We start from the raw sequence: 144,179 nt of genomic DNA on the forward strand, positions 1-144,179 counted from the left end.
AAATCAAAGTTTATCATAGTTTTTAATTAACTAACCCAAAACAGCCCGCGGTGTTACTACGACGGCGTAAATCCGGTTTTACGGTGTTTCCAGGTTTTAAATTATTAAGTTAGCATATCATATAGATATAGAACATGTGTTTAGTTGATTTTAAAAGTCAAGTTAGAAGGATTAACTTTTATTTGCGAGCAAGTTTAGAATTAACTAAACTATGTTCTAGTGATTACAAGTTTAAACCTTCGAATAAGATAGCTTTATATGTATGAATCGAATGATGTTATGAACATCATTACTACCTCAAGTTCCTTGGATAAACCTACTGGAAATGAGAAAAATAGATCTAGCTTCAAAGGATCCTTGGATGGCTTGAAAGTTCTTGAAGCAGAATCATGACACGAAAACAATTTCAAGTAAGATTTCCACTCGAAATAAGATTGTTATAGTTATAGAAATTGAATTAAAGTTTGAATATGATTATTACCTTGTATTAGAAAGATAACCTACTGTAAGTAACAAAGGTTTCTTGATCTTGGATGATTACTTGGAATGGATTTAGAAAACTTGGAAGTAAACTTACAATCTTGGAAGTATTCTTGATTTTATGAAACTAGAACTTTTGGAATTTATGAAGAACACTTAGAACTTGAAGATAGAACTTGAGAGAGATCAATTAGATGAAGAAAATTGAAGAATGAAAGTGTTTGTAGGTGTTTTTGGTCGTTGGTGTATGGATTAGATATAAAGGATATGTAATTTTGTTTTCATGTAAATAAGTCATGAATGATTACTCATATTTTTGTAATTTTATGAGATATTTCATGCTAGTTGCCAAATGATGGTTCCCACATGTGTTAGGTGACTCACATGGGCTGCTAAGAGCTGATCATTGGAGTGTATATACCAATAGTACATACATCTAAAAGCTGTGTATTGTACGAGTACGAATACGGGTGCATACGAGTAGAATTGTTGATGAAACTGAACGAGGATGTAATTGTAAGCAATTTTGTTAAGTATAAGTATTTTGATAAGTGTCTTAAAGTCTATCAAAAGTGTATGAATACATATTAAAACACTACATGTATATACATTTTAACTGAGTCGTTAAGTCATCGTTAGTCGTTACATGTAAATGTTGTTTTGAAACCTTTAGGTTAACGATCTTGTTGAATGTTGTTAACCCATTGTTTATTATAACAAATGAGATGTTAAATTTTTATATTATCATGATATTATGATATATAATATATCTTAGTATGATATATGTACAGGTAAATGTCGTTACAACGATAATCGTTACATATATGTCTCGTTTCGAAATCATTAAGTTAGTAGTCTTATTTTTACATATGTATTTCATTGTTAATACACTTAATAATATATTTAATTATCATTTAACATAATTAACCAAGTGTATCAATATCTTAATATGATTCATATGTACCCAGTAAGACGTTGTTATAACGATAACCGTTATATGTATCGTTTTCGAGTTTCTTAAATTAATAGTTTCATTTTTATGTATATAACTCATTGTTAAAATACCTAATGAGATACATACTTATAATAAAATCATGTTAACTATATATATAACTATATATATGTCATCGTATAGTTTTTACAAGTTTTAACGTTCGTGAATCACCGGTCAACTTGGGTGGTCAATTGTCTATATGAAACCTATTTCAATTAATCAAGTCTTAACAAGTTTGATTGCTTAACATGTTGGAAACACTTAATCATGTAAATAACAATTTCATTTAATATATATATATATAAACATGGAAAAGTTCGGGTCACTACACATCTCCCCTTGACACCAAATAAAGCCACGCATAATTTTCTCCATCTCTTTTATGACACGATCCGGTAGCAAGAGAACCGATGACCAATAAATCTGCATAGAAAACAAAACTGAGGTAATAAGTTGAACTCTACGGCAAATGAAAGGTATTTGTTCTTCCAATTGTTAGTCTTCCTTTTCATCTTGTCTAAGAGGCCTTTGCAATCCTTGTGATACAGTCTCAAAAAAATGAGAGGCACCCCTAGATAAATAACATGTAATGAACCTTCAACAAATGACATAATCGTTAGGATGGCACTTCTAAGCGGTTGTGGAACACTTGCGAAGTATGCCATACTCTTTTGAAAACTTGGCACCAACCCTGAACATTTTTTAAACTCCTCTAATGTATCGGCTATAACCTTTATTGAAACAAGATTAGCATGAGAAAAGATGAAAAGATCATCAGCGAAACAAACATTCATTATCTTTAGTTTCTCGCACTTTGGGTGATAACGGAACTCCTCATTCATCCTTATATTGCGCTGAATCAATAAGGTAAGAATCTCCATGACCATTATAAATAGATACGGCGACATCAAGTCTCCTTGTCGTAACCCATGACCATCTTTAAAATACCCATGTAAATTGCCATTAATAGATATAGAAAAGGATGTAGATGTTGAAGGTATTTCGTATGCCCGAGTGACATATTAAATTAATATGGCTGATATGTTTTGATTCAATTAATATGGCTGATATGTTTTGATTCAAGTCGGGTCATACCCACTAGCAAGCTTGCCGACACCTTAATCGTATTTTGCTCTTAACGATTGGATCGTTGATTAAATCACGCGACACTTGGAATTTAAGAAAAATGGTTTTCTAAAATAATATTACTTGATGTGTATATAAATTATGGAATAATTTATTTAATAAGAATTTAATTATTTATAGGTTAAATAATTAATAAAGTTGTGTTACATTTTATAAAATAGGTTTTATAAAATAAAGTAAACATAACATATAATATGGAATTTCATAAAATGGGTTTTATAAATAAGTATACATATTTTATAAAATGCAAGTTTATAAAATATGTTTTATGAAATGTAATTTTATAAAATCAAGTTTATAAAATGTGTAAGTTTATAAAACCATTTTATAATAATGTGAGTGGCATTGGAAGTGAAGTGAGCATGCTTTTGACTAGCCATTTGAGTGGTTAATTCCATTTTTAAGAGGCATATGTACCAAGGCATTTGCAAGACCAACACACACATGCAAAACACATCAAGTAACAAGCAAAAAAATTCTGCACTCTCCCATTTCTTGCTGATTCTGGCGGCCTTTTCTTGGCAAAAGGAGGTTCTTAAATTTATTTTTGCAAGCTCATTTAAGTGTCTAAGAAATCCTAACTAAAAGCAAGGGTGTTGGGGTTAAAAGCTTGGGATATTACAACTTGAGGCTTCATCTTTTGGAGCTCCATTCATCATCATCTTCATCACTCACTACCAAGCTTGGAATAGGTATAAACTCCTTTCTTTCTTGTAGTTTGTAAGTATGTTTCACAACTTGATCCTACTTGGGATTTAACTTTAAAAGGTTAAAGATATACAAAGTTCTAAAATGGTAATTTACATGCTTCCGCTTTATTTGATTCTTAAAATGTTTAAGTATATTATGAACTTGTTAAATCCCAACAATGGTATCTAGAGCCGAAGTTGTTGAAATATGCTTCGAGATGGTTATTAAACTCACTATATATTTTGCATTTTATGTACATGCATGAAAGTAAAATGTAAAAATTATATGTTTGGGTGGGTTCTCTTTTTTTGGCCGAATTTGGGAGACCCAAAAATGGGTTTGGATTCTTCCATTTTGGTCATGTTTGGTTGTATGATGATGTTCACAATCTAAGCCTTGACCTTGTGTTTGAATGGTTGAATATTTGGTTGATTTAATTCATTCATTTGGTATGTAATATTAATTCATTCATTTGTTTTGTAATATTTATTCATTTGGTGATGTAATTTATTTTATATTTGGTATGTAAAATAGATTATGTTGTATTTTCATTTTTTAGAAAAAATGTATTAGGATAGATTTTTTGTAAAAGATGAAGATGCAAGATGAATACAAGGAAGATACAAGATTAAGTGGGAGATTTTGAAATCTCCTACTTTGTGTTATAACCCCTTAACCGGTGGCATTTATTTTCGGCTAAACAAATGTCTACCAAATTGGCTTGATTGTGAACATATTTGTTTTGCATGCATGGTTGTTTATTGTGTTTGTATGTTTGGTTGCTACAAGTAAATCACAAGTTAACAACAAGCAAAATGACAATTTAATTGGTTAAATTAGACTTTATTAACGACATGCAAAATGACAATTTAAATGGTTAAATTAAAAATGGCTAAAAGGACATTAATAAACGGTTATTAAGAACATGATAAGGATCATATATATAAAATGGTTTATATCAAGTAATTGGCTTAATTACAAGACATGAAAATGGTTTTTCATATGTACCATACACTAAATGCATGTTGGTGTATGTCATAAAAGTTTTCTTTAAAATAGAAATAATGAAAACTTAATTAACAAGGCAAACAAGTTAAACGCCATCCTTTTGTGTGACACTTAATAATAATTAGGGAACTCATAATGGGATAAAGGTCACCTAACCGTTATGAGCAAACTAATATGATTAAGGTGAATTTTGCACACTTGTGGGATAAAGGTCACCTAACCACTTGTATGTTAAATTTACACGTTTACACAAGTAGGACGACTTGATTTGGGAATCATGAACTTAGGGTCACCGAAGCATGAGGAACAAATATGCGTTGATGGAATAAATATGCCATGCAAAAGGATTGCATGATTCCATAACTTAGAAGTTGCCAAAGGATTGCAATTGTCATATAATGACTACCTAGCTAAATCAAATGACGGGATAAAGGTCACCTAACCGAAATTTGGTTTACCGTTGGATTCTAAAATTTAATAAATATCAATTGGATTTAAAGGGTATTGATTTTAAATTAAAATTGATACTTAAACAACTTTGTTAAATTTTGTAGATGGCCGCCAATAACAACAACATTCCAAATGCACCAATCAACTTTAACAACCTATCGTTGAGGTCAATCCTCAAAAAGGAAAAACTCAACCATACGAATTTCATAGATTGGTTTCGCAATCTAAGAATTGTCCTCAAACTTAAGGATAGGGCGTATGTGTTGGAAGACCCTATTCCAGATCAACCCGACGAGGATGATACGGAATGCATCGCTTATTGGGATAAGTATTGCACCGATTCAGTGCAAGTCGCTTGCCTTATGCTTGGGACTATGATACCCGAACTCCAAAAGGACTTCAAGCATCATAGTGCATATGACATGATCACACAATTGAAGAAGATGTTCCTTCAACAAGCTCATATCGAGCGCTTCGAAACGGTTCGAGCGCTTCATGCATGTCGGATGGACGACACCCAATCCGTTTCATCTTATGTCCTTAAGATGAAAAGCCTAATTGATCGAGCGAACCGTCTAAATTGCAACGTGTCTAATGAATTAGCCACAGACCTTATCCTTAATTCTTTGTCAAAAAGGATTGACACATTCGTATTGAATTACAATATGAATGGTTGGGATAAGAGCATTGGCGAATTACATGCCATGCTTAAGGCGGCCGAAGCAAGCATGGGTAAAAGGGCTTCACCCGTGTTTATGATCAATGAAGGCGGGTCCAAAAACAATAACACTTCTAAGCCAAAGGTGGCTAAGAGGAAAGGACCCGCCTATCAAGGCAAGGGCAAGGGAAAGGGGAAGATGGTTACCCCAACCAATAATAACAAGAAGCAAAAGGTTGCTGGTAAAGCAAACCCCAAAGAAGATCCGTGCTTTGGCTGCGGTGAGATGGGTCACTGAAAACGCAACTGCCCGATCTATCTAAAGGAGTTGAAAGAAAAGAGGGATGCAGGGAAACCCTCAGGTAATGTATATATGGTATACGTTGAGCTTAGTATTACTTCTTCTAATACATGGGTATTAGACACAGGATGTGCAACTCATATTTGCAATTCTTTGCAGGTGTTCAAAAGAAGTAATCAAGATGCGGGAACAACAAGTCTCTTCATGGGAAATGGAGCAAGGGTTCAAGTGAAAGCTCAAGGAGACTTTGTTTTGAAGCTTCCAAGTGGTTTGGAGCTTATTTTGAAAAATATTTTGTATGCACCCGATTTATCTCGAAACATTATTTCTGTATCCCGTTTGAAACAATATGGTTTTAATCTTAATTTCATTAATGATGATATCCATGTTTATTTAGATAATGTGTTCTATTTTAAGGCTTCACCTTTGAATGGTATTTATGAATTGGTTTATGACGACACATCTGTAACATCCCGTTTTCCCGTGCTTACTTAAAGGTACAAACTTAATTATTAGCACAATTATAACTTGTTCGTTTATGTGATTAAATGAGCCAAAGTGTTAGTTTATGAGTTAGTGCATGTATGTGTGTGTATATATATATATGTATATGTATATATATTTGAGAATGCGTGCGTGAGCGTGTATATTGATGTGTCGCGATGGCGTTGAGTCGTGTGAGACTTAAGGTTAAAACTTAGTCGTGAATAGGAAGAGCAAATGAGGTGGGCTAGTTGTTGGAACCTTGGTTTGTGTTAAATGGTCGAAGTGACCAGGATCAGGCTAATGCCGCGCCGCGCCGCGACGAATTGGGCCGCGACGCGACAAGCAAAGCAAACCTGGATTAGAGATTGGGTTAAGAAGGGTCCATTTTCCCTTTATGTGTCGCGCCGCGACGATTATGGCCGCGCCGCTACAGTTCTGCAGTTCTGATTCCGGTTTTAGCTTAAATTGAATGACTTTAAGGGACAAAATGGTAATTTGACATGTAAATCTGATGGGAGCATTAACTCTCCACCACACATCCATTTATTTCATTTCCTTTTTCCATTTTCTTTCCAATTTCTCTCCCAAAACACAAAACCCACTTAGTTTAATCTTGAAATTTGGAGTTGGAGATTTGTGAATCAAACCTAGGAGCGATATTTAAAGTTGTTCTCCTTGTTACTAGCTACAAGAAGATAGTCTTGGTAAGTTCTAACCTTGTGTTTTAAGTTTTAATTGGTTAATGGCTAGGGTTTGGGTTACTAGAGATTTGTATGACCCGTTTGAGGGTAAAATGGGTGAGTTGGGTTATGTTGTTGTAATGGAACCCTAATAGCCACTATTTATGGTTTTGGCCTTGTGATTTGAGGTCGTAAGTGTAAATTAGTGTTGTTAGTCACTAATGCACTTTAAGAATTATGAAAGAAGTGTTAATGGGTAAGTTTGACATGATTGTGGGTTTAAGTGATATAAAACGGGTCAAAATGTACTAGTTGACCTAATTAGATGAAATGGGTATGGATTACCCTAAGTTTTGTGTTAATTGAAGTTAATAGACTTTACTTCACTAGTCTTAGTGATTAAAGTCGAGTCTTGGCCATTTATGGGCGGTAGTTAGTAGTTGAGTCATTTAATGCAAATTAGGTCATTAAATGCTCAAGTGGGAATATTGTGGTTAATCCCAGTAGTTGTGAAATTGAATGTGCACTTAATGATTTAGGTACATTGCATTGAAGCTCGGAAGTGCTAAATCATCATCCTTGTGACAAGGTGAGTGGAATAATTATACGTTCATGTATATGGCGCGTTTATTTGTGAATGTTATGGTATGAACTGTAGAGACCCGTCCTAATCCATCCGGACGAAGTCCATATCGATTACAAACGATTCATAACAGTTGATTACATCGCGAGGTAATTGACCTCTATATGATAAATTTTACAAACATTGCATTCGTTTTTAAAAGACAAACTTTCGTTACATCGACAGTTGACAGGCATGTAAAGCATTTCATAATATATCCAAATGTAATTGACTTAATAATAATCTTGATGAACTCAACGACTCGAATGCAACATCTTTTGAAATATGTCATGAATGACTCCAAGTAATATCTCTAATATGAGCAAATGCACAGCGGAAGATTTCTTTCGTACCTGAGAATAAACATGCTTTAAAGTGTCAACCAAAAGGTTGGTGAGTTCATTATTTATCATAAAGAATCATTTCATAATTTTAATAGACCACAAGATTTCATACTTCCATTTCTCATAATCATACGTCCCATGCATAGAGACAAAAATATCATTCATATGGATTGAACACCTGGTAACCGACATTCACAATATGCATATAAGAATATCCCCATCATTCCGGGATCCTCCTTCGGACATGATATAAATTTCGAAGTACTAAAGCATCCGGTACTTTGGATGGGGCTTGTTGGGCCCGATAGATCTATCTTTAGAGTTCGCGTCAATTAGGGTGTCTGTTCCCTAATTCTTAGATTACCAGACTTAATAAAAAGGGGCATATTCAGTTTCGATCATTCAACCATAGAACGTAATTTCGATTACTTGTGTCTATTTCGTAAAATAGTTATAAAAGTTGCGCATGTATTCTCAGCCCAAAAATATAAAGGGTAAAAAGGTAAATGAAACTCACGCATATAAATATTGTAAAACAGTTAATAAAGCATTTGCATGTATTCTCAGCCCAAAAACGTAAAGAGTAAAAGGGAGCAAATGAAACTCACAATACTGTATTTTGTAGTAAAAATACATATGACGACATTGAACAATGCAGGGTTGGCCTCGGATTCACGAACCTATATCAAGTATTAACACATTATAGTATAAATCAATTAAGTTTATATATTTGTTATGTATTAATTATTCTTATAATATATTATGATACTTATTTGATATTTAATTAATGTTATATCAATAATATTAGTTGAAACATAATTTTATGTAATATTAGTATATTTTATGTAATAATATATTTACATATATATCTTTTGTTTTGTAAAATTAATAATTGTAGAAATACCTAAGGATAATAATAATAATATTAATAATAATAATAATTTTTAAAAGTATAAAACTACCTTAGGAGTCAGTTTTAAAAAAATTGCACCAAGCCGGGCTCAAACCCGAGACCTCTCGCTTAATCCCAACATCCTAAACCACTCCTCCAAATCTGTTTTTCTGTTATAACTTCTAACCCATATGTAATTAACTAGTTCCTTTCTGTTTCCATTCTTCTTCCTCTTCATTAATTTTAATCGAAATCTTTTTACAGTTTAATCATGATCATAATCCATGATCATTTATCCGATTATTTCCATGATATATTACCATCATTATAACTTTATTTCATCACTAATCATTATCTAAAATCATAATTACCTTCATCACTTCTTAACATCAAAATTATCACTATAGTTTGAAACAAGTGTGTGTGTGTGACATCGAGCTAGAAAGTTGGTTTTGCAACCGTGGCCCAATATTACCTTCAGAAAGTTATCGGCCCAGGTACATGGCTGCTCAATAATAGCTCGTTTACAGCCCAAATTGTTATCAATATCATCTATCTCCATATACCTCATCATTCTACCGTTTCACCTCAATCTCAACAGAACGAATAAATTTCGCGGTCAAAAAGAAAAAATGTGTTCATGGTTCAAAAGAAAATATGGTGGCCCAAGTTGTATTATGATTTTTAAATTGAACGCTAGCTGGAATTCGTTTGGCAAAAAAACACACGTCACTTACATTATCTTCTCTTTTCTAAATCAAGTGGGGTTGCTTGGTTGAGATTGTTGACCATTAATTTAAAAGAAGCACACCAAATCATTATCTTAATCATACCTAATCCTCACTCTCCGTTCTTTATGTATCACACTATTTTACTTTATGTATCACACTATTTTAATCAACAAGTGGGGGAGGATGATTAGTAATTTTCGGCAAAGAAAGAGAAGTAGTAGAAGTCTTTTATAGTGGCAATCACTTTCAAGATATAATATCATTGATTATCAAATTGTAGTAAAAATACTTGAAAGACAAAACAAAGTTTGAGATGGTTTGTTCAAAACAAAAATATATGTGATTGAGCGTTACGATTTACGAAACAGGAGAAGGAAGTAAAACTACGCAGCAGTAACTAAGAGAAGAGAAAAGAAGAAGAAGAAGATAAAATAAGGAAGGTGGCGGTTATGGAGGTTGTTCAATGCAAGATTGTGATCGTGGATGTTTAGGTGTCGATCAAAACAAACAGAAGCGTACCGGAATAGAGACAATTCAAATATGGTTGCAGCAGAAAAACAATAGAAATTTTGATGATGGCTCGAGGTCATGGCGATTCATAGTTGTTCTAAGATGATCAAGCTAGGTGGTTTCATGTGTAAGTGAATGTGTATAATATATAGATATAGAATATGATAGATGAAATTATTAGTGGGTTTTAGTATGATTGAATAATATGGTGACGGTTTGAGAATGATTACAACATAAATATAAATTTACTCGAGCAAGGTGGTGCGGTGGGTTAATGTTGGTTGTTGGGTGTTTGTTGAAGAAAATGAAACGATTGAGATGGCACAAGTAACTCAAGAGACGATAAATTTATTTTTGTATCTCTTTTCTATCAGTATATTTAATTATATAAAGCATGATAAAGCAGATTCATACCCTTTAGATGATATAGATGGCTAACAAAATCTTGGATTATTCTTTTGATTGAATTATGATTTGTACGAATATTGAAAATCAAATACAGTGTGATAGTTACAGAAACATATTGGTGGATAGTATTGGTGGTCGACATCATCTTGGAGGAAGGACAGGGAATGAAGAAAAGAAGAAAGAAGGAAAAATAAATAAATGTAAAGTTGATTTGGATGTGCAACTGATTTTGTAATCTGTCTGTTGGATCTTTATATTGAATTGTAGTAGATAGTGATGGAATATATATTGAGAATGATTTGTAACAAGTTAAACCGCATATTTAACTATTTTTCATTTTAGATATTAGTATAATATATATAAGTATAATAATAATAATAATAATACTATTTAATAATAATTATTTTAATAAGAATAATACTGATAATATTACTAGTTAATAAAAATACTAATAATAACAAAAATAATAGTCAAAATAATACCAATAATAAAAATGATATCAATGATATTTAATGATAATAATAATTAATAATCTATTTAACTCCTAACTAGTTTATAACCTCAACCATTCTTATTATAACATTTATTTTTAAAATCTTAATTTTGATAACCCTAATATTTATTAGGAGTTTATTAATTATAATTATAACATTAATAATAATAATAGTAATATTGATAATACAAATATTGATATTAGTAGTAATAATCATAATGAAGGTAATAATTATGTTATTACAATATTATATTTTATCTTGTAATTATTTACATATGAGTAATTATTTTAATGTCCTACATATAATACTTATAACTTATTACAATATTCACATAATAATTATGTATAGAAATTATATCTAATTATTCATATATATATATATATATATATATATATATATATATATATATATATATATATATATATTTATTTATTTATTTATTTATTTATTTATTTACAGATAGTTGTTCGTGAATCGTCGAGAATGGTCGAAGTTAAATGAATGCAAGAAAATAGTTCAAAAATTTTGAGACTCAGGATAACAGACTTTGCTTATCATGTCGTAAAGATATAAAGATTAAGTTTAAATTTGGTCGGAAATTCCCGGGTCATCACAGTACCTACCCGTTAAAGAAATTTCGTCCCGAAATTTGAGTGAGGTGGTCATGGCTAACAATAAAAATATTTTCATGACGAATATGAGTTGATAAATAGAGTTTTATCGTCATTGAGTAATATGGATAAAACAATTCGTTTAGGTGAAGTGTACGAGTGAAGCTATCACAAAATAGTGAAATGAGAAAGGCAAGTTTCATCATAACTTTTGACTAGTCATGGTTGAATTTCAGAATTTAAGGGATTCAAAAGAAAATCTTAGAAATCAATAAGATCTGATTCTTCGAGGTTTAAGGAAATTAGGATCTCTTTAATTAAATGCGATGATCTATTTCGATTGCCCTGTTGGATATTTTTTACTATATATCCACCCTCTTTGTTTTCTTATTTCCACAGCTCCCAACTTCTGTTCTTCCTCCCTCAATTCATACTTTAAAACATTCGTCAATATGCTTCATCCGGTTCTGATTCTTTATATACTCTTAACTTTCATATCTGTTATTCTTCTTTTTCATCTACCACCGGAGAATTTTATTTACTTTTACTATTACCTTGGGGTTATAGTATTTTTAATTCTCCCGTGCCTTTACGTTGTAATACGTATTGATATGCACGGTTTGTAATTTATGTGTTGTTGTCGAGCTTTATATTTTCTTTATATTCAAGAGTTCCATACTTTCGTCTCCTCTTCCCGACTTCAAGTCAAGCGAATAATGGTCCGGAATTCGTAGATATGGATTTTGAAATGAACATAGTTAATGTTCTAGAAGGAAATCGTAATGGCACGATCTTGATTTTTTAAATTACTAGAATATCTGAAAAGATATAACTATTAACAATATATGTTCTTGATATACTTGGAGATTAGGTAGAATGTAAGAGTCGTGTAACATGGCACATGATGACGTTATGATCTGTGAATCATCACGTTCCATTAGAAACTCAGCATGACTCACTGTAATATAATCACGTTGATCAAGTGTCATTATATTATACTAACTCATGCTTCAGTTCCCAACACTACTTCAATAACATTCATAATTTAAACTCGAATTTTAAAGAAATTTAGAAACTAAAGTAGTTTCCTTTATAATGTAATATAGATAGCACGAAAAGATAAATAATTTCGGACGAGAATATTTATGAAAATATCCTCAGAAATATCGAAAATATTTATGATGATATTTTGGAATTTCTAAGTTCGATGATTGATGAAGAAAGATTTTCCGCAAGATTTTAACATGAGTACGGAGCTAGATATTAGTTGAAGGTTTCATTGGATCTAGAATTTCCTGGTTTCTTTGAATATATTGTATGGTCCTTATATTTGGCCTTGGTCTCCTTCATGGTTTGCTCAATCTGTTTTTCAGTACCAAATTTTCTATCGAGCGTTCCTAACACTCCTTTATTTATCATCAACTTTTGGCCGTTTAGACCATCTACAATTTTTCTGTTTCCTCTGCATTTAATGCTACGGTATCTGAATCATCGGTTATCAATTCGAGGTGGTTTCAGGAGAATTGTGTTTTTAGATGATTAAACGCTGATGGTAATATGGTGGAATATAAAAGGTTCTCCGGTAACGATGATGAAGGGCAACTTATATATCAGAGTTATAATATGATTTGTTCGAATGAAAAGTCGAAGTTGATTTGCTGAAGCTGTGACAAAATTGGCTACTTTGAAAAGGGTTTGCAAAGTGATTTTTTGGTAATAACATCGCCAAAGGAGCTAGCGCAGATACGTGTTAAACGTTTTCTCAAGTTCCGAGTGTTTTCAGGTGTATGACTATATGCATCAATCTTTTCTCCCGTAGATGAAATGCGGTTGGTTCATCCTCTCGATTGAGGTGTTTTCAAGAATTACGAAAGGTTTGAACGCAGATTGGAATCGTCAAGATACAAATGAGATTTAAGATGAAATCAAGTGGCAAACTTGAAGAATTGTTTAGTTTCATATGTTATAATTAATATAATAAATCATTTTAATTGTCCATTGTTGTTAGTCCTTAGTTGATTAGTCCACAGTTAGCTAGGAACAGTTAGCTAGGATTTTGTTAGCGTGGATTCTTAACAAAATTTCTCATAGTTAATTTGTTTGTTTCTAACAAATTTTATTCCGTCAAATGTTTTCTTCATTATGCCACTTGTTGGATTCTGATAGATCAAAATCCAAATATGAAATTTGAATGGAAATGGTTATTCTGTGGTGAACGGATTCGTATATCGATAGATGTAGGTAGGATGGTAATTGACCGTTGAATCAGATTCGAAGACTGTACAATGTAACTTATTAATGTGAAATCTTAAATATTTCTCGAGTATTACCTACCCGTTAAAATATTTTTACCATTAACAGTTTGTACGAAAGAATTTTTAATCACAATCTTTATGAAAATATATTTACATATATATTTTCTTCAGATGTAATTATAGATTTAATGAGTCAATGTGATATTAAACTCATTAGATTTACGATTAGAACTATGATACATAATCTCTAAAACATTAGAGTTTACATAATCGTCATGTCGAACGAAGATAAATGATGTAGAATCAGGTACATTAGAGTTTACTAAAGCATCCGGTACTTTGGATGGGGTTTGTTAGGCCCAATAGATCTATCTTTAGGATTCGCGTCAATTAGGGTGTCTGTTCCCTAATTCTTAGATTACCAGACTTAATAAAGAGGGGCATATTCGATTTTGATAATTCAACCATAGAATGTAGTTTCACGTACTTGTGTCTATTTTGTAAATCATTTATAAACCTGCATGTATTCTCATCCCAAAAATATTAGATTTTAAAAGTGGGACTATAACTCACTTTCACAGATTTTTACTTCGTCGAGAAATAAGACTTGGCCACTGTTGATTCACGAACCTATAACAATATATACATATATATTAAAGTATGTTCAAAATATATTTACAACACTTTTAATATATTTTGATGTTTTAAGTTTATTAAGTCAGCTGTCCTCGTTAGTAACCTACAACTAGTTGTCCACAGTTAGATGTACAGAAATAAATCGATAAATATTATCTTGAATCAATCCACGACCCAGTGTATACGTATCTCAGTATTGATCACAACTCAAACTATATATATTTTGGAATCAACCTCAACCCTGTATAGCTAACTCCAACATTCACATATAGTGTCTATGGTTGTTCCGAAATATATATAGATGTGTCAACATGATAGGTCGAAACATTGTATACGTGTCTATGGCATCTCAATATTACATAATATATAATACAAGTTGATTAAGTTATGGTTGGAATAGATTTGTTACCAATTTTCACGTAGCTAAAATGAGAAAAATTATCCAATCTTGTTTTACCCATAACTTCTTCATTTTAAATCCGTTTTGAGTGAATCAAATTGCTATGGTTTCATATTGAACTCTATTTTATGGATATAAACAGAAAAAGTATAGGTTTATAGTCGGAAGAATAAGTTACAAGTCATTTTTGTAAAGGTAGTCATTTCAGTCGAAAGAACGACGTCTAGATGACCATTTTAGAAAACATACTTCCACTTTGAGTTTAACCATAATTTTTGGATATAGTTTCATGTTCATAATAAAAATCATTTTCTCATAATAACAACTTTTAAATCAAAGTTTATCATAGTTTTTAATTAACTAACCCAAAACAGCCCGCGGTGTTACTACGACGGCGTAAATCCGGTTTTACGGTGTTTTTCGTGTTTCCAGGTTTTAAATCATTAAGTTAGCATATCATATAGATATAGAACATGTGTTTAGTTAATTTTAAAAGTCAAGTTAGAAGGATTAACTTTTGTTTGCGAACAAGTTTAGAATTAACTAAACTATGTTCTAGTGATTACGAGTTTAAACCTTCGAATAAGATAGTTTTATATATATGAATCGAATGATGTTATGAACATCATTACTACCTCAAGTTTAGTAGGTAAACCTACTAGAAGTGACAAGAAATGATCTAGCTTCAAAGGATCTTGGATGGCTTGAAAGTTCTTGAAGTAGGATCATGACACAAAAACAAGTTCAAGTAAGATTTTTACTCGAATTAAGATAGTTTATAGTTATAGAAATTGAATCAAAGTTTGAATATGAATATTACCTTGAATAAGAAAGATAACCTACTGTATATAACAAAGGTTTCTTGATCTTAGATGATTACTTGGAATGGATTAGAAAGCTTGGAAGTAAATTAGTAAACTTGAAGGGGTTTTTGAAGTGTTCTTGAAGTGTTCTTCCTATGATGATTATAGCTTGATTCTTGAAGTGATTTTTGATGAAGATGATGATTAACTACTGGAAAAATACGTTCATAATAGTGCGGGTGTGTTGAGAGAGAATTAGAAAGAGAATTGGAAGTGAAATGGAGTGAATGATGAGTGGTAATTGGTGAGTGGTGAGTGGGGTTAAAAAGAGTTCTAGTTAGTTGACTAGCTCATGGTAGAAGTTAAAATTGATTAGTCATACATGACATAATCAAGAATGGAATCCCATGCTAGTTCCTATTGGTATATACCCATAGTAACTACGTTTTGAAGCTGTGTATAATACGGGTAAGAATACGACTAGAATTCTTGATGAAAGAAAAGAATGGGAAAGTAACTGTAACCATTTGTTAAGTATGAGTGTTTTGATATATGTCTTAAAGTCTTCCAAAAGTATTTTAATACATCTAAATACACTACATGTATATACATTTTAACTGAGTCGTTAAGTCATCGTTAGTCGTTACATGTAAGTGTTGTTTTGAAACCTTTAAGTTAACGATCTCAATTAATGTTGTTAACCCATTGTTTATTATATCTAATGAGATGTTAAATTATTATATTATCATAATATTATGATATATTAATATATCTTAATATGATATATATACATTTAAATGTCGTTACAACGATAATCGTTACATATATGTCTCGTTTCGAAATCCTTAAGTTAGTAGTCTTGTTTATATGTATATAACTCATTGTTAATATACTTATGGAGATACTTACTTATCATAATCTCATGTTAACCATATGTATATCCATATATATATCGTCATGTCGTTTTTACAAGTTTTAACGTTCGTGAATCGCCGGTCAACTTGGGTGGTCAATTGTCTATATGAAACATATTTCAATTAATCAAGTCTTAACAAGTTTGATTGCTTAACATGTTGGAAAAATTTAATCATGTAAATATCAATCTCAATTAATATATATAAACATGGAAAAGTTCGGGTCACTACAGTACCTACCCGTTAAATAAATTTCGTCCCGAAATTTTAAGCTGTTGAAGGTGTTGACGAATCTTCTGGAAATAGATGTGGGTATTTCTTCTTCATCTGATCTTCACGCTCCCAGGTGAACTCGGGTCCTCTACGAGCATTCCATCGAACCTTAACAATTGGTATCTTGTTTTGCTTAAGTCTTTTAACCTCATGATCCATTATTTCGACGGGTTCTTCGATGAATTGAAGTTTTTCGTTGATTTGGATTTCATCTAACGGAATAGTGAGATCTTCTTTAGCAAAACATTTCTTCAAATTAGAGACGTAGAAAGTGTTATGTACAGCCGCGAGTTGTTGAGGTAACTCAAGTCGGTAAGCTACTGGTCCGACACGATCAATAATCTTGAATGGTCCAATATACCTTGGATTTAATTTCCCTCGTTTACCAAATCGAACAACGCCTTTCCAAGGTGCAACTTTAAGCATGACCATCTCTCCAATTTCAAATTCTATATCTTTTCTTTTAATGTCAGCGTAGCTCTTTTGTCGACTTTGGGCGGTTTTCAACCGTTGTTGAATTTGGATGATCTTCTCAGTAGTTTCTTGTATAATCTTCGGACCCGTAATCTGTCTATCCCCCACTTCACTCCAACAAATCAGAGACCTGCACTTTCTACTATAAAGTGCTTCAAACGGCGCCATCTCAATGCTTGAATGGTAGCTGTTGTTGTAGGAAAATTCTGCTAACGGTAGATGTCGATCCCAACTGTTTCCGAAATCAATAACACATGCTCGTAGCATGTCTTCAAGCGTTTGTATCATCCTTTCGCTCTGCCCATCAATTTGTGGATGATAGGCAGTACTCATGTCTAGACGAGTTCCTAATGCTTGCTGTAATGTCTGCCAGAATCTTGAAATAAATCTACCATCCCTATCAGAGATAATAGAGATTGGTATTCCATGTCTGGAGACGACTTCCTTCAAATACAGTCGTGCTAACTTCTCCATCTTGTCATCTTCTCTTATTGGCAGGAAGTGTGCTAATTTGGTGAGACGATCAACTATTACCCAAATAGTATCAAAACCACTTGCAGTCCTTGGCAATTTAGTGATGAAATCCATGGTAATGTTTTCCCATTTCCATTCCGGGATTTCGGGTTGTTGAAGTGGACCTGATGGTTTCTGATGCTCAGCTTTGACCTTAGAACACGTCAAACATTCTCCTACGTATTTAGTAACATCGGCTTTCATACCCGGCCACCAAAAATGTTTCTTGAGATCCTTGTACATCTTCCCCGTTCCAGGATGTATTGAGTATCTGGTTTTATGAGCTTCTCTAAGTACCATTTCTCTCATATCTCCAAATTTTGGTACCCAAATCCTTTCAGCCCTATACCGGGTTCCGTCTTCCCGAATATTAAGATGCTGCTCCGATCCTTTGGGTATTTCATCCTTTAAATTTCCTTCTTTTAAAACTCCTTGTTGCGCCTCCTTTATTTGAGTAGTAAGGTTATTATGAATCATTATATTCATAGATTTTACTCGAATGGGTTCTCTGTCCTTCCTGCTCAAGGCATCGGCTACCACATTTGCCTTCCCCGGGTGGTAACGAATCTCAAAGTCGTAATCATTCAACAATTCAATCCACCTACGCTGCCTCATATTCAGTTGTTTCTGATTAAATATGTGTTGAAGACTTTTGTGGTCGGTATATATAATACTTTTGACCCCATATAAGTAGTGCCTCCAAGTCTTTAATGCAAAAACAACCGCGCCTAATTCCAAATCATGCGTCGTATAATTTTGCTCGTGAATCTTCAATTGTCTAGACGCATAAGCAATCACCTTCGTTCATTGCATTAATACACAATCGAGACCTTGCTTTGATGCGTCACAATAAATCACAAAATCATCATTCCCTTCAGGCAATGACAATATAGGTGCCGTAGTTAGCTTTTTCTTCAATAACTGAAAAGCTTTCTCTTGTTCATCCTTCCATTCAAATTTCTTCCCTTTATGCGTTAATGCAGTCAAGGGTTTTGCTATTCTGAAAAAGTCTTGGATGAACCTTCTGTAGTAACCAACTAGTCCTAAAAACTGGCGTATGTGTTTCGGAGTTTTCGGGGTTTTCCACTTTTCAACAGTTTCTATCTTTGCCGGATCCACCTTAATACCTTTTTTGTTCACTATGTGACCGAGGAATTGAACTTCTTCCAACCAAAATGCACACTTTGAAAATTTAGCGTACAATTCTTCCTTCCTCAATACTTCTAACACCTTTCTCAAATGTTCACCGTGTTCTTGGTCATTCTTTGAGTAAATAAGTATGTCATCAATGAAAACAATGACAAACTTATCAAGGTATGGTCCACACACTCGGTTCATAAGGTCCATGAACACAGCTGGTGCATTAGTTAAACCAAATGGCATGACCATAAACTCGCAATGACCGTAACGTATTCTGAAAGCAGTCTTTGGAATATCATATTCTTTCACCCGCATTTGATGATACCCGGAACGTAAGTCAATCTTTGAATAAACATACGAGCCTTGTAGTTGATCAAATAAGTCGTCGATTCTCGGTAGTGGGTAGCGGTTCTTGATGGTAAGTTTGTTCAACTCTCGGTAGTCGATACACAACCTGAATGTACCATCTTTCTTCTTGACAAACAAAACAGGAGCTCCCCACGGTGATGTGCTTGGTCGAATGAAACCACGCTCTAAAAGTTCTTGTAATTAGCTTTGCAGTTCTTTCATCTCGCTGGGTGCGAGTCTGTAAGGAGCACGAGCTATTGGTACAGCTCCTGGTACAAGATCTATTTGAAATTCAACGGATCGATGTGGGGGTAATCCCGGTAATTCTTTCGGAAATACATCGGGAAATTCTTTTGCAATGGGAACATCATTGATGCTCTTTTCTTCAGTTTGTACTTTCTCGACGTGTGCTAGAACAGCATAGCAACCTTTTCTTATTAGTTTTTGTGCCTTCAAATTACTAATAAGATGTAGCTTCGTGTTGCCCTTTTCTCTGTACACCATTAAGGGTTTTCCTTTTTCTCGTATAATGCGAATTGCATTTTTATAACAAACGATCTCTGCTTTCACTTCTTTCAACCAGTCCATACCGATTATCACATCAAAACTCCCTAACTCTACTGGTATCAAATCAATCTTAAATGTTTCGCTAACCAGTTTAATTTCTCGATTTCGACATATATTATCTGCTGAAATTAATTTACCATTTGCTAATTCGAGTAAAAATTTACTATCCAAAGGCGTCAATGGACAACTTAATTTAGCACAAAAATCTCTACTCATATAGCTTCTATCCGCACCCGAATCAAATAAAACGTAAGCAGATTTATTGTCAATAAGAAACGTACCCGTAACAAGCTCCGGGTCTTCTTGTGCCTCTGCCGCATTAATATTGAAAACTCTTCCGCGGCCTTGTCCATTCGTGTTCTCCTGGTTCGGGCAATTTCTAATAATGTGGCCCGGTTTTCCACATTTATAACAAACTACATTGACATAACTTGCTCCGACACTACTTGCTCCGCCATTACTCGTTCCGACACCATTTGTTCCTTTCGTTCTATTAACCCCTGGTCCGTAGACCTCACACTTCGCCACGCTATGACCATTTCTTTTACACTTGTTGCAAAATTTGGTGCAGAACCCCGAGTGATACTTTTCACACCTTTGGCATAGCTGCTTCTGATTGTTGTTGTTGTTGCGATTATTATTGTTGTTGGGATGATTGTTGTAGTTGCTGTTGTTGTTGTTATTGTTGTTGTTGGGCCGTTTGTTGTAGTTGCGATTGATGTTGCGATTGTTGGGATAATTGTTGCGATTATTGTTGTAATTGCTGTTGTTGTTGTATTGGTGATTCTTATCACCGTTTTCCTCCCACTTTCTTTTGATTTGCTTCACATTGGCCTCTTCAGCAGTATGTTCTTTAATTCTTTCTTCAATCTGGTTCACTAGTTTGTGAGCCATTCTACATGCCTGTTGTATGGAGGCGGGCTCGTGTGAACTTATATCTTCTTGGATTCTTTCCGGTAATCCTTTCACAAACGCGTCGATCTTCTCTTCCTCATCTTCGAATGCTCCCGGACACAATAGGCACAATTCTGTGAATCATCTTTCGTACGTGGTAATATCAAATCCTTGGGTTCGTAACCCTCTAAGTTCTGTCTTGAGCTTATTGACCTCAGTTCTGGGACGGTACTTCTCGTTCATCAAGTGCTTGAATGCTGACCACGGTAGTGCATACGCATCGTCTTGTCCCACTTGCTCTAGATAGGTATTCCACCATGTTAACGCAGAACCTGTGAAGGTATGCGTAGCGTACTTTACTTTGTCCTCTTCAGTACACTTACTTATGGCAAACACCGATTCGACCTTCTCGGTCCACCGTTTCAATCCGATCGGTCCTTCGGTTCTATCAAATTCCAAAGGTTTGCAGGCAGTGAATTCTTTGTAGGTGCATCCTACACGATTTCCTGTACTGCTAGATCCAAGGTTATTGTTGGTATGTAGCGCAGCCTGTACTGCGGCTATGTTTGAAGCTAGAAAAGTACGGAATTCCTCTTCATTCATATTCACGGTGTGTCGAGTAGTCGGTGCCATTTCCTTCAAAATAGTCAAATGGAACAAGTTAATCATACAGAATATTAAGAGTAGTTAATAGTATTTCGTAGCATAATATGAACTCATTTATAAAAGCTTTTTCTTCATATTAGCGTTTTATAAGTTTAAATTTGGGTAGTACCTACCCGTTAAGTTCATACTTAGTAGCTAATATACAATTCAACTACTACAATTCTATATGAAAAACTGATTATAATAATATTTTGCGTTCAAACTTTTATACAATATTTCACAAACTTACAATACCGCTTATTTTACATAAAGCATGAAATATAGCACACAATAACTTTGATACAAGATAGTTGTGAAGATAATTCTAGTTAGTACACAAGTCGTTCAGCAAAGGCAATAAAGACACGTAATTCATACGTCCAGAAACAAGTCATGCATTCTGGTTTTACTAGGACTACTTCCCATCCTTGGTCTTGTGGAACATAACCGTTATGGCCGTTGATAAGACAGTGTGTTGTAACGTCGTCAAAGGGATGAGGGTTACGTAATGTCCAACAGTCCCGTAACAATCTAAAAACCTCATTTCTTACCCCAATTACCGACTCCGTCACTTGTGGGAACGTTTTGTTTAATAGTTGTAGGCCGATGTTCTTATTCTCACTTTGGTGAGAAGCGAACATTACTAATCCGTAAGCATAACATGCTTCTTTATGTTGCATGTTAGCCGCTTTTTCTAAATCACGAAGTCCAATATTCGGATATATTGAGTCAAAATAATTTCTTAACCCATTGCGTAAAATAGCATTTGGGTTCCCCGCAATATATGCGTCAAAGTAAACACATCGTAACTTATGGATTTCCCAATGTGATACCCCCATCTTTCGAACGAAAGCCTTTTATAAACCAAGGCATTCTTGGAACGTTCTTCGAATGTCTTACAAACTGATCTCGCCTTAAATAGTTGTGCCGAAGAATTCTGACCAACTCTAGACAAGATTTCATCAATCATGTCTCCGGGTAGGTCTCTTAAAATATTGGGTTGTCTATCCATTTTGTGTTTTTATACTGTAAAATAGACAAGAGTTAGATTCATAAAAAAAAATACTTATTAATACAAGCAATTTTTACATATATCATAAAGCATAAGCACACTATATTACATATATTACACCACACGAATACAACTATCTTATTCCGACTCGCTTGTTTCTTCTTCTTCGGTTTTGGTTCATTTTGCCAAGTTTCTAGGGATATATGATGTTCCCCTAATACGAGCCTTCGTTTTCCACATTGGTTTAGAAAAACCTGGTGGTTTAGAGGTTCCCGGGTCATTGTTACAACTTAAGGACTTCGGGGGTTGACGATACATATAAAGTTCATCGGGGTTGGAATTAGATTTCTCTATTTTTATGCCCTTTCCCTTATTATTTTCTTTTGCCTTTTTAAATTCAGTTGGGGTAATTTCTATAACATCATCGGAATTCTCGTCAGAATCCGATTCATCGGAGAATTGGTAATCCTCCCAATATTTTGCTTCCTTAGCGGAAACACCATTGACCATAATTAACCTTGGTCGGTTGGTTGAGAATTTTCTTTTACTCAACCGTTTTATTATTTTCCCCACCGGTTCTATTTCTTCATCCGGTTCCGATTCTTCTTCCGGTTCCGATTCTTCTTCTGGTTCCAACTCTTCTTCCGGTTCCTCTTCGGGAACTTGTGAATCAGTCCACGAATCATTCCAATTTACATTTGACTCTTCATTATTATTAGGTGAGTCAATGGGACTTGTTCTAGAGGTAGACATCTATCACATAATATCAAACGCGTTAAGAGATTAATATATCACATAATATTCACATGTTAAAAATATATAGTTTCCAACAAAATTTGTTAAGCAATCATTTTTCAAGTAAACACGGTCGAAGTCCAGACTCACTAATGCATCCTAACAAACTCGATAAGACACACTAATGCAAAATTCTGGTTCTCTAAGACCAACGCTCGGATACCAACTGAAATGTCCCGTTCTTATTGATTAAAAACGTTCCATATTAATTGATTTCGTTGCGAGGTTTTGACCTCTATATGAGACGTTTTTCAAAGACTGCATTCATTTTTAAAACAAACCATAACCTTTATTTCATAAATAAAGGTTTAAAAAGCTTTACGTAGATTATCAAATAATGATAATCTAAAATATCCTGTTTACACACGACCATTACATAATGGTTTACAATACAAATATGTTACATCGAAATCAGTTTCTTGAATGCAGTTTTTACACAATATCATACAAACATGGACTCCAAATCTTGTCCTTATTTTAGTATGCAACAGCGGAAGCTCTTAATATTCTCCTGAGAATAAACATGCTTTAAACGTCAACAAAAATGTTGGTGAGTTATAGGTTTAACCTATATATATCAAATCGTAACAATAGACCACAAGGTTTCATATTTCAATACACATCCCATACATAGAGATAAAAATTATTCATATGGTGAACACCTGGTAACCTACATTAACAAGATGCATATATAAGAATATCCCCATCATTCCGGGACACCCTTCGGATATGATATAAATTTCAAAGTACTAAAGCATCCGGTACTTTGGATGGGGTTTGTTAGGCCCAATAGATCTATCTTTAGGATTCGCGTCAATTAGGGTGTCTGTTCCCTAATTCTTAGATTACCAGACTTAATAAAGAGGGGCATATTCGATTTCGATAATTCAACCATAGAATGTAGTTTCACGTACTTGTGTCTATTTTGTAAATCATTTATAAACCTGCATGTATTCTCATCCCAAAAATATTAGATTTTAAAAGTGGGACTATAACTCACTTTCACAGATTTTTACTTCGTCGAGAAGTAAGACTTGGCCACTGTTGATTCACGAACCTATAACAATATATACATATATATTAAAGTATGTTCAAAATATATTTACAACACTTTTAATATATTTTGATGTTTTAAGTTTATTAAGTCAGCTGTCCTCGTTAGTAACCTACAACTAGTTGTCCACAGTTAGATGTACAGAAATAAATAGATAAATATTATCTTGAATCAATCCACGACCCAGTGTATACGTATCTCAGTATTGATCACAACTCAAACTATATATATTTTGGAATCAACCTCAACCCAGTATAGCTAACTCCAACATTCACATATAGAGTGTCTATGGTTGTTCCGAAATATATATAGATGTGTCAACATGATAGGTCGAAATATTGTATACGTGTCTATGGCATCTCAAGATTACATAATATATAATACAAGTTGATTAAGTTATGGTTGGAATAGATTTGTTACCAATTTTCACGTAGCTAAAATGAGAAAAATTATCCAATCTTGTTTTACCCATAACTTCTTCATTTTAAATCCGTTTTGAGTGAATCAAATTGCTATGGTTTCATATTGAACTCTATTTTATGAATCTAAACAGAAAAAGTATAGGTTTATAGTCGGAAGAATAAGTTACAAGTCATTTTTGTAAAGGTAGTCATTTCAGTCGAAAGAACGACGTCTAGATGACCATTTTAGAAAACATACTTCCACTTTGAGTTTAACCATAATTTTTGGATATAGTTTCATGTTCATAATAAAAATCATTTTCTCAGAATAACAACTTTTAAATCAAAGTTTATCATAGTTTTTAATTAACTAACCCAAAACAGCCCGCGGTGTTACTACGACGGCGTAAATCCGGTTTTACGGTGTTTTTCGTGTTTCCAGGTTTTAAATCATTAAGTTAGCATATAATATAGATATAGAACATGTGTTTAGTTAATTTTAAAAGTCAAGTTAGAAGGATTAACTTTTGTTTGCGAACAAGTTTAGAATTAACTAAACTATGTTCTAGTGATTACGAGTTTAAACCTTCGAATAAGATAGTTTTATATATATGAATCGAATGATGTTATGAACATCATTACTACCTCAAGTTTAGTAGGTAAACCTACTAGAAGTGACAAGAAATGATCTAGCTTCAAAGGATCTTGGATGGCTTGAAAGTTCTTGAAGTAGGATCATGACACAAAAACAAGTTCAAGTAAGATTTTTACTCGAATTAAGATAGTTTATAGTTATAGAAATTGAATCAAAGTTTTAATATGAATATTACCTTGAATAAGAAAGATAACCTACTGTATATAACAAAGGTTTCTTGATCTTAGATGATTACTTGGAATGGATTAGAAAGCTTGGAAGTAAATTAGTAAACTTGAAGGGATTTTTGAAGTGTTCTTGAAGTGTTCTTCCTATGATGATTATAGCTTGATTCTTGAAGTGATTTTTGATGAAGATGATGATTAACTACTGGAAAAATACGTTCATAATAGTGTGGGTGTGTTGAGAGAGAATTAGAAAGAGAATTGGAAGTGAAATGGAGTGAATGATGAGTGGTAATTGGTGAGTGGTGAGTGGGGTTAAAAGGAGTTCTAGTTAGTTGACTAGCTCATGGTAGAAGTTAAAATTGATTAGTCATACATGACATAATCAAGAGTGGAATCCCATGCTAGTTCCTATTGGTATATACCCATAGTAAGTACGTTTTGAAGCTGTGTATAATACGGGTAAGAATACGACTAGAATTCTTGATGAAAGAAAAGAATGGGAAAGTAACCGTAACCATTTGTTAAGTATGAGTGTTTTGATATATGTCTTAAAGTCTTCCAAAAGTATTTTAATAAATCTAAATACACTACATGTATATACATTTTAACTGAGTCGTTAAGTCATCGTTAGTCGTTACATGTAAGTGTTGTTTTGAAACCTTTAAGTTAACGATCTCAATTAATGTTGTTAACCCATTGTTTATTATATCTAATGAGATGTTAAATTATTATATTATCATGATATTATGATATATTAATATATCTTAATATGATATATATACATTTAAATGTCGTTACAACGATAATCGTTACATATATGTCTCGTTTCGAAATCCTTAAGTTAGTAGTCTTGTTTATATGTATATAACTCATTGTTAATATACTTATGGAGATACTTAATTATAATAATCTCATGTTAACCATATGTATATCCATATATATATCGTCATGTCGTTTTTACAAGTTTTAACGTTCGTGAATCGCCGGTCAACTTGGGTGGTCAATTGTCTATATGAAACATATTTCAATTAATCAAGTCTTAACAAGTTTGATTGCTTAACATGTTGGAAACATTTAATCATGTAAATATCAATCTCAATTAATATATATAAACATGGAAAAGTTCGGGTCACTACATAAACGGTATTGCGAACGGGTTCGCCGGTGAGCGGGTCAAGTACTCCAAGGTTAGGTGGTAGATTTGATTCATGATATGGAGTACCTTCTTCCTTTCTCCATAGGGTGAGTATGTCGCGAACCCATCCCCATTTTCTCCAGTAATCACGGTAGTTGATTGGTTGGTGTGCTCCTGTCACGCTGTCTTCGGAGTCAGAGGAACTTGGTCGATTCGTAGAGGCCATCTTAAACGATCTCAGGAAAGATTTTTGGTATGAAGAGTTTAGTGGCATCAATTGATAGTTAGATGGTATTCTCAATGCATAATTTGCATAGATATATATAGTACCAGGATCCCTTAAATTAAGGAGAAATTTACGAGAGATATCAGGCAAGGTCTACAGTAACAGATACACTAAGATATGAATTGTCAGATACGCTAAGATATGAATTTTGTCTATACACTATTCATGCAGTCAATGCAGTAAAATGTGACTAGACTAAGAATAATGAGTAGGTAATTTTCTAAGGATGATAAGCAGATGTTTTCCGATAAAAATGATAAGCAAAACTTTTGACATACAGACACGGTCGAAGTCCAGACTCACTAATGCATCCTAACGACTATCAGTTAGGCACGCTAATGCAAGACCTGGTTCGCTAAGACCGCCGCTCTGATACCAACTGTAGAGACCCGTCCTAATCCATCCGGACGAAGTCCATATCGATTACAAACGATTCATAACAGTTGATTACATCGCGAGGTAATTGACCTCTATATGATAAATTTTACAAACATTGCATTCGTTTTTAAAAGACAAACTTTTGTTACATCGACAGTTGACAGGCATGTAAAGCATTTCATAATATATCCAAATGTAATTGACTTAATAATAATCTTGATGAACTCAACGACTCGAATGCAACATCTTTTGAAATATGTCATGAATGACTCCAAGTAATATCTCTAATATGAGCAAATGCACAGCTGAAGATTTCTTTCGTACCTGAGAATAAACATGCTTTAAAGTGTCAACCAAAAGGTTGGTGAGTTCATTAGTTTATCATAAAGAATCATTTCATAATTTTAATAGACCACAAGATTTCATACTTCCATTTCTCATAATCATACGTCCCATGCATAGAGACAAAAATATCATTCATATGGATTGAACACCTGGTAACCGACATTCACAATATGCATATAAGAATATCCCCATAATTCCGGGATCCTCCTTCGGACATGATATAAATTTCGAAGTACTAAAGCATCCGGTACTTTGGATAGGGCTTGTTGGGCCCGATAGATCTATCTTTAGAGTTCGCGTCAATTAGGGTGTCTGTTCCCTAATTCTTAGATTACTAGACTTAATAAAAAGGGGCATATTCAGTTTCGATCATTCAACCATAGAACGTAATTTCGATTACTTGTGTCTATTTCGTAAAACAGTTATAAAAGTTGCGCATGTATTCTCGGCCCAAAAATATAAAGGGTAAAAAGGTAAATGAAACTCACACATATAAATATTGTAAAACAGTTAATAAAGCATTTGCATGTATTCTCAGCCCAAAAACGTAAAGAGTAAAAGAGAGCAAATGAAACTCACAATACTGTATTTTGTAGTAAAAATACATATGACGACATTGAACAATGCAGGGTTGGCCTCGGATTCACGAACCTATATCAAGTATTAACACATTATAGTATAAATCAATTAAGTTTATATATTTGTTATGTATTAATTATTCTTATAATATATTATGATACTTATTTGATATTTAATTAATGTTATATCAATAATATTAGTTGAAACATAATTTTATGTAATATTAGTATATTTTATGTAATAATATATTTACATATATATCTTTTGTTTTGTAAAATTAATAATTGTAGAAATACCTAAGGATAATATTAATAATATTAATAATAATAATAATTTTTAAAAGTATAAAACTACCTTAGGAGTCAGTTTTAAAAAAATTGCACCAAGCCGGGCTCGAACCCGAGACCTCTCGCTTAATCCCAACATCCTAAACCACTCCTCCTAATCTGTTTTTCTGTTATAACTTCTAACCCATATGTAATTAACTAGTTCCTTTCTGTTTCCATTCTTCTTCCTCTTCATTAATTTTAATCGAAATCTTTTTACAGTTTAATCATGATCATAATCCATGACCATTTATCCGATTATTTCCATGATATATTACCATCATTATAACTTTATTTCATCACTAATCATTATCTAAAATCATAATTACCTTCATCACTTCTTAACATCAAAATTATCACTATAGTTTGAAACAAGTGTGTGTGTGTGTGACATCGAGCTAGAAAGTTGGTTTTGCAACCGTGGCCCAATATTACCTTCAGAAAGTTATCGGCCCAGGTACATGGCTGCTCAATAATAGCTCGTTTACAGCACAAATCGTTATCAATATCATCTATCTCCGTATACCTCATCATTCTACCGTTTCACCTCAATCTCAACAGAACGAATAAATTTCGCGGTCAAAAAGAAAAAATGTGTTCATGGTTCAAAAGAAAAGATGGTGGTCCAAGTTGTATTATGATTTTTAAATTGAACGCTAGCTGGAATTCGTTTGGCAAAAAAAACACACGTCACTTACATTATCTTCTCTTTTCTAAATCAAGTGGGGTTGCTTGGTTGAGATTGTCGACCATTAATTTAAAAGAAGCACACCAAATCATTATCTTAATCATACCTAATCCTCACTCTCCGTTCTTTATGTATCACACTATTTTACTTTATGTATCACACTATTTTAATCAACAAGTGGGGGAGGTTGATTAGTAATTTTCGGCAAAGAAAGAGAAATAGTAGAAGTCTTTTATAGTGGCAATCACTTTCAAGATATAATATCATTGATTATCAAATTGTAGTAAAAATACTTGAAAGACAAAACAAAGTTTGAGATGGTTTGTTCAAAACAAAAATATATGTGATTGAGCGTTACGATTTACGAAACAGGAGAAGGAAGTAAAACTACGCAGCAGTAACTAAGAGAAGAGAAAAGAAGAAGAAGAAGATAAAATAAGGAAGGTGGCGGTTATAGAGGTTGTTCAATGCAAGATTGTGATCGTGGATGTTTAGGTGTCGATCAAAACAAACAGAAGCGTACCGGAATAGAGACAATTCTAATATGGTTGCAGCAGAAAAACAATAGAAATTTTGATGATGGCTCGAGGTCATGGCGATTCATAGTTGTTCTAAGATGATCAAGCTAGGTGGTTTCATGTGTAAGTGAATGTGTATAATATATAGATATAGAATATGATAGATGAAATTATTAGTGGGTTTTAGTATGATTGAATAATATGGTGACGGTTTGAGAATGATTACAACATAAATATAAATTTACTCGAGCAAGGTGGTGCGGTGGGTTAATGTTGGTTGTTGGGTGTTTGTTGAAGAAAATGAAACGATTGAGATGGCACAAGTAACTCAAGAGACGATCAATTTATTTTTGTATCTCTTTTCTATAAGTATATTTAATTATATAAAGCATGATAAAGCAGATTCATACCCTTTAGATGATATAGATGGCTAACAAAATCTTGGATTATTCTTTTGATTGAATTATGATTTGTACGAATATTGAAAATCAAATACAGTGTGATAGTTACAGAAACATATTGGTGGATAGTATTGGTGGTCGACATCATCTTGGAGGAAGGACAGGGAATGAAGAAAAGAAGAAAGAAGGAAAAATAAATAAATGTAAAGTTGATTTGGATGTGCAACTGATTTTGTAATCTGTCTGTTGGATCTTTATATTGAATTGTAGTAGATAGTGATGGAATATATATTGAGAATGATTTGTAACAAGTTAAACCACATATTTAACTATTTTTAATTTTAGATATTAGTATAATATATATAAGTATAATAATAATAATAATAATAATACTATTTAATAATAATTATTTTAATACGAATAATACTGATAATATTACTAGTTAATAAAAATACTAATAATAACAAAAATAATAGTCAAAATAATACCAATAATAAAAATGATATCAATGATATTTAATGATAATAATAATTAATAATCTATTTAACTCCTAACTAGTTTATAACCTCAACCATTCTTATTATAACATTTATTTTTAAAATCTTAATTTTGATAACCCTAATATTTATTAGGAGTTTATTAATTATAATTATAACATTAATAATAATAATAGTAATATTGATAATACAAATATTGATATTAGTAGTAATAATCATAATGAAGGTAATAATTATGTTATTACAATATTATATTTTATCTTGTAATTATTTACATATGAGTAATTATTTTAATGTCCTACATATAATACTTATAACTTATTACAATATTCACATAATAATTATGTATAGAAATTATATCTAATTATTCATATATATATATATATATATATATATATATATATATATATATATATATATTTATTTATTTATTTACAGATAGTTGTTCGTGAATCGTCGAGAATGGTCGAAGTTAAATGAATGCAAGAAAATAGTTCAAAAATTTTGAGACTCAGGATAACAGACTTTGCTTATCATGTCGTAAAGATATAAAGATTAAGTTTAAATTTGGTCGAAAATTCCCGGGTCATCACATGAACCATGTGCCGGTAGTGCCATAACATGTATGGGACGGATATAGAATGTGAACCACGTGCCGGTAGCATCGAGTGTGAACCACGTGCCGGTAGCACTATAAAATGAGGCATGAACCACGTGCCGGTAGCGTCAAAGTGTGAACCATGTGCCGGTAGCACTATAAAAGAGTGAGACTCAAATGCGTATGGTGTGAACCACGTGCCGGTAGCACCATAGCGTTATGGTTAACTATATTGTGTTGTGATTCGTTTAGCATTATATATATATGGTTTTGAGTATATGCTAATGAGATTTTGTGTCAATGTACAACTTGTTGGTATTTCGGGTATGATTGACTTGCTATGTGAGTTACATGTTCGTACGGGGTGTTTGGAATTTGTGATTGCAAATAGATGGGTTATATATATGTATGTATAACTATTGCATTCACTAAGCATTGCTTACCCTCTCGTTGTTTACCATTTTTATAGGTTCCGGCTTGGACAAGGGTAAGGGCATACGGTTGGATTAGTTGTCTTCTGTTTTGATGACAGGGGGTGCTTATGGGATAGCTTTTGAAGTTGGCCTGACGTTTTGGGTAGTTTAGCCCCAAACCATGCTCGAGTGTCGTTTGGATTATAAACTATCATCGTAGTAGGTCAAACTTGTATTAAACTTAAATAATGGTTTACATATTTAATTGGCGCATAAATGTGTATTATATATAAAAAAAATTTATCGTATGGAATACGGTTTGGGTTGTTTCAAGTGGTATCAGAGCATAGTCTAAGGGTTTTAGGCTACTTGAGATAGGTGCCTAGACTTAGACTTTATTGTGTGTGCGCTTTATGCGGGGCTTGTAGGACTTTGGGTCTAATCGGGAATTGTTAGTGCTTGGGTTTATGTGAACTAACCTGGTGCTAATTGTTTTTGTAGTGTGTTTAGCAATCATCAAATAAGACGGACGTTGTACTAGTGAGTTAATGCGACGTGCTCGCGTAACAATGATTAGCTACCGTTGTTACGGGTGCAAATCGTGTCGAACGAGTAATGTACGACGATTGTCGAGTAGGATGGAGTAGTGTGGTGTACATGTATATACTTACGTGTTATGCTTTTCGTTCATGGTTTAACCTATTCCGTTTTATAGAATGAAGACGAGAAATGGTCCCGATCATGATAACGAAAGTACAAGCGAGGACGTCGAATTTTCGGCTAAGGTTGAGGCCGTCTTTAAAAAGTTAAAAGCGGATTTTCTTACGGACGTCCGAAAGGTCTTCCAAGATTTGGTCGATGGGCAAGTGACCGATTTGATAAATGAACGAATGAAGGCCACTATCGAAGAGGCCCTTGATGCTAGAAACATTTATCCTCGCGGTGAAGGAGGTGAAGGAAGGCGGGACTTCCACTACAAAAATTTCAAGGATACTCAACCTCTGATGTTTAATGGGGTGAGGGATCCATTGAAAAGCACTTGTTGGATATCCGATATCGAGGGAGCGTTTCGTACCGCGGAGTGTCCTCCCGAGAAGAAGACGAGATATGGGTCTAGCATGTTACGTGAAGAAGGCAAGTTGTGGTGGGATGATAAAATCAATTTATATGGTGAAGAGCAATGCATGAGCCTGACATGGGAGGAGTTTAAGAAGGAATTCTTCTAAGAATACCGAACTTCTTCCGACCTTGATAGAATCCGGGACGAGTTGCATCATTTGCAACAAGGTTCAATGGACTTGGTTACTCTCAAGTCTACCTTTTTGGCAAAGACTCGTTTTTGCCCGGAATATGTTGGTGACGATCACAAGCTAATGAAAGATTTCTACCGTACCTTGAACGATGAGTTAAAGGGTAAGATTAGTCGGGGAATGGCTAAGACTTTTGAAGAGCTATTCGAGTTGGCTCGGGGTTTTGAACCGGAGGTTCCTAGGAAGAGTGATTTCACTTTTTCAAAGAGAAAGTTTGAAGGTTCGAGTCGTTCGAACTTTTCAAATAAAAAGAATAAGAGAGGCTCTGAAAGCGTAAATAGTGTGAAGAAGGGTGCTTCCGGGGGTTTCGGGCCCACGTGTTTTAATTGTAAACAAAGGGGACACATGACCCGTGATTGTACCAATGGCCCGAACAAATTCACTTGCTATAATTATGGTAAGGAAGTACACCGAAAGTTTGAGTGTCCCTATTTGAACAACGATAATGTTAAAAGGCTAGAGAAGGCGGCGGGTACGGCTCGAGGGCGAAACTATTTGATGACGAACGACGAAGCCAAGCAATCCCACGATGTTGTCTCAGGTACTTTCATGGTTAACTCTAATCCGGCAAGGATTTTATTTGATAGCGGTGCAAATTTGTCGTTTGTATCTCCAAAATTTGTGCCTAAACTTGATAGACCGTTAGCTAAGTTAAGTCATCCGGTAGAAGTCGAAATAGCGGACGGCAAGACGGTGCTAGTGGTTGATGTGTGTAAGAATTGTGATGTTGTTTTTGGTGCCGAGAGATTTAAAATTGATCTCATCCCTATGACTTTGGGCGATTTTGATATCGTTGTTGGTATGGATTGGCTCGATCGAAATAGAGTCGATATTGCATGCCATGAAAAGTTTATTCGTGTGAAGACCCCTAGTGGGGGAGAGTTAATTATTCATGGCGAAAAGCAAAGAAGACTTGTGCCGATATGTTCTTTTGCGCGGGCACGACGTTTTCTTGTTAGTGGTGGCATGGATTTTCTTTCCCATGTTGTTGATACTCGCGATGAGTCACCACCTATTCGTAAAATTCCGGTGGTTAGTGAATTCAAAGGCGTTTTTCCAGACGAGTTACCGGGTGTTCCGGCGGAAAGACAAGTTGAATTTCGTATTGAGTTGGTTCCGGGAGCTACTCCCATTGCTAAAACTCCTTATCGTTTAGCACCAACGAAAATGCAAGAGTTGTTAAATCAAACCCAAGAGTTGCTTGAGAAGGGTTTTATTCGACCGAGTGCTTCGCCATGGGGCGCTCCGGTTTTATTCGTGAAAAAGAAGGATGGTAGTATGGGGATGTGCATCGACTACAGGGAGTTGAATAAAGTGACAATCAAGAATCGTTATCCATTGCCTAGGATCGACGATTTGTTTGATCAACTCTAAGGTGCGACATATTTCTCTAAGATCGACCTACGGTCCGGCTATCACCAAATGCGGGTCCGTGAGGAAGACATAGAGAAAACGGATTTTCGAACGCGTTATGGGCATTTTGAGTTTGTAGTTATGCCTTTTGGTCTTACGAATTCACCGGCGGCATTCATGGATCTTATGAACCGAGTGTGCCAACCCATGTTGGACAAGTCGGTGATTGTGTTCATTGACGACATACTAGTCTACTCAAAAAGTATGAACGAGCATGAACGTCATTTGCGTGATGTATTGAAGACATTACGAAAGGAGAAGTTGTATGCTAAGTTCTCAAAATGTGAATTTTGGCTAAGGGAGGTTCAATTCCTTGGCCACATTGTGAACAAAGACGGTATTCAAGTAGATCCGGGGAAGATAGAGACGGTGAAGAGTTGGAGACAACCGACTACGCGTACGGAGGTCCGAAGTTTTCTCGGATTGGCCGGTTATTATCGTCGGTTTATCCAAGACTTTTCTAAGATCGCTTCTTCATTGACGAAACTGACGAGGAAGAACGTGAGGTTTGTTTGGGAGAATGAGCAAGAAATTGCTTTTCAATTGTTAAAGGAGAAGTTATGTCAAGCTCCGGTGTTAGTTTTGCCGGAAGGGGTGGAAGACATGACGGTTTATTGTGATGCATCATTAAATGGACTCGGGTTTGTTCTAATGCAAAGAGGTAAAGTCATCGCTTATGCCTCTCGACAGTTAAAGGAACACGAGACGAGATATCTGACTCATGATCTTGAGTTGGCGGCGGTTGTGCATGCGTTGAAAATTTGGCGCCATTACTTGTATGGTGTCAAGTGTACAATTTATTCGGATCATAAGAGTTTGAAACATCTCTTTAATCAACGAGATTTGAATTATCGTCAACGTAGGTGGATGGATGTGGTAAAAGACTATGATTGTGAGATACTTTATCATTCGGGCAAGGCGAATGTGGTCGCGGATGCGTTAAGTCGAAAGAGTCATCACTCGGCATTACAATTGGGATTGTTACGTATGATTATTACTAACGATTTTCTTGAAAAACTCGGCGTGATTCAAATAGAGGCTTACGTTCACAACAAGCATGCGGAGTGAATTGTGGGACAATCGGAGTTCATTACTATGGGCTCGCGGGGTTTGTTGTCTTTTCAAGGAAGAGTGTGGGTGCCTAAGATGGGAGATTATCGACAAGTGCTACTTGATGAAGCACATAAGTCAAAGTATTCCATTCATCCGGGCGCAACGAAAATGTATCTTGATTTAAGGAAAGATTATTGGTGGCCGGGCATGAAACGTGATGTTGTGAAGTATGTTGAGCAATGCGTCACGTGTTTGCAAGTTAAGGCCGAGCACCAAAAGCCGTATGGTAAGTTACAACCGTTAGAAATCCCGAAATGGAAATGGGAGCACATTACCATGGATTTCATCACAAAGTTACCTAAAACGGTGAGAACCCAGTTTGATTCGATTTGGGTTATAGTTGATCGACTGACGAAGAGTGCTTTGTTTCTTCCCATTAAGGAAGCGATATCATCGGAGGCCTTGGCTAAGTTGTTTATCAAGGAAGTCATCTCTCGACACGGTGTTCCTATATCTATTATTTCGGATCAAGATACTCGTTTTACATCTCGGTTTTGGGAAAAGTTTCACGAAGATATGGGTACGCAACTGAAGTTGAGCACGGCGTATCATCCTCAAATGGACGGTCAAACTTAACGTACGAATCAAACTTTGGAAGATATGTTACGAGCGTGCATTATTGATTTTGGTGGTAGTTGGGACGAGCACTTACCTTTGGTAGAATTCTCGTACAATAATAGTTATCATACTAGTATTGGGATGCCACCTTACGAGATGCTTTATGGGCATAGATGTCGAACCTCGATTTGTTGGGGTGAAGTGGGACAAAAGGAAATCGGGAATACCGATTTGGTTATAGAGACTAATAGCAAGATTGATGTGATTCGAGAGCATTTGAAAAAGGCTCAAGATAGGCAAAAGTCGTATGCCAACAAATGTAGATGAACGATCGAATTTCAAGAAGGTGACATGGTGATGCTTAAGGTTTCGCCATCGAAGGGTATTATTCGATTCCGGAAACGAGGAAAGTTAGCTCCTCGGTTTATTGGATCATTTAGGGTCTTAGCTCGTGTTGGTGAAGTCGCGTATCGTTTGGAATTGCCCGAAGAGCTTGCGGGGATCCATAATACATTTCATATTTCCCATCTCCGTAAGTGTCTTGTGGATGATTCATCTTGGGTGCCATTAGACGAGATCGAGCTAAACAATAAGTTAGAATATATTGAGGAACCGATTGTCATACTTGATGAGAAGGTCAAAAGGTTGAGACATAAAGAGGTTAGGACTTTTGATAATGCTAAAAATGAACATATATTTCATAGCATTATCCCTCAAGAAAGACAAGCTTTTAGTTGCAACTGTTCTATTTACAAGTGATATTCGTTTAAATAATAAAAGGTGAAGACAAAAGACAGATTCGACGAATTGAAGACGCAAACGACCAAAAAGCTCAAAAGTACAAAATACAATCAATGAGGTTACAATTATTGATAAGAAACGTCTCAAAATTACAAGAGCACAAGATTCAAAACGCAAAGTACAAGATATTAAATTATTCGCAAGGACGTTCGAAAATCCGGAACCGGGACCAGAGTCAACTCTCAACGCTCGATGCAACGGACTAAAAATTACAAGTCAACTATGCATATGAATATAATATAATATATAATTAATTCTTAAAATTAATATATATATATATATATATATATATATATATATATATATATATATATATATATATATATATATTATATTTAAATAAACGTCGGCAGAAGAAAACAACCAAATGTGGCTCTCCCCAGCTGGCCATGCGATCGCATGGCCTGGAAGGCATAAATCCATGCGATCGCATGGTGCACAGTTCCAGCCCACATGCCTATAAAAATCGAGCTTTGGTGTAACACAAAACACATCTTTTTCTTCTCCTCATTCAACGTATAATATTTATATTTATATTATAATTTTAATTTTAATTTATAATAATAAGGGTGTGTTAGCGAATGTTGTAAGGGTGTAAGTCGAAATTCTGTCCGTGTAACGCTACGCTATTTTTAATCATTGTAAGTTATGTTCAACCTTTTTAATTTAATGTCTCGTAGCTAAGTTATTATTATGCTTATTTAAAACGAAGTAATCATGATGTTGGGCTAAAAATATTAAAATTGGGTAATTGGGCTTTGTACCATAATTGGGGTTTGGACAAAAGAACGACACTTGTGGAAATTAGACTATGGGCTATTAATGGGCTTTATATTTGTTTAACTAAATGATAGTTTGTTAATGTTAATATAAAGATTTACAATTGGGCGTCCCTATAAATAACCATTTACACTCGATCGGACACGATGGGCGGGGTATTTATATGTACGAATAATCGTTCATTTAACCGGACACGGGAATGGATTAATAGTCACTAGAATTATTAAAACAGGGGTGAAATTATGTACAAGGACACTTGGCATAATTGATAACAAAGTATTAAAACCTTGGGTTACACTCAGTCGACATCCTGGGGTAATTATTAAACAAAGTATTAAAATCTTGTTACAGTTTAAGTCCCCAATTAGTTGGAATATTTAACTTCGGGTATAAGAATAATTTGACGAGGACACTCGCACTTTATATTTATGACTGATGGACTGTTATGGACAAAAACCAGACGGACATATTAAATAATCCAGGACAAAGGACAATTAACCCATGGGCATAAAACTAAAATCAACACGTCAAACATCATGATTACGGAAGTTTAAATAAGCATAATTCTTTTATTTCATATTTAATTTCCTTTATTTTATATTTAATTATTTATTGTTATTGTATTTAATTGCAATTTTAATTATCGTACTTTTTAATTATCGCAAGTTTATTTTATCGCACTTTTATTTATCGCAATTTCATTATCGTTATTTACTTTACGCTTTAAATTAAGTCTTTTATTTATTTAATATTTTACATTTTGTTTTAACTGCAACTAAAGTTTTAAATTCGACAAACCGGTCATTAAACGGTAAAACCCCCCTTTATAATAATAATATTACTTATTTATATTTTTGTATTTTTATAAAATAAAACTAATATAGCGTTAAGCTTTGATTAAAAGATTTTCCCTGTGGAACGAACCGGACTTACTAAAAACTACACTACTGTACGATTAGGTACACTGCCTATAAGTGTTGTAGCAAGGTTTAAGTATATCCATTCAATAAATAAATAAATATCTTGAGTAAAATTGTATCGTATTTAATAGTATTTCCTGCTAAAATTTAATAGTATTTTATACCCCTTAGCTTTAACTATCAAGTATTTTTGGCGCCGCTGCCGGGGAACGCCGAAGCGAAACGCCACACATATAAAAAAAATACGCTTTTGTAAAAATACGTTTTAAATATTTGAAAATATAAAAAGAAAACAAAAATATAAATATTTTTAAGAGTTTGTTAAATATTTAAGTTCTATAAAAGTTTCTTTATCTTTATTTTATAAAAATATAAGTTTTATTTAATTTATATAAATATATTACATAAATATATAAAACAGAAAATTCAAAACAGAAAAAAAATATATATATAAAAACACTCGGGCCTGCTACTGTAGCAGCCCGTAACCTGACCCAAACCTCAGCTTATGCAATCGCATGAGCCCGAAGGCATAAACTCATGCGATCGCATGAGAGTGTCTGACACGCCAACTGCAACCCTAAAACTGCATTTATTACGGTGTATTATTATTATTATTATTATTTAATAAACCCTAATTAGGTTTTAATATTTTATTATTTTATTATTTAGTTTAATTTTAGTTTTTAATTTATTTTATATTTAGTTAAATTAGTTTAATTAAATTTTAAAATTAATAGTTTTATAAAATAAATAATATAAAAATAATATTTTTATAAAAATTGTAATTTTTACAACTTTTAGTATATTTTTATATTTTGTCCCTTTTTAATTGTTTTAGCGTAACTTTTGTATTTTTCGCTCCTATTTAGTTTTAAGACATAGTTTTTGCCATAGTTATTTTTATTTCTAGATTTTTAGGCTCTGCCGTAAAATCCCTTAAGTGCTTTTTCTTTAGACTAAGATATAGGTGCTTTAGAATTTTGCGACGCATTTTTAAGTTTTAGTTCGTTTTTAAGATATTGCCATTTGGGATATAGTTTTACTTGTAAGCTTTAATATTTTTAGACGCCTTTTACCTATGTATCAATTATCATTCCAATTAGTAATCTCAATTTGCGATTATAATTTTAAGTTAGTGATAGTAATAAGGTTGGGTTAGTCGAGTTTTTTTTTAAGTTCTATAAGTCATTTTTTTTTATTTCTTATTTTTCGACGCCTTTTATTTTTTCGATCTTTTCTTTTTTTGACCTTTTTCGACGCGCTCTTTTTCTTTCTTATTTCTTGCTATTCTAGTTTTAGGACATAGATTTTTTTCTACTTCTTATCTAATTTTCTTAAAATTACGAAAATTTATTTTAAGTGGTTAAATTGATAGACATCAAAATTTTCTGGTTCGTAGTAATAGTTGGATTTGTACGTTGACCGGGTTATTGGAGCCAAACAGTCCTCAATTATATTGAGACCAAACGAATCCTGCCCCTCTGCTGCATCTTTTGGCTATTCTAAACGTGGGCAAAATCAGAAAAGTCTATTAATTAGATAACTTATATAATTTTTTCTTTCCTTTTAAAAACTAATAGGATATTCAGTGAATGCACCGAGCAAGACGTTCACCACCTTTTGTAAGTTCACCACCTGTAACTCGATCAAGACATCTAGCAAATATTACCGCCGTTGATTTTTCTTTAGAATCGTCATCCAGTCGACCAAGTACTCCAATTCAAATTTCCGATAATCTATTTTTTGAACCCGACCTCACAATTGAGAATCCGGAGAATATTCAGGGACGATTCATAGATCCTGAACCATTAAATTTTCCTCCGGAACCACCAATCATTCAAATAGAGATTGTTGAGGAACGAACCATTAAATCAGAATCCTCTAGTGATTCCGATTCAACAAATTCAATTATGGAGAATCTGGAACCTTTAAGTATGGAAGACCGAATGAGAGCTAAACGTACTGGCCAAGGTCAAGCAATTACTCATCCTGACATTAATGCACCAGATTATGAAATCAAAGGACAAATTCTACACATGGTGACTAATCAATGCCAATTTAGTGGTGCGCCGAAGGAAGATCCAAATGAACATCTTCGTATCTTTAATAGGATTTGCACTCTATTTAAAATCCGAGAAGTGGAGGATGAACAGATATATCTCATGTTATTTCCCTGGACTTTAAAGGGAGAAGCCAAAGATTGGTTGGAATCGTTACCTGAAGGGGCGATCGATACATGGGACGTTTTAGTTGAAAAATTTCTTAAACAATTCTTTCCGGCATCTAAAGCCGTAAGACTTCAAGGAGAAATTGTTACGTTCACACAGAAACCGAATGAAACTCTATATGAGGCGTGGACAAGATTTGGAAAGTTATTAAGAGGATGTCCGCAACATGGTTTAGACACCTGTCAAATAGTACAAATATTCTACCAAGGATGCGACATTACTACAAGAAAAGACATAGATATAGCAGCTGGTGGTTCTATTATGAAGAAAACCGAAACTGATGCTTATAAAATTATTGATAACACTGCTTCCCACTCACATGAGTGGCACCAAGAAAAAGATATCGTTAGATCATCTAAAGCAGCTAGAGCCGATTCTAGCCATGACTTAGATTCCATTTCCGCAAAGATAGATGCTGTGGAGAAATGAATGGAAAAGATGACTAAAGATATCCACTCAATACGAATTAGTTGTGAGCAGTGTGGAGGACCACATTTGACAAAAGATTGTCTCAGTATTGAATTAACAATGGAACAAAGAGAGAATGTTTCATATCTAAACCAAAGACCTGGAAATAATTATCAGAATAATTATCAACCACCAAGACCGATTTACAATCAAAATCAGAATTATAACCGAAATATTCCATACAACAACCAACAAGGTCCTAGCAATTAACAAGTATCTAACAATACTTACAACCAGCAAAGACCTAATTTTCAAAACAAACCACCATAACCCGATGATAAAAAGCCGAATTTAGAAAATATGATGACGAAGCTAGTTGAAACTCAAACGCAGTTTTTCACATCTCAAAAACAAACTAATGAACAAAATGCTCAAGCATTTAGAAATCAACAAGCTTCTATTCAAAACTTGGAACAAGAAGTAAGTAACCTAGCAAGGTTAATAGGTGAAAGAAAACCGGGAAGTTTACCTAGTGATACAAATGCAAACCCCCGGAATTAAACAGCTAAAGCCATTACCACAAGAAGTGGTACAACACTTAAACCACCTGAAATACATGTAACTTCTGATGAAGCTATTCCTACTCCACAAGAACCACAACCTGAACAAGATAAGGAAAAAGAACCGGTAGTTGAAAAGGTTAATGAAGATAACACAGTTAAGGATAAACCTTATGTTAAACTATACCAACCACCACTTCCTTACCCGAGTAAAATGAAAAAAGAGAAACTTGAAGCCGAGCAATCCAAATTCTTGGATATGTTTAAACAGATAAATGTAAATCTTCCTTTCATTGATGTGATTTCAGGAATGCCTAGATATGCTAAATTCTTGAAAGATCTAATCTCAAATAGAAAGAAAATGGAAGAACTCTCGGCCGTTACTATGAATGCTAATTGTTCAGCAGTGCTGTTGAATAAGATACCAGAAAAATTATCTGATCCAGGAAGTTTCACAATTCCATGTTTTCTGGGTAGTCTTAGTTCAATAGAAGCATTAGCAGACTTAGGTGCTAGTATAAATTTAATGCCGTATTCACTATACACTAAACTAGACCTTGGAGAATTGAAACCAACAAGAATAAGCATACAACTAGCCAATAGATCAATAAAATATCCTAGAGGGATAATGGAAAACATGCTAGTTAAAGTTGGTACTTTAGTATTTCCAATAGATTTTGTTGTTCTGGACATGGAAGAAGATTCTCAAGTTCCTCTCATATTAGGAAGACCATTCTTAAACACGGCTAAAGCAATGATAGACGTGTTTGGTAAAAAATTGACCCTAAGTATAGAGGACGAGAGTGTTACCTTTTCAGTTGAAAGAGCAATGCAACAACCGCAATCTGCAGATGATACATGTTATTATATTCAAACTATAGATTCACATGCAGAATTGTTGGAAGAATTTCCAGAATTACAAGGAACAGGAGAATGTTCTTTAGGAGAAGGAACTGAACAAATTGATGAAGCTGAAATGTTAGTTACACTAATAGTTAATGGATATTGATAAGGCTAAAAAGGAACATATATTTCATAGCAAAATCCCCCAAGAAAGATAAGATTTTAGTTGCAATTGTTCCATTTTCAAGTAATATTCGTTTATATTTAATAAGTGCGAAGACAAAAGGCGAAAACGAAGATTTGAAGACAAAAAGGTCCAAAAAGCTCAAAAGTACAAGATACAATCAAAAAGGTTCAAATTATTGATGAAGAACGTCTAAAAATGACAAGAGTACAAGTTACAAAACGCAAAGTACACGATATAAAATTGTACGAAAGGACGTTCGAAAATCCGGAACCAGGACATGAACCAACTCTCAACGCTCGACGCAACGGTGAAAAAATTACGAGTCAACTATGCACAAGAATAAAATATAATATTTAAATAATTCATAATAAGAATAATATTAAATAATAAAAAGTTGTTAATTGAGCATAGTTCAGGGGTCATAAGTGAAAATTCAATTTCTAAATTCGCCTATAAAAGGCTTTGTAATCGTAATGTAAAAACACACCTTTTTCTATCTTTTTCTTATTTATCAATATCAATTATCAATATCTATATTCTATATCTCTATCATAATGTTAACTTAATAAGATATAACAATAATCTTAATTTTAATTTTAAATTATGATAATAATAAGATTTATGATAGAGATCGTTTGAGTGTGTAAGTCGAAATTCTGTCCGTGTAACGCTACGCTATTTTTAATCATTGTAAGTTATGTTCAACCTTTTTACATTAATGTATCGTAGCTAAGTTATTATTATGCTTATTTGAGCCGAAGTAATCGTGATGTTGGGCTAAAATATTAAGAAGGGGTTATTGAACTTTAGACCATAATTAAGGTTTGGGCAAAAGACCGACACTTGTGGAAATTGAACTATTGACTATTAATAGATGGGGGGTATTGTCTAATTGAGTGACAACTCATTGGAGTCTGTCGAACCTATCTTCAAATTAATTAACCTAATAATTAATAATGATTATGGTTGTCCTATTTAGTGATGTTCATATGGAATCTGTTATAATCATTTAATTAATCAATTGGGTTGGGTAATTGATTATTCATTCTGATCAAGTGGATGAATTAATATTCATAAACTAATTAAAACAGGGGTGGATTACATACAGTGATAACTGGTGTAATTGTTGACAGAAGTGATAACTGCGTCACAGTTTAAATCCTTAATCAGTTGGAATATTTGACTTCGGGTATAAGGGTAATTTGACGAGGATACTCGCACTTTATTTTTATGACCGATGGACTATTATGGACAAAAACCAGATAGACGTATCAAATAAACCAGGACAAAGGACAATTAACCCATGGTAATAAATTAAAATCAACACGTCAAACATCATGATTACGGAAGTTTAAATAAGCATAATTCTTTTATTATATTTCTCATCGTATCTTTATTTACTGTCATTTTATTACTCGCAATTTTATTTACTGTCATTTTATTTATTGTCATTATTTTACGCACTTTAATTATCGTCATTTATCTTTACGCTTAAAATATAGAATCGACAAACCGGTCATTAAACGGTAAAACCCCCCTTTTATAATAATATTACTACTTATATAATTATATATATTTTATATAAATATAGTTAAAAATATAGTAAGTATCACCAGCTCCCTGTGGAACGAACCGGACTTACTAAAAACTACACTACTCTACGATTAGGTACACTGCCTATAGTGTTGTAGCAAGGTTTAGGTATATCCCATCCGTAAATTAATAAAACTTGTGTCATATTTTGTAGTATTTTGTATTAAAAATAATACTATTTCGTACCCTCACGCTACATCATCAAGTTTTTGGCGCCGCTGCCGGGGAGCGCTAAAACGCTATATTTTTAATTATAATAATATTGAAATAAAATATAATAATATAATAATATTGAAATAGAATATAATAATATAATAATATTGAAATAGAATATAATAATATAATAATATTTTAGAATATATTTTGAATCGTAAAAGTTTTAAAAAGTCGTATTTATTAAATACTTCAGGGGTATATTATCTAACTTGTAATTAATAATTTCTATCATGTCGCTTTCATGTGAATAGTAAATTAATTAATTTCTTTTCATTTACTATTCATGAATAGTAAATGAATTAAAAAAAAAAGTTTTGAAAAAAAAATAATAATTATAAAAAAGTATTAATTTGTAAAAAAAAATTCGTTTTTTTTTTAAAAAAAAAAATTGTAAAAAAAACGTTTTTTTTTAAGAAAAAAAAAATTCGTTTTAAAAAAAAAAAAAAAAAAAATTTAGAAAAAAAAAAAAATTGTAAAAAAAAAAACGTTTTTTTTTAGAAAAAAAATTCGTTTTTTAAAAAAAAACGTAAAAAAAAAAAAAAAAAAAACTTAAAAAAAAAAACGTAAAAAAAAAACAAAAACGTAAAAAAAAAAAAAAAACGTAAAAAAAAAAAAATTTATTAAAAAAAATATATATTTTTTAAGATTTTGTCTATAAAAAAAAATTGTTTTTTTTTAGTTTTATTACCTTTAGATTTTTAGACTATAGTCGCAACTTTTAGTATTAAGTTTAGTTTTGCCATAGTTATTTTTACTTCTAGAATTTTTAGGCTTTGCCGTAAAATCCCTTAAGTGCTTATTCCTTAGACTAAGTTTTAGGTGTTTTAGAATTTTACGACGCCGTATTTCGCACTACTTTCTTATTTTTATTTTTCGACGCCTATTTTTCGACCTTTTTATTTTTCGACCTTTTTCGACGCGCAATCTTTTTCTTTCTTATTTCTCGCCATTCTAGTTTTTAGGACTTAGAATTTTTTCTACTTCTTCTCTAAATTTCTTAAAATTACGAAAATTTATTTTAAGTAGTTAAATTGATAGACATCAAAATTTTCTGGTTCGTAGTAATAGTTGGATTTGTACGTGAACCGGGTTATTGGAGCCAAACAGTACTCAATTATATTGAGACCAAACGAATCCTGCCCCTCTGCTGCATCTTTTGGCTATTCGAAACGTGGGCAAAATCAGAAAAGTCTATTAATTGGATAACTTATTATAATTTTTCTTTCCTTTTTAAAAAACTAATAGGATATTCAGTGAATGCACCGAGCAAGACGTTCGCCGCCGGTCATACGTTCACCACCTGTAACTCGATCAAGACATCTAGCAAATATTGTCGCCGTTGATTTTTCTTTAGAATCGTCATCTAGTCGAACAAGAACTCCAACTCAAATTTCCGATAATCCATCTTTTGAACCCGACTTCACAATTAAGAACCCGGAGCATATTCAAGGACAATTCCAAGATCTTGAACCACTAATTATTCCTCCTGAGCCACAAACCATTAAATCAGAATCTTCTAGTGATTCGTATTCAACAAATTCAATTATGGAAAATCTGGAACCTCTAAGTATGGAAGACCGAATGAGAGCCACACGCACGGGCCAAGGTCACGCCATTATTAAGCCAGACATTAATGCGCCAGATTATGAAATCAAAGGACAAATCCTACACATGGTAACTAATCAGTACCAATATAGTGGTGCGCCGAAGGAAGATCCAAACGAACATCTTCGTACGTTTAATAGGATCTGTACACTATTCAAAATCCGAGAAGTTGAGGATGAACAGATCTATCTCATGTTGTTTCCCTGGACTTTAAAGGGAGAAGCCAAAGATTGGTTAGAATCGTTACCTGAAGGGGCGATTGACACATGGGATGTTTTAGTTGAAAAATTTCTTAAACGATTCTTTCCGACATCCAAAGCCGTGAGACTTCAAGGAGAAATTGTTACATTCGCGCAAAAGCCAAATGAAACATTATATGAGGCGTGGACAAGATTCGGAAGGATGTTGAGAGGATGTCCTCAACACGGTCTAGATACTTTTCAAATAGTGCAAATCTTCTATAAAGGCGTAGACATCGCTACAAGAAAAGACATCGACATAACAGCTGGTGGTTCCATCATGAAGAAAACCGCAACTGAAGCTTACAAAATTATTGATAATACAGCCTCCCACTCTCATGAGTGGCACCAAGAAAAAGATATCTTTCGATCATCTAAAGCGGCTAGAGCTGATTCTAGCCATGACTTTGATTCCGTTTCCGCAAAAATAGATGCTTTCGAAAGACGAATGGAAAAGATGAATAAAGATATTCACGCAATACGAATCAGTTGTGAGCTATGCGGTGGACCACACTTATTGAAAGATTGTCACATTGAACCAACATTGGAACAACGAGAGAATGTTTCCTATATGAACCAAAGGCCTGGAAATAATTATCAAAATAATTATCAACCGCCAAAGCTAAACTTCAATCGAAATCAAAATATTCTTTACAATCCAAAAGGACCCGAAAATAACTGGTATAACCAACAAGGTCCGAATAACCAACCAACTCAAAACAACACTTTCAATCAACAAAGACCTGGCTTATATAAACCACAACAACAAACCGAAGAGAAAAAGTCAAATATGGAAGACGTGGTATTCAAGCTAGTTGAATCTCAAACACAATTTATTGAAACTCAAACCCAAACGAACGAGAGGTTTGATCAGTCATTAAGAACTCAACAAGCTTCCATTTTGAATCTAGAAAAACACGTAGGTACTCTTGCTAGCTTAATGAGTGAGAGGGAACAAAGAAAGCTACCGAGTAATACTGAAGCAAATCCTCGGAATGAGAATGTTAACATGGTTTCAACAAATTCTGAAAAACCAGCTCCGGAAGATGGGAAGGTTTTAGATGAGAATAAAAATGAAGAAGTTACACCACCACCACCAGAGTATGTAAAGCCAGTGGTAGCACCATATAAACCACCCATCCCGTTTCCAAGAAAAGGAGTTGAGTATGAGCAAGTGATAGGTAATAAAGATTGTGATACCTCTGGAAAGAAGAAGAAGAAAAAGAATAAGAAAGTGCAAGAAACAAAAGCCGTAAATATAAACCCGGTGAATACAGTTCCACCAAAACCTCCACCTAGGGTAGGTGATCCGGGTGAATTTATTGTTCCTTGTCTACTTAGTGATTGTGTCATGTATGATGCACTAGCAGATTTAGGTGCAAGTGTGAGTGTTATGCCTCTTTCATTATATAAGAGATTAGGTGTAGGTGAGTTAAGTCCAACGGATATGAGTGTTCGACTCCTTGATCAAACCATTAAGCACCCAGTTGGAATTGCTGACAACCTACCCGTTCAAGTAGGTAATTTAACCTTTCTAGTCGAATTCATTGTCATTGACATAGAAGAGGACTCAAACGTTCCTCTAATTTTAGGTCGACCATTCTTAGCGTCCACCGGGGCGTTATTTGATGTAAGAAAGGGTAGAATGACACTTAGTAATGATGAGAAATCGATCACCTTTATGATTCGAAAGTCTAAATATCCACAAACCAAAACCGTTGAACCGACAAAAACGATTGGTAAGAACCATGTTGTTTTACCAACTCCAACGGTAATGCTTAACAATAATAGAACGCCTAAGTGTGGGGAAAATGAAGTAACACCTAATGATGACTTGATAATAAAGAACCCCATAGTTGATACGAAATTAAATAACCCCGTTATTAACAGTTCAATGAAGAAACTTTTTAAACGGGTTATTGATGCTAAAAGTAAGGGAAACTTTAGGTTATATAACCGGTTAGTATCCAATCTGTCGCCTAAAGAAAAGGCGAAGCTAGTTGAATTTGTGGATATTACGGAAAAAGCTGGTCACTGGCTTAAAGCAAAAGTCACAGATATGCAAGTTGATTATGGTCCAAGAGAAATTGACGATGAAGTTAATCACAATTTCGACACCACATCTACCTAAGTGTGAGGAGATTCAAATATTCTAAAAAGAAAATGCTGTTTGAAGTTAGTTGTTCTGTTCTCGTGTAGTTCCGAGAATGGAATCCGATTGGTCTTTTCCGCTAGCAGACACTAAAGAACTAGTTTTCTCCCCCCATTCTGAATTTTTGTTTTTTTTTAGGTTTTATATGAAATTAATATGCTTTTAAGTTTTGTGTGATATTTAAAAACAAAATTTACTTTAATTCATTAAGTTGAAAAAATGATTTCTAAAATTCGTCGTGAGTTGAAGACTAGGTCATTAAGCCGAAATTGCTTTACCCGAGGGTGGGACGGCAAATTTTGTTATCATTATTTTTAATTTTATTGATCTAAAGTATGCCAAAAAGATATTAGACTTTATAAATTTTTGAACGTGGGGTAATATACCCAACTTCAAAAATATGTATATATATGTTTGTATTTTATATTATGTACAAAACAGGGTAGAACAACGCACTTTCAAAGACTAACATTAAGTTCAGCAATAACTACTGATTTTGACGACAAGAAGCAAAATATCAAATGTGATGTAAAATAATATGCTTACAAACTGGGTATTTTTAATCACTTTTCTACACTAATCACCCTCATGAATTTATAATTATAGTCTGATTTCATGCAAATGAGGGCATTGCATGATCTCAAGTGTGGGGAAGGGTTATAAATTCTCTCGGGTTTGCACTTAGTTTATTTGCCAAATTTTGTGAAAATTTGAAAAATTTTCAACTAAATGAATTTAAAATCATGTTTATACATATTTATGAACGGTGAAAACTAGGTGATAATACCGAAATTATCGTTACCTCGAAAAGGACATAAATTGAGAAACACCCTAAAACGCTTGAATTCATTTAAAATGAAATAAAAGAAAATAAAAAGGCAAAGAAAGAAACTAAGTGTGGGAAGAATGTACCAAGTTATTCAATTTAAAACATATATCACATATTTTTGTACAAGATTATTGCAGGTACTTTTGCTTTGGACGATACTTATCAGTTTTACCCGGTTTACTGTAATACATTTGAAAGAAAGATGGATCTACACGATGAATCAATTCCATCATTAAAAGGAAGTAAAGTCTTCCGAAAAAGACACGCGCTTCTTGATTTAGGTCATGAAGTTGTCGTCCAGACCAGCTGTAGGTTGACGAAAAATCTAGAAAAGTCATCACTAAAATCAGCAGGAAATCCACGGACCTCAGCATCAAACAGGGTCGCCATGTGGTCAGATTTATCCTAACCATGAGAAGGATTTATCTCGTACAATGGGGAGGCACCGTGCAAATTAGCTGGATAAGACTAATGAATCAGATCCCCAGAAAGGATAATCTCCTTAAAAGATCAAAAATCAGCTTTTAAGCCTGATATTACTCAATTCTTGAGATTGACTTTAAAGATTGAGAATTACAAACTCATGGAATTCAATGATATCTAAACTCGAGCTTGAACGAGAAAATATTTTGATCAAAAATACAAACCGATTTGTTTTCTGAAAACCCATTTTCAATGCGTTCATTACCATTGAACGTAAAATCCTAAGAAATTCACCTGGAATTCATTAGGTCACCTGAACCAAATCGGGTGTCAACCGTAAGAACGGTGGTTGCATAGCATGGTCGGAGACAGGACCTTGTGCCAGACCGAAAAATTATAGGATGATCTTTACTATCGCTCCTACCAAGGATAGTTCTAGCATCCGACACGTTAATAAGACCATAATCATCTGCATGTCATGGGACATTGCCTTAACAGTTTCTTGTTCATCGCTTTCCTTTACAACCGGACGGTAGTTTGCCGAAAGGTAATATACGGGACAAGTAAACTGGACGTGTTGCTTTCCTAATACAAGGTTAGTAAGTGGGTAACACAAAACCACAAGTGTTGAGCTAAAATTTTCAAATCTGAAACCCACACAACCCACAAAAATATTTTGCAAACACCGGTGAAGGGTTATTCCAGAAAACTTATCTAGGGTAAAAGCTAGATTAAATTTTCAAAAATATCAAATGTTTTCATAAAGATCCAATTTCCTTAAGGATCTACATTTTAATAGTCATGTGGGACTGTAAACCACCTTTCAAATGTGCACTTTGCTTTGGAAACCGAAAGTAAATCGGCTATTTGATTGCAAGTGTCGTTGACCTAAACTCGAGGCAACTGTGGATGACACACCCACCTTTAACCATGGTTCTATTGTTAATATCATTGTTTATACCGCTCTATCAAAATCACTGATGTACAAAGTGTGAAGAATAAAGAAGTGATTCGTGTGATGTATTATATTATTTCAAGACTGTATTGCTTGAGGACAAGCAACGCTCAAGTGTGGGGATATTGATAAGGCTAAAAAGGAACATATATTTCATAGCAAAATCCCCCAAGAAAGATAAGATTTTAGTTGCAATTGTTCCATTTTCAAGTAATATTCGTTTATATTTAATAAGTGCGAAGACAAAAGGCGAAAACGAAGATTTGAAGACAAAAAGGTCCAAAAAGCTCAAAAGTACAAGATACAATCAAAAAGGTTCAAATTATTGATGAAGAACGTCTAAAAATGACAAGAGTACAAGTTACAAAACGCAAAGTACACGATATAAAATTGTACGAAAGGACGTTCGAAAATCCGGAACCAGGACATGAACCAACTCTCAACGCTCGACGCAACGGTGTAAAAATTACGAGTCAACTATGCACAAGAATAAAATATAATATTTAAATAATTCATAATAAGAATAATATTAAATAATAAAAAGTTGTTAATTGAGCATAGTTCAGGGGTCATAAGTGAAAATTCAATTTCTAAATTCGCCTATAAAAGGCTTTGTAATCGTAATGTAAAAACACACCTTTTTCTATCTTTTTCTTATTTATCAATATCAATTATCAATATCTATATTCTATATCTCTATCATAATGTTAACTTAATAAGATATAACAATAATCTTAATTTTAATTTTAAATTATGATAATAATAAGATTTATGATAGAGATCGTTTGAGTGTGTAAGTCGAAATTCTGTCCGTGTAACGCTACGCTATTTTTAATCATTGTAAGTTATGTTCAACCTTTTTACATTAATGTATCGTAGCTAAGTTATTATTATGCTTATTTGAGCCGAAGTAATCGTGATGTTGGGCTAAAATATTAAGAAGGGGTTATTGAACTTTAGACCATAATTAAGGTTTGGGCAAAAGACCGACACTTGTGGAAATTGAACTATTGACTATTAATAGATGGGGGGTATTGTCTAATTGAGTGACAACTCATTGGAGTCTGTCGAACCTATCTTCAAATTAATTAACCTAATAATTAATAATGATTATGGTTGTCCTATTTAGTGATGTTCATATGGAATCTGTTATAATCATTTAATTAATCAATTGGGTTGGGTAATTGATTATTCATTCTGATCAAGTGGATGAATTAATATTCATAAACTAATTAAAACAGGGGTGGATTACATACAGTGATAACTGGTGTAATTGTTGACAGAAGTGATAACTGCGTCACAGTTTAAATCCTTAATCAGTTGGAATATTTGACTTCGGGTATAAGGGTAATTTGACGAGGATACTCGCACTTTATTTTTATGACCGATGGACTATTATGGACAAAAACCAGATAGACGTATCAAATAAACCAGGACAAAGGACAATTAACCCATGGTAATAAATTAAAATCAACACGTCAAACATCATGATTACGGAAGTTTAAATAAGCATAATTCTTTTATTATATTTCTCATCGTATCTTTATTTACTGTCATTTTATTACTCGCAATTTTATTTACTGTCATTTTATTTATTGTCATTATTTTACGCACTTTAATTATCGTCATTTATCTTTACGCTTAAAATATAGAATCGACAAACCGGTCATTAAACGGTAAAACCCCCCTTTTATAATAATATTACTACTTATATAATTATATATATTTTATATAAATATAGTTAAAAATATAGTAAGTATCACCAGCTCCCTGTGGAACGAACCGGACTTACTAAAAACTACACTACTCTACGATTAGGTACACTGCCTATAGTGTTGTAGCAAGGTTTAGGTATATCCCATCCGTAAATTAATAAAACTTGTGTCATATTTTGTAGTATTTTGTATTAAAAATAATACTATTTTGTACCCTCACACTTAAGATCTTGCAATGCCCTCATTTGCAAGAAATCAGTAACAATTTAAATTATTGAGGGTGATTTGTGTGAAAATGATTAAATTTTTACCAAAGTTTCCAAATATATTGGCGTTTGTTTGCTGAATGATAAATGGTGCACATCATTTGTTCATTCCGTCTTGTTGTTATTTCACATATATTTTGCATCATTGTCGTCAAAATTACTTGCTTTTGCTGAACTTACTGCCAGTCTTTGAAAATGCGTTGTTTTACCCTGTTGTGTACATAAGATAAACTGCAAACATATATACATATTTTTGAAGTTTGGTTTATTACCCCACATTCAAAAATTATTAAAATCTAAGAATAAAAGTTAGATAATTATAAAAATGATTACAATATTAACAAAAGTATTAAACATATCAATAATTACAAATTACAAAATAATAAAAATAATAAGTAAACTAAGGATGATATTGGTACCAATAGGGGTTCCACGCATAACCATAAGTGCTATAGAATGCTTCGGCAGGGTCATACGTAGGATATGGTGGCTGCATCTCTATCGACCAAGGAGGGAAGACGGGTTTTGGTGTAGGAATATAGTTTCTACCTATATGTTGGCAATGCGCTATGATCTGGTTCTGATGAACTTGCCAATCTTCAAATGCTCTCTGTCTAGCATTTTCGTATTCATGAGAAGCTATAAACCTATGCATTTCTTGCATCTCATTCCCCCCTCCTACATTACCTTGTTCCTGGTTTCTCTCTACCTGTGGATGTCTACCATTGTATCGTACTGCGGCGTTATTTCGCCGCTTCAAAACTTTCGCACCATGGTATACATTTAAACCTATAGTGTCGCGGGGTTCCGGCTCTTCTACTAATAATCCCCCCCGACTTATATCCACACCGAGATATTCACCAATCAAAGTAATAAAAATACCACCTCCTATTATGCTATGTGGACGCATCCCCCGAACCATAGCTGATAAATAATAACCCACACAATATGGTATACTTACAGCGCTGTGTGGGTCTCGAATACACATATGGTAAAACAAATCTTGTTCATTTACCTTTTCTTTGTTTTTACCCCTTTGTGTAATCGAATTAGCTAAAAACCTATGTATTACTCTTAATTCGGCTCTATCTATATCCAAATAAGAGTAGTTTCCCCCTTTGAAACGGTGATGGCTTGTCATTTGACTCCACACACCGTGTGTATCAAAATTTTCATCTATTTTCCTACCGTTTAGTATCAATCCTCTACAATCGGCAGACGCTAATTCCTCAGGCGTATATATACGTAAAGCCTGAGCCATGTCCAGTAAAGACATGTGGCGCATCGAACCGCCTAACAAAAATCTAATAAAAGAACGATCGGTTAAACTAGCTACCCGATCATTCAACTCTATACTACATAACAACTCTTCACACCATACTTTATATACAGGTCTGCGTATGGTGAATAAACATATCCAGTCATTAAAAGAAGAATTACCATACCTCTGTACCAGTAATTCCCTAATTGGCCCGGCCAATTCTACAGCTTCCAAGGGTCCCCATTCTATGACCCTTGGTACCTCAACAACCTTAGAGTGAAGAGTATGCAAACCCCGTTGATATTTTGGATAATCTATCCAAAGTCTGTCAAATCTCAGGTTCGGGTGCAACTGTTCCAAGTGCATATCTGAAAAGGTCATGACTGGATGAGGTACATCCTGCTTGTAGTAGTTATCTACCTCCTGTTGTTCCAAGTTCTCAGCAGGAGCATGGCGGGCTTGGGATGAAGATTCACCCCTTTCATTCTGCAAAACACATCAAACACAAATTTTGTGCATCCAAATATGCATTAGTGTCAGCAAAATCATCAATCAAAATAATTACAATGACATTATCAATTTATATCAAATTTAAGCTTATTTTCACATTTTTATCAAATCTACACTTTTTCAAATAAGCATATACGAAAATTTTCGCCAAGTTCATAAGCATTCAACTCAAATAACATGTCAAAATAATCATTACTTAGCAAATAAACAAGTCTCAAATGGCATTATCTTTCAAAAATCAAGTTCATGAATTTTGGACTTGAAAAAGTCCACTTTAATTCTCAAAATCATGTTTAGGCTCAAAGTTTGGATCATTTAACTACCTAGACATGTTACACTACTCAATTTAGCAACAATTCATGACAAAAATCGGCCATAACCTGTTTATATCAAAAAGCCCCAAATTGCTCAAGAACACAAACCCTAGATTATTCAAAATTTGAAGTTTAAGGCTTCTAATCATGTTAAACAGCATCAATCTAGGTTATACAAGCATAATACATAAACAATTTAAATCTAATTACACTAAAAAGCATCAAAATCAAATTGGGTAAAAATTAGCTCAAGAACACTAAAATTCGAATTAAATGGTGTTTAGGTGTAGAAATTTACCGTTTTTCTTGAGTAGTTCTTAGATATCATCCTTCTCAACATGATTTCAGCAAAAAATTTGGTGATTAACGGTTAAAAATTGAGATTTTTGGGGGTGATTTTCGGGTTTTTTCGGGGTGTTTTCGCAGCAGAATTCGCAGTGTTTTTGTGTTTTGTGTGTACAGATCGTTCAGCTTGTTATATTTTTTTTCTGTAATTTTGTCCCTCCGCGACTCGCGGAGATTTCCCCTCCAAACTCCGCGACTCGCGGAGTTTGGTTATTTTTTTTTTTTTTTTTTTTTTTTTATATATAATCTGTAACTTATAAATCAATTAAGTATTTAATTTTAAAATTTTGTTTCCCTTGTTATTTAGGACGAGGTCGTTTCGGATCGATGTCCTAGTCCGTCCTTTGACAAAATTTTAAAATTTGTCTTTTTTTGTAGCGATTGTTTTAAAAGCTAAGATTTTTGGGTTTTTTTAATGTTTTTGGCATACTTTAAATCAATAAGATTAAAAATAATGATAATAAAAGTTCTCGTCCCTCCCTCGGGTAAAGCAATTTCGGTTCAAAGACCTAGTCTTCAACTTACGACGAATTTTAAAAATCATATTTTTAACTTAATGAGATAAAGTAAATTTTTGTTTTTAAATTCACACAACATAAATATAAAATTCAAAATTAATATTAAAAATTCACACCAAACTCAAAATTTAAAATGCATAAAATTAAAATTTCATATTTTAAAAATTAAAAATTCACACCAAACTTAATTTAAAAATTTATAAATTTATATCAAACTTATATTAATTTTTCAAATATTTATAATTTTAAATATATTGTTTTTACAAAGTTTACAATATTAATTTAAGATTTAAATATTAAGATTAAAAACATGGTAAAAATAAAATTAAAAATCTTTTTGTCTTTTTATCCCACTTTTATCAATCAAATATTATCAAAAATATGCGCCCCTCTTTTCGGTAAAGTAATTTCGGTTCCAAGACCTAATTTAACTCATGACGAATTTTTGAAATATTTTGGGTTGATTGATTAAAGATATTTATACCTTAAGAACAAACGTTAAATTTCGCAGTGATGTAATAAATTTTTGAATGATATCAATAATTTCGATCGCCAAACCTAATTTTATTTAATACCAATTTAATACTTTTTAGCGAACAAATTAGCGTTTATTATCAAAAGGTTAAAAATAAAAATAAAAATAAAAACTGTACAGACATACCTGTGAAATAGATTTCTTAGTTATATGATCTATTATATTCATAAGATAGTCGGTTTAATTGATTTTCCATGGCTGCATAGGCGTAACCTCGAGCATTCATTGTCTTTTCTTCTAAACATATGAACGGTCCGTCTCTGCATAAAGTAACAAATTCGGTATTTGAATAGGTTTGATTATTTGAACATTTACCTCCATGTGACCATTTTCCGCATTTGTGACATCGTTCTAGGTGTCGTGCTCTTCTTTTTGCTGCGGATTTTGATTTTCCTTTACCAAATTGTAACTTATTATCTTCGCATCTGGATCCTTTTCTAACTCCGTCCATTCTTTCTCTGATTACTGATACTATTTCACTCGGTAGTATGTCATTATTACGTTTAGTGATCAAAGCGTGTAGCATTAGACCATGGTTTAGTTCACAGGCAGTCTTCATTTCGTAAAAACCTAAAAAAATAAAAATTCAGAATGGGGGGAGAAGACTAGTTCTTTAGGGTCTGCTAGGGAAAGACCATACGTGTTCCATTTTCGAGAACTACACGAAAACAGACAATCTAACTCTAACAGAAATATATATTATCCTTTAAAGACTTGATTCTCCCCACACTTAGTTAGCTGTGGTGTCGAAATTGTGATTAACTTCGTTGTCGACTTCCATCGGACCATGTATGTAATGTTTAACTCTGTGACCATTAACTTTAAATTCAATCCCATTTGAATTTATTAATTCTATCGTTCCGTATGGGAAAACTCTTTTGACTATGAATGGTCCAGACCATCTTGATTTCAATTTTCCAGGAAATAGCTTGAATCGTGAATTGAAAAGAAGAACTCTGTCTCCTTCTTTGAATTCTTTTGAACTTCTGATTCTTTTATCATGCCATTTCTTCGTTCTTTCTTTATAGATTAACGAATTTTCGTATGCTTCATGTCTTAATTCTTCTAATTCGTTTAGTTGACTTAATCGTAGACGTCCGGCTTCATGTAAATCAAGATTACATGTCTTCAAAGCCCAAAATGCTTTGTGTTCAATTTCTACTGGAAGATGACATGCTTTTCCATAAACAAGTCTAAAAGGTGTGGTTCCAATTGGAGTTTTGTAGGCTGTTCTAAAAGCCCAGAGTGCGTCCTCCAATTTAATGGACCATTCCTTCGGATTTGATCCTACGGTTTTCTCTAGAATACGTTTTAAAGCTCGGTTTGTATTTTCTGAACTTGTCCACTTGTTTGTGGATGATATGCGGTGGAGATTTTATGAGTTACTCCATATCTTTTAAGAACTTTCTCAAGTTGATTATTACAGAAATGAGTACCCCGATCACTTATTAAAGCTTTCGGTGTTCCAAACCTTGCAAAAAGACGTTTTAAAAAGTTGACTACAACTCGTGCATCGTTAGTTGGGAGAGCTTGTGCTTCCGCCCATTTAGATACATAATCAATGGCTACGAGTATATATAGATTATTATGAGATTTTGGAAATGGACCCATAAAGTCAATACCCCAAATGTCAAATACTTCACATACTTGGATGACATTTTGTGGCATTTCATCACGTTGACTTATTTTTCCGGCCCTTTGACATGCATCACAGGATTTGCAAAGAAGGTGTGCGTCTTTGTAAATTGTAGGCCAATAGAATCCAGCTTCATAAACTTTTCTTGCTGTTAGTTGAGGCCCATAATGCCCTCCTGTTGGTCCTGTGTGACAATGGTTTAAAATTTTACTAGCTTCATCTCCAAATACACATCGGCGTATTATTCCATCGGGACAACTTTTAAACAGATGTGGATCTTCCCAGAAATAGTGTTTTATATCACTGAAGAATTTCTTTCGTCTTTGGTACGATAATCCTTTTTCAAGGAATCCACAAACTAAGTAGTTTGCATAGTCTGCAAACCATGGGATTTCTTTATAATCTATCTTCAATAGATATTCATCAGGAAAGTTGTCTTGTATGGCCGATTCATTCAGAACTTCTAATTCGGGATTTTCAAGACGAGAAAGATGATCAGCGGCGAGATTTTCTGCTCCTTTTTTATCTCGGATTTCAATATCAAACTCTTGTAATAGTAAGATCCAACGGATTAATCTTGGTTTAGCATCTTGTTTTGAAAATAGGTATCTAAGAGCAGAATGGTCGGTATAGACCACCGTTTTTGCTAGAACGAGATATGATCGAAATTTGTCAAAAGCAAAGACAATAGCAAGGAGTTCTTTTTCAGTAGTTGTATAGTTCGTTTGTGCTCCTTGTAACGTCTTACTAGCATAATATATAGGTTGAAATCGTTTTTCAATCCTTTGTCCTAAAACGGCTCCCATTGCAAAATCACTTGCATCGCACATTAGTTCAAATGGTAGATTCCAATTTGGTGTTATCATGATCGGTGCATTAGTGAGTTTTTCTTTAAGAATATTAAAAGATTTGATACACTCATTTGAAAAGATGAATGGCGCATCCTTTTCTAGGAGTTTATTCATAGGAGTGGCAATTTTAGAAAAATCTTTTATGAAACGTCGGTAAAAACCGGCATGCCCTAGAAAACTCCTAACTCCTCTAACATTGGTGGGATGTGGAAGTTTAGCAATTACATCTACTTTAGCTCTATCCACTTCAATTCCTTCTTTTGAAATTTTATGTCCAAGAACGATGCCTTCTTTAACCATGAAATGGCATTTCTCCCAATTAAGTACTAGATTTGATTTTTCGCATCTAATTAGCATTCGTTCCAGATTAACTAGACATGATTTAAATGTATCACCGAAGACTGAAAAGTCATCCATGAATACTTCCATGCATTCTTCTATCATGTCGTGAAAAATCGCCATCATACACCTTTGAAAGGTTGCAGGGGCGTTACAAAGTCCAAATGGCATGCGTTTGTAAGCAAAAGTACCATAAGGGCACGTGAATGTGGTTTTCTCTTGATCTTCGGGTGCTATTGGAATTTGAAAATATCCGGAAAATCCATCTAGAAAACAATAGTAACTATTTCCGGCTAATCTTTCCAACATTTGATCTATGAAAGGTAAGGGAAAGTGATCTTTTCTGGTGGCGTCATTTAATTTTCTATAATCAATACATACACGCCATCCTGTTACAGTCCTAGTAGGAATAAGCTCATTTTTCTCATTTGTAATGACAGTCATGCCACCCTTCTTAGGTACGCATTGAACTGGGCTTACCCATGGACTATCAGAAATTGGATATATCAAACCTGCATCTAGCAGTTTAATAATCTCTTTCTTAACTACATCTTGCATATTAGGATTTAGTCTTCGTTGGCGTTGCACATACGTTTTATGACCTTCTTCCATAAGGATTTTATGTGTGCAATACGAAGGACTTATTCCTTTAATATCATGAATCTTCCATGCAATGGCTGGTTTATGAGCTTTCAACACAGAAATGAGTTGTGATTTCTCATTTTCAGTAAGAGAAGACGATATTATTACAGGTAATTCAGATTCACCATGTAAATAAGCGTATTCCAAATGGTTTGGAAGTGGCTTTAACTCTAATTTCGGAGGTTCTTCTATCGATGATTTATATCGATATCTGTCTTCTTCTTTTAGCATTTGAATTTCTTCTGTTGTTGGTTCATATCCATTAGCTATAAGTGTAGCTAACATTTCAGCTTCATCAATTGGTTCATTTCCTTCTCCTAAAGAACATTCTCCTGTTCCTCGTAATTCTGGAAATTCTTCTAATAATTCTGCATGTGCATCTATAGTTTGAATATAATAACATGTATCATCTGCAGATTGTGGTTGTTGCATTGCTCTATCAACTGAAAAGGTAACACTCTCATCCTCTATACTTAGGGTCAGTTTCTTACCGAACACGTCTATCATTGCTTTAGCCGTGTTTAAGAATGGTCTTCCTAATACGAGAGGAACTTGAGAATCTTCTTCCATGTCCAGAACAACAAAATCTACTGGGAATACTAAAGTACCAACTTTAACTAGCATGTTTTCCATTATCCCTCTAGGATATTTTATTGATCTATCGGCTAGTTGTATGCTTATTCTGGTTGGTTTTAATTCTCCAAGGTCTAGTTTAGCGTATAGTGAATACGGCATTAGATTTATACTAGCACCTAAATCAGCCAATGCTTCTATTGAACTAAGACTACCCAGAAAACATGGAATTGTGAAACTTCCTGGATCAGATAGTTTTTCTGGTATCTTATTCAACAGCACTGCTGAACAATTGGCATTCATAGTAACAGCCGAGAGTTCTTCCATTTTCTTTCTATTCGTGATTAGATCTTTCAGAAATTTAGCATACCTTGGCATTCCTGAAATCACATCAATGAAAGGAAGATTTACATTTATCTGTTTAAACATATCCAGGAATTTGGATTGCTCGGCTTCAAGTTTTTCTTTCTTCATTTTACTCGGGTAAGGAAGTGGTGGTTGATATGGTTTAACATAAGGTTTATCCTTAACTGTGTTATCTTCATTAACCTTTTCAACTACCGGTTCTTTTTCCTTATCTTGATCAGGTTGTGGTTCTTGTGGAGTAGGAATAGTTTCATCAGAAGTTACAGGTATTTCAGGTGGTTTAAGTGTTGTACCACTTCTTGTGGTAATAGCTTTAGCTGTTTCATTCCGGGGGTTAGCATTTGTATCGCTTGGTAGACTTCCCGGTTTTCTTTCACCTATCAACCTTGCTAGGTTACTTACTTCTTGTTCCAGATTTTGAATAGAAGCTTGTTGATTTCTAAATGCTTGAGCATTTTGTTCATTTGTTTGTTTTTGAGATGTGAAAAACTGCGTTTGAGTTTCAACTAGCTTCGTCATCATATCTTCTAAATTCGGCTTTTTATCATCGGTTTGTTGTGGTGGTTTGTTTTGAAAATTCGGTCTTTGCTGATTATAAGTATTATTGGATACTTGTTGATTGCTAGGACCTTGTTGGTTATTGTATGGAATATTTCGGTTATAATTCTGGTTTTGATTGTAAATCGGTCTTGGCGGTTGATAATTATTTCCAGGCCTTTGGTTTATGTATGAAATATTCTCTCTTTGTTCCATTGTTAATTCAATACTGAGACAATCTTTTGTCAAATGTGGTCCTCCACACTGCTCACAACTAATTCGTATTGCATGAATATCTTTAGTCATCTTTTCCATTCGTCTCTCGAAAGCATCTATCTTTGCGGAAATGGAATCTAAGTCATGGCTAGAATCGGCTCTAGCTGCTTTAGATGATCTAATGATATCTTTTTCTTGGTGCCACTCATGTGAGTGGGAAGCAGTGTTATCAATAATTTTGTAAGCATCAGTTTCGGTTTTCTTCATAATAGAACCACCAGCTGCTATATCTATGTCTTTTCTTGTAGTGATGTCGCATCCTTGGTAAAATATTTGTACTATTTGACAGGTGTCTAAACCATGTTGCGGACATCCTCTTAACAATTTTCCATATCTTGTCCACGCCTCATATAGAGTTTCATTTGGTTTCTGTGTGAACGTAACAATTTCTGCTTGAAGTCTTACGGCTTTAGATGCAGGAAAGAATTGTTTAAGAAATTTATCAATTAAAACGTCCCATGTATCAATCGCCCCTTCAGGTAACGATTCCAACCAATCTTTGGCTTCTCCCTTTAAAGTCCAGGGAAATAACATGAGATATATCTGTTCATCCTCCACTTCTCGGATTTTAAATAGTGTGCAGATCCTATTAAAGGTACGTAGATGTTCATTTGGATCTTCCTTCGGCGCACCACTAAATTGGCATTGATTAGTCACCATGTGTAGAATTTGTCCTTTGATTTCATAATCTGGCGCATTAATGTCTGGATGAGTAATTGCGTGACCTTGGCCAGTGCGTTTAGCTCTCATTCGGTCTTCCATACTTAAAGGTTCCAGATTCTCCATAATTGAATTTGTTGAATCGGTATCACTAGATGATTCTGATTTAATAGTTCGTTCCTCAACAATCTCTGTTTGAATGATTGGTGGTTCCGGAGGAAAGTTTAATGGTTCAGGATCTACGAACCGTTCCTGAATATTTTCTGGATTCTCAATTGTGAGGTTTGTTTCAAAAACTGGATTATCGGAAATTTGAACTGAAGTACTTGGTCGACTGGATGACGATTCTAAAGAAAAATCAACGGCGGTTATATTTGTTAAACGATGTCTTGATCGAGTTACAGGTGGTGAACGTACAAAAGGTGATGAACGTCTTGCTCGGTGCATTCACAGAATATCCTATTAGTTTTTAAAAGGAAAGAAAAATTATAATAAGTTATCCAATCAATAGACTTTTCTGATTTTGCCCACGTTTCGAATAGCCAAAAGATGCAGCAGAGGGGCAGGATTCGTTTGGTCTCAATATAATTGAGGACTGTTTGGCTCCAATAACCCGGTCCACGTACAAATCCAACTATTACTACGAACCAGAAAATTTTGATGTCTATCAATTTAACCACTTAAAATAAATTTTCGTAATTTTAAGAAATTTAGAGAAGAAGTAGAAAAAATTCTAAGTCCTAAAAACTAGAATGGCGAGAAATAAGAAAGACAAAGAGTTCGTCGCAAAAGGTCGAAAAAGAAAAAAAAATGGTTGAAAAATAAAAGGTGACGGAAAAATAAAAGAAACTTATAAAAACTTAAAAATACTTAACTAATTTAACCTTATTACTACAACTAACTTAAAATTATAATCGCAAATTGAAATTACTAATTGGAATGATAATTGATACATAGTAAAAGGTGTCTAAAAATATTAAAGCTTACAGGAAAAACTAAATCCCAAATGGAAATAACTTAAAAAGAAACTAAAACTTAAAAAGGCGTCGCAAAATTCTAAAGCACCTAAATCTTAGTCTAAAGAAAAAGCACTTAAGGAATTCTACGGCAAAGCCTAAAAATCTAGGAGTAAAAATAACTATAGCAAAAACTAAGTTTAAAATTAAATATGAGCTAAAAAAATACAAATATTACGCTACAACGATTAAAAAGGTACAAAATATAAAAATATACAAAAAGTTGTAAAAAGTACAATTTTTATAAAAATATTATTTATTTTACTAAACTATTAATTTTACAATTTTATTAAAACTAATTTAACTTAAATATATAAATAAAAAGTAAAAGTAAAATTAAAACTAATAATAATAATAATAATAATTAGGTTTTAATAATAATAATTAAAAATACCCGTAATCAATGCTTGATTAGGGTTTTGTCCGTGTGTCAGAAGCCCTCCGCGAGTCGCGGCAAAGAGAGAAGAAAACCCCGCGAGTCGCGGGGATCCAGAATTCAGTTGACAGGTTTTACTTTTTACGCGTTTATTTTTTATTTTTTTTTTTTTTTATTTTCTGTTTTCTGTTTTTAATTTAAATAAACGATTTTAAAATAAAACTTATATTTTTTTAAACTAAAATAGAAATAAAGAAATTTATAAAACTTAAATATTTACAAAATCTTAAAAATACTTATATTTTTGTTTTTCTTTTTATATTTTTCAATAATTAAAACGTATTTTTACAAAAACGAATTTTAATAAAAGTAGATAAAAATCTTTTTTTTTTTTTTTATATTAGCGTTGCGTTTCCGGCTTTTAAGATAGATCCCCGGCAGCGGCGCCAAAAACTTGATGATGTAGCGTGAGGGTACGAAATAGTATTATTTTTACTAGAAAATACTACAAAATATGACACAAGTTTTATTAATTTACGGATGGGATATACCTAAACCTTGCTACAACACTATAGGCAGTGTACCTAATCGTTCAAAATATTTTCTTGTTCAAGCTCGAGTTTAGATATCATTGAATTCCATGAGTTTGAATTCTCAATCTTTAAGGTCAATCTCTAGGATTGAGTAATATCAGTCTTAAAAGCTGATTTTTAATCTTTAAGGAGATTATCCTTTCTGGAGATCTGATTCATTAGTCTTATCAAGCTAATTTGCATGGTGCCCCCCATTGTACGAGATAAATCCTTCTCATGGTTAGGATAAATCTGACCACATGGCGACCCTGTTTGATGCTGAGGTCGGTGGATTTCCTGCTGATTTTAGAGATGACTTTTCTAGATTTTTCGTCAACCTACAGCTGGTCTGGACGACAACTTCATGACCTAAATCAAGAAGCGCGTTTCTTTTTCGGAAGACTTTACTTCCTTTTAATAATGGAATTGATTCATCGTGTAGATCCATCTTTCTTACAGTAAGTCGGGTAAAACTGATTAAAATCGTCCAAAACAAAAGTACCTGCAATAACTTTACAGAAACATGTGATAGATAGTTTTTAATTGAATAACTTGGTACATTCTCCCCACACTTAGTTTCTTTCTTTGCTTTTTTTATTCTCCTTTATTCCATTTTAAATGAATTCAATCGTTTTAGGGTGTTTCTCAATTTATGTCCTTTCCGAGGTAACGATAATTTCAGCATTAACACCTAGTTTTATCGTTCATAAATATGTATAAACATGATTTTGAATTGATTTAGTTAAAAAATTTTAAAATTTTCATAATATTTAGAAAATAAGCCAAGTATAAACCCGAGAGAATTTATAACCCTTCCCCACACTTGAGATCATGCAATGCCCTCATTTGCATGAAATCAGACTAAATTTAAATTCATGAGGGTGATTAGTGTAGAAAAGTGATTAAAAATACCGAGTTTGCAAACATATTGTTGTTATTTCACATTTGATATTTTGCGTCTTATCGTCAAAATTAGTACCTTTTGCTGAACTTAATGTTAGTCTTTGAAAGTGCGCTGTTTTACCCTGTTTTGTACATAATAAAATACAAACATACATATACATATTTTTGAAGTTTGGTATATTACCCTACTTTCAAAAATTTATAATATTTAATATTTTTTTGGCATACTTTAAATCAATAAAATTAAAAATAATGATAACAAAATTTGTCGTCCCGCCCTCGGGTAAAGTAATTTCGGCTCAACGGCCTAGTCTTCAACTCACGACGAATTTTAGAAATCATTTTTTTTCAACTTAATGAAATAAAGTAAATTTTTGTTTTTAAATTCACACAAAACTTAAAAAGAAAACATATTAATTTCATATAAAACCTAAAAAACAAAAAAAATTCAGAATGGGGGGAGAAAACTAGTTCTTTAGTGTCTGCTAGCGGAAAAGACCAATCGAATTCCATTCTCGGAACTACACGAGAACAGAACAACTAACTTCAAACAGCATTTTCTTTTTAGAATATTTGAATCTCCTCACACTTAGGTAGATGTGGTGTCGAAATTGTGATTAACTTCATCGTCAATTTCTCTTGGACCATAATCAACTTGCATATCTGTGACTTTTGCTTTAAGCCAGTGACCAGCTTTTTCCGTAATATCCACAAATTCAACTAGCTTCGCCTTTTCTTTAGGCGACAGATTGGATACTAACCGGTTATATAACCTAAAGTTTCCCTTACTTTTAGCATCAATAACCCGTTTAAAAAGTTTCTTCATTGAACTGTTAATAACGGGGTTATTTAATTTCGTATCAACTATGGGGTTCTTTATTATCAAGTCATCATTAGGTGTTACTTCATTTTCCCCACACTTAGGCGTTCTATTATTGTTAAGCATTACCGTTGGAGTTGGTAAAACAACATGGTTCTTACCAATCGTTTTTGTCGGTTCAACGGTTTTGGTTTGTGGATATTTAGACTTTCGAATCATAAAGGTGATCGATTTCTCATCATTACTAAGTGTCATTCTACCCTTTCTTACATCAAATAACGCCCCGGTGGACGCTAAGAATGGTCGACCTAAAATTAGAGGAACGTTTGAGTCCTCTTCTATGTCAATGACAATGAATTCGACTAGAAAGGTTAAATTACCTACTTGAACGGGTAGGTTGTCAGCAATTCCAACTGGGTGCTTAATGGTTTGATCAAGGAGTCGAACACTCATATCCGTTGGAGTTAACTCACCTACACCTAATCTCTTATATAAGGAAAGAGGCATAACACTCACACTTGAACCTAAATCTGCTAGTGCATCAAAAACTTGATGTGTGTCGCGAGGGGTACGAAATAGTGTTTATTTTTAATACGAAATTCGACGAAATTTTACACAAGTTTTATTATTTTTACGGATGGGAAATACCTAAACCTTGCTACAACACTTATAGGCAGTGTACCTAATCGTACTGTAGTGTAGTTTTTAGTAAGTCCGGTTCGTTCCACAGGGACGCAGTGAAGTTTAACACTATATTTTTATAAAACTATATTTTTACAAAAATATATAATATAAGTAGTATTATTATTATAAAGGGGGGTTTTTACCGTTTAATGACCGGTTTGTCGATTTTAAAACTTTAGTCGCAGTTAAAACCAAATGTAAAATATTAAAAATAAATACAAGACTTAAATTAAAGCATAAAGTAAATAACGATAATGAAATTGCGAATAATAAAAGTGCGATAAAATAAACTTGCGATAATTAAAAAGTACGATAATTAAAAGTGCAATTAAATACAATAACAATAAAAATGCGATAATTAGAAGTGCAATTAAATATAAAATAAAGGAAATTAAATATGAAATAAAAGAATTATGCTTATTTAAACTTCCGTAATCATGATGTTTGACGTGTTGATTTTAGTTTTATGCCCATGGGTTAATTGTCCTTTGTCCTGGATTATTTAATATGTCCGTCTGGTTTTTGTCCATAACAGTCCATCAGTCATAAATATAAAGTGCGAGTATCCTCGTCAAATTATCCTTATACCCGAAGTTAAATATTCCAACTAATTGGGGACTTAAACTGTAACAAGATTTTAATACTTTGTTTAATAATTACACCAGGATGTCGACTGAGTGTAACCCAAGGTTTTAATATTTTGTTATCAATTATACCAAGTGTCCTTGTACATAATTTTCACCCCTGTTTTAATTATTCTAGTGGCTATTAATCCATTCCCGTGTCCGGTTAAATGAACGATTATTCGTACATATAAATACCCCGCCCATCGTGTCCGATTGAGTGTATATGGTAATTTATAGGGACGCCCAATTGTAAATCTTTATATTAACATTAACAAACTATCATTTAGTTAAACAAATATAAAGCCCATTAATAGCCCATAGTCTAATTTCCACAAGTGTCGTTCTTTTGTCCAAACCCCAATTATGGTACAAAGCACAATTACCCAATTTTAGTAATTAGCCCAACATCATGATTACTTCGTTTTAAATAAGCATAATAATAACTTAGCTACGAGACATTAATATAAAAAGGTTGAACATAACTTACAATGATTAAAAATAGCGTAGCGTTACACGGACAGAATTTCGACTTACATACTCAAAAGATCTCTATCATAAATCTTATTATTATCATAATTTAAAATTAAAATTAAGATTATTGTTATATCTGATTACATTAACATTATGATAGAGAATTATAAATATAGATATTGATATTTGATATAGAAAAGTAAGAAAAAGATAGAAAAAAATGATCGAAAAAAAAGTCTCCTCAAATTGATCGTAAATCATCGCTTTTATAGCGAAATTAGAATTGAAATTTTCATTTACGACCCCTGAACTATGCTCAATTAACAACTTTTTATTATTTAATATTATTCTTATTATGAATTATTTAAATATTATATTTTATTCTTGTGCATAGTTGACTCGTAATTTTTACACCGTTGCGTCGAGCGCTGAAAGTTGGTTCATGCCTCGGTTCCGGATTTTCGAACGCCCTTTCGTACAATTTTATATCGTGTACTTTGCGTTTTGTAACTTGTACTCTTGTCATTTTTAGACGTTCTTCATCAATAATTTGAACCTTTTTGATTGTATCTTGTACTTTTGAGCTTTTTGGACCTTTGCGTCTTCAAATCTTCGTTTTCGCCTTTTGTCTTCGCACTTATTTAAAATAAACGAATATTACTCGAAAATGGAACAATTGCAACTAAAATCTTGTCTTTCTTGGGGGATTTTGCTATGAAATATATGTTCCTTTTTAGCCTTATCAATATCCCCACACTTGAGCGTTGCTTGTCCTCAAGCAATACAGTCTTGAAATAATATAATACATCACACGAATCACTTCTTTATTATTCACACTTTGTACATCAGTGATTTTGATAGAGCGGTATAAACAATGATATTAACAATAGAACCATGGTTAAAGGTGGGTGTGTCATCCACAGTTGCCTTGGGTTTAGGTCAACGACACTTGCAATCAAATAGCCGATTTACTTTCGGTTTCCAAAGCAAAGTGCACATTTGAAAGGCGGTTTACAGTCCCACATGACTATAAAAATGTAGATCCTTTAGGAAATTGGATCTTTATGAAAACATTTGATCTTTTAAAAATTCAAGCTAGATTTTACCCTAGACAAGTTTTCTGATTTGACCCACCATCGGTGTTGAAAAATATATTTGTGGATCAATATTTTGGCTAAAAACATTTAGGTTCGTGTAATCCACTGCTATCCCGGTATCGGAAAGCACACATCCAGTTTACTTGTTCCGTATATTACCTTTCGGTAAACTACCGTCCGGTTGTAAAGGAAAGCGATGAACAAGAAACTGTTAAGGCAATGTCCTGTGACATGTATTTGATTATGGTCTTTTAACGTGTCGGATGCTAGAACTATCCTTGGTAGGAGCGATAGTAAAGATCATCCTATGATTTTTCGGTCTGGCACAAGGTCCTGTCTCCGACCATGCTATGCAACCACCGTTCTTACGGTTGACACCCGATTTGGTTCAGGTGACCTAATGAATTCCAGGTGAATTCCTAGGATTTTACGTTCAATGGTAATGAACGCATTGAAAATGGGTTTTCAGAAAACAAATCGGTTTGTATTTTTGATCAAAATATTTTCTCGTTCATGCTCGAGTTTAGATATCATCGAATTCCATGAGTTTGAATTCTCAATCTTTAAGGTCAATCTCTAGGATTGAGTATTATCAGTCTTAAAAACTGATTTTTAATCTTTAAGGAGATTATCCTTTTCTGGGGATCTGATTCATTAGTCTTATCAAGCTAATTTGCACGGTGCCTCCCCATTGTACGAGATAAATCCTTCTCATGGTTAGGATAAATCTGACCACTTGGCGACCCTGTTTGATGCTGAGGTCCGTGGATTTCCTGCTGATTTTAGAGATGACTTTTCTAGATTTTTCGTCAACCTACAGCTGGTCTGGACGACAACTTCATGACCTAAATCAAGAAGCGCGTGTCTTTTTCGGAAGACTTTACTTCCTTCAAATGATGGAATTGATTCATCGTGTAGATCCATCTTTCTTTCAAAAGTATTATAGTAAATCGGGTAAAACTGATTAGTATTATCCAAAACAAAAGTACCTGGAATAATCTTGTACAAAAATATGTGATAGATAGTTTTTAATTGAATAACTTGGTACATTCTCCCCACACTTAGTTTCTTTCTTTGCCTTTTTATTCTCCTTTATTCCATTTTAAATGAATTCAAGCGTTTTATGTTGTTTCTCAATTTATGTCCTTTTCGAGGTAACGATAATTTCGGTATTAACACCTAGTTTTCATCGTTCATAAATATGTATAAACATGATTTTGAGTTCATTTAGTTGAAAATTTTTCAAATTTTCACAAAATTTGGCAAATAAACCAAGTATAAACCTGAGAGAATTTATAACCCTTCCCCACACTTAAGATCATGCAATGCCCTCATTTGCATGAAATCAGACTATAATTTAAAAATATCTTGTCCAATCAATAGACTTTTCTGATTTTGCCCACGTTTCGAATAGCCAAAGATTGGTTAGAATCGTTACCTGAAGGGGCGATTGACACATGGGATGTTTTAGTTGAGAAATTTCTTAAAAGATTCTTTCCGGCATCTAAAGCCGTGAGACTTCAAGGAGAAATTGTTACGTTCGCGCAAAAGCCAAATGAAACATTATATGAGGCGTGGACAAGATTCGGAAGGATGTTGAGAGGATGTCCTCAACACGGTTTAGACACTTACCAAATAGTACAAATATTCTACCAAGGTGTCAACGTTGCCACACGAAAAGACATCGACATAACAGCTGGTGGTTCCATTATGAAGAAAACCGCAACTGAAGCTTACAAAATTATTGATAACACAGCCTCCCACTCTCATGAGTGGCATCAAGAAAAAGATATTTTTCGTTCATCTAAAGCGGCTAGAGCCGATTCTAGCCATGACTTTGATTCCGTTTTCGCAAAAATAGATGCTTTCGAAAGACGAATGGAAAAGATGAATAAAGATATTCACGCAATACGAATCAGTTGTGAGCAATGCGGTGGACCACACTTAATGAAAGACTGTCACATTGAACAAACGATGGAACAACGTGAGAATGTTGTCTACATGAACCAAAGGCTGGAAAATAGTTATCAGAATAATTATCAACCGCCAAGGCCAAACTTCAATCGAAATCAAAACATTCTTTACAATCCAAAAGGACCCGACAATAACTCGTATAACCAACAAGGTCCGAATAATCAACCAACTCAAAACAACACTTTCAATCAACAAAGACCTGGCTTGTATAAACCACCACAACAAACCGACGAGAAGAAGTCAAATCTGGAAGAAGTGGTATTTAAGCTAGTTGAATCTCAAACACAATTTATTGAAACTCAAACCCAAACGAATGAGAGGTTTGAGCAGTCATTTAGAACTCAACAAGCTTCCATTTTGAATCTAGAAAAACAAGTAGGTACTCTTGTTAGATTGATGAGTGAAAGGGAACAAGGAAAGCTACCGAGTAATAATGAAGTAAATCCTCGGAATGAAAATGTTAACATGATATCAACAAATTCTGAAAAACCAATACCAGAAGATGGGAAAGTTTTAGATGTAAGTAACAATGAAGAAGTTACACCACCACCACCACCCGAGTATGTAAAGCCAGTGGTGGCACCATACAGACCACCCATCCCGTTTCCAAGAAAAGGAGTTGAGTATGAGCAAGTAATAGGTAATAAAGTTTGTGATACCTCTGGAAAGAAGAAGAAGAAGAATAAAAAAGTGCAAGAAACAAAAACAGTAGAAGTAAACCCGGTGAAGACAGTTCCACCAAATCCTCCACCTAGGGTAGGTGATCCGGGTGAATTTATTGTTCCTTGTCTACTTAGTGACTGTGTCATGTATGATGCACTAGCAGATTTAGGTTCAAGTGTGAGTGTTATGCCTCTTTCATTATATAAGAGATTAGGTGTAGGTGAGTTAACTCCAACGGATATGAGTGTTCGACTCCTTGATCAAACCATTAAGCACCCAGTTGGAATTGCTGACAACCTACCCGTTCAAGTAGGTAATTTAACCTTTCTAGTCGAATTCATTGTCATTGACATAGAAGAGGACTCAAACGTTCCTCTAATTTTAGGTCGACCATTCTTAGCGTCCACCGGGGCGTTATTTGATGTAAGAAAGGGTAGAATGACACTTAGTAATGATGAGAAATCGATCACCTTTATGATTCGAAAGTCTAAATATCCACAAACCAAAACCGTTGAACCAACAAAAACGATTGGTAAGAACCATGTTGTTTTACCAACTCCAACGGTAATGCTTAACAATAATAGAACGCCTAAGTGTGGGGAAAATGAAGTAACACCTAATGATGACTTGATAATAAAGAACCCCATAGTTGATACGAAATTAAATAACCCCGTTATTAACAGTTCAATGAAGAAACTTTTTAAACGGGTTATTGATGCTAAAAGTAAGGGAAACTTTAGGTTATATAACCGGTTAGTATCCAATCTGTCGCCTAAAGAAAAGGCGAAGCTAGTTGAATTTGTGGATATTACAGAAAAAGCTGGTCACTGGCTTAAAGCAAAAGTCACAGATATGCAGGTTGATTATGGTCCAAGAGAAATTGACGATGAAGTTAATCACAATTTCGACACCACATCTACCTAAGTGTGAGGAGATTCAAATATTCTAAAAAGAAAATGCTGTTTGGAGTTAGTTGTTCTGTTCTCGTGTAGTTCCGAGAATGGAATTCGATTGGTCTTTTCCGCTAGCAGACACTAAAGAACTAGTTTTCTCCCCCCATTCTGAATTTTTTTTGTTTTTTTAGGTTTTATATGAAATTAATATGTTTTCTTTTTAAGTTTTGTGTGAATTTAAAAACAAAAATTTACTTTATTTCATTAAGTTGAAAAAAAATGATTTCTAAAATTCGTCGTGAGTTGAAGACTAGGCCGTTGAGCCGAAATTACTTTACCCGAGGGCGGGGCGAAAAATTTTTTCATCATTATTTTTAATTTTATTGATTTAAAGTATGCCAAAAAAAAAAATATTTGATTTTATAAATTTTTGAACGTGGGGTAATATACCCAACTTTAAAAATATGTATATATGTTCGTATTTTATCATGTAAACAACAGGGTAAAACAACGCACTTTCAAAGACTAACATTAAGTTCAGCAAAAGGTACTGATTTTGACGACAAGATGCAAAACAACAAATGTGATATAATAAATGAAGGAATGAACGATGAGGCGCGCCATCTATCATTCGACGAGCTTTGTAATTACAAACTGGGTATTTTTAATCACTTTTCTACACTAATCACCCTCATGAATTAATAATTATCGTCTGATTTCATGCAAATGAGGGCATTGCATGATCTCAAGTGTGGGGAAGGGTTATAAATTCTCTCGGGTTTATACTTGGCTTATTTTCTAAATATTATGAAAATTTTAAAATTTTTTAACTAAATGAATTCAAAATCATGTTTATACATATTTATGAACGATAAAACTAGGTGTTAATGCCGAAATTATCGTTACCTCGGAAAGGACATAAATTGAGAAACAACCTAAAATGTTTGAATTCATTTAAAATGGAATAAAGGAGAATAAAAAGGCAAAGAAAGAAACTAAGTGTGGGGAGAATGTACCAAGTTATTCAATTAAAAATTATCTATCACATATCTTTATACAAGATTATTGCAGGTACTTTTGTTTTGGATGATACTAATCAGTTTTACCCGGTTTACTGTAATATATTTGAAAGAAAGATGGATCTACACGATGGATCAATTCCATCATTAAAAGGAAGTAAAGTCTTCCGAAAAAGACACGCGCTTCTTGATTTAGGTCAAGAAGTTGTCGTCCAGACCAGCTGTAGGTTGACGAAAAATCTAGAAAAGTCATCTCTAAAATCAGCAGGAAATCCACGGACCTCAGCATCAAACAGGGTCGCCAAGTGGTCAGATTTATCCTAACCATGAGAAGGATTTATCTCGTACAATGGGGAGGCACCGTGCAAATTAGCTTGATAAGACTAATGAATCAGATCCCCAGAAAGGATAATCTCCTTAAAGATTAAAAATCAGCTTTTAAGACTGATATTACTCAATCCTTGAGATTGACCTTAAAGATTGAGAATTCAAACTCACGGAATTCAATGATATCTAAACTCGAGCTTGAACGAGAAAATATTTTGATCAAAAATACAAACCGATTTGTTTTCTGAAAACCCATTTTCAAGGCGTTCATTACCATTGAACGTAAAATCCTAGGAATTCACCTGGAATTCATTAGGTCACCTGAACCAAATCGGGTGTCAACCGTAAGAACGGTGGTTGCATAGCATGGTCGGAGACAGGACCTTGTGCCAGACCGAAAAAGCATAGGATGATCTTTACTATCGCTCCTACCAAGGATAGTTCTAGCATCCGACACGTTAAAAGACCATAATCATCTGCATGTCACGGGACATTGCCTTAACAGTTTCTTGTTCATCGCTTTCCTTTACAACCGGACGGTAGTTTACCGAAAGATAATATACGGAACAAGTAAACTGGATGTGTACTTTCCGATACCGGGATAGCAGTGGATTACACGAACCTAAAAGTTTTAGCCAAAATATTGATCCACAAATATATTTTGCAACACCGATGATGGATCAAATCAGAAAACTTGTCTAGGGTAAAATATAGCTTGAATTTTCAAAAGATCAAATGTTTTCATAAAGATCCAATTTCCTTAAAGGATCTAAATTTTTATAGTCATGTGGGACTGTAAACCGCCTTTCAAATGTGCACTTTGCTTTGGAAACCGAAAGTAAATCGGCTATTTGATTGCAAGTGTCGTTGTCCTAAACCCAAGGCAACTGTGGATGACACACCCACCTTTAACCATATCGTTACTATCATTGTTTATACCGCTCTATCAAAATCACTGATGTACAAAGTGTGAAGAATAAAGAAATGATTCGTGTGATGTATTATATTATTTCAAGACTGTATTGCTTGAGGACAAGCAACGCTCAAGTGTGGGGATATTGATAAGGCTAAAAAGGAACATATATTTCATAGCAAAATCCCCCAAGAAAGACAAGATTTTAGTTGCAATTGTTCCATTTTCAAGTAATATTCGTTTATTTTAAATAAGTGCGAAGACAAAAGGCGAAAACGACGAATTGAAGACACAAAGGTCCAAAAAGCTCAAAAGTACAAGATACAATCAAAAAGGTTCAAATTATTGATCAGGAACGTCTAAAAATGACAAGAGTACAAGTTACAAAACGCAAAGTACAAAATATAAAATTGTACGCAAGGACGTTCGAAAATCCGGAATCGGGACCAGAGTCAACTCTCAACGCTCGACGCAACGGTGTAAAAATTACGAGTCAACTATGCACAAGAATAAAATATAATATTTAAATAATTCATAATAAGAATAATATTAAATAATAAAAAGTTGTTAATTGAGCATAGTTCAGGGGTCATAAGTGAAAATTCAATTTCTAAATTCGCCTATAAAAGGCTTTGTAATCGTAATGTAAAAACACACCTTTTTCTATCTTTTTCTTATTTATCAATATCAATTATCAATATCTATATTCTATATCTCTATCATAATGTTAACTTAATAAGATATAACAATAATCTTAATTTTAATTTTAAATTATGATAATAATAAGATTTATGATAGAGATCGTTTGAGTGTGTAAGTCGAAATTCTGTCCGTGTAACGCTACGCTATTTTAAGTTATGTAACCGGTTAGTATCCAATCTATCGCCTAAAGAAAAGGTGAAGCTAGTTGAAATTGTGGATATTACACAGGAATCCGACCAATGGCTTAAAGAGAAAGTCACAGATATGCAAGTTGATTATGGACCAAGAGAAATTGACGATGAAGTTAATCACAATTTTGACACCACAGCTACCTAAGTGTGGGGAGATTCAAGTGTTCTAAAAAGAAAATGCTATCTAGAGTTAGTTGTTCTGTTCTCGTGTAGTTCCGAGAATGGAATCCGAGTGGTCTTTTCCACTAGCAGACACTAAAGAACTAGTTTTCTCCCTCCATTCTGAATTTTTGTTTTGTAGGTTTTATATAAAATTAATATGTTTTTTTTAATTTAAGTTTTGTGTGAATTTTAAAAACAAAATTTACTTTAATTCATTAAGTTGAAAAAAATGATTTCTAAAATTCGTCGTGAGTTGAAGACTAGGTCATTAAGCCGAAATTACTTTACCCGAGGGCGGGGCGACAAATTTTGTTATCATTATTTTTAATTTTATTGATTTAAAGTATGCCAAAAATATTATACTTTATAATTTTTTGAAAAGTGGGGTTATAAACCAAACTTCAAAAATATATATATATATATATGTTTGTATTTTATCTTATGTACAAAACAGGGTAAAACATCGCACTTTCAAAGACTGTCATGAAGTTCAGCAAAAGCTACTGATTTTGACAAGACGCAAAAAATCAAATGTGAAATAACAATATGTTTGCAAACTCGGTATTTTTAATCACTTTTCTACGCTAATCACCCTCATGAATTTAAATTATAGTCTGATTTCATGCAAATGAGGGCATTGCATGATCTTAAGTGTGGGGAAGGGTTATAAATTCTCTCAGGTTTATACTTGGTTTATTTGCCAAATTTTGTGAAAATTTGAAAAATTTTCAACTAAATGAACTCAAAATCATGTTTATACATATTTATGAACGATGAAAACTAGGTGTTAATACCGAAATTATCGTTACCTCGGAAAGGACATAAATTGAGAAACAACCTAAAATGCTTGAATTCATTTAAAATGGAATAAAGGAGAATAAAAAGGCAAAGAAAGAAACTAAGTGTGGGGAGAATGTACCAAGTTATTCAATTAAAAATTATCTATCACATATCTTTGTACAAGATTATTGCAGGTACTTTTGTTTTGGATGATACTAATCAGTTTTACCCGATTTACTGTAATATATTTGAAAGAAAGATGGATCTACACGATGAATCAATTCCATCATTAAAAGGAAGTAAAGTCTTCCGAAAAAGACACGCGCTTCTTGATTTAGGTCATGAAGTTGTCGTCCAGACCAGCTGTAGGTTGACGAAAAATCTAGAAAAGTCATCTCTAAAATCAGCAGGAAATCCACGGACCTCAGCATCAAACAGGGTCGCCAAGTGGTCAGATTTATCCTAACCATGAGAAGGATTTATCTCGTACAATGGGGAGGCACCGTGCAAATTAGCTTGATAAGACTAATGAATCAGATCCCCAGAAAGGATAATCTCCTTAAAGATCAAAAATCAGCTTTTAAGACTGATATTACTCAATCCTTGAGATTGACCTTAAAGATTGAGAATTCAAACTCATGGAATTCAATGATATCTAAAATCGAGCTTAAACGAGAAAATATTTTGATCAAAAATACAAACCGATTTGTTTTCTGAAAACCCATTTTCAATGCGAGATCGATTATTCGCATGATATAGAGCGTTTTTAAGTGATATTATTATCTTCATTATCACTTGTAGATCATCTTCATTATCTTCGAATATAGAGCGTTTTTAAGTGATATTATTCGCAGGTGTGTTTCAGGGAAGGAATGCACCGAAATTCTACTTGACTGTCACCGTGGTCCCACAGGTGGTCACTTTGGTCCCCAAATTACGGGGAGGAAAGTTTATGAGGCCGGTTTCTATTGGCCTACTATATTCAAAGATGCCTACGCTGTTTGCAAGGCTTGTGACGCGTGCCAACGGGCGGGTCAAATAACCAAACGGGATGAAATGCCTCAACAAAGCATCCAAGTATGCGAGGTGTTCGATGTTTGGGGAATTGACTTTATGGGCCCCTTTCCAAAATCTCACTCTTATCTCTACATACTTGTCGCCATCGATTATGTGTCTAAATGGGCGGAGGCAAAGCCTCTACCAACAAATGATGGCCGAGTAGTAGTAAATTTTTTGATGGAGCTTTTCTCACGATTTCGCACATCAAGTTTTTGGTGCCGCTGCCGGGGATAATTAGAAGTGCAATTAAATATAAAATAAAGGAAATTAAATATGAAATAAAAGAATTATGCTTATTTAAACTTCCGTAATCATGATGTTTGACGTGTTGATTTTAGTTTTATGCCCTTGGGTTAATTGTCCTTTGTCCTGGATTATTCAATATGTCCGTCTGGTTTTTGTCCATAACAGTCCATCAGTCATAAATATAAATTGCAAGTGTCCTTGTCAAATTATTATTATACCCGAAGATAAATATTCCAACTAATTGGGGATTCGAATTGTAACAAGGTTTTAATACTTTGTTTAATGAATACACCAGGTTATCGACTGCGTGTAAACCAAGGTTTTACCACTTTGTTAACAATTACACCAATTACCCTTGAATGTAATTTCACCCCTGTTTTGATTATTCTAGTGGCTATTAATCCATTCCCGTGTCCGGTTAAATGAACGATTATTCGTACATATAAATACTCCGCCCATCGTGTCCGATTGAGTGTATATGGTAATTTATAGGGACGCCCAATTGTAAATCTTTATATTAACATTAACAAACTTTCATTTAGTTAAACAAATATAAAGCCCATTAATAGCCCATAGCCTAGTTTCCACAAGTGTCGTTCTTTTATCCAAACCCCAATTATGGTACAAAGCCCAATTACCCAATTTTAGTAATTAGCCCAACATCATGATTACTTCGTTTTAAATAAGCATAATAATAACTTAGCTACGAGACATTAATATAAAAAGGTTGAACATAACTTACAATGATTAAAAATAGCGTAGCGTTACACGGACAGAATTTCGACTTACACCCTTACAACATTCGCTAACATACCCTTATTATTAGGATTTAAAATTAAAATTAAAATTAAAATATAAATTATATATATATATATCGTATAATATGAACCAACAACAGAAGAAATTCAAATGCTAAAAGAAGAAGACAGATATCGATACAAATCATCGATAGAAGAACCTCCGACATTAGAGTTAAAGCCGCTTCCAAACCATTTGGAATACGCTTATTTACATGGTGAATCTGAATTACCTGTAATAATATCGTCTTCTCTTACTAAAAATGAGAAATCACAACTCATTTCTGTGTTGAAAGCTCATAAACCAGCCATTGCATGGAAGATTCATGATATTAAAGGAATAAGTCCTTCGTATTGCACACATAAAATCCTTATGGAAGAAGGTCATAAAACGTATGTGCAACGCCAATGAAGACTAAATCCTAATATGCAAGATGTAGTTAAAAAAGAAATTATTAAACTGCTAGATGCAGGTTTAATTTATCCAATCCTGATAGTCCATGGGTAAGCCCAGTTCAATGCGTGCCTAAGAAGGGTGGCATGACTGTCATTACAAATGAAAAAAATGAGCTTATTCCTACTAGGCCTGTAACAGGATGGCGTGTTTGTATTGATTATAGAAAATTAAATGACGCCACCAGAAAAGATCACTTTCCCTTACCTTTTATTGATCAAATGTTGGAAAGATTAGCCGGAAATAGTTACTATTGTTTTCTTGATGGTTTTTCCGGATATTTTCAAATTCCAATAGCACCCGAAGATCAAGAGAAAACCACATTCACGTGCCCTTATGGTACTTTTGCTTACAAACGCATGCCATTTGGACTTTGCAACGCCCCTGCAACCTTTTAAAGGTGTATGATGGCGATTTTTCACGACATGACAGAAGAATGCTGATTAGATGCGAACAATCAAATCTAGTACTTAATTGGGAGAAATGCCATTTCATGGTTAAAGAAGGCATCGTTCTTGGACATAAAATTTCAAAAGAAGGAATTGAAGTGGATAAAGCTAAAGTAGATGTAATTGCTAAACTTCCACATCCCACCAATGTTAGAGGAGTTAGGATTTTTCTAGGGCATGCCTGTTTTTACCGACGTTTCATAGAAGATTTTTCTAAAATTGCCACTCCTATGAATAAACTCCTAGAAAAGGATGCTCCATTCATCTTTTCAGATGAATGTATCAAATCTTTTAATATTCTTAAAGAGAAACTCACTAATGCGCCGATCATGATAACACCAAATTGGAATCTATCGTTTGAACTAATGTGCGATGCAAGTGATTTTGCAATGGGAGCCGTTTTAGGACAAAGGATTGAAAAACGATTTCAACCTATATATTATGCTAGTAAGACGTTACAAGGAGCACAAACGAACTATACAACTACTGAAAAAGAACTCCTTGCGATTGTCTTTGCTTTTGTCAAATTTCGTTCATATCTCGTTCTAGCAAAAACGGTGGTCTATACCGACCATTCTGCTCTTAGATGCCTATTTTCGAAACAAGATGCCAAACCAAGATTAATCCGTTGGATCTTACTCTTACAAGAGTTCGATATTGAAATCCGAGATAAAAGAGGAGCAGAAAATCTCGCCGCTGATCATCTTTCTCGTCTTGAAAATCCTGAATTAGAAGTTCTAAATGAATCGGCCATACAAGACAACTTTCCTGATGAATATCTATTGAAGATAAATTATAATGAAATTCCATGGTTTGCAGACTATGCAAACTACTTAGTATGTGGATTCCTTGAAAAAAGATTATCGTACCAAAAACGAAAGAAATTCTTTAGTGATATAAAACACTATTTCTGGGAAGATCCACATCTGTTTAAAAGTTGTCCAGATGGAATAATACGCCGATGTGTATTTGGAGATGAAGCTAGTAAAATTTTAAACCATTGTCACACAGGACCAATAGGAGGGCATTATGGGCCTCAACTAACAGCAAGAAAAGTTTATGATGCAGGGTTCTATTGGCCTACAATTTACAAAGACGCACACCTTCTTTGCAAATCCTGTGATGCATGTCAAAGAGCCGGAAAAATAAGTGAACGTGATGAAATGCCACAAAATATCATTCAAGTATGTGAAGTATTTGACATTTGGGGTATTGACTTTATGGGTCCATTTCCAAAATCTCATAATAATCTCTATATTCTCGTAGCCATTGATTATGTATCTAAATGGGCGGAAGCACAAGCTCTCCCAACTAACGATGCACGAGTTGTAGTCAACTTTTTAAAACGTCTTTTTGCAAGGTTTGGAACACCAAAAGCTTTAATAAGTGATCGGGGTACTCATTTCTGTAATAATCAACTTGAGAAAGTTCATAAAAGATATGGAGTAACTCATAAAATCTCCACCGCATATCATCCACAAACAAGTGGACAAGTTGAAAATACCAACCGAGCTTTAAAACGTATTCTAGAAAAAACCGTATGATCAAATCCGAAGGAATGGTCCATTAAATTGGAGGATGCACTCTGGACTTTTAGAACAGCCTACAAAACTCCAATTGGAACCACACCTTTTAAACTCGTCTACAGAAAAGCATGTCATCTTCCAGTAGAAATTGAACACAAAGCATTTTGGGCTTTGAAGACATGTAATCTTGATTTACATGAAGCTGGACGTCTACGATTAAGTCAATTAAACGAATTAGAAGAATTAAGACATGAAGCATACAAAAATTCGTTAATCTATAAGGAAAGAACGAAGAAATGGCATGATAAAAGAATCAGAAGTTCAAAAGAATTTAAAGAAGGAGATAGAGTTCTTCTTTTCAATTCACGATTCAAGCTATTTCCTGGAAAATTGAAATCGAGATGGTCTGGACCATTCATAGTCAAAAGATTTTTTCCATACGGAACGATAGAATTAATAAATTCAAATGGGATTGAATTTAAGGTTAATGGTCACAGAGTTAAACATTACATAGATAGTCCGATGGAAGTTGACAACGAAGTTAATCACAATTTCGATACCACAGCTAACTAAGTGTGGGGAGAATCAAGTCTTTAAAGGATAATATGTATTTCTGTTAGAGTTAGATTGTCTGTTTTCGTGTAGTTCTCGAAAATGGAACCCGAATGGTCTTTCCCTAGCAGACCCTAAAGAACTAGTCTTCTCCCCCCATTCTGAATTTTTATTTTTTTTAGGTTTTTACGAAATGAAGACTGCCTGTGAACTAAACCATGGTCTAATGCTACACGCTTTGATCACTAAACGTAATAATGACACACTTCCGAGTGAAATAGTATCAGTAATCAGAGAAAGATTGGACGGAGTAAGAAAAGAATCCAGATGCGAAGATAATAAGTTACAATTTGGTAAAGGAAAATCAAAATCCGCAGCGAAAAGAAGAGCACAACACCTTGAAAGATGTCACAAATGTGGAAAATGGTCACATGGAGGTAAATGTTCAAATAATCAAACCTATTCAAATACCGAATTTGTTACTTTATGCAGAGATGGACCGTCCATATGTTTAGAAGAAAAAACACTGAATGCTCGAGGTTACGCCTATGTAGCTATGGAAAATCAATTAAACCGACTATCTTATGAATGGGATAGATCATATAACTAAGAATACTATCTCACAGGTAAATCTGTACAGTTTTTAATTTTTTTTATTTTTATTTTTAACCTTTTGATAATAAACGCTAAATTGTTCGCTATAAAGTATTAAATTGGTATTGAATAAAATTAGGTTTGGCGACCGAAATTATTGATATCATACAAAAATTTATTACATCACTGCGAAATTTAACGTTTATTCTTAAGGTATAAATATCTTTAATCAATCAACCCAAAATATTTCAAAAATTCGTCATGAGTTAAATTAGGTCATGGAACCGAAATTACTTTACCGAAAAGAGGGGCGTATATTTTTGATAATATTTGATTGATTAAAGTGGGATAAAAGCCAAAAAGATTTCTAATTTTATTTTTTACCATGTTTTTAAAATTAATATATAAATATTAAATTAATATTTTGAACTTTATAAAATCAATATATTTAAGTTTGTAAATATTTGAAAAATTAATCTTTTTAATATAAATTTGTATGTATAAAAACAAAAATATAATATAAGTTTGGTGTGAATTAATAATATGAATTTTTAATTAAGTTTGGTGTGAATTTAAAAACAAAAATTTACTTTATTTCGCTAAGTTAAAAATATGATTTTTAAAATTCGTCGTGAGTTGAAGACTAGGTCGTTGAACCGAAATTGCTTTACCCGAGGGAGGGACGAGAACTTTTATTATCATTATTTTTAATCTTATTGAATTAAAGTATGCCAAAAACATTAAAAAAAAATCCAAAAATCTTTACATTTAAAACCGCGCTTTGATTTGACAAATTTTAAAAATTTTGTCGAGGGACAGAATAGGACATCGATTCAAAACGCCCTCATCCTAAAAAGAAACAAATTTTTTAAATTTTATTAATTTTATGTTTTATAAAGTATAACCTTTTTAAAAAAAAGCCAAAACACTGTAGCCGGCACCCCATGCGATCACATGGGGTTTGCACTTGAAACCCATGCGATCGCATGGGGACCAAATGCAGGCCAGACTCAAAACAGACAGCAGGTCTGTCTTCTCCACACAACACACACACAAACACGAAACTCTCTCAAATCTTCACCAAATTTCGCCAATTTTCCACCGTAATTCGTCATTTTTCTTGCTCTAATCATGCCTAGATTCTCATTCTTCAGCAAAATGGTAAAAATTACACCCCTAAACTCTATAAATTCCTAGTTTTTGTGATAATTACCAATTTTTTACCTAATGCAATTTTGTTAATTTCTAGTGTAATTAATGTTAAATTGTTAGTATTTTATGCATGTATAACCTAGATTGATGCTATTTAACATGATTTGAAGCCAAAAACTTCAAAATTTTTAGAAATCTAGGGTTTGTGTTCTTGAGCAATTTGGGGCTTTTTGATATAAACAGGTTATGGCCGATTTTTGTCATGAATTATTGCTAAATTGAGTAGTGTAACATGTTTAGATAATTAAATGATCCAAACATTGATCCTAAACATAATTTTTGGAGATTAAAGTGGACTTTTTAAGTCCAAAATTCATGAACTTGATTAATTTGATGTAATTGCCATTTGAGACTTGTTTAATTATTAGTAATGAATATTTTGACATGTTATTTGAGTTAAAAGCTTATGAACTTTGTATACATTTTCATATGTGCTTATTTGAAAAGTGTAGAATTGTGAAAAATTGTGAAAATGTGTATAAGTTTAATTTTGATTTAACATGTTATAGTGATTGTTTTAAGTTGTTATTTTACTAACACTAATGCATATTTGGATGCTCAAATTTTGTGTTTAATGTGTTTTGCAGAAAGCCGATACTGGAGGTTCAGGAGCATCATCATCTAGACGACCAGCACCAGCACCAGAACCAGAACCAGAAATGCAACACGAACAAGAACCACAACAACAGCCTGATCAGCACATACCTTATTATGATCCGGTACAGTTTGTTGATGAATTCATAGTATTCCCAATGAGGCCGCCAGTAGAATTCCCAACGATTCCTGAGCACACTCTGCATCCTAATCTAAGATTTGATAGGAGATGGAGAGATTACGAGACATATCAAAGGAACAAATTCAAATTGGTAACAAAAAATATAGAGGTGCCAAGGGTAATCGATTGGGCCCCTTTGGAAACGGTCCATCTATCTGACCGTGTTAGCCAGCTTTTGGTACAAAGGTATGACAGTTCTTCTTTTACAGATTGGGAACGTCTTTTCACCATTCGTAGGCCTGTATATAAGGAATGGTGTGTTGAGTTGATGAGTACTGTATCACTTGATACAAATATAGTTAGAATAGATGATAGAAGATTTCTTAGGTTTATCCTTGGCGGTAGGATGTACAGAATGTCCATGCTGGACATGGCCAGGGCCTTACAGATATATACTCCTGGTGAGTTGCTATTACCCGATTGTACAAATTTGATTCATTATGGTGAAAGGGTAGATAGTAACTTTGACGCTGACGCCATTTGGAGGCGTATGTCACATTTTGATGTTTTTACACGAGCTGGAGCACACTCCTATACATATATTGACAGAGCCGAGCTTCGTATTATTCATAGATTTTTGGCTAACTCAATTACACAGAGAGGTCACAATAAAGAAAAAATTACCTTACATGATTTATTCTACCTAAAGTGTATTTGGGATCCTAGAAGCTTTGTCAATATCCCTTACTGTGTTGCTTTTTATTTATCTAAAATGGTAGAGGGAATGCAGGACGGGAGTATAATAGGAGGACGTATTTTTGTTACTCTCATTGGAGAGTATTTAGGTGTTGATAGGAACCAAGGGGGTCCATTACAGCTTTGTAGAGAATAGGTTGAGCCCTTAGGATTGAAAGTTTATGTAGGTGCTAAGGTATTGAAAAGTAGACGTAACCAGGCAGTACCCTATGAGGGATCTCATCCTCAGGTAGAGAGAGGCTCAGACGAGGAAATGGAGGAGGCGGAAGACATTAGGGATGTCTTTCGAGATGCTATTCTTGACGTCCACGTTCGTATAGATGAGGAAGCAATGACGAACGCGGCCAGACATAGTATGTACGAGCAGTGGAACTCCGAGCGAGTATACGAGGATTATAGGCGACGCCAACACGATAGCTGGTTAGTTCATCAGCACCAAATCATGAGCCAGCTATCATATCAGGTACCAAATAACTATGTACCTACTCGACCTGCTCATTTTCCGCCACACAATCCCGATATCCAACCACCCTTTAACCGGTATGACTATAACCAAGCCTATCAGAACACCTATAACCAACAATGGAACCCACCTGATGAGATGAACTGGAACCCCTATCCAGACTGATTTGGTTCAATTTAGTTATTTATATGATTTTTATGTTTTTATCTTTTTACTTATTCATGTTTAAACTTATGTTATTGAATATACTTATGTAATCTTTATCATTTTTATTATTATTGTGTACTAATATTTCACATTTAGGATTTGAAAGTGGTTTATTAAGTCCCATTTCAAATTGTCATGCATGTTTATATTTGTATGTATGTATATTGTAAATTGTACAAAACAGGGTAAAACAGCGCATTTTCAAAGACTGGCATTAAGTTCAGCAAAAGCTACTAATTTTGACGACAAGATGACAAATAAATGTGATGTAACAACAGACGGAATGAACAAATGATATGCACCATTTATCATTCAGCAAACAAACGCCAATATGTTTGGAAACTTTGGTAAAATTTAATCATTTCTACGCTAATCACCCTCAATAATTTAAATTGTTACTGATTTCTTGCAAATGAGGGCATTGCAAGATCTTAAGTGTGGAAAGGGGTTAAATTCTTTCGGATTTTTAAAATTTTTTTTACTTTAAACACTTGGTTACCATTAAAAATACTAGTAACGTAGTAGTTGTATTAGAATCTAGTGCTCTCTGATAATAAAGAACAGCCCTAGTCTTATATACTGACTACCCAATTCTAGTAAAAATTTTCAAAATTTTCAATTAAATGAACTCAAAATCATGTTTATACATATTTATGAACGATAAAACTAGGTGTTAACACCGAAATTAGTGTTACCTCATAAAGGACATAAATTGAGAAACAAACCAAAATGTTAAAATTCATTTAGAATGGAATAGAGGACAATAAAAAGGAAAATAAAATCCAAGTGTGGGAAAAATTACCAAGTTATCTTAAACATATGTCACATATTTCTGTAACAAATAATTGAAGATACTTTTGCTTTGGACTAAACTAAACTGTTTTACCCGATGAAAGAAAAGAAGAGATGGATCTACACGATGAATCAATTCCATCGTTAAAAGGAAGTAAAGTCTTTCGAAAAAGACACGCGCTTCTTGATTTAGGTCATGAAGTTGTCGTCCAGACCAGCTGTAGGTTGATGAAAAATCTAGAAAAGTCATCTCTAAAATCAGCAGGAAATCCACGAACCTCAGCATAAAACAGGGTCGCCAAGTGGTCAGATTTATCCTAACCATGAGAAGGATTTATCTCGTACAATGGGGGGCACCGTGTAAATTAGTTTGATAAGACTAATGAATCAGACCCCCAGAAAGGATAATCTCCTTAAAAGATCAAAAATTAGCTTTTAAGACTGATATTACTCAATCCTAGAGATTGACCTTAAAGGTTGAGAATTACAAACTCATGGAATTCAATGATATCTAAACTCGAGCTTGAACGAGAAAATATTTTGATCAAATTATAAACCGATTTGTTTTCTGAAAACCCATTTTCAATGCGTTCATTACCATTGAACGTAAAATCCTAGGAATTCACCTGGAATTCATTAGGTCACCTGAACCAAATCGGGTGTCAACCGTAAGAACGGTGGTTGCATAGCATGGTCGAAGACAGGACCTTGTGCCAGACCGAAAAATCATAAGGGTGAGCTTTACTATTGCTCCCACCAAGGATAGTAATTGCGTCCGACACGTTATAGACCATAATTAAAAGCATGTCAGGGGACATTGCCTTAACAGTTGCTTGTTCAACGCTTTCCTTTACAACCGGACGGTAGTTTATCAAAAGGTAATATACGGAGCAAGTAAACTGGACGTGTTGCTTTCCCAATACAAGGTTAGCAAGTGGGTGACACAAAACCGCAAGTTTTGAGCTAAAATTTTCAAATCTGAAACCCACCAAACCCACAAAAAAAAAAAAAAAAAAATTGCAAACACCGGTGAAGGGTTATTCCGGAAAACTTATCTAGGGTAAAAGTTAGATTTAATTTTCAAAAAAATCAAATGTTTTCATAAAGATCCAATTTCCTAAAGGATCTAAATTTTCATAAGTCATGTGAGACTGTAAACCACATCGTTACTACCATTGTTTATACCGCCGTAAAGAAATCACTGATGTACAAAGTGTGAAGAATAAAGAAGTGATTCTAGTATTTCAAGACTATATTGCTTGAGGACAAGCAAAGCTCAAGTGTGGGAATATTTGATAATGCTAAAAACGAACATATATTTCATAGCATTATCCCTCAAGAAAGACAAGCTTTTAGTTGCAACTGTTCTATTTTCAAGTGATATTCGTTTAAATAATAAAAGGTGAAGACAAAAGACAGATTCGACGAATTGAAGACGCAAACGACCAAAAAGCTCAAAAGTACGAAATACAATCAATGAGGTTCTAATTATTGATAAGAAACGTCTCAAAATTACAAGAGTACAAGACTCAAAACGCAAAGTACAAGATATTAAATTATTCGCAAGGACGTTCGAAAATCCGGAACCGGGACCAGAGTCAACTCTCAACGCTCGACGCAACGAACTAAAAATTACAAGTCAACTATGCATATGAATATAATATAATATATAATTAATTCTTAAAATTAATATATATATTATATTATATTTAAATAAACGTCGGCAGAAGAAAACAACCAAATGTGGCTCTCCCCAGCTGGCCATGCGATCGCATGGCCTGGAAGGCATAAATCCATGCGATCGCATGGTGCACAGTTCCAGCCCACATGCCTATAAAAATTGAGCTTTGGTGTAACACAAAACACATCTTTTTCTTCTCCTCATTCAACGTATAATATTTATATTTATATTATAATTTTAATTTTATTTTTAATTTATAATAATAAGGGTGTGTTAGCGAATGTTGTAAGGGTGTAAGTCGAAATTCTGTCCGTGTAACGCTACGCTATTTTTAATCATTGTAAGTTATGTTCAACCTTTTTAATTTAATGTCTCGTAGCTAAGTTATTATTATGCTTATTTAAAACGAAGTAATCATGATGTTGGGCTAAAAATATTAAAATTGGGTAATTGGGCTTTGTACCATAATTGGGGTTTGGACAGAAGAACGACACTTGTGGAAATTAGACTATGGGCTATTAATGGGCTTTATATTTGTTTAACTAAATGATAGTTTGTTAATGTTAATATAAAGATTTACAATTGGGCGTCCCTATAAATAACCATTTACACTCGATCGGACACGATGGGCGGGGTATTTATATGTACGAATAATCGTTCATTTAACCGGACACGGGAATGGATTAATAGTCACTAGAATTATTAAAACAGGGGTGAAATTATGTACAAGGACACTTGGCATAATTGATAACAAAGTATTAAAACCTTGGGTTACACTCAGTCGACATCCTGGGGTAATTATTAAACAAAGTATTAAAATCTTGTTACAGTTTAAGTCCCCAATTAGTTGAAATATTTAACTTCGGGTATAAGGATAATTTGACGAGGACACTCGCACTTTATATTTATGACTGATGGACTGTTATGGACAAAAAACAGACGGACATATTAAATAATCCAGGACAAAGGACAATTAACCCATGGGCATAAAACTAAAATCAACACGTCAAACATCATGATTACGGAAGTTTAAATAAGCATAATTCTTTTATTTCATGTTATTTTATATTTAATTGCACTTCTAATTATCGCACTTTTATTTATTGTTATTGTATTTAATTGCAATTTTAATTATCGTACTTTTTAATTATCGCAAGTTTATTTTATCGCACTTTTATTTATCGCAATTTCATTATCGTTATTTACTTTACGCTTTAAATTAAGTCTTTTATTTATTTAATATTTTACATTTTGTTTTAACTGCAACTAAAGTTTTAAATTTGACAAACCAGTCATTAAACGGTAAAAACCCCCCTTTATAATAATAATATTACTTATTTATATTTTTGTATTTTTATAAAATAAAACTAATATAGCGTTAAGCTTTGATTAAAAGATTTTCCTTGTGGAACGAACCGGACTTACTAAAAACTACACTACTGTACGATTAGGTACACTGCCTATAAGTGTTGTAGCAAGGTTTAAGTATATCCATTCAATAAATAAATAAATATCTTGAGTAAAATTGTTTCGTATTTAATAGTATTTCCTGCTAAAATTTAATAGTATTTTATACCCCTTAGTTTTAACTATCAACTTTTAAAGTTCAATGGCGTCGTAGTAAGGGTTCCGAGTTTACTTGGGAGCCCGAAGAGTTTGTGTTGGTTTATCTTCCTTCGTGTCATGCGGCTTGGATCGCGAGGATGCGCTCCGATTCAAGTGGGGGATAGTTGTAACATCCCGTTTTCCCGTGCTTACTTAAAGGTACAAACTTAATTATTAGCACGATTATAACTTGTTCGTTTATGTGATTAAATGAGCCAAAGTGTTAGTTTATGAGTTAGTGCATGTATGTGTGTGTATATATATATGTATATGTATATATATTTGAGAATGCATGCGTGAACGTGTATATTGATGTGTCGTGATGGCGTTGAGTCGTGTGAGACTTAGGGTTGAAACTTAGTCGTGAATAGGAAGAGCAAATGAGGTGGGCTAGTTGTTGGAACCTTGGTTTGTGTTAAATGGTCGAAGTGACCAGGATCAGGCTAATGCCGCGCTGTGACGAATTGGGCCACGACGCGATAAACAAAGCAAACCTGGATCAGAGATTGGGTTAAGAAGGGTCCATTTTCCCTTTATGTGTCGCGCCGCGACGATTATGGCCACGCCGCGACAGTTCTGCAGTTCTGATTCCGGTTTTAGCTTAAATTGAATGACTTTAAGGGACAAAATGGTAATTTGACATGTAAATCTGATGGGAGCATTAACTCTCCACCACACATCCATTTATTTCATTTCCTTTTTCCATTTTCTTTCCAATTTCTCTCCCAAAACACAAAACCCACTTAGTTTAATCTTGAAATTTGGAGTTGGAGATTTGTGAATCAAACCTAGGAGCGAGATTTAAAGTTGTTCTCCTTGTTACTAGCTACAAGAAGATAGTCTTGGTAAGTTCTAACCTTGTGTTTTAAGTTTTAATTGGTTAATGGCTAGGGTTTGGGTTACTAGAGATTTGTATGACCCGTTTGAGGGTAAAATGGGTGAGTTGGGTTATGTTGTTGTAATGGAACCCTAATAGCCACTATTTATGGTTTTGGCCTTGTGATTTGAGGTTGTAAGTGTAAATTGGTGTTGTTAGTCACTAATGCACTTTAAGAATTATGAAAGAAGTGTTAATGGGTAAGTTTGACATGATTGTGGGTTTAAGTGATATAAAACGGGTCAAAATGTACTAGTTGACCTAATTAGATGAAATGGGTATGGATTACCCTAAGTTTTGTGTTAATTGAAGTTAATAGACTTTACTTCACTAGTCTTAGTGATTAAATTCGAGTCTTGGCCATTTATGGGCGGTAGTGAGTAGTTGAGTCATTTAATGCAAATTGGGTCATTAAATGCTCAAGTGGGAATATTGTGGTTAATCCCACTAGTTGTGAAATTGAATGTGCACTTAATGATTTAGGTACATTTCATTGAAGCTCGGAAGTGCTAAATCATCATCCTTGTGACAAGGTGAGTGGAATAATTATACCTTCATGTATATGGCGCGTTTATTTGTGAATGTTATGGTATGAACCATGTGCCGGTAGTGCCATAACATGTATGGGACGGATATAGGATGTGAACCATGTGCCGGTAGCATCAAGTGTGAACCACGTGCCGGTAGCACTATAAAATGAGGCGTGAACCACGTGCCAGTAGCGTCAAAGTGTGAACTATGTGCCGGTAGCACTATAAAAGAGTGAGACTCAAATGCGTATGGTGTGAACCACGTGCCGGTAGCACCATAGCGTTATGGCTAACCATATTGTGTTGTGATTCGTTTAGCATTATATATATATGGTGTTGAGTATATGCTAATGAGATTTTGTGTCAATGTACCACTTGTTGGTATTTCGGGTATGATTGACTTGCTATGTGAGTTACATGTTCGTACGAGGTATTTGGAATTTGTGATTGCAAATAGATGGGTTATATATACGTATGTATAACTATTGCATTCACTAAGCATTGCTTACCCTCTCGTTGTTTACCATTTTTATAGGTTCCGTCTTGGATAAGGGTAGGGGCATACGGTTGGATTAGTTGTCTTCCATTTTGATGACAGGGGGTGCTTATGGGATAGCTTTTGAAGTTGGCCTGACGTTTTGGGTAGTTTAGCCCCAAACCATGCTCGAGTGTCGTTTGGATTATAAACTATTATCGTAGTAGGTCAAACTTGTATTAAACTTAAATAATTGTTTACATATTTAATTGGCGCATAAATATGTATTATATATAAAAAAAAATTATCGTATGGAATACAGTTTGGGTTGTTTCAACATCATACAATAGCTCAATGTTCCATGCAAACACCAAGAAACTCAAAAGGGATTTGCGTGATTCCTACTTATGGCATTGTCGCCTTGGTCACATAAACAAGAATCGAATGCATACATTTCAAAAGAATGGACTTTTAAAATCAAATGAACTGGACTCATTTGATGTATGTGAATCTTGTTTACAAGGCAAAATGAGTAAAGCACCTTTCAAAGGGACCTATGAAAGGGCTAAAGACTTATTGGGATTAATACATTCGGATGTATGTGGACCCTTTAAGCCCATGACTAGGAAAGGTGAAAGATACTTCGTTACTTTCATTGATGACTTTAGTCATTTCGGATATGTCTACTTGTTAAGACACAAGGACGAATGATAACGCTAAAAAGGAACATATATTTAGTATCAATATCTTTCCAATATGTAAAGCTTTAGTTACTATTGTTCTATTTTTATGTAATAATCGTTTAAATAAATAAGTGCGAAGACAAAAGAAGAAAACGACGATTTGAAGACGCAAACGACCAAAAAACTAAAAAGTACAAATTACAATCCAAGTGGTTCAAATTATTGATGAGAAACGTCTAGAAATTACAAGAGTACAAGCCGCAAAACGCAAAGTACAAGATATTAAATTATACGAAAAGGCGTTCGAAAATCCGGAACCGAGACATGAACCAACTATCAACGTGCGACTCAACGGAGCTAAAATTACAAGTCAACTATGCACAAGAATATAATATTATATATAATTAATTATATATATATTATATATTATTTTAATCAAAGCAGCCCACGTTTAATTCATTTGGTGAGCTGGAATCCGAAGCTCCGCACTCGCGGAGCTGTGAATCACAAAACCTCCGCACTCGTGGAGCTGTATAGTTCAAAGTGGGCCTATAAAAGGCCGTGTATTCTGATCGATTTCCTTACATCTTTTTCTTTTCCTTTCTATGTAACGTATATATATATATATATATATATATATATATATATATATATATATATAAAATATAATTTTAATTTTAAGTTAATAATAATAAGGTTATTGTAAGAATGTTTTACGGGTTTTAAGTCGGAACTCTGTCCGTGTAACGCTACGCGATAAATAATCACTGTAAGCTATGTTCTTCCTTTTTAAATTAATGTCTCGTAACTAAGTTATTATTATGCTTATTTGAGCTGAAGTAATCGTGATGTTAGACTAAATATTAAAGACGGGGTTATTGGATTTTGTACCATAATTGAGGTTTGGACAAAAGACTGACACTTGTGGACATTGGACTATGAACTATTAATAGATGGGGGGTATTGTCAAATCGAAAGACAACTCATTGGAATCTGTCGAACCTATCTTCAAATTAGTTAATCTAATAATTATTAAATGATTATGCATGTCCTATTTAGTGACATTTATACGACATCTTTTACGATCATTTAATTAATTATTCGTGTTGGGTAATTGATTATTCAAACTGATCAAGTGGGTAAATTAATGTTCATATCTTATTAAAACAGGGGTGGATTACATACAAGGGTAATTGGTGTAATTATTAATAAAGTATTAAAACCTTGGATTATACGCAGTCGATAACCTGGTGTAATCATTAAACAAAGTATTAAAACCTTGTTACAGTTCAAATCCCTAATTAGTTGGAATATTTGACTTCGGGAATAAGGTTAATTTGACAAGCATTTTATAATTATGACCGATGGACTATTATGGTCAAAAATCAGATAGGTATCAAATAAATCCAGGACAAAAGACAATTAACTCAGATAAATAAATTAAGATCAAAACGTCAAACATCATGGTTACGGAAGTTTAAATAAGCATAATTGTTTTATTTCATATTTCATCGTACTTTTATTTACTGTCATTTTATTTACTGCAATTTACTTTATCGCAATTTATTTTTTTTACGCTTTATTTGTATTTTTGTACGCACTTTAATTAATGTCATTTATTTTTACGCTTAAATATAAAATCGACAAATCGGTCATTAAACGGTAAAAACCCCCTTTTATAATAATATTACTATATATAATTATATATATTTTATATAAATATAGTTGTTAAAAATATAGCGTTAAACTCAGCTAGCTCTCTGTGGAACGAACCGGACTTACTGAAAACTACACTACTCTACGATTAGGTACACTGCCTATAAGTGTTGTAGCAAGGTTTAAGTATATCCCATCTATATAAATAAATAAAACTTGTATCATATTTCGCCATATTTCATATTAAAAATATAATCTATTTCGTATACACCTCGCTTAACATCAAGTTTTTGGCGCCGCTGCCGGGGACTCGGTGAGAAACGCTATATTTTTATCTCTAATTTTGTAAAAATATTTTGTATTATTAATAAGTGTTAAAAATATTAAAAATAAGAAAAGAAAAAAAAATATATTTTTAAGAATTTATCTATAAAAGTATTTTTATTAAGTTTTTAAAATATAAATTTATTTTTATTTTCTAACTATTATTTTATAAAACTAAAAAAATCAAATAAATATAATATAAAAAAAAATTTCGAACTGGGCCAGTTAAATTTCAAAGCCCGATTCAGTTTTTAATTAAATTAAACTGGGCTGAGTCTGTTTTTGGCCCAATAGCTGAACCCAACACCGTTAAACTCTGCAGTCGCGGAGTTTCTCTGGCACAAAACACCGCAGTCGCGGAGCATTCCCAAACTGACAACCTAGTACGCCATAATTACGGAATTTAGGGTTTATAATTAATTAATTAATTATAGTTAGGGTTTTAATTTAATAATAATTAGTTTCAGTTTTAATTAATTTTGTATTTTAAGTTTTAATTATTTTTATTAATTTATAAATTAGTACCTTTTTAATAAATAATATAAAAAATTTATTTTTATAAAAAATTTATTTTTATAACTTTAGTTTTATTTTTTGTATCTTTTTATTTGTTTAAATCGTAATTTATATATTTATCGTTCGTAATTAGTTTAAGATTAGTTTTGCCGTAGTTATTTTATATTTCTAGATTTTTAGGCTTTGCCGTAAAATCCCTTAAGTGCTTTTTCTTTAGAATTAAGATTTAGGCGCTTTAGAATTTTGCGACGCCGTTTATATATTTTAGTGCCTTTTAAGTTATTGCCATTTTGGATATAGAATTCCTTTTAAGATTTAATACCTTTAGGCGCAACTTTTTAGATTTAATTTCTAGACTTTTTGTTTTCGACGTTTGTTTTTCGACTTCTTGTTTTTCGACGCGCTTCTTTTTCTTTCTCATTTCTACGCTCTAGTTTTTAGGACATAGAATTTTCTTTAAATCTCGACGAAAAATTATTTTTAAGCGGTTAAATTGATAGATATCCAAAATTTTCAGGTACGTAGTAATAGTTGGATTTGTTAGTGGCGAGTTGTGGGCTTCCGATTTAAAGGGTCCTGGCTACCTGCTGCATCTATTGGCTATTCGAAACGTGGGCAAAATCAGAAAAGTCTATTAATTTGATAACTTATATAAATTTTTTTTTATTTTTTTTTATTTTTATAACTAATAGGATATTCAGTGAATGCACCGAGCAAAACGTTCACCACCTTTCATACGTTCACCACCTGTAACTCGATCAAGACATCTAGCCAATATTGTCGCCGTTGATTTTCCTTTAGAATCATCATCAAGTCGACCAAGTATTCCAATTCAAATTTCCGATAATCCATTTTTTGAACCCGACCTCACAATTGAGAACCCGGAGGATATTCAAGGACAATTCCAAGATCCTGAACCAATAATCATTCCTCCTGAACCACAAATCCTTAAATAAGAATCTTCTAGTGATTCGTATTCAACAAATTCAAATATGGAAATAACGGAACCTCTAAGTATGGAAGATCGAATGAGAGCCACACGCACTGGCCAAGGTCACGCCATTATTAAGCCAGACATTAATGCGCCAGATTATGAAATCAAAGGACAAATCCTACACATGGTAACTAATCAATGCCAATATAGTGGTACGCCAAAAGAAGATCCAAACGAACATCTTCGTACCTTTAATAGGATCTGTACTCTACTTAAAATCAGAGAAGTTGAAGATAAACAGATCTATCTCATGTTATTTCCCTGTACTTTAAAGGGAGAAGCCAAAGATTGGTTACAATCGTTACCTGAAGGAGCGATTGACACATGTGATGTTTTAGTTGAGAAATTTCTTAAAAGATTCTTTCTGGCATCTAAAGCCATGAGACTTCAAGGAGAAATTGTTACGTTCGCGCAAAAGCCAAATGAAACTCTATATGAGGCGTGGACAAGATTTGGAAAGTTGTTGAGAGGATGTCCTCAACACGGTTTAGACACTTATCAAATAGTACAAATATTCTACCAAGGATGTGACATTACTACACGAAAAGACATCGACATAGAAGCTGGTGGTTCCATTATGAAGAAAATCACAACTGAAGCTTATAAAATTATTGATAACACAGCCTCCCACTCACATGAGTGGCATCAGGAAACATATATTTTTCGTTCATCTAAAGCGGCTCGAGCCGATTCTAGCCATGACTTTGATTCCGTTTCCGCAAAAATAGATGCTTTTGAAAGACGAATGGAAAAGATGACTAAAGATATTCACGCAATACAAATCAGTTGTGAGTAATGCGGTGGACCACACTTAACGAAAGATTGTCACATTGAATAAACGATGGAACAACGAGAGAATGTTTCCTACATGAACCAAAGGCTGGGAAATAATTATCAAAATAATTATCAACCGCCAAGGCCAAACTTTAATCGAAATCAAAACATTCTTTTCAATCCAAATGGACCCAACAATAACTCGTACAACCAACAAGGTCCGAATAACCAACCAACTCAAAACAACACTTTCAATCAACAAAGACCTAGCTTGTATAAACCACCGCAACAAACCGAAGAGAAAAAGCCAAATCTGGAAGAAATGATGGCAAAGCTAATGGAATCTCAAAAACAATTTATTACATCTCAAACCCAAATAAATGAGAGGTTTGATCAGTCATTAAGAACTCAACAAGCTTCCATTTTGAATCTGGAAAAACACGTAGGTACTCTTGCTAGCATGATAAATGAGAGGGAACAAGGAAAGCTACCGAGTAATACTGAAGTAAATCCTCGGAATGAGAATGTTAATATGGTGTCAACAAATTCTGAAAAACCATCATCAGAAGATGGGAAGGTTTTAGATGTGAGTAACAATGAAGAAGTTACAACACCACCACCACCACCTGAGTATGTAAAGCCAGTGATGGCACCATACAGACCACCCATCCCGTTTTCAAGAAAAGGAGTTAAGTATGAGAAAGTAATATGTAATAAAGTTTGTGATACCTCTGGAAAGAAGAAGAAGAATAAGAAAGTGCAAGAAACAAAAACCGTAAAAGTAAACCCGGTGAAGACAGTTCCACCAAAACCTCCATCTAGGTTAGGTGATCCGGGTGAATTTATTGTTCCTTGTCTACTTAGTGATTGTGTCATGTATGATGCACTAGCAGATTTAGGTGCGAGTGTGAGTGTTATGCCTCTTTCATTATATAAGAGATTAGGAGTAGGTGAGTTAAGTCCAACAGAGATGAGTGTTCGACTCTTTGATCAAACCATTAGGCACCCAGTTGGAATTGCTGACAACCTACCCGTTCAAGTAGGTAATTTAACCTTTCTAGTCGAATTTATTGTCATTGACATAGAAGAGGACTCAAACGTTCCTCTAATTTTGATGTAAGAAAAGGTAGAATGACACTTAGTAATGATGAAAAATCGATCACCTTTGTGAGTTGAAAGTCTATATCTCCACCAACCAAAACCGTTGAACCAAAAACGATTGGTAAAAACCATATTGTTTTACCAACTCCAACGGTAGTGCTTAACAATAATAAAACGCCTAAGTGTGGGGAAGATGAAGTAACACCTAATGATGACTTGATAACAAAGAACCCCATTGTTGATACGAAATTAAATGACACCGTTATTAATAGTTCAATGAAGAAACTTATTAAACGGATTCGCGATGCTAGAACTAAGGGGAACTTTAAGTTATGTAACCGGTTAGTATCCAATATATCGCCTAAAGAAAAGGCAAAACTAGTTGAATTTGTGGATATTACACAGGAATCCAACCAATGGCTTAAAGCAAAAGTCACAAATATGCAAGTTGATTATGGTTCAAGAGAAATTGACAATGAAGTTAATCACAATTTCGACACCACAGCTACCTAAGAGTGGGGAGATTCAAATGTTCAAAAAATAAAATGCTGTCTAGAGTTAGTTGTTCTGTTCTCGTGTAGTTCCGAGAATGGAATCTGATTGGTCTTTTTCGCTAGCAGACACTAAAGAACTAGTTTTCTCCCTCCATTCTGAATTTTTTGTTTTTGTTTTGTAGGTTTGTATGAAATTAATACGCTTTTTAAATTTAAGTTTTGTGTGAATTTAAAAACAAAATTTACTTTATTTCTTTAAGTTTAAAAAAATGATTTCTAAAATTCGTTGTAAGTTAAAGACTAGATCATAGAATCGAAATTGCTTTACCCGAGGGCGGGGCGAAAAATTTTGTTATCATTATTTTTAATTTTATTGATCTAAAGTATGCCAAAAAAATTAAAAAACCCAAAAATCTTTGCTTTTAAAATAATCGCTTTAAAAACGACAAATTTTAAATTTTGTCGAGGTACGGACTAGGTAACATACCGAAACTACCTAAAGTAAAAGGAAACAAAATTTTAAAAAATTATTCATTTAAATTGTTTTAATAAATACAGGTTATATATATATATATATATATATATATATATATATATATATATATATGGGTAGTTTATCTGTGGGTAGTTTATCTTATGTACAAAACAGGGTAAAACAGCGCATTTTCAAAGACTGACATTAAAGTTCAGCAAAAGCTACTAATTTTGACGACAATACGCAAAATATCAAATGTGATATAAAATAATATGTTTGCAAACTCGGTATTTTTAATCACTTTTCTACACTAATCACCCTCATGAATTTATAATTATAGTCTGATTTCATGCAAATGAGGGCATTGCATGACCTCAAGTGTGGGGAAGGGTTATAAATTCTCTCGGGTTTACACTTGATTTAAGTGCCAAATTTTGTCAACTAAATGAATTCAAAATCATGTTTATACATATTTATGAATGATAAAACTAGATGTTAATGCCAAAATTATTGTTACCTCGGAGAGAACATAAATGGAGAAACAACCCAAAACACTTGAATTCATTTAAAATGGAATAGAAGAGAATAAAAAGGCAAAGAAAAGAATAAATAAAAGCTAAGTGTGGGAAGAATTTACCAAGTTCTTTAAAACACATATCACATATTTAGTACAGATTATTGCAGGTACCTTTGCTTTGGACTAAACTAATCAGTTTTACCCGATTTATTGTAATACCTTTGAAAGAATAGATGGATCTACACGATGAATCAATTCCATCATTAAAAGGAAGTAAAGTCTTCCGAAAAAGACACGCGCTTCTTGATTTAGGTCAGGAAGTTATCGTCCAGACCAGCTGTAGGTTGACGAAAAATCTAGAAAAATCATTTCTAAAATCAGCAGGAAATCCACGGACCTCAGCATCAAACAGGGTCGCCAAGTGGTCAGACTTATCCTAACCATAAGAGGATCTGTCTCGTAAAATGGGGAGGGCGCCGTGCAAATTAGCTTGATAAGACTAATGAATCATACCCTCAGAAAGGATAATCTCCTTAAAGATCAAAAATCAGCTTTTAAGACTGATATTACTCAATCCTTGAGATTGACCTTAAAGATTGAGAATTACAAACTCATGGAATTCGATGATATCTAAACTCGAGCTTGAACGAGAAAATATTTTGATCAAATTAAAACCGATTTGTTTTCTGAAAACCTATTTTCAATGCGTTCATTACCATTGAACGTAAAATCCTAGGAATTCACCTGGAATTCATTAGGTCACCTGAACCAAATTGGGTATCAACCGTAAGAACGGTGGTTGCATAGCATGGTCGAAGACAGGACCTTGTGCCAGACCGAAAAATTAGAGGGTGATCTTTACTATTGCTCCTACAAAGGATAGTAATTGCATCCGACACATTTTTGACCATGATCATCTGCATGTCATTAGACATTGCCTTAACAGTTGCTTGTTCATCGCTTTCCTTTACAACCAGACGGTAGTTTACCGAAAGGTAATATACGGAGCAAGTATACTGGACGTGTTGCTTTCCTAATACAAGGTTAGCAAGTGGGTGACACAAAACCACAAGTTTTGAGCTAAAATTTTAAAAATCTGAAACCCACAAAACCCACAAAAATATTTTGCAAACACCGGTGAAGGGTTATTCCAGAAAACTTCTCTTGGGTAAAATCTAGCTTAAATTTTCAAAAGATCAAATTTTTTCATAAAGATCCAATTTCCTTAAAGGATCTACATTTTCATAGTCATGTGGGACTGTAAACCACATCGTTACTATCATTGTTTATACCGCCGTATTATAATCACTGATGTATAAAGTGTGAGAGTAAAAAAGTGATTCGAGTGAAGTGTGATTTAATTTCAAGTTCTGTATTGCTTGAGGACAAGCAAAGTTCAAGTGTGGGGATATTTGATAATGCTAAAAAGGAACATATATTTAGTATCAATATCCTTCCAATATGTAAAGCTTTAGTTACTATTGTTCTATTTTTATGTAATAATCGTTTAAATAAATAAGTGCGAAGACAAAAGAAGAAAACGACGATTTGAAGACGCAAACGACCAAAAAGCTAAAAAGTACAAAGTACAATCCAAGTGGTTCAAATTATTGATGAGAAACGTCTAGAAATTACAAGAGTACAAGCCGCAAAATGCAAAGTACAAGATATTAAATTATACGAAAAGGCGCTCGAAAATCTGGAACCGAGACATAAACCAACTATCAACGTGCGACTCAACTGAGCTAAAATTACAAGTCAACTATGCACAAGAATATAATATTATATATAATTAATTATATATATATTATATATTATTTTAATCAAAGCAGCCCACGTTTAATTCATTTGGTGAGCTGAAATCCGAAGCTCCGCACTCGCGGAGCTGTGAAGCACAAAACCTCCGCACTCGCAGAGCTGTACAGTTCAAAGTGGGCATATAAAAGGCCGCGCATTCTGATCGATTTCCATACGTCTTTTTCTTTTCCTTTCTATGTAACGTAAATATATATATATATTTATAATATAATTTTAATTTTAAGTTAATAATAATAAGGTTATTGTAAGAATGTTTTACGGGTTTTAAGTCGGAACTCTGTCCGTGTAACGCTACGCGATAAATAATCACTATAAGCTATGTTCTTCCTTTTTAAATTAATGTCTCGTAACTAAGTTATTATTATGCTTATTTGAGCTGAAGTAATCGTGATGTTGGACTAAATATTAAAGATGGGGTTATTGGATTTTGTACCATAATTGAGGTTTGGACAAAAGACCGACACTTGTGGACATTGGACTATGAACTATTAATAGATGGGGGTATTGTCTAATCGAATGACAACTCATTGGAATCTGTCGAACCTATCTTCAAATTAGTTAATATAATAATTATTAAATGATTATGCATGTCCTATTTAGTAACATTTATAAGACATCTTTTACGGTCATTTAATTAATTATTCGAGTTGGGTAATTGATTATTCAAACTAATCAAGCGGGTAAATTAATGTTCATATCTTATTAAAACAGGGGTGGATTACATACAAGGGTAATGGTGTAATTGTTAACAAAGTATTAAAACCTTGGATTATACGTAGTCGATAATCTGGAGTAATCATTAAACAAAGTATTAAAACCTTGGATTATACGCAGTCGATAACCTGGTGTAATCATTAAACAAAGTATTAAAACCTTGTTATAGTTCGAATCCCTAATTTGTTGGAATATTTGACTTCGGGAATAAGGTTAATTTGACGAGCATTTTATAATTATGACCGATGGACTATTATGGACAAAAATCAGATAGGTATCAAATAAATCCAGGACAAAGGACAATTAACCCAGATAAATAAATTAAGATCAAAACTTCAAACATCATGGTTACGGAAATTTAAATAAGCATAATTGTTTTATTTCATATTTCATCGTACTTTTATTTACTGTCATTTTATTTACTGCAATTTACTTTATCGCAATTTATTTTTTTACGCTTTATTTGTATTTTTGTACACACTTTAATTATAGTCATTTATTTTTACGCTTAAAATATAAAATCGACAAACCGGTCATTAAATGGTAAAAACCCCCTTTTATAATAATATTACAATATATAATTATATATATTTTATATAAATATAGTTGTTAAAAATATAGCGTTAAACTCAGCTAGCTCCCTGTGGAATGAACCGGACTTACTAAAAACTACACTACTCTACGATTAGGTACACTGCCTATAAGTGTTGTAGCAAGGTTTAAGTATATCCCATCTATATAAATAAATAAAACTTGTATCATATTTCGCAATATTTCATATTAAAAATATAATCTATTTCGTATACACATCGCTTAACATCAATGAAACTTTTGAAGCATTCAAGGAATATCAAAACGAAGTACAAAATCAACTCAATAAGACAATCAAGGTACTTCGTACCGATAGAGGAGGTGAATACCTAAGTGATGCCTTCCAAGATCATCTTAAAAGTTGTGGGATTATCTCGCAACTCACTCCTCCTGGAACACCCCAACTTAATGGAGTTTCCGAAAGGAGGAACCGAACCCTAATGGATATGGTTCGATCTATGATGGCTAGAAGCTCGTTACCTCTATCATTTTAGGGTTATTGTCTATGATCCGCGGCTCGTATTCTAAATATGGCCCCAACCAAGAAAGTGGAACGAACTCCTCATGAGATGTGGTTTGGAAAACCTCCATCTCTGTCATACTTAAAGGTATGGGGATGTGAATCTTATCCTAAGCGTTACGTCCCTAAAAAGTTGAATGCTCGATCCACGAAGTGTATCTTCATAGGATATCCCAAGGATGATATGGGATATTATTTCTATGATCCATCCGAGCAGAATGTATTTGTTGCTCGAAAGGCTGAATTCCTTGATACTAAGTTCCTAATGGAAGGTAATAGTGAAATGAAGATAGATCTTGAAGAGGTTCAAGATCAAATAGATGATACACAATTGGTTGACACTAGCACTCAACATGAAAATGTTGAGAATGATCAAATGAATGATCAAAGTGTACAAGATGTTCGTAGATCTGGTAGGATTAGTAATCCTCCTGAGAGATATGGGTTTCTCATGGACAGTTGCTATGTGGTTGATTTGGATGAACCAACAAACTACCAAGACGCTTTATCAAGGATTGATAAAGATAAATGGCAGGAAGCCATGAACGCTGAGATGCAATCCATGTATGACAACCAAGTTTGGGAACTTGTTGCACAACCTACTGGCTCAAGGCTAGTTGATTGTAAATGGCTTTTCAAGATGAAAACCGACATACATGGTAACTTGGATACATACAAAGCTAGACTTGTAGCAAAAGGTTTCACTCAAACTCAAGGGGTTGACTATGATGAAACTTTTTCGCCTGTGGCAATGCTAAAGTCTATTAGGATATTACTTGCCATTGCTGCTCATTATGATTATGAAATATGGCAAATGGATGTCAAGACCGCTTTTCTAAATGGATATCTTGAGGAAGATGTCTATATGGTTCAGCCTGAAGGTTTTGTTGATCCGAAATATCCTAAAAAGGTATGCAAGTTAAAGAAGTCAATCTACGGATAGAAACAAACATCCAAAATGTGGAATCATCGTTTTAATGAGGAGACCAAGAAATTTGGCTTCATTAAAAATGGTGATGAAGCTTGTGTATACAAGAAAGCTAGTGGGAGCACTATCATGTTCCTTGTACTATATGTGGATGATATATTGTTATTTTGAAATGATATTCCTGCAATGCACGGTGTTAAAACTTGGCTAAGTAAATGCTTCTCCATTAAGGAACTTGGAGAAGCACAATACGTTTTGGGGATTGAGATCTACCGAGATAGATCCAAGAAATTGATAGGTTTGAATCAAAGTGCATACATTGAAAAGGTCTTGAAAAGGTTCAAGATGGAGAACTCTAAGAAAGGTTTGGTACCTATTCAAAGAGGAACACTCCTTAGTTCATCTCAGTGCCCCACCACGAAAGATGAACAGGAGAGAATGAAGAAATTCCCATATGCATCTGCCATTGGGTCAATCATGTATGCAATGATATGCACTAGATCGGATGTTTCATGCGCTCTTAGCCTGACAAGTAGATACCAGAATAACCCAGGAAACAGTCATTGGATTGCTATCAAAAGTATATTGAAATACCTTAGGAGGACTAAGGATATGTTTCTAATATATGAGTCTGGTGAGGAGGAACTCGCTGTAAAAGGTTACGTGGATGCGAGTTTCCAAACTGATCGAGATGATTCTCGATCACAATCCGGTTATGTCTTCACATTAAATGGAGGTGCGGTCTCTTGGAAGAGTTCAAAACAGGATGTTGTTGCTTTATCCACTACAGAGTCGGAGTACATTGCCGCCTCATTGGCAGCTCAGGAAGCTGCATGGATGAAGAAATTCATCGATGACTTAGGAGTAGTCCCTTCCATTCAGGAACCTCGTCTCCTTCCTCATGGTCTTCTCTAAAGTAGATTGTATTATTTCCAGCAACAACTTCATTCAAAGGTTGAACACCGACTGAAAATGGCGGTAACTCGTCAAATTGGTCGTACTCATCCTCATCAACAACGTTCTCGATACCAACAATCCACCGTTTTCCATACTGAACCACATGCCATCTAGGATCCTTTGGGTCTTCGATAAAGAATACTTGAGTAACTAGTTTTGCTAGAATGAATGGTTCTTCTTTATATCCATTGGTGGAAAGATTAACAGTTGTAAAACCATCTTCATCAACTTGAACACCGCGATCATTAGCAACCCACTTACACTTGAACAAGGGTATAGTGTACGAATCACCATAATCTAATTCCCATATTTCTTGAATGACACCATAATACAATTTTTTGGCGATCCTTGATCTTTCTTCACGATTGACCATGGTGAATTCCGTCGACGAGGCTATCACCGTGACACCGCTGTTTTGGGTTTTACTCTTCTTATCTTGAGCTTTAGTGTAAAAGGTATACCTATTTATGTCATATCCTTGATATTGGAATACATGTTTAGGGGCGAATCCCAAAGCTTCGACCGTTTTATCAATATTTGGAAGTGTCCTCCTAACTTTGTCTTTCAACCATTTTGAAAAAGTTTTTTTATGTTGATTTGCCAACCACTTTGCACTCTTTTTAGGGTATTGTTGTCTCAAGAACGACATGTGTTCTTGTATGAACGGATCAATAGATGTAGTGTGTTGTAAGACATTAAAATGTGCCTCTTGATAATCGGAAACATTTGAATAGCCCGTCTTACACCCAAGTGTCCCTTGACCTGATAGTCTTCCTTCATGACGACTTTGTGGAATCCCGACACTTTTAAACCCATCCATATAGTTTGTGCAGAATTCGATCACCTCTTCGGATGCATATCCTTCAACGATACTGCCTTCTGGTCGATTAAGGTTCCTTACATAACCTTTCAAGATACCCATATATCTTTCAAATGGATACATATACCGTAAGAAAACTGGACCACATACCTTTATTTCTCCTACAATATGAGATACCAAATGAACCATGACATCAAAGAAAGAAGGTGGAAAGTACATCTCGAGTTCGCAAAGAGTAAGTATGATATCTCTTTGATATTCATCCAGCACACCAGGATCAATCACCTTTGAATGAATCATGTTGAAAAATAAGCATAGTTTTGTAATTGTGTGTCGAATACGGTTGGGTAGAATTCCACGAATTGCGATAGGAATCATCTGGGTCATTAGTACATGACAATCATGTGACTTCATACCAAGTAACTTCAAATCTTTCATCGAAACCAACTTCCTAATGTTAGCAGAGTATCCTGATGGAACCTTAATACCATGTAAACATTGACAAAATTTAGTTTTCTCGACCTTCGACATAGTATAACAGGCCGGAGGAAGAAACTTGGTGGACCTTCCATCAATATCTTTAGGTTGTAGCTCTGGTCTGATATTCATTAATTCCATGTCCCTTCTAACTTTAATTCCATCTTTTGTTTTTCCAGGAATGTTCAACAGTAACCCTATCAAACTTTCACAAACATTTTTCTCAATATGCATAACATCAATACCATGTCGGACTCGTAAATGCTTCCAGTAGGGTAATTTCCAAAAAATAGACTTTTTCTTCCAAATACCTTTGGGAGGACCAACCCCTTTCTTTCTCAACACAACATTTATATTAGCAACTTTGGAGAGTGTAGTTTCTCCATCCAATGGTGGTGGTAGTGTTCTATCCTCTATAGTACCATCAAATAAATCCGATTTTTTACGGTACGGGTGATTCTCGGCAAGCTTTCTCCGATGCCCCATAAATGCAGGTTTCTTACAATTTTCAGCCATATCGAGTGAGTATTTTCCTCACAAATAAGACATGCCTTTTTCCCCTTCGTACTATATCCAGACAAGTTACCATAAGCAGGAAAATCATTAATGGTGCAAAAAAGCATTGCCCGTAGTTGGAAGTATTCTTTCTTGTATGCATCATAAACGTGTATGCCAGTACTCCATAATTCCATCATTTCATCAACTAATGGTTGCAAATAAACATCAATGTCGTTTCCAGGTTGCTTTGGGCCTTGAATCAAAAGAGACATCATTATGTATTTTCTTTTCATACATAGCCAAGGCGGTAGGTTATAAATGCATAGAAGAACAGGCCACGTGCTGTGACGGCTACTCAAATCTCCGAACAGATTAATTCCATATGAACTGAGTCCGAACCTTATATTACGTATCTCATCCCCAAATTCTTCAAAATCTTTATCAAAATTTTTCCATTGAAGTGAATCGGCCACATGTCGCATTTTACCATCATTTTTACGATCTTCAGCATGCCAACGTAATAATTTTGCATCTTTCTCATTCGCAAATAGTCTCTTTAATCATGGTATGATAGGCAAATACCACAATAATTTTGCAGGAGGTCCATTTTCCGACACATCACTATCAGCATTATCAGTTGGTTTTCCACGTTTATACCTAGATGTACCACATACCTTACATTGATGTAGGTCTTTGTCTTCATTCCTGTATAACATACAATCATTTGGACAAGCATGTATTCTTTGTATTTCCAATCCCATTGGGCACATTAATTTCTTTGCTTGGTATGTTGAAACCGGCAACTCATTACCTTCTGGTAGCATTTTGTTCAACAACTCTAACAGGCTAGTGAAACTTGTGTCGCTCCAACCATTGTTTGATTTTAAGTTAACCAGTTGTATCACGGTGGAAAGTTTTGTAAAATTCATACAACCGGTATATAAAGGTTTTTCAGCGTCAACAAATAGTTGTTGTAATCTGTCATGATACTTATCAGCAACATTATCCTCCATATCCAAATCGTCAAACATGTCATCAAAATTAACATTATTGTCACTATTGTATGAATCTTCTTCATTATCGGTATCGTTATCCGAAACAGACGGGTTAAGGTCAGCTACTGACTCACCATGAAAAGACCAACATGTGTACCCTCTCATAAATCCGTGTGCAATTAGATGACTTTTGATATCGGTTGAATCAGCATACCACCGTGCATTTTTGCATTTATTACAAGGACAACAAATTGCGTTGTTTCCTTTTTCTAGTTGATCAGTCTCGACGACTGTAATAAATTCATCTACACTATCCATAAACTCAGCGGTAGCTCGACCTATCTCGTACATCCAAGTATTCCGATCCATCTACAAGCAACATTGAAAAAAGTTAATACATTATTAATAATAAAGAATTTAAAAAGTTGGAAATAGGACTAGAACCCACGACCTCCTCTCTACCAAGCAACGTCCTAACCATCTAAGCAATTGTGTTAACCTGACAAATTTACATTTATTTTCTTTAAAAATATCACTTATGGTATACTGTAAAAAAAAAAACCCCAAATCAAAATCAATTGAGTTTTTATCGATCATAATCCCATTACCTCATTATCATTTCTCTTTTGTTATCAGTCTGTGTTCTAAAAAAAACCGCCAAGCAACCCAAATCACTTGAATCTGTAAACCCTAATTGTTCGATACCCTATTCGATTTCTGTTCTATTTTAGATTCAAACTCTGCACGATTCTACTGTGCTACCATGGCTTACACGAAGCATCGTATTACAAGAGAAAAAGAGTGTCTTTCAAAGGTTAATTCCTACCAGTAATTATAATCAATAATTAATTATGTTTATTTGATAATCTAAATTTATTACTTTTTTTGTTCAGAAATAAACGTGAATATTATTGTCGCGCAATTAGTCTTTGAAATGGGTTTGGTTATGAGTTCGGTCAATTTCCTTGTTATTGCATATTGTGTATGTGTGATATGTTTGCTGTGTTATTCATAACACAATAATAAGACTGGATTTGTTTGAAATGATATTAAGGTGTATAAGCCTGTGTTTGTTGTACTATGATCTTAATTTGTATATGCATGTGCTTAGATGTGTGTCTTTTCTATTGCATTTTATGTGTATCTTTTCTATTGCATTTTATGTCCAGATGCAACAAAAAATTAAAAAAAGAAGTGTAAACAAACTGAAAAAGAAGTCAGCTGTTGTTCAGTTGAACATTGAATTTGATGAGTTTGGCCAAGCCATTGGAAAAACCCAAGCTATTTTTTCGACCAACATTGGCGTTTTAACTAGGACCACTTGTGATTTCCTTGTAAAGGATTGGAAGCATGTGTCTCCTGATCAGAAACAAACTTTATGGAGCAAAATAAAGGTATTTAAATCTAAGATTTTGATTAATTACTATTTATTTATATATGTTACAACATTCAACACTTACAGTAGATTACATTATACAGGAACTTCATAATATTAAAGACGATTTTGCACGAAAAACAACACTACAAAAATGCAACACAACGTTTACGAGATTCAAGCGCAAGTTAAGAACGTATATGGATGAAGGCAAGCTTCCTTATGTGGAAGTAAAAGATTACGATTTCATAACTCCAGAAAAATGGCAAAAATTTTGTGCAATCGAAGCTACGCCTGCTAGACGAGTAAGTGCTATTCAACCTGATTTGTATCAGGTTTGGAGGTACATTTTGATATTGTAACGCTTTGAAAAAGTCATTTAATCGCAATAAACTGTGTAGGAACTAAGAGAAAAAGGCAGGAAGAAAGCTTTCAAAAAAGCAAAAGAAAAGTATGCTCGAGTTGGTCGTTCGGGATATCGTGGGAAAAAAGCACAATGGGATACAGAAGCAAATGATCCTCATAAACGTACACCATACCACAATATCAAATATCCTGCAGCGAGGTATTACGTGCTGGGCAGGATGAAGCCGGATGACAAAGGGAAGAAGGCAGTAGAAACATTTGCGCCGCTTGTAGAGAAAATTGTAATATATTTATATTTAAATTTTTAGACTAACCAACTCATAATTTTTCTATAATTGATTACTTGTGTTTTTTTTCCAGGTTAGGACAGTTAAAGAAGGCGGGGATGCCTTGTTAACTCATGTGGGGAAGGAAGACGGTGGTCGAAAAAGGGGTATAAGTAGCACAATAGGATACCACAAAATCACAAAGAAACAGAAATCAGGCGATAAAGGAATGAGGGTAACTGATTTAACTGATGTTATGTTTCTTACAATATTTAAATGCTTACTTACTACATTTTATATTTCATGTTTGCTAATCAGAAGTCTCAGGAAAACCAAAAGCATGATGATGAAGAGAATGTTGTTGATGAAGATAATGATGATGAAGAAGAGAATGATGATGAAGAAGAAGATGTAGATGATGAAGAGAAAGAAGATGATGAAAAGGATGTTGATGAGAATTCTGGTCATGAAGATGATGTTGATGATGAAGAGAAGTCTGATGATGAAGATGATAGTGATAATGAAGTGGAAGGTGCTAATGAGAAGTCTTAGGAAAAGGAAAAGCTTGATGATGAAGAGGATGAAGAGAATAATGATGATGATGATGAAGATGTTGATGATGAAGAGAATGATGAAGATGAAAAGGATGTTGGTGAGAAGGCTGATAATGAAGATGAAGGTGATAATGAAGTGGAAGGTGCTGATGAATGGCCTCAGGAAAATGAAAAGAGTGATGATGGTGAGGATGCTGATGATGAAGATAATGATGATAATGATGAAGAAGATGTTGATGATGAAGAGAATGATGAAGATGAAAAAGATGTTGATGAGAGGGTTGATGATGAAGATGAAGTGGAAGGTGATGTTGAATGGGAAGTTGATAATTTAGTGGAAGGTGCTGATGAAGGGGAAGGTGAAAGTGAAAAGGATGTTGATGAAGATGAGGATGTTGATGATGGAAAGGATGTTCAACATCAGAAATTCACCAAAAAAATAGTGAAACAATCGAAACACATAAAGGTAACTGATTTAACTAAATGTTGTTTTTTTCTAGACTTTTAAATTACTTACCACATTTAGTTATTCATGTTTGTTAATGAACAGGATGTTGAAAAAGAAAAGCCTGATGAAAATTTAAATGTTCATGACAACATCAAGGAAAAAAAAGATGCAGTGATTGAAGAAGATGCAGAGTATGTTTCATATGATAATGTCCAGATGGTGATGAACGAAGACGAAGAAGAAAATGTGGATAAAGAAGAAGATTTTGTGGTTCGAGAAATAAAAGATGGAGAGTCTAAAAAGGTTAATGAAGCAGAAAAAGTTGCATCATTTTCTGACGATGTTGATGAAGAAATGTTGATGGAAGAAGTTAATACAGAGCAAGATCCACTGATTAGACTTATTGATGCAGGGCTAACAAATTTCAGAATGAAACCCAGTCCTCCACCAAGAAGAAGGAAGTCTGAAAGAATCTTATTACAGAAGCTTTCAAAAAATGTTTTCGTCAAAGATGGCACAGGTATGAGTGAGAACAATCCAATAAAATTGTAATTTGTGATGAATATTATTGATGCTAACATAACTATGTTTGTTAATTTATATTTGTGACTCTACTTTATATTGGAGCTAATGAATATTTGTGATGCTCCTTTTGTATGAAGTTTTGATCTGCTAATATAACTGTCTTTGTTTATGGTAATTTGCCAATGCAACTGTACTTAGGGTTATTATTAGGGTACTGATTGTACTTTGGGTTATGATTGCCACTGAAGGTGGTTATAAGGTCAACATTGCTTATCATATTGGTTATTGGGTATGATTTGACATGTATACTACCTCATGGGTTTTTTTTCTAAATTGGAGTGAGCGTTGAGTTGTTATTACTTCACCAAACAAAACGTAGGTTGGTTTCTGCATTAGGCATATATATATTAGAATAGGTTTATATGTTTGGTTTTCTTTTGGTTGTCATAGTGTTCAGCAGGTAAATAATCAGGTTATCCAGGTTTTGTTATCCAGGTTTTGAGTTGTTATTACTTCACCAAACATAGCGTTGAGTTGTTATCCAGGTTTTGTTTAAGCTGACCCGGTTGGTTCTGCTACTACTATCAGGTTGTGTTTGCCTATTGTTACTATATAGTATAACTTTCGTTCATTGCATAATAAGGGTTTATATGTTATAGGTTATATATAGTGTGTTTATATGATGTTAATAAAGTTTAAATGTTGTTAATATAGTGTTGTATGATGTTTAGAATCGTGTTGTGTAATCTGGCGTGTTAAAACAGTTAGATGGTTGTGTGTCGTTTGTTTGTCCAGTTCTGCTCCAGGTCTGCACTACATGTCTACAATCGTGTTGGGTAATCGTGTGAATCATGGTGTGTTATATAGTCAAATTCTTGTGCTATAGATCCAATCAAACATGTGTTATAAACCTGATTTATACGCATGCTTCAAATATGTGTGAATCATGTGATATATTTATACAAACTTTCAGAACAAACGCCCAAGTGTATAAAGAAAAAGAAATATTCAATTACCTCTGATGATTTTGAAGTCTCCATTATCTTTGAATCTTGCGACGAAGCTAAACAAGCAAACAAGAGCAAGCCGGAAAAAAACAAACAAACGTGTGTTTTTATATTTATGAAAAGATTTTTTATATTTTATATTATTTATAACCTCAATATAAATCTTATTTATTTAAGGTATATAAAATTTTATAATATTATAATTATATTATATATACTTATCAAAATCCATTCCTAGTTATCAAATTATTTCCTAACTCTTCCATAACTAACTAACTTCCTATTAATTAGACGTGTTTTTTTATTAACCCCGTTCAATATGGAACCCTAAATAACCTGTTACATTGTTTGTTTAATTAGACGTGTTCGGTAGTTTCGGTAGACTAACATTAACAGAACTTTAAGGGTTAGGTTGATTAAACGGAGATCGTTAACATATATATCCCGTTAACTTATTTAGACGTGTCACAGTTAAAGGCGTTACTTACAAACTAATTAGACGTGTGTTTTGAAACTTATTAGACGTGTTAAGCATTTAGACGTGTTCTCGACAAATCTAATTAGACGTGTTGCCAATTAGACGTGTTGTTGTTTCATATAGATGTGTTCCTGGTAGACATAATTAGACGTTTTGTTAATTAGACGTGTTAGTTGGAATACTTTTTAGATGTGTTGTCAATTAGAGGTGTTCCCGGTAAAAGTAATTAGACGTGGTTACCAATTAGAGGTGTTAAACTTATTTAGATGTGTTGAATATATCTAATTAGACGTGTTGCGAATCTTAATTAGACGTGTTCCGTGTTTTTTGTGTAAAAATCTTAATTAGACGTGTTCCGTTTGATAAAATAGACGTGTTATATAGTGAACACGTCTAAATGGAGAGCTCTAAATGAGTCGAAATGTAGTAGTGGGTGCGATTGCTCAAATCAAAGAACCTCGTGCTCACCAAAAGACCCGTCACATTGAGCGGAGATTCAACTACATAAGGGATGAAGTTGAAAAGGGAAAGATATGTATTCGCAAAGTTCACACAGATCTTAATATAGCGGATCCTCTCACGAAGCTCTTACATGGAGCAAAACATGCAGGACATGTTTGTGCATTAGGGCTTCGATATTCTAGTGATTGGTCATGATCTGTTTTAAGTATTGTAATAGAACGAAATTGCTCAAACTCATTAATATAATTATGGTATTAATTTATTTTGAGTCAAGTTCCTATTTTGCATATTTTATCCATGAATAAGAAATTATTCTAAATTCCGTAGTCGATCACATTTGTGGGAGCAAGTGTGAGGTTTAGACTATTATGAACTTGGATTGGTATACATTCACGGGATGAATGTGGGGCAAGGTTGCAACCAAGTTTCATAGATATTTGTGGGATACAAATATTGGAAGACCCGCCCTCAGGATTTACTAAATGGAACCTTTGTGGTTGATCACATGTAATCTTGAGTAAAGGCGAATATCATTGTATCCTCTGACCTGAGATACATATTGGGTTCGGATATTCACTAAGTATTGTGCCTTGATTCTTTCCTTCGCTATTCTGAAATATGGTAGTTCATAAGGAAGAACTCAGGTATAATGCAAAGTATATATCTAGGACGTATGTAGTCAAGATGGAATTTTTCCCTCTTATTCGTTGAGAGTCAGATGTCTAAGGCCTGATAAAGTTAAATCTAGAAGAGAGTGATCACTCTGTATCTCTTGGATTTGACATGACATCTAGGACGAAAGGATATTATGAAAGATTCACCTATTTATATTCGAGATGGGAACTCGAAAGGGATGATGTTATTGAATGGCACAAAGTCATAACATATTGGGGGTGATGGATGGTCGTTAGGTGGTATCCATCACTTGCATTAATTTCTTATGTTTCTCGTGCAAGTGGGAGATTGAAGGTATTTCGTATGCCCGAGTGACATATTAAATTAATGTGGCTGATATGTTTTGATCCAAGTCGGGTCATACCCAATAACAAGCTTACCGACACCTTAATCGTATTTTGATCTTAACGATTGGATCATTGATTAAATTACGCGACACTTGGAATTTAAGAAAAATGGTTTTCTAAAATAATATTACTTGATGTGTATATAAATTATGGAATAATTTATATAATAAGAATTGTTATAAGTCAAGGTGTAGTGGCCGACACTTTTGATAAAGTAAAATTTGGTGAATCAATATATTTGGTGAATCACGGATATTACTGTTCCACCTAACTGCACAGTGAATTATTGTACTATAAGTATGTTATCGATTGTAATCAGTAGGTACACCATTCTTGAATAAGAATCTACTATCTTCTTTCTTCTTTCATATTTCTTCAAAATAAATATTACAAGTAGTTATAAACTACTAAATTATAACACGTTATCAGTACGAAGAGCTCCGTATAATAAGGTGATTCTTCCAGTTACTCAACTACCACTTCCACCTCTCAAGATTCTCGTCGGTTAATTTCCTCCGCCGCTGAAACCGCCGGAAGATCTTGAAACCTCCGACGTGTCTTCTAATCAAGAATTTATCGGATTGGGTTCTTCCACCACTGAGTTATACTCATCAGGTATTCCAAAAAGCTGTTGACGTTATAATTTATATTACTTTGACTTAATTAATTAACAAGGAATCCGTACCTCAAAATAATCCTCTTGTTTTCTTTATTAATATTAATTGATATCTATCTACTTGCTTGAAACGAGACGAAAAAAAAAATGTTGAATGTGAACTTTAAGCGGTGTTTGAATGAGTATGTCCTGGTGTTGTTTTCTGCCGAAAACTTGCTTATGCTTTGTAGACTTGTACTCCATGCCTGTTGCTTGTACCTCTCGCTGGGTCTTCTTTGTAGCTTTAAAAGTCTTGTACTTTTCACTTCACTTGTATTATCGTCACACGGCAGAACCTCAAAATACAATATCCGTTTAAGCTATTTATTAGTACACTTACAACAATTAAAACTATCATAAAACTAATCTAAAGGGAAGAAAATAAAATTTAAGAGCAAGTATGGATAGTCACTGTTCAGTCCTTTTTTTATGTGTGCCTCTGGATGAAAGAGTGGTACTGAACGGTTCCACTCTTGGAGTACCTTTAAATGATTCAGTGCAACCTTTTTTCATAAACACCCTATTATTTCTCATTTGCTTTGCCATCTTCACTTTACATGATCTTCCACCGATTAATTTTCCTTCACAAATATATGATAGAAACCAATTCATATTTGTTTTTCTCATCGTTATTTGCTTCCATTGATTATATTTTTTTTTTTGGATTATTTACTCTAGAAAGATTGATGAGGGAATTGAATGGGTTAGGTGCAAGTATAAAGAAGATAAAGTGGGTATGGTAGATATTCGGGTAGGTGTAAGTGGTTTGATGTTATATAATAACAAACCCATCAAGATTACCCCACATATATTACATATAAATTAGAAATTAGATATTGATTAAAGTAAACTAGTACCAATCACCTAAATTTACGGGTGAATGAGAACAAGTGGTTGATTATTTAAAGTAAAAGAAGATGACCAATAATTTAATCGCTAATCCACTACTAGCATATCCCATATCTGATACTTGGTTAAACGAATAAAGTGGTGGGTGTGGGGCTAGAATGCAAGTGGAAGGAAGTTTGTTTGTAAGTGAGTTGTTTACGCATATAACATATATATAATAAGTTTACACATGTAAAGCAGCAAAAAAAAAAAAAGTAGTAACCAATCATGATATCAATTATATAATGGAATCTAATTTGAGTTTTAACAATTTCTTTAATCTACTGGGATAAAATAATATAATAATAATACGAGTATTAATATTAATATTAATATTACAACTGTAATTATAATATCAAATGCGTGTTAATTACAACTTTCACTATACTATTATTAAAGTGTAAAAGCTTAATTTGCATATTATCTTTAATTTGCATATTATATTAAAGTGTTACTAAAAAGCAGTGCAATGATGTAAACGTTTGATTACAACTTTCACTATGCATATTATTAAAGTGTAAAGCTTAATTTGCATATTAAAGTGTAAAAGCTTTTTGATAAAATAATAATAATACTTTGTATGCATTAGACTAATGTCTGTTTTTATTCGAACTTTCCATCATTTTCATTTGTCATTACAATCATCGAGTATTATATCAATTCATAACATTATCAATTGTTAATCATGCCCGATTAGAAGGGATCCCATGACCCATGATGTTATGTGTTAAATTAATGACCCATGGGAAAAGTTATGGTCACGTGTTTGGTCATATAATATTGGAATACTTAAAGTAGTGATAATGCATATTGACAGTTATTGTATTTGGTTGAATTCGGCCCACCACAGGAAAAGCAAGGCAACACAATCAAGTGGATGTTTATTTTTATCATTTTAATAACACCAAATGGTGTACCACAAATTTAAAACACATATGATTAAAAGTGCATATGATAAAAAGCGCATATGATGAAAAGCGCAACGCATATGATTAAAAGCGCAGCATATGATTAAAAGCGCATATGATAAAAAGCGCATATGATGAAAAGCGCAGGGCATATGATTAAAAGCGCAGCATATGATTAAAAGCGCATATGATGAAAAACGCAACGCATATGATTAAAAGCGCAGCGCATATGATTAAAAGTGCATATGATTAAAAGCGAATATGATAAAAAGCGCATATGATGAAAAGCGCAACTCATATGATTAAAAGCGCATATGATAAAAAGCGCATATGATGAAAAGCGCAGCGCATATGATTAAAAGCACATATGGTGATTAATGAAAAGTACATATGGTGATTAATGAAAAGAATATTGAGAAAGAATCACCAATGTTTCTTGAAAGAATTCAAGGTTATATATATATGGACCAATTCATCCATCATGTGGACCATTTTGATATTTCATGGTTCTAATAGACGCATCTAGCGGATGGTCTCATGTTTGTGTGTTATCAAGTCGAAATGTGGCATGTGCCTATAGGGATTGTTGTTGAACATCTTGTTGCTCATGTGCATACAAAAAATTGGTTTAGCTGAATCATTAATTAAACGATTGCAACTAATAGCTAGACCATTGAAAATGAGTACATAACTCTCAGAATTTATATGGGGACATGCAAATTTGCATGCTGCGATATTATTTCATATTAGACAAAATGCAAGTCATAAATATTCTCCCCTACAACTTGATTTTGGCCGAGAGCCAAATATTTCCCATTAGAACATTTGTTTGTGCAATATATGTTCTAGTTGCACAACCACAACGCACTAAAATGGGTCCTCAAATGAGGATGGAGATATATATATTGAATATGAAACATCTTCAATTATAAGATATATTGAACCCATGACGGGTGATGTTTTTACAGCACGTTTTGCTGATTGTTATTTTAAAAATTATTCCCTATATTAGAGGGAGAAATGAAAAATAAAGAAAAAGATGCTTCATGATGTGAGCATCAATTAAGGTATATAGAACTCGCATAAAAGAATGCGAAACGAAAGTTAAAAAAAATGCATATGCAATAACTTGCAAATTAATTACTTTATGCATTTAAAGATACAAAAAGAGTGACTAAATAATATATAATAGCAGGAAAATGCTCCAGCTCGAATTGAAATTCCAAAAGTTGGCAATAATGTCACTCATGAGTATTTGCCACGTCTGAAACGTGGAAGACCAATTGGTTCCAAAGATAAAAATCCTCGAAAAGGAAAATCAGCTGATAATGAGGTAAAAGAAAGTTTCAAGAAGAACCACAAATCAATATTCCTTCTGCAGAGGATATTGATAAATGTAAATACATAAATTGCGATAAATTATGCAATATTATGGAACCGAAATGAAATGAAAAATCTTGATGAGATATTTTCATATAATATTACAATGACATCATGAATAAAGATGATGATCTGGAACCAAAATCTGTCATTGAATATCAAAATAGACATGATTGAGCTCAATGGAAAGGAGCAATACGAGCTGAATTAGAATCGCTCAATAAAAGAAAAGTTTTCGGATCAATCGTTATCATTTTTAAAGATATGAAACGTATGAGATACAAATGAATTTTTATCCGAAAAAGAAATGTGCAAATGAAGTTACAAGGCAAAACTAGACTTGTAACTCAAGATTTCCCACAAAGACCGGAAATGAATTATGAGGAAAACTTATCCTCCTGTAATGGATACAATTACTTATTAGATACTTAATCAACCTGGTAGTTACTTAAATGCATCTCATGGATGTTGTAACTACTTATCTGTATGGATCACTTGATAGTGATATACATGAATATACCTGAAGGGTTTAAGGTATCATAAGCATCTAATGTAAAACCCAAGGGAATGTATTCTATTAAATCACAAAGATTTTTATATGGGTCTATACAATCGGGACGTATGTGGTATAACTGATTAAGTGATTACTTGATAAGAAAAGTGTATACATATAAACTTATTTGCACATGTGTTTTTATTATGAAAAACAATGATCGGATATATATCGTAGTTATTTATGTCAATGTTCTTAACATCATATGAACAAATAAAGAGATCTATGAAATCATTTAACTTCTAAAGAATTATTTTAAAATGGAAAAATCAAGTATTACGTTGATTTACATATTGAGCATATGACTAATGACTTACTTATACATCAAACAATTTATACAGAAAAGATTTTAAAATATATTAATATGGACAAGACAAAAACCATTAAGTACTCCTATGGTTGTCAGATCTCAATTTTGATACTGATCCATCCTCTAGAAGACCATGAAGATTTTCTTGGTTCATAAGTTCCATATTTTAGTGCAATTGAGGTTCTTATGTATCTTATAAATTGTACAAGACCTGACATTTCTCTTGCAGTTAATTTATTGGCAAGATTCAGCTCAACTTCTACCAAATGACAATGGAACGGGATCAAACACATATTTTGATACCCTTGAGGAACTGCCAATTTAAAATTATTTTATTCTAACGCTTCAAAACAAGATTTGGTTGATTATGTATATGCAGGTCATTCATCAAATCCTCATAAAGATAAATCTCAAACTCGATATGTATTCCTAAATGGAGGTACCACAAAATCATGGCGTTCTCAAAAAACAAACACTTGTTGCAACATCATCAAATTATGCCGAAGTGATTGCATTACATGAAGCCACCCGGGAATGTTTTTGGTTAAGATCAATGACACAACTCATTATTGATTCTTGTGGACTAGAACGCGATAAAGTTCAACAACTATCTATGAAGATAATGCAGCTTGCATAGCACAGATGAAAGAAGGATATATCAAAAGTGACTGAACAAAACACATACCTCCTAGATTCTTCTTATATACTCAAGATCTTATAAAAGACAACCAGATTAAAATGAGATATGTTCAATCAACAACTATGCAGATCTTTATACCAAAACACTGTCAACTACTGTTTTCAGAACACATGTTCACAATATTGGCATGAGGCAAGATCAAAAGATGTGACGACTCAGCGCTGTCTACTTGAGGGGGAGTCTACTCTATGCTGCACTCTTTTTCCCTTGGCTAAAGTTTTTATCCCACTGGGTTTTTCTTTAGCGAGGTTTTTAACGAGGCAGTAACTTGTAGTTGATCTCTAGTGAAACAAAATTGTCGTCCAAGGGGGAGTGTTATAAGTCAAGGTGTAGTGGCCGACACTTTTGATAAAGTAAAATTTGGTGAATCAATATATTTGGTGAATCACGGATATTACTGTTCCACCTAACTGCACAGTGAATTATTGTACTATAAGTATGTTATCGATTGTAATCAGTAGGTACACCATTCTTGAATAAGAATCTACTATCTTCTTTCTTCTTTCATATTTCTTCAAAATAGATATTACAAGTAGTTATAAACTACTAAATTATAACAAGAATTTAATTATTTATATGTTAAATAATTAATAAAGTTGTGTTACATTTTATAAAATAGGTTTTATAAAATAAAGTAAACATAACATATAATATGGAATTTCATAAAATGGGTTTTATAAATAAGTATACATATTTTATAAAATGCAAGTTTATAAAATATGTTTTATGAAATGTAATTTTATAAAATCAAGTTTATAAAATGTGCAAGTTTATAAAAATATATCTAGTTTATAAAACCATTTTATAATAATGTGAGTGGCATTGGAAGTGAAGTGAGTATGCTTTTGACTAGCCATTTGAGTGGTTAATTCCATTTTCAAGAGGCATATGTACCAAGGCATTTGCAAGACCAACACACACATACAAAACACATCAAGTAACAAGCAAAAAAATTCTGCACTCTCCCATTTCTTGCTGATTCTGGCCGTGGCCTTTTCTTGGCAAAAGGAGGTTCTTAAATTTATTTTTGCAAGCTCATTTAAGTGTCTAAGAAATCCTAACTAAAAGCAAAGGTGTTGGGGTTAAAAGCTTGGGGTATTACAACTTGAGGCTTCATCTTTTGGAGCTCCATTCATCATCATCTTCATCACTCACTACCAAGCTTGGAATAGGTATAAACTCCTTTCTTTCTTGTAGTTTGTAAGTATGCTTCACAACTTGATCCTACTTGGAATTTAACTTTAAAAGGTTAAAGATATAAAAAGTTCTAAAATGGTAATTTACATGCTTCCGCTTTATTTGATTCTTAAAATGTTTAAGTATATTATGAACTTGTTAAATCCCAACAGATGTGACACACTTCATGATCCATTTAATCATGATTTTGTGAAACTCAAACCCGTGCAATACCTCCTTCAAGAAGTCCCAGTCTACCGTATCATACGCCTTTTGAATATCGACCTTAATCACACACCTCGGGACGCCCCTATCCAAGTGATAATTCCGCATAATCTCTTGAGTTAACAAGATATTGTCCGAAATACGTCTACCTGGGATAAAAGCTGACTGGTTGTCGCTAATAATGACATCTAACGCATCCTTAATCATGTTCGTAATAATTTTGCTAATGCACTTGTAGAGAACATTACAACTTGATATCAGTCTATAATCATTCACCTTTGAGGGGGATTTCACTTTCGGTAACAAAGTAATAATGGTATGATTAATCTCTTTCAGTAATTGACCATTAGTGAAGAACTCTTTCACCGCATTACACACATCATTCACAACCGTATCCCACGTTTTTTTTAAAAATGTAGAAGAATACCCATCCGGGCTTGAAGCTTTGTCCTCACTATACCAAAAATAGCCAGTTTAACCTCCTCATCTGATACCGGTCTGATCGTTTGAGTAGCCATATCATGTGACAACTTAGATGTAAATAAAGATGGATCCACATTCACTCTCCAAGCAGAGGCGGAGACAGTAAGGGGGTTTGTGGGTGCTGAGCCACCCCCAACTGCCCCAACTACATTAACTTTATATTAGTCGTCCATTAAGTTTTATGAAGCGCCGTTGAAATATGCAGATTTATTTTGTTACAGTAGGTAGGTTGAAGATGACATATTAATATGACTAAGGCCCAATTTTGTATATGGATACATGGGCTTTAGTAAATACAATTTGGGCTTTTGGCATTAAGTATGAGGTTTTGTGTTCAGTGAAAAATTAACTCCGTATTTCTTTTTTTAATTAATGTATTTTATTTTTAAATAAATACAATGCTTTAATACATTAAACATAATAATAAATTAGCTTAAGTTTATTTATTCAAATGTGAGCTTCTTGATACGTTAAACATAGATAGTAATAAATGATTATGGAGTCAAGAAAATTTTAGTTCTTTCAATAAAAGTTCTAATGAATTGTGTTGCTAATAATATTTGAAAAGTAGTTAGACATATAAAAATTAGCTTTAGTTTTGCATAATCCTTTTGAAAAATATTTATACACTGGTCGAATTATATGTTTATAGTATATGTTAAAAGCGATTACGATTGTTTACTTTTTTTACAACTCGTAATACTTTATGAAGTCCAGAGAAATTTTAATTGTAATCATCTACTTACCGCGTAAGCCACCCCTATCTTAGAATCCTGGCTCCGTCCCTGTCTCCAAGTATGCATATTTGTTCCCAAAAAGGCTTTGTAATGATTAACAAACACTTCTTGAACCTCATTACCTTCCAATAATATCCCATGGTTATTCATCACAATATTGATTCTTGCACATTTACTCTTGCTTTAACAACGTTATGAAAATCTTTAGAATTGCTATATCACAAACCCTTAGCCATTTTACTTTTGATTTCTGTTTAGGAAATCTTTCCTCATCCCACAATGCATCATTGTATTCTTTTAACAATTTTATTTCATGCTCTCGAACTTCAGTTGACGAGGGATTTGAATCAAACTGCTCTTGAACCCTTTCGAGTTCTTCTTTAAGACGTTTAACATTATTGTGCAGGTTTCCCTTATTCCACATAAGCTTCAGAAGGGGTTTTTTTCAAAAATCTTAACTTCTTTACCACTTGATACATGGTATGTCAATTAATTGGCACACACCAACCATAACATCTTTCACTAAACTACTGTCTCACATCAACACCTTTCAATATCATTCCACTAATAATTCACTATACCCTTCCTATTTTTCACTAACACCTTCTATTTTTCACTATTTAAATTATTATTATAATTACATTTGACTAAATATAAAAAACATTATTATTTAAAAACAAAACATCTATAACGATTATTATTATTATTATTATTATTATTATTATTATTATTATTATTATTATTATTATTATTATTATTATTATTATTATATTATTATTATTAACATCTGAATATCGAAGCATGTCAATTGGCACAAAAGAAAAGTTCAAGAGAAGGAAGTGAGTATGAAAAGGGACATTATTATATCTAGTCATATTTTATCTCAAATATATTTTATAGTATTGTATAATACCGAATACATTATTAATTATGATTATAAAGTGATAGAGTAAGAGTATGAACCATCCTTCTCAGAAAAGAAGAACAAATAGTCAAATATACAAGGCCAAAAGAAAAAATTAGCAAATGATGATGTGGAGACTCGTGGACCGGTGGAGTCAAACTCACAGCAAAGACCCGGGTCCAAATGGTCGGCTTTTAGAATGTGGTTTTATTTCTGGTCTATTGATGTACTATTACTATTAGTCTATTATATTATTCTCAATTTTTTCAAAATTTTAGATACTAATCTTTTTTGTTAAAGTGAGGTGGGTCATTGTGTCTTAGACTTCTTATATTAAAATTTCTTATGGTCACCATCAACTTTTTAATATTTCATATAAAATACGAAATGAAAAGGTGTAAAAGGGTTGGGTTTTTTTTATTATCTAGTAATGTCAAATATTTTTTATTCACATATGCAGTTTAATCGTGATATTCAGATGACTAACTTTACCATTTTATTGGTCAAAACCGAGGATGGACAATTAATGAAATTTGAACGTAAAGATACATTTGGACGTCAAGGTTGGCGATATAGCCGTTGGCGATGTTCCTTTCTCCAACGATTATAGGCGTTTCGAGGTTACCCCTAAAGGTTCTGGAAAAATCAAGGTCAGGGAGGCTAAGATTGAATTACATCTTTTATTAGAAAATGTACAAAAAGCAATCTCTATTCATAAACTTAAAAACACAAACAAAAATATTTTTATTAGTCCTTTTTCAAATCTTGAAAACTTGGGCCAAAAAGATTGTAATTTGGATAACGGTAATACCCAAGTCAATGACAACTTATCCTCATCCCTAGCAACCCCTTTTACATACAATACAAGTGAATTCCCAGCTTTTTCTCATAGTTGTTCAAAAAATGGTAAAGATAATAAAGCTCCTATTTCAAACTCACAAATGTTAATTAACTCAAAGGCAACCTCAAAGGAAACCTCAAAAGTTACTGGTCATGATCACGGTAAGGGACAACGTCAGGATAGCGAGTGTCGTAGCTATTGTGATGCAATTTGTAAAAGAGGAGGAAATCAGAAAATTATTGTTGAAAGTTGCAAGGTGAACAATTCGACTTCTAAGGGAGCTGTAGGTCAGGTCGAACAAGAATGGGGTATAGAATCATTAGAAAAATCTCCTATGTTTGACACAATTAGTGAAATCAAAAGTAATGAAGTGTTATAAAATGAAACCCGTAAATATTATTGATAATAGTACGACAATATTTATAGAGTACAAGAAACCCTAAACATCTAAACTCTAATGGACCCAAGCACACAATCATACTTGGGCCTAACCTAATCCTCTAACACTCCCCCGCAGTCCGAACGACGAAATTGTGAAAGTTCAGACTGGAACAAAACACTAAATATTAAATTAAAGAAATAATATAAACTCTATTTCTTTCTTCATTTGTTGCATCGAATAGACTGATATTCGTTGATAGAGTTGCAGATATCTTGACAGTTTCTCCTTTTTCGTAGTGTTTTTTTTCTTTTACGCCGTGACTCGCTGTGCCTAAGGATCAAGTACCGCTTTGATATGCTACTTTTGTCGACGATAACAGTATTCTTCAATGTTGCAAACAAAATTTTTGACTATATTCTCTCTGTTTTTCGGGGTTTAGAACCTAGTCAAGCTAGGCGACTCATTCCTGTTGGTGATTTAAGGTTTTCATAAAAACAATTTTCTACTCAATTATTAACAAGTCACAACATATAATAATTATAGATTAAGTTATAGCGGAAGCCTTAAATAAAACAATCACCAAAGCCTGGAACCATATGTATTATACGGTTAATTAGTAAATAATACAAAGATAGATGTAACGACTCAACCCGTTATTCAACCGAATATGCAGCAAAAGAATTTTTTTTTTTTTTTATAACAGAAGGGTGCGCGGCGCGCACCACTGCCTGTGCGCGGCGCGCACAAGGCCCTGGACAGTTCTGATCAAAATTCCATTTCCACGGGAAAAGATTTCCTGCTTCCCGACACTTTTAGACTAAACACTTTTCACAACATTTTATATTAAGTAAAACTAACACATTTCAATAATAAAGCAAGTTTTACGACACCGGGCCCACATTGACCCGAATTACCATTTACGTACAAAATACATGTTCAACCCAATATACATTTAGATGAGTTAGGACTCTATAACCCAACCTGATACCAAGAGCATAATCCCGAGGATCTATCAAACCCCCAATCCGCGTCCGCATATCCAAAAGCTACCCCATCGAGCCTAAGCGCACCTACGCAACTAGTCTAACAACTAGCTAGCTTCATAACACAATACCTGTAAAAAGGTAAACAACGAGAGGGTAAGCTAACGCTTAGTGAATGCAATAATTATACATATACATATATAATCTACTTACTTGCAATCACTTATACAATTACCTCATACACGCTAGCAACATATATAGCACACCAATGCAAGGTATAACGCTAAAACTTCAAGACCACGAGCTAGCACAACAATAGCATATATAACCCGAATAATATAATATGCTACACTACAACACATAACCATGGTTAACCAATCGTACAAGGGAATGGTACTTCGAATTTCCCTTCGGTGTTCCCAACAACCGTTTGTGTACAACGAAATATATCACTAACCCCTGGGTGGTATCGAACGCCCGAACTTTAAACCCACCCGTCACGTGTAATGTGGTATCGAACGCCCGAACTTTAAACCCACACTACACGCTCACACACATATATATGACATGGTATCGAACGCCCGAACTTTAAACCCATATCATATATTGACCCGATGTGGTATCGAACGCCCGAACTTTAACCCACATCGAATCTCGTACAAGTAAATACATTATATACACACATGTATAATCATTCCACTCACCTCGAAATGCCCGCATAAGTCATATATGTAATCGCCTCCAAACGCAACCGAGCAAGCTTATACCTATAATACGCATATAGATATACACACAATCAACATACATTCTCTACAAGAGAATTCGACTTCAACACCCTTAACCAAGGGTTTATTCCTATCACCACAAACCGCCCATTTAGACATCTAAAGTGGACTCACCAATTACCACTACGGGTGGTAATTCCGACCCATTTAACAAGTACAATTTAACCTAAATTATACTTGACGCCATTTAACCTAACCTAGGTCTTACAAAATTGCTTATCATCCAATTAATCCAAAATTAAAGTCATTACCAAATTTGACCCATCTAAGTCAACCCATTTTGGCATAAGTCCCAAAAACATCTTTAATCACTAACGGCTAGTGATTAACTTTCAAAAACACCATTTAACACTTGAATCAAACATTAATATAATTGATTCATCAAATCTTGACCTCGTATCTTAGTTTGACCCCAAATCAAGGTTAACACCCATTTTAACCAACTAACATGTTCTTATGAACATCTAAATCACCAACACACTTACAATCTAGTGATTAACACCCAAACCAATGACAAATACTTCTAAATTTGTCATCTAACCCTAAACCCACAATAATTGAGTTTACTTACACTAACAATACCCATAACCCCCAAATTTCACAAGAAATGGGGTTTATAACCCTAACTAGCTCAAACCCTAACTCCAAGTCAAAATCAAAGTAATTAAATCGAATCTAGGGTTTACCTCAACTCCAAAATCGAGCTAGTAACAAGAAACACCAAGGAGAACCAAAACCCGCTTTCAATTTGGGCAAAAATCACCATCTTCATCATCCATTCAAGCTTCCTCTCTCTAGAACTCACTCTCACTCTCACTCTCACTCTCACTCTCACTCTCTAAGATAAGATGGGAGTGTTTGTGGATGTGAAAGTGATCCAAAACTAGATCCAAACCAGCTGATATGGCCTCAGATTCGGCCTCAAGTGAAATGACCAAAAAGCCCCTCATTTAACTCAAAAAATATAAAAAGCAGAAAACTGTCGCTGGAAGGGTGCGCGGCGCGCACCCTTGAATGTGCGCGGCGCGCACAATGGTCTAAACAGATTCTGAAGTTCAGAGACTGATTCTGACTAACTCTGATTCTGATGTTAATTCTGAAAATGCATAAGTGTTAGGTAGACCTTTTGTGGCGCTTTCTGGTGCACACATTTCCTGACACTTTCAGGAACATTTCTTGATGCACAAAATTCAGGGTGTTACAATAGATAAAAGATTATACCCTTGTTTGAAGACCCCGAATTGATGGAGAGAAACCTGCGGATCACAGATTGATTGAGAGAAACTTACGATCGAAAATACGACCTTTTCTAAGGTTGATCCACACTATACTTCATACAATGTTAATCGGATATGCTAGTCCCGAAGTATTGAACCAAAACCAATATCATATATTGTTTTTTAGATTTGAAAACAAAATAAATAAAAGGCCCTCCTTTACATTCTCTGACGTCAAGTCACTAGAAATTAAGGATGACGCAATCCTTTTATAATTATAGTTTTTTTAATTTGGAAGCCAATCCCTTGTGTTTTAATTAGTTCGTAGATGTCAGACAACACCAAATAATTCTTATGTTTCATATACAAAGCCATTGATTTGAAAGAATACAAAACAGTAGAACATAATTTTTTTTTTTTTTACATTAAAACAATAACTATTATATGATAATAGTTGTTTTCATATAGGAAAAGAAAACATGGACGGATTGGTGTTTTCTTGTGGTGATCGTTGGCAAAACATGAAAAATAGAGAATAGTCGCGTAATATCAATGTTGATTTTTTTTTCCTAGGTCAGATCGAATCTTCCCATTTAATTAGTAATAAAAGTAGCTTAAAACCCGCAAATTCGCGGAATCTTTCTAAAGACTAATCAAGGTTTAAATTGTCACGATAATTATTTTTATATAATATTTGTTAGGTTGTTAAGAAATCAAAACAGTTTAAGTAGTAATATTTAAAAGTAGTAATATTTAAAAGTAGTAATGTTCAATTACTCATAATTTAGCAAGCAATTTATAACCTAAAAGATAGCTCTCGTTCTTAACTACTCCAACCCTAGTTTTTAAAACCGCCGCTCTTGTTTCCTCCGGCCACCGGCTCTCCGCCAGTGGTCCGGACCTCGATCCTTTTGTTTTCCTTCTTCATTCCTTCTGCAACTTCTGGCGGTTCTTTCCGTCAATCGTTGGCCTCGCTTTCCTTTGAGTTTCCTACAGTCGTTGAATAATTCGAGTAGATCTGGTTTTCTGTGGCGTTTTGTGGTGGAGGTGAGTGGTATTTGGGTGTTGGGGGACTGGTTCTCATCGTTTTTGTGCAGTAGTCGCCGGAGATTTCACTCTTCTCAATACTGCAGTGGTCGCCGGTCTTTGTAAGGTTGGTGCTTTTGCTTCTTTTCCTTTCCTTCACCCTTGTGTTGCTCCCTCTGTCGATTGTTTGCCACCACCACAGTCCACACTAGACCCACTTTGCTGCTGATACTTCTGTTCATGGTCTCAACTTCATAATTTTTTATTAGAGTTAGTAGGTTTCGTGGATGAAGGATTCATACGGGTTGCGTTTTTAAGAGTTTTGAGGTCCCTGTTTCCGTCGATTGTGTCTTTTTGGGTTGCTAGTTGTGTCTTTTTGGGTTGTTTTTCAAGGTTCAGGTGATCTCAGATGTGGCATCGGTCTTTTCGGGTTCGAGGTTTTGAAGTGGTAGCAGGTGGGGTTCTCTATTTGTGATGTTTTATCTGCCAGATCTGGAGGTTCGTGTGTTGTGGCGGTCAGATCTGATGGTTAGTCTTGTTCACCATGTGACGGTCGTTTATCTATCGTGGTTTGTTTCTTGTAAATTCATTCTGACATATTACATTATCACCTCTCGATGTGATTGCGTGGTTGGATTTTGGCTTGAATTTGTGGGTTTCGAGATGTTGTTCGTGTGCTTCGAGTTCGTGATTGTTGTTTGAGTGCTCCGATTCCATACTCTCTATCGAGTGATTGCCCCTACGTGATTAAGTAATGTGTTTGGTTTGAAGATATCTAGAGATTACCCTTGCTGGTCGGTTCTTCAACATGTCTTGTGGAGTTAAAAATCGTGTTTAGGCCAATTCGAGTTAAAAATCGTGTTTTAGGCTATTTCGTGTTAAAAATCGTGTTTAGGCCAATTCGAGTGATGCTTTAGGTTAGTTGTTTTCGTGTGATGTTTGTCTCGTGAGTCTATTGTAATTCCTAGCATCTTGCTAGTGTTTAATTATATAATAAAATTTATTGCCTTTCAAAAAAAAAAATTTATAACCTAAAAGAAAAAGAAATAAACAAATAACACAACATTTAAAAACATTAAAACTGGAAAAAAGGTTTTGAAATATTACACAAAGTTGAATGAGAGTATTGTTAAGATTATCAATATAAATAAGGAAACGATACAATGATAAAAGAGTTAAACATCAAATTCAATATAACATATATAATAGTTTCACAGAGTTAAAGAAACTTAGCATAATATGCCATTCCATTGAGCATCACATATAACGCATTCAATAACACCCAATACTTCACTTGAGTTCTAATAGTAGAACATCTAGCAAGTAGATTTCCAATGGTAGGACCTATAAAAACCATCATGGAGAGGCAGTGAGACAGCAGACCTTTAGCCACTCATTCTTTTACCCATGGATGTGGAAGTAAATTACTTTACGCTTCAAGGAAAGTTGGATAAAACTCGACTGATCAAACGTTTAACTTGTTAATGCAACAAAAAAAAAACAAAAAAAAACAAATTAAAGAGATACGTAAAAGGTGGCGATCGCAATCAATCTTACTTACATTCGTGTTATGTTATATCTTTAATGGGTCAAATGAGCCGAAAGAATCTAACGGGTCGACAACCACCTATTGTTTACATTTTATGCATATCACATCTCACATCACTTTATTTAGATTTTTTTGTTATTGTGATTATATAATCCATGTATTAATCCTCTGTAATTATTCAGAAAAGGTAAAATAAAAGCCGTTTCAGGTAAACCCAAGTTGACCCACCCATTTCAACATGCTCATAAGTACCTTAACTTGTTACCAACCCACCTATTCTCACACCTCTACATATCTAGGGAAATGTAAAATGAGTGAAGTTGGTTTTACTTACAAAATTAAATGCACATTTTCACGTTGTTTGCACTCATGATAAAATATGACATTGAAAGTGCTTGTCTTTGTTCTTGAACTTGATTCCTTTTCTACCATGATCAAATCCTTGACAGTGTTACTAAAAATCAAACACATGTAATGATGTAAATAGTCTTTATTCATTAATCTATGTTGATATGCATTTTACTACTTAAGCGGTCTTTTGAGAAAAACACATGTAATGAGCTTAAATAGCGTTGCATATTTTATTCATTTCGACCTCCAAATGAGCATTATGTAGGAGCCACCACTTCTTCTCAATGGTACACTCGACATTTACTTTAACCTTTTTTTGGTACATGAGCCACCACCTCTGCAGTTGTTTCGAACTCCCATGTTACTTAATCAGGGCCAGCAACAATAGGTGCAGAAGCCTGTGTTTTCTTCATTGCTTTCTTCTCACGCTCCTGTAACAACAAATTACATTAAAAAAATCATCGATTTTATGTTGAGTCAAAACTGCTTGAAACTAAAACAATTTAAAATTTCATATATTTAAGTCATCATTCTCATGAACAGTCTGGTTCACGAGTATATCAGAAAAAGATTCAAACTTTTTAATCATAATTGCAAATAGACCACAAAAGGTTACAAATTTGAAAGTATGGATTTTACAAACTTTCAAATCATAATTGCACGTTAAACATAATCATTTAGGATACAAAACTACACGTTAACATAATCAAAACCGGCGCTTATCAATAATGAATCAACAATGTAATAGTAAATGAAAATATAAAGAATAATCTATATAATTACGTGTAGAGAGTTCGATTACTCTCGCTCGCTTAGACTGAGAGTTTCACTGATCCGAGATCGCTTAGCCTGAAATTTTATTTTTTCAGGTTCGGAATGAACATCAGTTAATATGTGATACATTACTCCATCATTCACCCATATATTTATTGCATAAACAGAATCACATCGTTCAGTTAAAGATGTAGATTACACAAGAAATGGCGATACATATAAAAGCTTACCATTAAGCACAATATTATCTAAAAGTTGAATTGTAAAAAGGGCAGGTCCAAAATTTTATCTAACGGGTCAAAGTAGGTACCTTTTGTTGCGCTCGGAATGGGTCAGGAGCGGTTCCATAACTTATTTGATAACCTAATCTCTTTTGATACATGATTTAGAGGGTCTTATGCACAATAATACACTTTTAACAACTTTATCCATTTGACTGACTTCCTTTCTAGCTTTTCATATGCATTACCAGGAGCTCGTTAGATGAAAAACAGTCCAAGTTTGAGAGATTCAATAGTGATTAGGTGAAAAATGTCACCTCCACTATGAATATATATACAAAATGAAATGGTTCTGACAATAATATGTGGCAAAACGATCGGGTTCATTCTACCTGCATTTTTAACATATCCTAAGCAACTTGTCATTGTTTTGCAACCATATTTGGTAGCTCCGAGGCATTGATTCGCTTCTTCTACATGAAATTCCACATCATGGGTTATATTGTGTGTATATAGATAAAGAACTTATTTTAAATCAAAAAATCAATAATGGATTTTATATGTGACAACCCGGAAATTTCTGACCAAATTTAAACTTTTTCTTTATATTATTCCGACACGATAAGCAAAGTTTGTTAAGTTGAATCTCAAGAAGTGTAAACTGTATTCATACATTCATTTAACCTTGACCAAACCCTGACGATTCACGAACCATTATAATTGGATTGGAAAATATACGTATATATATATATATATACGTGTATATATATATATATATATATATATATATATATATATATATATATATATATATATATATATTACAAAAATATAATATTAACTTAGTCAAAAAACGTCCTGATTTAAAATAATATATTTTGATAAACAACGAGTCACTGATTTATTGAAGCAAATGACCACAACGCTCAATTTTATAAGTTACATTTTTTATAAGGTAATTTATTGATGAGTAAGTCAAATTATTAATAAGGGTACACGTCGCGTAACGTAAAAGGCTAGTTTTCTAAACGTACGAAAGTGCGTTCGAAAAACCAAAAGTGGTACACGAGTTGTGACAACCCTGAAATGCCCCGACCAAATCCATAAGGACGAGAACATTACATTTGATTACATCGCGAGGTACATGACCTCTAAATGATACATTTTACAAACATTGCATTCGTTTTTAAAAGACAAACTTTCATTTCATCGAAAGTTGACAGGTATGCATACCATTTCATAATATTCAAACTATAAATGACCTAATCCGTCATTTACTTAATAATAATCTTTAATGAACTTCAACGACTCGAATGCAACATCTTTTGAAATATGTCATGAATGACTCCAAGTAATATCCTTAAAATGAGCTAATGCACAGCAGAAGATTTCTTTCAAACCTGAGAATAAACATGCTTTCAAGTGTCAACCAAAAGGTTGGTGAGTTCATTAGTTTATAGTAATCATTTCATTTTCATTATTTTAATAGACCATAAGATTTTTAAATATTATAAAACGTGCAGAAGTCCCATTCCAACTGCACAAAAAAAATATCTTTCATATGAAGAACACCTTGTGAGAATTCAAAATATAATAGTAACCATATGTGCCGATCTTTCACCCCACGGCTGAATACATGTGCCTTCAAAATATAGAACCTCTGTGCCTGTCTTTACACCCCACGGCTGAACACGTGTTTATAAAATATAGGACAACCGGTGCCAAAATGTCGTAAATAATAAACCATCCACCCGGCTCGGGAGCTCATACGCTCTAACGGAACACCGGGGGTTAATGCGTGTCATAATAATCATCCCCAATCCCAGATAATTCTATCGTAGAATGCAGTTAAGGTACTTGTGTCTATTGCATCAAACATTTATAAAAGCGCATGTATTCTCAGTCCCAAAAATATATATTGCAAAAGCATTTAAAAAGGGAGTAAATGAAACTCACCTAATGTATTTTGTAGTAAAAATACATAGAACGACATTGAACAAGTATAGGGTTAGCCTCAGATTCACGAACCTATATCAAGTAGGTATATTAACACATATAATCGTAATCGAACAAGTTTATGTATTATTAGTGATTTAAGTGTTATTTTAATTATGTGTTTCATTAATAACCTAATTAATTATGTTTATATTAATATAGTTATATTAGATGTAGTAAATATCATTTTATATAACTAACAGTTATTTGATACAATAATATTGATAATAATAAAAATTTGTTTTATTTATAATAGTAATAATAACAAAAGTGATGATTTTTATAAAAATGATACTTTAATAATAATGATAACAATTTTTAAAAGAAAAGTTTAGTAATAATAATATTAGTTATAAATAGGTTAATAATACTAATGTTTATAAATGAAACTCATACTAATAATAGCTTTTACTACTTTCCTTATAATAATAATAATAATCCTAACCATATTAATGATAACATAAATTTATTGATATTAGTAGTCATATAAGAATATTAAAGTAATAGTATTTCATATATTAATATTAGTAATAATAACCATGATAATAATACTAATTGATAATAATAATATTATTAATAATAATGTTACTAATAACTATATTTATCTTATAATGATAATAATAATAATAATTATAATTCTAATAATAATAATATCAATAATAATAATAATAAAAATGATGATAATAATAATAAAAATACTAAAAGTGCTACCTTAACGAAACAATCTCCAAAAAAGAAAAATAACTGCCCATGCCCGGGCTCGAACCCGCGACCTCTCGCTAACTCGAACACTCCCCTTACCAACGGTCTGTATATTGTTTTTCTGTTTCTAATTTACAAATCAAAGTATATAACAAATATATCTATCTGTTCTTCTTCTGATTCTTCCTCTAAAAAAAATATACACCCCATCCAGGGATTGATCCTGCGACCTCTCCTTTAGACTCAACACTCCAAAACGTTCCCCTGCCATATCATTTATGTTTTAATAACCTCTTAAAACTATTATAACCTATTTCATTCTGTTTCTTCTTCATCTTCAAAAATTCTAAACCCAATTCCTCATCTTCTACATACATTAATATCTAGCTTATCAATCATAATCGTTCACCATAATCGCATCTACTTCACCATCCTCATCATCTATGTCTTACGCTCTTCATAACAACATACCATCGTTATCATCTATTATTATCAATATCCTAACTATCTTGATCATCATCGTATACGTATTTTTCATTATCATAATCATAGCAGACGAGATTACCGGTAGCATACTAACACTTAAATATATTCCTACTACCATTTATTTATGTTTCCTTTTTCTAATCTAATATTCATTCAAGGCTTGGCCCAAGAATCATGGCCCACCAGAAAATATGTCCAAGCACAAAAAGGGATCCCAGCCCAATTCATTTACGGATCAAAAAAGAAGCAGAAACAATTTCACTAAATTTATATATACCCGTTAGTGGTAGAGCCCATGCATTTCTGTTTTTAACCAAAATATTTGACAGATTTCCTTTACAGCTCATCTTATCTTATCATTATAACTAATATACCTTTCATCATTTACCATATTTATTTCCATCGTCATTATCCATCAGAACCAGGAGCATAAATGAACCGCAAGTTGTGGGTTTGTTTGATATTTTTGGGTTACGTAAAAGGAGCAGCAATAGTGGGATTCAAGGTTAGTTTCGAATGATGTTTGAAGTTTGAAGAGAGCGACGGTTACAGTAGATGAGCAGAAAAAGAAGAACTAATAGCTGAAACAGAAAACAGGATTTTTGAGAGAGAGAGAGAGAGAGAGAAAGAAGGAGAGAGAGAGAGAGAGATGGTAGTTGTAGGGTGACAAGGGTGATAGGTGGTTGATATAGGTGGCCGACAGTGGTCTCGTGGTGATGGTTAAATGGTTGTCGTGGGTTAGTAATGGTGATGATTTGGTGTTCTTGGAAGAAAATGATTGAGGCGGGTGAACCATGGTGGTTGTGGTTTAAAGTGGTGGTGCACACGGTTGTTTGGTAGTGTTGTGGTGTTGGGTTCGAATAGAAATTGAAACACTAGTGAGTAGAGATGGCGAGTAGTGGTCATGGGTCGAAAAAGAATGGTGAGCCAAGATGATGATCATCGGTTGTGCTGGTGGTTAGTGCAGGAGAAGCACACATGGTTGTATCTTAGTGTCTCTCTATTCAATCTGTATATGCATTTTATATATAGAGAGATGGTTTGGTTGGTTATGGTTCAATATTACAGAGATAAATAAAATAACAAGTGGGTATATAGATATAGAATTTTGATAAGAAGAAGCAATAATTCACATAATATTATAGTTTAAAAATTTGAAACGTGTACTTAATTTGAATACATGAAAATCCATAACAGACAGAATATTAAGAAAGTTAAAAAGGAAGAAAGGGATTTGTAACAACTTTTTGGATTACTTGTTTGTTTATTTACTGCTATAGATTTGTACGATTTAAACAATTATCTACAGAGGGATAACGATTGTGGAGCAGAATGATTTACCAACTCTATTTATACAGCTTTTATATAATTGTTGCTAATAAATAATGAATTTATAATTAATAACTATAATTATATTAATTACAATCAAAAATACTAATAATAATAATAATAATAATAATAATAATAATAATAATAATAATAATAATTGTATTAACAATACTTATAAATAGTAGTGATATTAAGAGTCGTAAATTGATAATTCTAATAGGTTTACTAATAACAACCAACATAAAATGATAACAAGTATTAATATCAATGTTAATGTTGATAATAATTTTAATGAAAGTAATGATCATAATTTTTGTATAACATTATACTTTAACTTATAAATACATATAATACACTAACCTTATACTTCATATTTATTTATATGGTAATCTATTTGAATATTTTATACGTGTTACAATATACATATGATATTACTTATACATAGTAATCATATATATTTATATATATATAATTGTTTTAGATTTCATCCAATTATTTTGTATCTCATTTTATATATTTAGTTCTATTATTTATTTTATAATTTCAAATTATTATATATACAAACATTCATATGTACACATATTTATTTTCAACAATTGTTCGTGAATCGTCAGGCATGGTCAAAGGGTATTTGATTACATGAATATAGTTTCAAAATTTTCGAGACTCAATATTACAGACTTTGCTTATCGTGTCGGAATCATATAAAGATTAAAGTTTAAATTTGGTCAGAAATTTCCGGGTCATCACAGTACCTACCCGTTAAAGAAATTTCGTCCCGAAATTTGAGTGTGGTCGTCATGGCTAACAATAAAAATGTTTTCATGATGAATATGAGTTGATAAATAGAGTTTTATCATCATTGAGTAATATAGATAAAACAATTTGATTATTCGAAGAGTACGAATGAAGCTATCATAAAAGAGTGAAATGATTAGGTATAGATTCGTCATATCTTTTGATGTAGATAGGATTGTTTTCCAAGTTCAAGAGATTTGGAGAAAATTTTTGTAATAAGATTTGATTCTTCGGTAATTAAGGGAATTAAGATCCGCTTTAAATGCGATCATCTGTTTTGATTGCTCTGTCATATATTTTATTATAAATCCACCCCCGTCGTTTCCTTACAACTCACACCTTCTATTCTTTCTCCCTTAACTTATACTTTGAAACATTTGTCAATATGCTCCATTCCGTTCTGATCCTTGTTATACTCTTAATTTTCACATCTGTCATTCTTCTCTTTCATCTACCTCCGGAGGACTTTATTTACTTCTACTATTATCTTGGGGTTATAGGGTTTTTCATTCTCCCGTGTCTTTATATTGCTATACGCATTGATATACACGGTTTGTAATTTCGGTGTTGTCATTGGGCTTTATATTTTCTTTTATAGTCAAGAGTTTCATACTTTTGTCTCCTCTTCCCGACTTCAAGTCAAGCGAATAATGGCCCAGAATTCATATGGATTTTGAAATGAACATAGTTAATGTTCTAAGAAAGAAATCGTAATGGCACGATCTTAATTTGGTAAATCACCAGAATATCCGGAAAGATAGAACTATCAAGAAGATATGTTCTTAATATGTTTAGAGATTGAGTATAATGCAAGAGTCGTGTAAATGGCACATGATGACGGTATGTTCTGTGAATCATCACGTTTCATTAGAAACTCAGCATGAATTACTGTAATATAATCACGTTGATCAAGTGTCATTATATTATACTAACTCATGCTTCAGTTCCTAACACTACTTCAAAAACATTCACAATTTAAACTTTAATTTTAAAGAAATTTAGTAACTAAAGTAGTTTTCTTTATGATGTAATATAGATAGCACGAAGAGATAAATAATTTCAGACGAGAATATTTATGAAAATATCCTCAGAAATATCGAAGATTTTTATGATGATATTTTGGAATTCCTAAGTTCGATGGTTGATGAAGAAAAAAAATTTTCCCGCAAGATTTTTAACATGACATCGGAGCAAGATATTCTTTAAAGATTTCATCGGATCCAGAATTACCTGGATTCTTTGAATATAGTGTTTGGTTCTTGTATTTATCCTTGGTCTCCTTCACGGTTAGCTCAATCTGTTTTTCAATACCAAATTTTCTATCGAGCGTTCCCAACACTCCATTCTTATTCATCAACTCTTGGCCATTTAGGCCATCTACAATTTTACTGTTTCCTCTGCATTTAATGCAGCCATTTTTGAATCGTCGGTTATCAATCCGAGGTGGTTTCAGTAGAATGGTGTTTTTAGATGATTAAACGCTGATGGTAATATGGTGGAATATAAAAGGTTCATCGGTAACGATAAAAGAGCACACATATATATCAAGTTCATAATAAGGTTTTTTTTCGAACGAAAAGTCGAAGTTGTCTTGCTGGAGCTGTGACAAAATTGGCTAATTTGGAAAGAGATTGAAAAGTTATTTTCGAAAATAACAATGCCCAAGAAGCTAGCACAGATACGTGTTAAACATTTATACAGGTTCCGAGAATTTTTTAGATGCATAACTATATGCGTAAATCTTTTCTTCCGTAAATGAAGTGCAGTTGATTCACCCTCCCGATTGAAGTGTTTTCAAGAATCACGAAAGGTTTGAGCGCAGATTGTAATCGACAAGATACAAATGAGGTTTAAGATGAAAATCAAGTGGCAAACTTGAAGTATGGTTTAGTTTCATATGTTATAATCCATATTTTAATTCATTTTAATTGTCCACTGTTGGTAGTCCTCAGTTGATTAGTCCACAGTTAGCTAGGAACAGTTAGCTAGGATTTTGTTAGCGTGGATTCTTAACAAAATTTTTCATAGTTAATTTGTTTGTTTCTAACAAATTTTATTCCGTCAAATGTTTTCTTCATTATGCCACTTGTTGGATTCTGATAGGTCAAAATCCAAATATGAAATTTGAATGGAAATGGTTATTCTGTGGTGAACAGATTCATTTATCTATGGATGTAAGTAGGATCGGAAATGACCGTTGAATCAGATTTGAAGAATGTACAGTGTAACTTATTAATGTGAAATCTTAAATATTCCTCGGGTATTACCTACCCGTTAAAATATTTTCATCATTAACAGTTTGTACGAAAGAATTTTTAATCACAATCTTTATGAAAATATATATACATATATATTTTCTTCAGATGTAATCATGGATATAATGAGTCAATATGATATTAGACTCATTTGATTTTCGATTTGAGCTAGAATAAGTAATCTCTAAAACTATTAGGATCCACATATTCTTCGCAGAATATTAATGAAGTTATGGATCAATACTTCATTGTTAATTATTAGGATCCACATATTCTTCGTAGAATATTAATGAAGTTATGGTTCAATACTTCATCGTTAATTGCTGTTGGTACTCCTTGGTATCCATGGTGCGTATGATGTTGATGTTCGTGGAACAGATTGTGATGTTGAGGTATGGGATGCGGATGTTGTTGTTGGTGATGGTGGTACTGTTGATGTTGCTGAAGCTGGTAAGTTTTGCACCATATTCTCCACATTGATTACTCGAGCGCAAAGTTCGTTGACTTCTTATATTATTCCGGGATGATTCTCGGTCGTAACAAGCGAATGAATAAGGTTTAAAATTTGAGATAGTATATAATCATGGTGAGATATTCGGGTAATGAGGGTGAAAATGGTGTTTCTGATTGGTTCACCGGTAAGTGTTTCAGGTTCATCGCCAAGAGGTGAATTCGGTTGGTGGAAAGGATCGCCTTCTTCTTGTCTCCAATGATTGAGTAGACTACGAACCCATCAGATGAATTGGGGATGGCTGATTGATTTATTCATTCTGGATACACTGCTTTTGGAGCTGGAGTGGGACTCCATATCGGAATCCGAGGGACTTGAACTAGTTGTGAGTTCCATTGCGTACGATTGAATAAAGGATTTTTTCGATATGAAATGATTTTCGGATATCGGATGATATTCTAATTACATAGAATACCTATACATAGTACAGAAGATCCCGTAGATTATGAAGGAAATTAAGGAAACGTGTCAGATAAAGTCTACAGCAATAGATACGCTAAGATATGAATTAGCAGATACGCTAAGATATGAATTTTTGTCTATACACTATTCATGCAATCAATGCAGTAAGATGTGTTTAGACTAAGAATGATAAGTAGGTAATTTTCGGCAAGAAATGATAAGCAAAACTTTTGACATGCAGACCAGGTTCAAGTCTAGACTCATTAATATAACCAAACAACTATTAGGTCGAAGTCCAGACTTCACTAATGCATCCTAACAACTACCTGTTAGACACACTAATGCAGACCTGGTTCGCTAAGACCACCGCTCTGATACCAACTGAAATGCCCTGACCAAATCCATAAGGACGAGAACATTACATTTGATTACATCGCGAGGTACATGACCTCTAAATGATACATTTATTGCATTCGTTTTTAAAAGACAAACTTTCATTTCATCGAAAGTTGACAGGTATGCATACCATTTCATAATATCCAAACTATAAATGACCTAATCCGTCATTTACTTAATAATAATCTCTAATGAACTTCAACGACTCGAATGCAATGTCTTTTGAAATATGTCATGAATGACTCCAAGTAATATCCTTAAAATGAGCTAATGCACAGCGGAAGATTTCTTTCAAACCTGAGAATAAACATGCTTTCAAGTGTCAACCAAAAGGTTGGTGAGTTCATTAGTTTATAGTAATCATTTCATTTTTATCATTTTAATAGACCACGAGATTTTTTAAATATTATAAAACGTGCAGAAGTCCCATTCCAACTGCACAAAAAAAATATCTTTCATATGAAGAACACCTGGTGAGAATTCAAAATATAATAGTAACCATCTGTGCCGTTCTTTCACCCCACGACTGAATACATGTGCCTTCAAAATATAGAACCTCTGTGCCGGTCTTTACACCCCACGGCTGAACACATGTTTATAAAATATAGGACAACCGTGCCAAAATGTCGTAAATAATAAACCATCTACCCGGCTCGGGAGCTCATACGCTCTAACGGAAAACCGGGGGCAAATGCGTGTCATAATAATCATCCCCAATCCCAGATAATTCTATCATAGAATGCAGTTAAGGTACTTGTGTCTATTGCGTCAAACATTTATAAAAGCGCATGTATTCTCAGTCCCAAAAATATATATTGCAAAAGCATTTAAAAAGGGAGCAAATGAAACTCACCTAATGTATTTTGTAGTAAAAATACATAGAACGACATTGAACAAGTATAGGGTTGGCCTCAGATTCACGAACCTATATCAAGTAGGTATATTAACACATATAATCGTAATCGAACAAGTTTATGTATTATTAGTGATTTAAGTGTTATTTTAATTATGTGTTTCATTAATAACCTAATTAATTATGTTTATATTAATATAGTTATATTAGATGTAGTAAATATCGTTTTATATAACTAACAGTTATTTGATACAATAATATTGATAATAATAAAAATTTGTTTTATTTTATAATAGTAATAATAACAAAAGTGATGATTTTTATAAAAATGATACTTTAATAATAATGATAACAATTTTTAAAAGAAAAGTTTAGTAATAATAATATTAGTTATAAATAGGTTAATAATACTAATGTTTATAAATGAAACTCATACTAATAATAGCTTTTACTACTTTCCTTATAATAATAATAATAATCCTAACCATATTAATGATAACATAAATTTTTTGATATTAGTAGTCATATAAGAATATTAAAGTAATAGTATTTCATATATTAATATTAGTAATAATAACCATGATAATAATACTAATTGATAATAATAATATTATTAATAATAATGTTACTAATAACTATATTTATCTTATAATGATAATAATAATAATAATTATAATTCTAATAATAATAATATCAATAATAATAATAATAAAAATGATGATAATAATAATAAAAATACTAAAAGTGCTACCTTAACGAAACAATCTCCAAAAAAGAAAAATAACTGCCCATGCCCGGGCTCGAACCCGCGACCTCTCGCTAACTCGAACACTCCCCTTACCAACGGTCTGTATATTGTTTTTCTGTTTCTAATTTACGGATCAAAGTATATAACAAATATATCTATCTGTTCTTCTTCTGATTCTTCCTCTAAAAAAAATATACACCTCATCCAGGGATTGATCCTGCGACCTTACCTTTAGACTCAACACTCCAAAACGTTCCCCTGCCATATCATTTATGTTTTAATAACCTCTTAAAACTCTTATAACCTATTTCATTCTGTTTCTTCTTCATCTTCAAAAATTCTAAACCCAATTCCTCATCTTCTACATACATTAATATCTAGCTTATCAATCATAATCGTTCATCATAATCGCATCTACTTCACCATCCTCATCATCTATGCCTTACGCTCTTCATAACAACATACCATCGTTATCATCTATTATTATCAATATCCTAACTATCTTGATCATCATCGTATACGTATTTTTCATTATCATAATCATAGCAGACGAGATTACCGGTAGCATACTAACACTTAAATATATTCCTACTACCATTTATTTATGTTTCCTTTTTCTAATCTAATATTCATTCAAGGCTTGGCCCAAGAATCACGGCCCACCAGAAAATATGTCCAAGCACAAAAAGGGATCCCAGCCCAATTCATTTATGTATCAAATAAAGAAGCAGAAACAATTTCACTAAATTTATATATATCCGTTAGTGGTAGAGCCCATGCATTTCTATTTTTAATCAAAATATTCGACAGATTTCCTTTACAGCTCATCTTATCTTATCATTATAACTAATATACCTTTCATCATTTACCATATTTATTTCCATCGTCGTTATCCATCAGAACCAGGAGCATAAATGAACCGCAAGTTGTGGGTTTGTTTGATATTTTTGGGTTACGTAAAAGGAGCAGCAATAGTGGGATTCAAGGTTGGTTTCGAATGATGTTTGAAGTTTGAAGAGAGCGATGGTTACAGTAGATGAGCAGAAAAAGAAGAACTAATAGCTGAAACAGAAAACGGGATTTTTGAGAGAGAGAGAAAGAAGGGGAGAGAGAGAGATGGTAGTTGTAGGGTGACAAGGGTGATAGGTGGTTAATATAGGTGGCCAAAAGTGGTCTCGTGGTGATGGTTAAATGGTTGTCGTGGGTTAGTAATGGTGGTGATTTGGTGTTCTTGGAAGAAAATGATTGAGGCGGGTGAACCATGGTGGTTGTGGTTTAAAGTGGTGGTGGCACACGGTTGTTTGGTAGTGTTGTGGTGTTGGGTTCGAATAGAAATTGAAACACTAGTGAGTAGAGATGGCGAGTAGTGGTCATGGGTCGAAAAAGAATGGTGAGCCAAGATGATGATCATCGGTTTTGCTGGTGGTTAGTGCAGGAGAAGCACAAATGGTTGTATCTTAGTGTCTCTCTATTCAATCTGTATGTGCATTTTATATATAGAGAGATGGTTTGGTTGGTTATGGTTCAATATTACAGAGATAAATAAAATAACAAGTGGGTATATAGATATAGAATTTCGATAAAGAAGATACAATAATTCACATAATATTATAGTTTAAAAATTTGAAACGTGTACTTAAATTTGAATACAGGAAAATCCATAACAGACAGAATATTAAGAAAGTTAAAAAGGAAGAAAGGGATTTGTAACAACTTTTTGGATTACTTGTTTGTTTATTTACTGCTATAGATTTGTACGATTTAAACAATTATCTACAGAGGGATAACAATTGTGGAGCAGAATGATTTACCAACTCTATTTATACAGCTTTTATATAATTGTTGCTAATAAATAATGAACTAATAATTAATAACTATAATTATATTAATTAAAATCAAAAATACTAATAATAATAATAATAATAATAAAAATAATAATAATAATAATAATAATAATAATAATAATAATAATTGTATTAACAATACTTATAAATAGTAGTGATATTAAGAGTCGTAAATTGATAATTCTAATAAGTTTACTAATAACAACCAACATAAAATGATAACAAGTATTAATATCAATGTTAATGTTGATAATAATTTTAATGAAAGTAATGATCATAATTTTAGTATAACATTATACTTTAACTTATAAATACATATAATACACTAACCTTATACTTCATATTTATTTATATGGTAATCTATTTGAATATTTTATACGTGTTACAATATACATATGATATTACTTATACATAGTAATCATATATATATATATATATATATATATATATATATATATATATATATATATATATATATATATATATATATATATATATATATATATATAGATAATTGTTTTAGATTTCATCCAATTATTTTGTATCTCATTTTATATATTTAGTTCTATTATTTATTTTATAATTTCAAATTATTATATATACAAACATTCATATGTACACATATTTATTTTCAACAATTGTTCGTGAATCGTCAGGCATGGTCAAAGGGTATTTGATTACATGAATATAGTTTCAAAATTTTCGAGACTCAATATTACAGACTTTGCTTATCGTGTCGGAATCATATAAAGATTAAAGTTTAAATTTGGTCGGAAATTTTTGGGTCATCACAAACCCGTCCTAATCCATCTGGACGAAGTCATCAACATCTGGTCCCATTGCGAGGTACTGACCTAAATATGCCATGAATGACTCCATGTATTATCTTTAAAATGAGCAAATGCACAGCGGAAGATTTCTTTCATACCTGAGAATAAACATGCTTAAAAGTGTCAACCAAAAGGTTGGTGAGTTCATAGGTTTATCATAACAATCATTTCAATATATTAATAGACCACAAGATTTCCGTTTATAAATATATGTACACTCGTAAGTGTATAAAAGTATTCTATAAGTTGTAGGCACCCGGTAACAAGCCTTAACGTTCATGTTTTACCCTCTGAAGTACATCAGATCAGGTGTGTTTAAAATAACCTCGAAGTACTAAAGCATCCCATAGTCA

The 144,179-nt window shown here is 33.5% G+C and overlaps 1 protein-coding gene across 1 annotated transcript; it reads right to left on the reverse strand.

The window, feature by feature from the left end:
* Positions 1–2,381: 2,381 nt before the first annotated feature.
* LOC139860495 (uncharacterized) lies at positions 2,382–107,739 on the reverse strand. Its single transcript, XM_071849251.1, has 6 exons — positions 107,735–107,739; positions 107,589–107,625; positions 106,806–107,495; positions 106,185–106,685; positions 104,266–106,131; positions 2,382–2,411 (listed from the first exon to the last, which is right to left on the reverse strand). Exons 1-6 carry the CDS (start codon positions 107,737–107,739, stop codon positions 2,382–2,384), a joined length of 3,129 nt encoding a protein of 1,042 aa, XP_071705352.1.
* Positions 107,740–144,179: the final 36,440 nt, after the last annotated feature.

Source organism: Rutidosis leptorrhynchoides, chromosome 7 (assembly GCF_046630445.1).
Source record: "Rutidosis leptorrhynchoides isolate AG116_Rl617_1_P2 chromosome 7, CSIRO_AGI_Rlap_v1, whole genome shotgun sequence".
NCBI classification, from domain to species: domain Eukaryota; kingdom Viridiplantae; phylum Streptophyta; class Magnoliopsida; order Asterales; family Asteraceae; genus Rutidosis; species Rutidosis leptorrhynchoides.

What these genes read in the sequence shown, in the direction of transcription:
- LOC139860495 (XM_071849251.1), bottom strand. An exon ending in GATGGTTAGGACGTTGCTTG is followed by an intron (nt 107,496 to 107,588) that starts GTAGAGAGGAGG and finishes TGTTGCTTGTAG; the next exon opens with ATGGATCGGAATACTTGGAT. An exon ending in ACCATGAGGAAGGAGACGAG is followed by an intron (nt 2,412 to 104,265) that starts GTTCCTGAATGG and finishes GGTATTTTAAAG; the next exon opens with ATGGTCATGGGTTACGACAA.